Genomic DNA, 144,179 nt, shown 5'->3' on the forward strand with positions numbered 1-144,179 from the left:
GCACGTGTCATCAACGAGGGTCTTCGGATGAGCCACGAATCGGACACGCAGCAGGCATGCGAAGCTTGTACGTGGCCGAATCCGAGCCATGCATGCGAAATTCCTCGGATTTCGTGTTTTTCTCGATTTTTGAGCCAAAAACTTCTAAAATCCATAACTTTCGCATACGGGCTCCGGTTTTGACGTTCTTTATATGCACGCATAGGTAAAATTACGCTCTACAACTTTTGTTTAGATTTCGTCGGCTAATTTTGAATTTATTTTTAATATTATTATTTTTAACAGACCGGGACAGGAAAATCCGTTAAAAATTCATAACTTCTTCATCCGACGTTCGTTTTCGTCAGTCTTTTTACCGTTGTACTACTATTGACGAGACCTTCGATTCTCATTTTGGTTGTGTCGGCTAAAAATCATTCGATCTAAAATTCGAGTTTTTAGCTGTCTACTGCTAAGCTGAAACTTAGAAAAATCATAACTTCCTCATACGAAGTCAGATTTTGGCGTTCTTTTTATCATAATTCTCAGTTTAACAAATACTACGACTTTCATTTAGATTTATAAGGCTAAAAAGTAGTTTATCAAAAACTCACATTTTACGTCATTCGGCGCCGTGCCGGTTTGTCGCGGATCTTCGATTGATCATAACTTCTTCGTTATAACTCGGATTTTGATGAGGTTTTCGCCTAAATGTTTCTAACGAGATTCTTTACAACTTTCAATAATAAAATTTTACTTATTTCAAATTTTATATTTTTGTTAAATCTCAATATTTGCCTAATGTTCGGAATCTCATAAGACTTCCAAAACATTCTGGGTGATTCTAAACATAGTTTTACTTCATTTCTAGTAAAAACTATCCGTTAGAACTCAATACTTATAATTATATAATATTTCATAATATTATTCACTTTGAAAATTACATAACACGATAACTGAACGTGTATGTTACAAATACCTCCTCCTTTTGAGGATTTCGTCCCCGAAATCATAACGATAAAAATGACTGGGAATATTTCGCTCTTATCTCATTTTTATTTTCCTAATTATAATTTGGGCCTCGATGGTGTTTCCACTTAACGTGCACCAACTCGAAGACATATCCACAAAGCATATCTTCTACCGTTTGAATTGTTCTCTCCGTCTGAACATCTCATTCTTCAATTCTCTGACTAAATTTCGTCACTACACGAGACATGGTTCTCTGTACCAATCACCTCACTTCGCAGATCTATTTTAGTTGGACTCGATTCTTTACGACCATTAAGGTCTGAACGAAATGCATCTTCTTAGTCATCACCGAAACGAAGGTAATGACATACTCGAACAAAAACGGAATCGATTACTAGTTTCTTGGTAACATTGTGACTTTCCCTAATCCAAGTGTGAGTCTTGTGCTTCCAGTAGTATAGGCCTCTACTACTATTCACACCTACTCATGCTCGTCCCGAGTATTGTCTCGCAGTTCCCAAGTCACCATTCATAAGTTTTCATAAAGAAACTTTTCACACCTTAGTGTGTTCAAACAAGTACTTATGACAATTTCTCCTAGACTCAATTAGGGATTTCACATTTCTATCAAACATATCTTAGATTTCCTATACTCGCCTTCTAAGATTCTTCTCATGTGTATGCTCGATTTAGTATATCCTAATACTTTTTCATAGGTCGATAGAAATTTTACTTCCAATTCTTCATATAAATTCTTTCTCGGGTAGTGTCTACTTTGCAAGACACATTATACAAGAATTTACTCTAGTATCGTGGAGACAAATGGTCTTTAACTATCTGTATCATCTTCTAATTCATGCAAGTCACCATGCACATTTGATCATTTCTGTATATGAGTAAGTCTTCTTTTAAGTCTACTTCATAGGAATCCATCCTAGGAAATCCGCATTATAGCTGCATCTCAACATGTTCTACTAGCTTCAAATTGATTCTCTGTCATTCCTAACTACAAAATCTCTTCTCATATAATACTATGAGTGTATATCTTCTTCAACTAAGTACTCTACCTTACTGTAACAAGTAAGCCACTCAGCCTTTTCACAACCAAATAATCTATTTAACCATCCTAATCATGTATGTTAAACTCGGCTTAACACACAATGGAATTTCCATAACGATGTGATAGAAGTCGCTCAGTATTATTAAATACTAAGTCTGAACATCCTGTATATGATTACTACTCGAACTGCATACTACATCAGTTTCAATACTGTCGAAGTATTTATCACCATCTTCGGTTCTTTCTACTCTATAAGCAATTATTGCTTCAATCTGGACAGCGGTGGAACAACTTCATCGGTTATGCCAAAACATTCATCTCGTCAGAATGTACTTCGAATTCACAACATTCTTCCAACGGTGTTATTATTTCATTAAACATAGTTTCAATGTACAACACCACTCTATAGGTATTAATACACTATTTACGATATCAATTGATAAATATTATTTTACGATATCCCTCAATCGTTTATCTATAAAATTATCGATGTCAATTATCATCAGTCTTTTTTATCACTTCCAGACCAAGGTCGGCAACAGACCTTAAACTTTCTCAAGTAATAGCAATATAAGTAAGCAACCTAAGGCATGCTATATCCATTTATCATTTAGCACATATTAGAATATAAGACATTTCTCCTCTAATATTCTAGTGCTTGTCCATTTAGGTATTCAACCTAAAGTATACTAGATACACATCGTATCATCGTCCCTTAACAATCTATGTTAAGTCTAGAAATTCTCAAAATTCCTAGTTCACTTAAACTAATTCTCTGAAAATTTTTAAAGTAACTTAATATTTTAGAATACTAGGGTTTATCACTACCCAATACCCCACTTAAGTCTTTCCTATGGTTTGTATCCATATACTTACAAATGACTCTGTTCATATACTGAACGTTAGACAGTTTAAGTCTAAATACCAATCTGTGATATTTAGTTCGCTTAAACTAGTGCTCTGATACCATGATTGAAAGAACCCCTTTCTAAACTTTCATATTTCTGAAAGACCCAAACTTTCATACTTGACAATTGTCACTTCAAAACATGCTCCATGCATATTCATAAAAACAATATTTTTACATTGATAATTTGATTACAAAAGACTGGATACAAACCAACTAAGTTTTAGTATATTACATAATTACCCAGGATATTTAAGCTTTTATACATACGTAAACCCAAGTACAAAAGTAATAGTATAAACTATTCTAAATCTTCCAACAGTATATGACTATACTGGATTCTTATTACGTGCAATTGTTAAACACTAAGAGGGGTAAGCGGTGACGCTTAGTGAGTTCAATAATAGATACAATTTAACGTTATGCCATATATATACTTCAATATGGTAGAAACAAAGAGGAACAAGGAACAACAAAGGCATATGTGAATCATGAGACAAACTTTCCATATCAATCAATGATTTGATTCAAAGATATACGATCAATGAGACATGACAAATTTTGTACTTGATATACACCAATAAAGTTTCGGCCCAAATGGCACAGAAGATACACAATTTCTGATTTAAACATTTCGGTAGATTTCAGGCTTATAGCCCTGTCTAACCATCTGCCAATGACATAGAATAGAAGTCATTCTCTTACGGAGACATGATCTACATGGCCAGAGGCTACGTACCAGTACCACCGTGAATCTAAGTCCTTTCATTGATCACATGGTCAAAGGTATAGCTTTGCTATCATAAATAGCGGAAATAAAAATAACACGGGAAAATAACCCGGAATGATATCACTGAAAAGCACATAGCACATATAACACATAACGTACAATTGTTCCTATATATTGAACTCACCGTGAAATAACCGGGGGTTAAAATATTAAATTGGGCAGCACTTCGTTACTATAATTGACTTTCTTTAATGAAAACCGGGAGTTTTCATGAAAACCGGGCCCTGTGAGGGTTGGGATTTAAAACCGAAAAGATAAATTTTTCGGGGTCTTCGGGAACTTCGGGGTGTGTTTCGGCCGTTGGAAATGATCCCGAGGCTTCGGGGGAAGTTGAAATAGGTTAAAAATGGGTTTAGGGTGTAAAAATGTGAGAATTTCCAACATTAGTCGGGAGGGCTCGCACCCCCCATTTATATAAGGCGCGAGACGCTCGAATCCGAGGAAGGAGAATCCATGCGTCAGCAGTGAAGCGAGACCGGTGGGGTTGCGAGGAAATGACTCGCGGCTCGGACACGTGTCAGAGGCTGATAGGGCCGCGCTTCGGACAGAGGGCGAGACGCTTCACTCGTCGGACTTGCGAGGCACGTGTCATCAGCGAGGGTCTTCGGACGCGCCACGAATCAAACACGCGGCAGGCATGCGAAGCTTGTACGTGGCCGAGTCCGAGCCATGCATGCGAAATTCCTCGACTTTTTTGTTTTTCTCGATTTTTGAGCCAAAAACTTCTCAAATCCATAACGTTCGCATACGGGCTCCGTTTTTGATGTTCTTTATATGCACGCGTAGGTACAATTACGCTCTACAACTTTCGTTTAGACTTAGTCGGCTCATTTTGACTTTATATTTAATCTTATTATGTTTAAAAGACCGGGACAGGAAAATCCGTTAAAAATTCATAACTTCTTCATCCGACGTCCGTTTTCGTCAGTCTTTTTACCATTGTACTACTATTGACGAGACCTTCAATTCTCATTTAGGTTGTGTCGGCCAAAAATCACTCGATCTAAAATTCGAGTTTTTAGCTGTCTACTGCTAAGCTGAAACTTAGAAAAATCATAACTTCCTCATACGAAGTCAGATTTTGGCGTTCTTTTTATCATAATTCTCAGTTTAACAAATACTACGACTTTCATTTAGATTTATAAGGCTAAAAAGTAGTTTATCAAAAACTCACATTTTACGTCATTCGGCGTCGTGCTAGTTTGTCGCGGATCTTCGATTGATCATAACTTCTTCGTTATAACTCGGATTTCGATGAGGTTTTCGCCTAAATGTTTCTAACGAGATTCTTTACAACTTTCAATAATAAATTTTACTTATTTCAGATTTTATATTTTCGTTAAATTTCAATATTTGCCAAATGTTCAAAATCTCATAAGACTTCCAAAACATTCTGGATGATTCTAAACATAAAATTACTTCATTTCTAGTAAAAACTATCCGTTAGAAATCAATACTCATAATTATATAATATTTCATAATATTATTCACTTTTAAAATTACATAACATGATAACTGAACGTGTATGTTACAGTCGGGCTGGGTCTTTACCCTTAATGGAGGAGCAGTGACTTGGAAAAGTTCCAAGCAGGAGACCGTAGCTGATTCAACGTGCGAATCAGAGTACGTTGCAGCGAGCGAAACGTCAAAGGAGGCAATATGGTTGAAGAACATCATGAGAGACCTTGGAGTTGTGACGGCCATACAAAAGCCTATGGGAATTTTCTGTGATAATAAAGGAGCGGTTGCCTTGACCAAGAAACCGAGGGATCATGGCATATCTCGACATATCGATAGAAAATATCACTTTATTCAACATCGAGTGGAAGAAGGACTCCTCGTAGTCAAGAGGTTATCATCAGAGGATAACCAGCAGATCCGCTTACGAAGGGACTGAGCAGGGTTAAGCATTTGCAACACGTTAGGAGCATTGGGCTGAAGGACGATATTAGTTTAGATTAGATTATTTAGAAACGTGTAATAGATAAATTGTAATTAACATTCGATGATTAAATAAAAGAGTATTATTTATTAGTAATGTTATTGTCTTATGTTAATTGTTTGCCTATTGTTTCATTTTGCATGTTTTGACTTCCTGAATAACAAGATTATTCGAACGGTCCACAGTCGTTCATATGTTGGAAGTAGGTATGAATGAAGACTGTCATGAATTGATGTGTAGATTGTCTGAAGAGTATTAGACATAGAAAAAGTTTGCTACAATGTTCATGAGTGCTTATGAGTTTGATTTGAGCATTGGATTAGACCCACGCTTGCTGGAATCACTTCATAGAATTTATCACGAGTGATCGCAAGACGATAATATCATATTGTCTTTGTTGAGCATCAGCGCTACCCGTTGATCTAAAACCAATTGGTGTTAGAAAGGGCGCAACCTTACCTATATAGCGCATTCAGCCCTCCAGGACCAGGCATTCTATTGCGGCATTCCAGGCCATCGTGCGAGGACTTGGTCGATGCCATTTCTGACCCCCAACAATCCCCCCCCCCCCCCTCAGAAATTGCTCCCTGAGAGAATAGAACCCTCGTCACTGGCTCTGATACCACTTGTTGAGCATCAGCGCTACCAGTTGATCTAAAACCAATTAGTGTTAGAATAGGCGCAACCTTACCCATATAGCGCATTCAGCCCTCCAGGACCAGGCATTCTATTGCGGCACTCCAGGCCATCATGCGAGGACTAGGTCGATGCCATTTCTGACCCCCAACAGTCTTAAAACCTAGATATATGGTTTATTGTTTGCTAATTGGTTGTGCATTGATAATGCGTAAACGCATCAGTAATTTGATGTTATAAAACGCATTGTTGTGTATGATTTGATTAGTGGATAGTAAATGCATATAAGTCGAAGTTTATCTGTTCCTTTTATCCTAAGAGGGTAAAAGCGATATCAGGGCCCCTCGATGATTTGATTTGACTTATGTGTTGGGCCTGGTCAGTACTGAATTGATGTATTCAATTAAGTTCTATGTCAAATGAATCAGAGATCGAGAAACAACTGCTGGACAATAAGTATGACTATGTTCCATGTATTTGTCCACACGATATCTAGAACAGAGGATTATGCGATCCCTTATCTGAAGGACATGTTATTGATAAGATCAAGAGTTTTGAGAACTGCGATTGCTAATCGGATTCAAAAGGTGCATTTGCATTTATAGTTATTAGACTTATCCAAGTGGGAGACTGTTGGATTAGTGTCTAAGTCCACAACTATATATGGTATGTACTTGACCCGGTTGTGCATGGTCCTTTTGGGTTGCCTTCACCAAAGAACCTTGACTGGAGGAATAATACAGAAAGAGGTGATTATGGTTTATTAATATATTTTGAGACTAATATATTAAAAGAGAAATCATATTTGTTTAATTCACATTGGTAAATAATTAATTAAGAATAAATTTTGTGATGAAAAGAAGTTAATTGAACTTAAGGGGCTGAACTTTAATTTTGTGATAGTTACAAAGGTGGGCAAGGAAATCCTAATAGATAGGGTGGACGAATTCTTGGGATAAAGCCTTAAGAATTCGTCCATGATAGGGATTCTAGAATTATCTTATGGGCTGCTTGGTGGCTAAGTAACCAGAAAAGGATAATCACTGAAACCCTAATTCCTACACCTATATAAAGGACCCCTTGGCATGGGAATTTCGGCCACTTGAACCCTAGAAGTCCTAGAGCCGAAGTTCTCCTCTCCCCTCTCTCTCTTGTTTCCTCCAATTGCTATTGGTGTTTGTGATTTATTAGAGGCACAACACTTGAGGTGCTAAAGTTCTCAAGGCTTCAAGATCTTCAATCAAGAACAAGGTAAACATCTAGATATGATTTATGATGTTAATTTCGATTATATACACTAGATCTAGGGTTAGAAAGTCTTGGATGAATTGCATGTACAATAGAGAAACCTAGATCCAAGCATTAGGGTTTGCATGAGCACATAGGATGTTCTTTTGGCTCAAACCCATCGGTGGTATCAGAGCTATGTTTGGTTTCTATTGTATTGATGCCTTGTATGTTCATTCATGATTTAAAATCGATTTTTAGGCTATCTGTCTGATGAACTCGACGAGTTCCATTGGGAACTCGACGAGTTGGATGAACTCGACGAGTTCCAATGTGAACTCGACGAGTTCCAATGTGAACTCGACGAGTTTAGGTGTCAGACAGAGAGATTTTCGGGATTTCTTGCTGTTTTGCTTAAGGATAATTACCTAAATCGTTTTGACTAATAAAATCCGAATTTTATTACTGTTTTATGATTATCCTTACCAAATCAAAAGATAATTACCAATTTTTTGAATAATAAATTCCTTATTTGATAATATTTGATTATTTAAATTAATTTTTGAATTATCTTGTAAATAAAAATGATTAGGTCAAATTTAGATAATCATTAAATTAATTGTTTAATTTAAATTATTTTCTATTTGATCCTTTGTGTTTTGAAAAGTTCAAAACTTGCCCTCAAGTTTTGAAATTTATATTTTTGATTAAAAGTTTAATTTGAACTATTTAAATTTCAAACCCTAGAATTTTACAAGTTTAAAATTCAACATTATAATTTATCATATTATAAGATTAATATATATATATATATATATATATATATATATATATATATATATATATATATATATATATATATATATATATATATATATATATATATATATAACATAAATGCTAGTCTTACCGTTAGTAGGCCTCATTCTCGAAGCCGATCTATAAGGGAGATATAAGGTTATGGCCTATAAAATGGTCGTTTAATGGGTGTCCACTCTCACCCATCGCTTCCTTGATTGGTGCAGGGTCGTCAGCCGAACGAGTAGGATAGGGCAACCCTTTCCTCATTAATAAGTATAATGAATTATAAAAGTAACTAAATGTTTTTTCAAAAAATTCTCAATCTTAGTTACTTTAGGCAAAAGTGAATTGATGCAATTCCATGAAATTACACTTTGTACCCTTGCTAAGACTTTAGTGGAGCGTGTGTGGTTAACCGACACACTAATTGGGTTCTAAGCAAAAGTGGCAAAGGGTGACTCATTTTTTGTCATAGTTCGATGGAGCGTGTGTGGTTAACCGGCACATCGAATAGGTGACTGTAACAATGAGGGCACCATGTATATTTGCATGGTTATTCACACCCGCTTTGTGATCCTCGGCATCCCAGTCACAAACTAGAGGGGCATATCGAGATTTAAACATGCCATTGAAAGTTCAATGAATCTCAAAAGATCTAGGAGTTTTCAATACATTTAAAACTTAATCTCTTCTTCGTTTTTCATGGTGGAGAATTAGTGAATCGTCATTCACTTACCTTGAAATTATTTACTTGTTAGACTATGGCATCCCTTTTCTAATTTGTAAATAATGTTGTTGGTTCCTAGCCCTAATTTCTCATTTAGGTGTTTATTTGGGGATTCATTTCTAATCAAACTTTGTTCTTTTTCCTTTTCAGATGTCGAACGTCAACAACAATGCTTCTAGCTCAACTTCCTCTGGCTCGTTTTCACTCATGAACTTGTGTGGGGGAGTGATCTTTGACGGGTCCAATTTCAATGATTGGATATGTAACATTCGAATGGTCACTCGTTACGAGGACAAAGAGTATGTCCTCGATGAGAAGCTAAAGGAGATTGACATCAACACTGCCTCTGCTGAAAAAATCGCGGCCTTTGAGGCCCATGAGCGTGATGCCACGAAAGTCCATTGCATCATGCTAGCGACTATGACTACAGAACTCCAGAAGTCCTATGAGGACATGTACCCCTATGAAATGTATCAGGATCTGCTGGACCGGTACCACCAAAGCGCTAGGTAAGAAAGGTACGAGATCATCACTTCGATGATCACTACCAAAATGGGTAATGGAGAGTCCCTTACTGCTCATCTGCAAAAGATGCAGAGATATGTCGATCGCCTGCTAAAGTTAAATGTGAACTTTGATGAAGAGCTGGCAATTGACATCATCGTTCATTCCTTGCCTCCCTTCTATAGCTAGTTCCGCATGACCTACCACATGAACAAGGAGGAGGTCTCTTTAAGCAAGCTTCAGGGCTTGTTGAGAACTGCTAAGAGCAACCTCAAAGATAAATCTGTTGTACCAACTCCAACTCCTACTGCTTCCCCAGTCTTCGCAATTGGGCAAGGGAAATGTAAGAAGAGGAAGGCTCCCTCAAAGAGCCACCACAAGGGAAAGTCCCAAGATAGTATCTCTTCTAGTGGAACCAAAGTTGGTTCTGCTAAACCCAACTCTAACCCTAAGGAGGCAGAGTGCCATCACTGCCACAAGATAGGGCATTGGAAAAGAAGCTGCCCAGAATATCTGCAAGCTATCAAGGATGGGAAGATCAATCCGTCCTTCGCTGGTATTTACACTATTAAATCTAATGATTCATCGCATGCAATTTCTTGGGTTCTTGATAAAGGATGTGATTTTCACATATGTTCTGATTTGCAGGGACTAAGAAGAAATAGGGATGTGGAGCGTGGAAGGATAAACCTAATCATGGGAAACAAAAGATCGTCGCCTGTCACCAAGATTGGAGTATATTCCTTAGTGCTATTCGCCAGATATGGCAAGAAAAATCATTTCATTTCATGGTTTATATAAACAAGGATTTAGATATTCCTTTGATAATGAAAAGGGTTCCATTTATGTTTATCTTAATAGTGTTTTATATTTTGAAGCATTGCCTTGTAATGGAATATATGAAACTGTGATGGTTGTAGACAAACTAGGAAATGATGTGTTGTGTATTGATTCTTCCAATGATTTGGATAAAACATGCTTGTGGCATTGTCGTCTTGGACATGTCAACAAGAAGCGCATATCCTAACTCCAAAAGGATGGAGTGTTGGAGTCATTCGACCTTAGGGACGATGACGTGTGCGAATCTTGTTTACTTAGAAAGATGACCAAGTCACCCTTCACTGGCACTTGTGCGAGGAGTGAGGGTTTATTGGACCTCATACATACAGATGTATGTGGACCATTTAGATCCACCACAAAGGATGCCTGCCGGTTTTACGTGACTTTTACCGATGATTATAGCAGATATGGTTATATCTACATAATCAGGCATAAATCAGAAACCTTTGAAAAGTTCAAAGAGTTCAAGCAAGAAGTGGACAATCAGTTGGGCAGGAAAATCAAGACACTTCGATCTGATCGAGGTGGAGAATACCTAAGTCTTGAATTCCACGACTACCTCAAGGAATGCAGAATTGTTTCGCAATTGATGCCACCTAGGACACCATAGTTAAATGGTGTGGCTGAGAGGCGTAATCGAACCTTTCTTGACATGGTTGGTTCCATGATGAGTCGTGCTTCGCTACGTATCTCATTCTGGGGGTATGCCTTAGAGACTGCCGCCCATATCTTTAACTTAGTCACTACGAAGAAGGTTGCCAAAACACCTCACGAGATGTAGACAGGGAAAGCTCCCTCGTTGGCACACATCAAGGTTTGGGGTTTCAAGGCTTTCGTAAGACGAGTGACTCACGACAAGCTCAAACCTCGTAGTGAGCGATGTATTTTCATCGGCTACCCGCAAAAAATCCTTTGGATATCTCTTCTATAGACCGAGTGACAACGTTGTTTTTGTTGCGAGGAGAGGGCTTTTCCAAGAACATGAACTCATAAGCCAAGGGGACATTGGTAGGCAAATCGATCTTGAAGAGCTTCAAGAGTCGATCGATGAAGGAACCTATAACACTGGCGCTCAACCCGAGGAGGAAGCTCTGGTTGAACCGATTGACGAGTCCTTACCTCTTAGACGTTCCGAAAGGCTTAGTGTTCCACCCTAATTTTATGGTTTTCATATTACTACAGAAGGGGATACGTTCATTAGTGATAGTACGCTTCCACCATACGCTTCCCCAGTTGGCTCAATCATTAATGCTATGACTTGTACTCGCCCTGATGTGGCCTTCGCTTTGAGCATGGTCAGCAGATATCAAGGGCACCCTGGCAAAGCACATTGGACCGCAGTCAAGAATATTCTTAAGTACCTTCGGAGGACCAAGGAATGGTTTCTAGTCCTCGGTGGGAGTGATGACTTAAAGGTGAGAGGGTACAGTGACACCATCTTTTAGACCTACAGGGACAACTGTCGTTCGCATTCGGGCTGAGTCTTTACCCTTAATGGAGGAGCAGTGACTTGGTAAAGTTCCAAGCAGGAGACCGTAGCTGATTCAACGTGCGAATCATAGTACATTGCAACGAGCGAAGCGTCAAAGGAGGAAATATGATTGAGGAACTTCATCGGAGACCTTGGAGTTGTTCCGGCCATACAAGAGCCTATGGAAATTTTCTATGATAATGAAGGAGTGGTTGCCTTGACCAAGGAACTGAGGGATCATGGCAGATCTCGACATATCGGCAGAAAATATCACTTTATTCGACATCGAGTGGAAGAAGGACTCCTCGTAATGAAGAGGGTATCATCAGAGGATAACCCAGCAGATCCGCTTACGAAGGGACTGAGTAGGGTTAAGCACTTGAGCACGCTAGGAGCATTAGGCTGAAGGACGATATTAGTTTAGATTAGATTATTTAGAAACGTGTAATAGATAAATTATAATTAACATTCGATGATTAAGTAAAAGAGTATTATTTATTAGTAATGTTTTTGTCTTATGTTAATTGTTTGCCTATTGTTTCATTTTGCATGTTTTGACTTCCTAAATAACAAGATTATTCGAACGGTCCACAGTCGTTCATATGTTGGAAGTAGGTATGAATGAAGGCTGTCATGAATTGATGTGTAGATTGTCTGAAGAGTATTAGACATAGAAAAAGTTTGCTACAATGTTCATGAGTGCTTATGAGTTTGATTTGAGCATTGGATTAGACCCACACTTGCTGGAATCACTTCATAGAATTTATCGCGAGTGATCGCAAAACGATCATATCATATGGTCTTAAAACCTAGATATATGGTTTATTGTTTGCTAATTGGTTGTGCATTGATAATGCGTAAACGCATCAGTAATTTGATGTTATAAAATGCATTGTTGTGTATGATTTGATTAATGGATAGTAAATGCATATAAGTCGAAGTTTATCTGTTCCTTTTATCCTAAGAGGGAAAAAGCGATATCAGGGCACCTCTTTGATTTGATTTGAGTTATGTGTCGGGCCCGGTCAGGACTGAATTGATGTGTTTAATTAAGTTCTATGTCAAATGAATCAAAGATCGAGAAACAACTACTGGACAATAAGTATGACTATGTTCCATGTATTTGTCCACACGATATCTAGAACAGAGGATTATGCGATCCCTTATCTGAAGGACAGGTTATTGATAAGATCAAGAGTTTTGAGAATTGCGATTGCTAATCGGATTCAGAAGGTGCATTTGCATTTATAGTTATTAGACTTATCCAAGTGGGAGACTGTTGGATTAGTGTCTAAGTCCATAACTATATTTGGTATGTACTTGACCCGGTTGTGCATGGTCCTTTTGGGTTGCCTTCACCAAAGCAACTTAACTAGAGGAATAATATAGAAAGAGGTGATTATGGTTTATTAATATATTATGAGACTAATATATTAAAAGAGAAATCATATTTGTTTAATTCACATTGGTAAATAATTAATTAAGAATAAATTTTGTGATGAAAAGAAGTTAATTGAACTTAAGGGGCTGAACTTTAATTATGTGATAGTTACAAAGATGGGCAAGGAAATCCTAATAAATAGGGTGGACGAATTCTAGGGATAAAGCCTTAAGAATTCGTCCATGATAGGGATTCTAGAATTATCTTATGGGCTGCTTGGTGGCTAAGTAACCAGAAAAGGATAATCACTGAAACCCTAATTCCTACACCTATATAAAGGACCCCTTGGCATGGGAATTTCGGCCACTTGAACCCTAGAAGTCCTAGAGCCGAAGTTCTCCTCTCCCCTCTCTCTCTTGTTTCCTCCAATTGCTATTGGTGTTTGTGATTTATTAGAGGCACAACACTTGAGGTGCTAAAGTTCTCAAGGCTTCAAGATCTTCAATCAAGAACAAGGTAAACATCTAGATATGATTTATGATGTTAATTTCGATTATATACACTAGATCTAGGGTTAGAAAGTCTTGGATGAATTGCATGTACAATAGAGAAACCTAGATCCAAGCATTACGGTTTGCATGAGCACATAGGATATTCTTTTGGCTCAAACCCATCGGTGGTATCAGAGCTATGTTTGGTTTCTATTGTATTGATGCCTTGTATGTTCATTCATGATTTAAAATCGATTTTTAGGCTATCTGTCTGATGAACTCGACGAGTTCCATTGGGAACTCGACGAGTTGGATGAACTCGACGAGTTCCAATGTGAACTCGACGAGTTCCAATGTGAACTCGACGAGTTTAGGTGTCAGACAGAGAGATTTTCGGGATTTCTTGCTGTTTTGCTTAAGGATAATTACCTAAATCGTTTTGACTAATAAAATCCGAATTTTATTACTGTTTTATGATTATCCTTACCAAATCAAAAGATAATTACCAATTTTTTGAATAATAAATTCCTTATTTGATAATATTTGATTATTTAAATTAATTTTTGAATTATCTTGTAAATAAAAATGATTAGGTCAAATTTAGATAATCATTAAATTAATTGTTTAATTTAAATTATTTTCTATTTGATCCTTTGTGTTTTGAAAAGTTCAAAACTTGCCCTCAAGTTTTGAAATTTATATTTTTGATTAAAAGTTTAATTTGAACTATTTAAATTTCAAACCCTAGAATTTTACAAGTTTAAAATTCAACATTATAATTTATCATATTATAAGATTAATATATATATATATATATATATATATATATATATATATATATATATATATATATATATATATATATATATATATATATATAACATAAATGCTAGTCTTACCGTTAGTAGGCCTCATTCTCGAAGCCGATCTATAAGGGAGATATAAGGTTATGGCCTATAAAATGGTCGTTTAATGGGTGTCCACTCTCACCCATCGCTTCCTTGATTGGTGAAGGGTCGTTAGCCGAACGAGTAGGATAGGGCAACCCTTTTCTCATTAATAAGTATAATGAATTATAAAAGTAACTAAATGTTTTTTCAAAAAATTCTCAATCTTAGTTACTTTAGGCAAAAGTGAATTGATGCAATTCCATGAAATTCCACTGTGTACCCTTGCTAAGACTTTAGTGGAGCGTGTGTGGTTAACCGACACACTAATTAGGTTCTAAGCAAAAGTGGCAAAGGGTGACTCATTTTTTGTCATAGTTCGATGGAGCGTGTGTGGTTAACCGGCACATCGAATAGGTGACTGTAACAATGAGGGCACCATGTATATTTGCATGGTTATTCACACCCGCTTTGTGATCCTCGGCATCCCAGTCACAAACTAGAGGGGCATATCGAGATTTAAACATGCCATTGAAAGTTCAATGAATCTCAAAAGATCTGGGAGTTTTCAATACATTTAAAACTTAATCTCTTCTTCGTTTTTCATGGTGGAGAATTAGTGAATCGTCATTCACTTACCTTGAAATTATTTACTTGTTAGACTATGGCATCCCTTTTCTAATTTGTAAATAATGTTGTTGGATCCTAGCCCTAATTTCTCATTTAGGTGTTTATTTGGGGATTCATTTCTAATCAAACTTTGTTCTTTTTCCTTTTCAGATGTCGAACGTCAACAACAATGCTTCTAGCTCAACTTCCTCTGGCTCGTTTTCACTCATGAACTTGTGTGGGGGAGTGATCTTTGACGGGTCCAATTTCAATGATTGGATATGTAACATTCGAATGGTCACTCGTTACGAGGACAAAGAGTATGTCCTCGATGAGAAGCTAAAGGAGATTGACATCAACACTGCCTCTGCTGAAAAAATCGCGGCCTTTGAGGCCCATGAGCGTGATGCCACGAAAGTCCATTGCATCATGCTAGCGACTATGACTACAGAACTCCAGAAGTCCTATGAGGACATGTACCCCTATGAAATGTATCAGGATCTGCTGGACCGGTACCACCAAAGCGCTAGGTAAGAAAGGTACGAGATCATCACTTCGATGATCACTACCAAAATGGGTAATGGAGAGTCCCTTACTGCTCATCTGCAAAAGATGCAGAGATATGTCGATCGCCTGCTAAAGTTAAATGTGAACTTTGATGAAGAGCTGGCAATTGACATCATCGTTCATTCCTTGCCTCCCTTCTATAGCTAGTTCCGCATGACCTACCACATGAACAAGGAGGAGGTCTCTTTAAGCAAGCTTCAGGGCTTGTTGAGAACTGCTAAGAGCAACCTCAAAGATAAATCTGTTGTACCAACTCCAACTCCTACTGCTTCCCCAGTCTTCGCAATTGGGCAAGGGAAATGTAAGAAGAGGAAGGCTCCCTCAAAGAGCCACCACAAGGGAAAGTCCCAAGATAGTATCTCTTCTAGTGGAACCAAAGTTGGTTCTGCTAAACCCAACTCTAACCCTAAGGAGGCAGAGTGCCATCACTGCCACAAGATAGGGCATTGGAAAAGAAGCTGCCCAGAATATCTGCAAGCTATCAAGGATGGGAAGATCAATCCGTCCTTCGCTGGTATTTACACTATTAAATCTAATGATTCATCGCATGCAATTTCTTGGGTTCTTGATAAAGGATGTGATTTTCACATATGTTCTGATTTGCAGGGACTAAGAAGAAATAGGGATGTGGAGCGTGGAAGGATAAACCTAATCATGGGAAACAAAAGATCGTCGCCTGTCACCAAGATTGGAGTATATTCCTTAGTGCTATTCGCCAGATATGGCAAGAAAAATCATTTCATTTCATGGTTTATATAAACAAGGATTTAGATATTCCTTTGATAATGAAAAGGGTTCCATTTATGTTTATCTTAATAGTGTTTTATATTTTGAAGCATTGCCTTGTAATGGAATATATGAAACTGTGATGGTTGTAGACAAACTAGGAAATGATGTGTTGTGTATTGATTCTTCCAATGATTTGGATAAAACATGCTTGTGGCATTGTCGTCTTGGACATGTCAACAAGAAGCGCATATCCTAACTCCAAAAGGATGGAGTGTTGGAGTCATTCGACCTTAGGGACGATGACGTGTGCGAATCTTGTTTACTTAGAAAGATGACCAAGTCACCCTTCACTGGCACTTGTGCGAGGAGTGAGGGTTTATTGGACCTCATACATACAGATGTATGTGGACCATTTAGATCCACCACAAAGGATGCCTGCCGGTTTTACGTGACTTTTACCGATGATTATAGCAGATATGGTTATATCTACATAATCAGGCATAAATCAGAAACCTTTGAAAAGTTCAAAGAGTTCAAGCAAGAAGTGGACAATCAGTTGGGCAGGAAAATCAAGACACTTCGATCTGATCGAGGTGGAGAATACCTAAGTCTTGAATTCCACGACTACCTCAAGGAATGGAGAATTGTTTCGCAATTGATGCCACCTAGGACACCATAGTTAAATGGTGTGGCTGAGAGGCGTAATCGAACCTTTCTTGACATGGTTGGTTCCATGATGAGTCGTGCTTCGCTACGTATCTCATTCTGGGGGTATGCCTTAGAGACTGCCGCCCATATCTTTAACTTAGTCACTACGAAGAAGGTTGCCAAAACACCTCACGAGATGTAGACAGGGAAAGCTCCCTCGTTGGCACACATCAAGGTTTGGGGTTTCAAGGCTTTCGTAAGACGAGTGACTCACGACAAGCTCAAACCTCGTAGTGAGCGATGTATTTTCATCGGCTACCCGCAAAAAATCCTTTGGATATCTCTTCTATAGACCGAGTGACAACGTTGTTTTCGTTGCGAGGAGAGGGCTTTTCCAAGAACATGAACTCATAAGCCAAGGGGACATTGGTAGGCAAATCGATCTTGAAGAGCTTCAAGAGTCGATCGATGAAGGAACCTATAACACTGGCGCTCAACCCGAGGAGGAAGCTCTGGTTGAACCGATTGACGAGTCCTTACCTCTTAGACGTTCCGAAAGGCTTAGTGTTCCACCCTAATTTTATGGTTTTCATATTACTACAGAAGGGGATACGTTCATTAGTGATAGTACGCTTCCACCATACGCTTCCCCAGTTGGCTCAATCATTAATGCTATGACTTGTACTCGCCCTGATGTGGCCTTCGCTTTGAGCATGGTCAGCAGATATCAAGGGCACCCTGGCAAAGCACATTGGACCGCAGTCAAGAATATTCTTAAGTACCTTCGGAGGACCAAGGAATGGTTTCTAGTCCTCGGTGGGAGTGATGACTTAAAGGTGAGAGGGTACAGTGACACCATCTTTTAGACCTACAGGGACAACTGTCGTTCGCATTCGGGCTGAGTCTTTACCCTTAATGGAGGAGCAGTGACTTGGTAAAGTTCCAAGCAGGAGACCGTAGCTGATTCAACGTGCGAATCATAGTACATTGCAACGAGCGAAGCGTCAAAGGAGGAAATATGATTGAGGAACTTCATCGGAGACCTTGGAGTTGTTCCGGCCATACAAGAGCCTATGGAAATTTTCTATGATAATGAAGGAGTGGTTGCCTTGACCAAGGAACTGAGGGATCATGGCAGATCTCGACATATCGGCAGAAAATATCACTTTATTCGACATCGAGTGGAAGAAGGACTCCTCGTAATGAAGAGGGTATCATCAGAGGATAACCCAGCAGATCCGCTTACGAAGGGACTGAGTAGGGTTAAGCACTTGAGCACGCTAGGAGCATTAGGCTGAAGGACGATATTAGTTTAGATTAGATTATTTAGAAACGTGTAATAGATAAATTATAATTAACATTCGATGATTAAGTAAAAGAGTATTATTTATTAGTAATGTTTTTGTCTTATGTTAATTGTTTGCCTATTGTTTCATTTTGCATGTTTTGACTTCCTAAATAACAAGATTATTCGAACGGTCCACAGTCGTTCATATGTTGGAAGTAGGTATGAATGAAGACTGTCATGAATTGATGTGTAGATTGTCTGAAGAGTATTAGACATATAAAAAGTTTGCTACAATGTTCATGAGTGCTTATGAGTTTGATTTGAGCATTGGATTAGACCCACACTTGCTGGAATCACTTCATAGAATTTATCGCGACTGATCGCAAAACGATCATATCATATGGTCTTAAAACCTAGATATATGGTTTATTGTTTGCTAATTGGTTGTGCATTGATAATGCGTAAACGCATCAGTAATTTGATGTTATAAAATGCATTGTTGTGTATGATTTGATTAATGGATAGTAAATGCATATAAGTCGAAGTTTATCTGTTCCTTTTATCCTAAGAGGGAAAAAGCGATATCAAGGCCCCTCTTTGATTTGATTTGAGTTATGTGTCGGGCCCGGTCAGGACTGAATTGATGTGTTTAATTAAGTTCTATGTCAAATGAATCAAAGATCGAGAAACAACTACTGGACAATAAGTATGACTATGTTCCATGTATTTGTCCACACGATATCTAGAACAGAGGATTATGCGATCCCTTATCTGAAGGACATGTTATTGATAAGATCAAGAGTTTTGAGAATTGCGATTGCTAATCGGATTCAGAAGGTGCATTTGCATTTATAGTTATTAGACTTATCCAAGTGGGAGACTGTTGGATTAGTGTCTAAGTCCATAACTATATTTGGTATGTACTTGACCCGGTTGTGCATGGTCCTTTTGGGTTGCCTTCACCAAAGCAACTTAACTAGAGGAATAATATAGAAAGAGGTGATTATGGTTTATTAATATATTATGAGACTAATATATTAAAAGAGAAATCATATTTGTTTAATTCACATTGGTAAATAATTAATTAAGAATAAATTTTGTGTTGAAAAGAAGTTAATTGAACTTAAGGGGCTGAACTTTAATTATGTGATAGTTACAAAGATGGGCAAGGAAATCCTAATAAATAGGGTGGACGAATTCTAGGGATAAAGCCTTAAGAATTCGTCCATGATAGGGATTCTAGAATTATCTTATGGGCTGCTTGGTGGCTAAGTAACCAGAAAAGGATAATCACTGAAACCCTAATTCCTACACCTATATAAAGGACCCCTTGGCATGGGAATTTTGGCCACTTGAACCCTAGAAGTCCTAGAGCCGAAATTCTCCTCTCCCCTCTCTCTCTTGTTTCCTCCAATTGCTATTGGTGTTTGTGATTCATTAGAGGCACAACACTTGAGGTGCTAAAGTTCTCAAGGCTTCAAGATCTTCAACCAAGAACAAGGTAAACATCTAGATATGATTCATGATGTTAATTTCGATTATATACACTAGATCTAGGGTTAGAAAGTCTTGGATGAATTGCATGTACAATAGAGAAACCTAGATCCAAGCATTAGGGTTTGCATGAGCACATATGATGTTCTTTTGGCTCAAATCCATCAGTGGCATCAGAGCTATGTTTGGTTTCTATTGTATTGATGCCTTGTATGTTCATTCATGCTTTAAAATCGATTTTTAGGCTATCTGTCTGATGAACTCGACGAGTTCCATTGGGAACTCGACGAGGTGGATGAACTCGCCGAGTTCCAATGTGAACTTGACGAGTTTAGCTATCAGACAAAGAGATTTTCGGGATTTCTTGATGTTTTGCTTAAGGATAATTACCTAAATCGTTTTTGACTAATAAAATCCGAATTTTATTACTGTTTTATGATTATCCTTACCAAATCAAAAGATAATTACCAATTGTTTGAATAATAAATTCCTTATTTGATAATATTTGATTATTTAAATTAGTTGTTGAATTATCTTGTAAATAAAATTGATTAGGTCAAATTTAGATAATCATTAAATTAATTGTTTAATTTAAATTATTTGCTATTTGATCCTTTGTTTAATCTTCTAAAAAAGTGTCCATGTGAGTTATCTCACTATACCATGCAGTATATCCATGTATGTTAGGATAGAGGCCTAATAGAGTAGAAAGTATATGTGTAATTGTTGTGATATTAGACCTAGGTAGGGGTTGATGGTGGAATGGTTAAATAGGTTGGGAAACTAGAGACATACGCAACTTTAGTTAGGGGATGATGGTGGAATGGTTAAAAAGGTCGGTAGCGTATTCCAAGATATATATTGGCATATTGTGAGCCATTGTTTGTATGGATGTATATGTGTTGTGGTATATGGTATTTTAGGGAAAATCTTTAAGCCTAGTGCTTACCCAGTTGTTATAAATATTTTTTAGGTACTTCGTGAGAAGGGCAAGGTTCGAATGTACACACACACACACACACATTCACAACATGTTTCCGCATAATGTAATTATAACTGTGATATATTTTAATAAACAAAAATGAAAATATTGGGTTGAAAATCAGGACGTTAAGAGTTGGTATCAAAGCCCAGGTTTGACTGAACTGAATGAATACTTGTGTGATTCTAGAATCAAACTAAGGATTTGAGTAATTAATAAATATTTTCATAAAAAGAATAATACAAAAAGGAAAGAACGGGATGTGTACAGTCAGCCAAAGCTCAAGAAGGAAAGTGATTTCCAAAATATCCATATTTGTTATGATTATTGATTTGTGTGAAGGGAAAATGAATCAAATGTCCTACGAAGTTTCTAGGGTTGGTCCATTTAGTCCCTAAAATATTTTTGTTGCTTTATGCGGGCATAAGATAGGAAGCAACCTGCTTTTTTTAGTCACCATAACTTATTTTAGTCGGTTTTAATGTCAAGTCAACTATTTTTGCCACATCACCCATTGGAAAGTCAATTATTTTTGCCACATCACCCTAAAGTACCCAAACCATTTATTGGTGTTCTGGATATTCACATTCACCAAGCACCACTCAGACCATCAATGGAGGTGGACAAAATCTAGTCTTTAACGAAACACTTCGGACTAAGGTTCCCACAATTGAATCTTCTCTGAAGTGTGAGATGTACATGCTATGTAGGGATAGAAATTATCTCGCACATTAATTTCTTGGTTTTTCTTTGATCCCTTAATCTGAAATCCTCATCAGAAACGGAAAATTGGAAAATGATTTCACTCTATCTTCTACCGATCTCCTCCACTCGCCTTCTGATTTCATTCACTTATCGTTATCATACACCAGAGCTTCACCGGACATGATATCCATCCCGCTGCCACTTCCTGTGAAGGGAGCCGCCGCTGATTCAGAATTAGCCAAGTTCGAAAAAATCGAGTTCCCAGATCCTAAAATCGCAAATGAAAACCACATGATGGTGTTTGAGTACTTCGGTCTTAGTTTAGAGAGTTTGGTCTCATCTGATACTAATGATCAATTTGATGCATCGATTGAAACTCATCAAACCTAATTCACCCACTTCTAGCATTTCTACCAACGGTTCCCACTGTGCTTCTACTCACGTTCGAAGCACCCAATCATCTAATGAATCTTCTAGAGAGTTGAAATGTGCAAAAGAGGAATACGATTCACCTCTAAAGGAAATACGATTCACCTCGTGGATTTTTGTAAGATCTAATTTCTGGGTATTTGAAGAACGAAGGGAAAATGATTTATAATTTATTACATACCTAGGTCAAGGAAAGTGGGTCCATAAGAAAGGCTTATGTCGCAAGGGGTAACCGGTTTACCCCTTCAATTCTTGCTTAAGGACCTAATATACCCGACAAAAACGAGTTTATGCCCCCATAAAGAAACGAAAATACTTTAGGAACTATATGGACCAACCCTAGAAACTTCGTAGCGAATTTTTGTTATTTTCCCTATGTGTGAAATGTTAGAAATGCATGCTATTATGTAGGCTAGGGATCTTTTTAAGAATAGACGGTTAGAATTGCCTTATAATTATGATGTCTTATAGTTATAGCCTAGTGATTTTCTTGTTATTTTGCTGCTTAGGACCTTTATCGATATTAATTAGTTATTTGACAAATACGTTATGTTGCATGATCCCATAATTAAATAGTTTTAGATTGCTCGATTTGGCAATATGGCGTAGCTCTTGTCTAAGTCCAACCATTGTAGTGTCGGTTCTTTCAGTCGACAGACTGTTTGATTTTAGCGACATACAATTGTATTCGTTCGATAATTAGTTAATACTGATAAAAGTTCTTCCTCATCTAATAGTAGGATACAGTGGAAAGGAATCTTAAAAGGAGAGTCTAGGAAGTTCAATACATGCTTGATAGGGCATATATTCGTAAGGTAGGGCATCGATAAAGATGCAAAGTCCTAGTAGAGTGTAACATCCCAAAATAAGACCCAAAATTTTCATTTTTGATTTAATAAAACATTAATCCAAACATTATCATACAACCCCAAAAGATCAATGTATGTCACTACTAATGGGTTATGAGCATAACATCATTCTTATGGTGTACATGGAACCCTAGTTCCTTTGATCTAGGCTTTTCTACTATGAACACAACAACCTCGAATACCAAAGCAATGATCCTAAGAACTAGCATACAATAATTAAATTGACATATAAACTAGGGTTTAGATCTTACCTTTCTTGTTATGTAGTAATAACAAGTTCTCCTTGAATATCCTTGACCTTTGAAAGCGTAGTGCCTCAAATGTTGCACCTCTAATAGAGTCACAAACACCACTAGTAACAAGATGACTTAGCAGAGGGAGGAGGAGGTACAAAATTCGTCCAAGGTTCTCTTGGAAGCATAGGGCCGAATTTTGGGAGCCTTAGGGTTCCTTTTATAGGTGAGCTGCTAGGGTTTTTGTCAAAAATCTAATTGGATTGCTTAGCCACCAAGCAGCCCTTTAGATCCTTCCAGAATCAAGGCCTGGACGATTTCTAGGTGGGCTTCCACCTTGAATTCGTCCACCTTATTCCTAAGGGATCTACAGCCCAAAATCCAGTTATCTTATAATTGCAATTCGAGCCCCTAAGTTTAATTAATCTCTTTTGACAAAAAATTAATTCTAAATTAATTCTTGATCAATATTAATTAAACAATATGATTTCTCTTTTAATATATTATTCACATAATATATTAATAAATCATAATTAATCTTTTTTCTCCTTAATTTATCCTATCAGTTGCTATGGTGAAGGAAACCTAAAAGGACCATGCTCATAATCGGGTCAAGTACATACCAAAATAGTTATGGGCTTAGACACCTAATCCAACAACTACATCAAAACATATCAGAGTAAATCTCAAAATACGAAAAAGGTGATGTGTGCTCTGCAATCATCCTGGGCTCTTCCCTTTCGATCCTGAAGTATAAGTATCATAAACTGAAAACCGTAAGCTCAAAGTTTAGTTAAATCCCCAAGATACCACATACCATACATAAGGAAACACATAATGGGCCCCGCCTAATGAGTTTATCGGGGCCCACCCACACTCGCATAATGGGCCCCGCCCACACTCGCATAACGGGCCCCACCCAAACTCGCTTAACAGGCCCCGCCACATACAAATCTTATAAGCATAACAGATAATATCATACATAGTAACCATCGGGCCCCCACCAGTAGGCATACAACCACATACACACACAAGAGTCACACACACATCTAGTATTCTAGCATAACAAATCATGGGCTGGCATTGGTGCCTTAGACCTGCTAGACATGGTGAGGAAACTCACCTCGCACTGTTGAATCTCACAAAAAAGTCTTTGGCTGCTGAACTGCTAAAATCTTCGCGCTATCAATCACAAAATAACATCCAATTGATAATTGGATCCCGACACACACTAAGAGTCCAAACTAGCGTAATAGCCCTAATTTCCAAAATAATCACCTAAAGCCCAAATATGGACCAATTTTCCAAATTGGGCCCAAACGTCTTCATGGGCCTTCAACCAAAAGTCCAATAACCCAAATCAAAATCCCAAGGACCAACATGGTCCAAAATCTACGATCCAAACTCCAACAACGGGTTCTCACGTCATGACCAAACCATGGTCACGTCGTGAGGACCAACTCGACTCAGTCCCGACTCAGCAAGTCAACTCAACGTATCCAAAAAGGTTCCAGTCACCATCATGTCGCGGCCCAACCTTGAGTCACGTCATACCTAATTTGGACAAAATATACGGGATGTCGAACTTCCTCACGATGCGACAGTTCTAAACCTCACATCGTGAGATCAGAACATACCATCTTAAAACATTAAGCTCTTAATCCTTACAACCATGACTTGGGACTTTCCAGGGGGTCTCCCTTTACCCAAAAGATGATAAAAATCGAGGCTTTTCATTCATGCATGTCCAATGCATGACTCAGACTCTTACTAGACGAAAGGTGTGGAAAATGAGATCTAGACTCAAACTTGGAGTCCCAAACTACACCAAAACTCAGATCCAACGGCTATGTTGAAGAGAATAAGTCAATGATCCATAAAGTTTCCAACTTTATAGACCCCATGTAAGCAATCCCACTCAAACATGCAAAAAGTAGCTTATAACTTAGATCTAGAATGAAATAGGTAAAAAGGTCCAAGCTTGATGACTTACAATCGTCCACAAGCTCCAAGAGATTGCAAGGTGGAAGCCAAAACGCCAAAAGGTTGCTCAACCAAGGTCTTCTTCCACTACAAGTAGCTAAAAACCACCAAGGAACGCTTAAAAGATCTCAAAAATGCTTAAAAGCTTTAAGAGGGTCGAGATTAGGGTTTTCCAGAGGCTTAGAGGGTGAGAGAGGCTAAGGATGGATAGTCCTAGCCTCTCATTCACTGAAAAAGCCAAAAATTATGGTTTTGGGTCATTAAGTCGCGCTCACAATGTGAGACCTTATGCCTCACGTCGTGAGTTTCCAGAAACGTAGTTCAACAAGTCAATGGTACATCATGACGTGATCCCCAAGATCTCACGTCGTGAGGACCCTCATAGTGTAAATATAATAATGAATTTAGTACCTTAGGGTTCCGGATGCTACATAAAGTCTATGAAAACCTATTGTATATGCTCATGGGACACATACATACATATGTTTAGTAGTCAACGTATGTAGTATTGCAAGTGGCTTGGAAACTGGAAGACAATTTTTGGAAAAGTATGAGTACGTGTGAAAGGTAGTAAAGGCCTATACTACCTGAAGTACAAGACTCACACATGGATCCAAAAGAGTCACAAAGTTGCTAAGGTACTGGTTGTTAGATAGATTGTATGGCTAACACTATGAAATTGTTTTATGTTATTCTCGTAATAACCTATTATACGGTGATGATTAGGAGAGTGACTCTAAGTTCGGGACCAAGTGGCCATATAAGATCGAATCTGATTTACATAAGTAAGTTAGGTTATGAGAACCTTTACCGACATAGTGTCGACTTTAATGATGAGATTTAAGAAGCACAACTGGAACGCGATAAGGTGATCATCCCAGAAAAACAAGAATGATGGAGTGAATTCAACAATCGTCTTTTTTCCTAGTAGTTTGAATATGTTAGTAATACCCCATTGTACCATTTAGTTATTGTTGGATTAGGTGTCTAAGCCAATAACTACAATTGGTATGCACTTGACCCGATAGTAGCATGGTCCTTTTGGGTTACCTTCACCAGAGCAATTTGATAGGATGGATATTTGAGAAAGAGGTTATTTGTGATTTATTAATATATTATAAGAATAATATATTAATTGAGAAATCATATTATTTAATTGGTATTGATCAGTAATTAATTGGTATTAAATTAATGGGGACTGATTAGGTAAATCAGTAATACATATAGTTTGGGCTAATGATCCATGTTCATTAGGGATGGACTAAATCTATGTGAGAGTCCATGAAGGCTTAGTCCAAAGGGCCTATAATATAGGTTATTGGATTGCTTAAACGCCTAAGTAAATGAATTAGGGTTTACAAGTTAAAACCCTAGGAATTCCACACTATAAATTTAACCCCTAGCACTCTCAAAATCGGCCAAGACTTCCAAGAAGAAACCCTGGCCGATTTTTGGTGCCTCGTGGCCTCTCTCTCATAATCCTCCATTGTTCTTGGTGTTTGTGACTTATTTGATGTATCATATTTGAGGTACTAAGCTCTTGAAAGGCCAAGTTCTACAAGCTACAACAAAGAGGTATTCATCTAACTTTTTTTATGTTGTAAATCTCAAAATTGTATGCTAGTTTGGCTACATGCTTTGGATAAAAGAAAATTGCATGTATAACTTGAGAAAACTTAGATCCAAAGCATTAGGGTTGTATGTGCACCATATGATTGTTATAGTGCTTCCAACCCATCAGTGGTATCAGAGCCTAGGGTGTTTTCTGTTATATTGATGCATTGGATAATTGTTCAAAGCTGAAGCAAATCGAAATCTGCTCTCTGCATGATGAACTCAATGAGACCATAATGGGACTCGACGAGTTGAGCCAACTCGACGAGTCCATTCCCTGACTCGACGAGTTGGATCATATGTTGGCAGATTTTTGGGTTTTTTTGGCCAGAATTGGATTAGGATCATTACCATAAATTGTTTTGACTAATAAAATTCATTTTTTACGATAAGGTAATGATTATCCTCGTTGAATTGGAGGATAATTGTCAAATTTTAAGATAATTACTTGATTATGTGATAAATTGATTATTTGTAGAAATTGATTTGAATTATCTTTCTATATGAAATTAGATTCGATCAAATTTTGTGATATAGATAAATTATATGATAAATTTAATTGTTTTCAAATTTGATCTAAGAGGTTTTGAAAAGTTTCAAAACTTGCCCTTATGTTTTGGAATTTAAAATTTGATTAAAAAGTTTTTATTCTGAAATATTTGAATTCTAAACCCTAGAGTTTTAAAAGTTTAAAATTCAACCCTTATACTATTATAATATTAATAACTTAATACTTATATATATGTATAAGACATTCAGTCTTACCGTTAGTAGGCCTCATTCAAGAAACTGGTCTATAAGAGTATAAGGAAATTGCCTATAAAATGGCGATTGAATGTGTGTCCACTCTCACCCACCGCTTCCTTGACTAGAGGAGGGTCGTTAGCCGAACGGGTAGGATAGGACATTAATTATCATAAAGTATAATGATAATTATAAATTCTTTTCTAAATTCCCAATCTCAGTTACTTTAGGAAAAATGTGAATTTGGTGCTAATCATTGAAATTGCACATTACACCTTATTGGTCGTTAGTGGAGTGTGTGTGGTTAACTTGCACACTAATTTGGGACTAATAAAGGATGGAAATAGCTAGCTCGTTAGTTATCATAGATCGATGGAGCGTGTGTGATTAACTGACATATTGATTAGGTGATAAATGTTATCGAGAGTACTAAGGTGATTTGCATGGTTATTCACACTTTGTTTGTGATCCTCGGTATCCCAGTCACAAACTTGAAGGGTATAGTCGAGATTAAACATGCCATTGAAAGGTTCAATGAATCTCAAAAGATCTAGGAGTTTCATTTAAAACCTAATTCTTTTAAAATTTCATTTTTGTGGTGGAATTGGTAAATCGTCATTTACCCACTGACAAATAGTTTACAATTCGATTACGGCATCCTTCTTCCGAATTGTGAATTATTGTGTCAGGTCCTAGCCTTAAAATTTCATTTGGGTGTTATATTAAGGTTTAAATCAACTAACTTGAATTTCTCCCTTGTAGATGTCTAGTTCTGACAATTGTGGTCTTCCCGAATCTTTTGGAAAAAGGTTTCCTCATGAAGATGATGTTCCACGTTTCCATCGAGGAACTAGATATCATACTTCACTTCCTCCACCTCCTCCAATAGTTCTCCCTGACCCAACTGTTCGTCGACTTGAAAATTTCAAGATCACTCAAGCCCTATTGGCAAGTAAACACGAAGATGGAAAGTCTATATGTGCTCATGTCTTGGAGATGAAGTTACATATTGACAGGATGGGAATGTTGGGTGTCGTTTTCCCAAGGAAGATGGTTGTTGACTTGGTTCTTCAGTCACTTCCCAAGTCATATAGTCAGTTTGTTAAAGACTACTATGTGACAGATCACGATGTGACTCTCATTGATCTAACATATTTACTAATTTCTGCTGAATCAGAAATGATTTGGCGCACTGGTAAATAAAATTTGATTGGAAGATCTACCTCCCAAATTTCCATGGATATAGGCAATGGCAATGCTGATCCAGAAATGAATTCTTCTCCTAAGGGAGAGAAATTGGCCATGGTCGAAAAGTTTAACCATAAGAGAAAGGCCAAGTCCGAGATTGTTCCATGTGTCATTTTTAAGGAGTCCATATGTTTCTATTGCGAAGAGAAGGGGCATTGGATGCGAAGCTGCTGTATCTACCTTAAAGATCGCAGGGATAGTAAAGTCAAATTGTATGACTCTGCTTCAGGCATATCTACTATCTAACTCTATTATGTTCCAATTTTCAGATTCTTAATACATGATGTGATAATATTTCATTTTGATGTTTTGTAGGATCAAAGAAAAGGAAGGAAGCTTAAAAGAAGAGAAGGCTGAGTCTGATCTTGAAGAAATTGATTTCGATCGCATGGTTCGATGATCAGATTTTTGGAGTTGTTGCTTTAGAGTTATGATAGATTGATTAGGAATATTTAGTAACATAGTAACATGTATATGTGAGTCAAGTGAAATACTGAAGAATCTAGTACACATTGATGTGGACTGCTCAAGATCCACCACAAAGGATGATAAAGTCTCTTCGTCATGATTTACTGCTGATTCAGTAAATATGGTTATACTTACAAGATTTAGTATAATTCTAATGGCTTGAAAGGTTTCAAAGTATAGAATAAGTACAATCAATTAGGTAGAAAGATAAATGTTTCTCCAATCTGAAAGGAAAGGAGAATACTTTGGTATCGTGTTTTATGATCATCCTAATGATTGTGGTACCATGTCACGATTGATCCTCTAAGGACACCTTCGTGCATTTACATGACTAAGAAGAGGAATCTAGAATCGTTGAAATGGATAAATCAAAAGGATGAGTCGTACTTCGTTCCAAAATCGAGTTTTAGAGTCATACTCTAAGTTACTCCAAGTTGTACCTTGAGTGACATGTTCCAAGAAGGTTTGTAACGCCTCAGGAAATGTGGAGTAGAAACGTTTCTTACACTTGCGCATTTGGAATTGGTTGTTGTGATGTTCTGGATAAAACAAAGATCAACTAAGACCAATTACATGAATTGTTGTCTTGATAAGGTCTCACACTAACTCTTGAATATATGGTTGTCAAGAAATGTTCCTTGACAGAGAATCTTATATGACAAGAGGTCAGTGGGAGTCTTAATGGTCTTGAAAAGTTTCAAGAACTAATCAAGAATAAACCTATTGTTCATCACTAGCACACGACTTGAGGTTTGTAACCTATCGTGTTGACACATTCTTGTTTCTGTGCCCATTCATGTTGACTATGCATGTGAGTTCTATGAGTTCTCATTTGATTGCACAAGGAAAAGCAGCTTAATCAATGAAAGTACATTGACCAGTATAGGCGACCTGCTCAACAACCTGGAAGCAATGGTAGGTCTTGTACTGCCAAGTGGCAAGAAATTAAGATTGAACAAGCTCAGTCCATATGAGTTTGGACTTGTCACAACCCTTGTCTTGTGATTATGGTTATGACAAATTAAGATGGATAGGAATACATACATGATAACTTCATTTTATTACTTCTTTTCGTAGTTTATTTTTAGTTAAATCATCTCATTTTAGTTAATCTTCATGCATATTTTCTCTTTTTGTTATTTTTCTCCTTTACCGGGTGCTTTCTAGTCTTTTGAGCTTATTTGCAGGATTTATCGAAGACTTTTTGTTATTGGTGGCTTAGAAGGGTGCGGGACTTGTGGAGGCTTGCGGTTTGCTTGTGGATTTGGAGTGGTGCGATTGAGCTTGGTGCTTGCATAAAGAAGAAATCAATTTGGACTTAATTTATGAACAATGATGATGATGAGGCGACGCGGAATCGAGCTACAAGAAAATTGAAGGAGTATTGGGTCAATCATTAGAAGGCTTTGGAATGGCACAAATGGGCCTTAAAGAGTTATGATTGTGGGCTGAAGTTGAAGAATTGAAGATTGGGCTAGAATGCATGATTAATGGCCCAAGTCTCACATTCAGCGTGACCCACGCGGTCCGCGTGGACTCTTACGCTGTCCGCGTGAATTGTTCTGAGCTGATTCCGGGTTTGACTTGTTGACTCTATTTGTGGAAGTTTGGTGGGTGGCTTTTGGCACCTTTTTGAATCCGGAAATCAGCTCCCTTTTGTTGGAGGTTGGAGCCATTATTGGGAGATAACACTTGATAGAACATAGACCATATTCTCTCAAAAAGATGAGCCTTTGAAAGACTTGAAGAATTTTTTTGGAAGAATAGTGTAATTTCTTTTCATCTTGCATCTAAGACAATGTTTGATACCACTAAACTATATTGCTTTTCTTTTACGTTGGCCGTGCTCGGCTAAACTTTCATTTGGTTGATTAGGGTTTAACCCATGGATGATTATTTGCTTTGAAGACTTATCATTACATTGTGTTTGAAGTTTATGGAAATGTTTTCTAGTTAAACATCTTGTTGTGTTTATTTATCTTTGATCATGAGCTTGGATGAATGAATGCTTGTTTTTGTTGACTAATTTCTTGGTTAAGTAATGGATCTTCAAATTAGTAAGCAACAAATGGTTTATATGTTTGTTTTCATTTCATTTAGACCATGGAAATGTTTCCTCCATAATGATAATGTAAGCATTTGATTATCTTTTGGACTTGGTAACTCTTATAACTTAAAGCTAATTGATTTTCACAAGATTTTATGCTTCATTGATTTTGTGACTTCAATTAAGGAAATGTGTTAAGAGCTCCTCTAACCATTTTTATTTCTAAGAAGAGTTGAGGCAATTTGTGCTTATGAATTGCTATAGCCAAGTTAAACCAATTCACAAGTGTTATTCCATTAAGTCTAATGAAAAGTCAATCATATAATCCATGAGGTGTACCCCAAAATCAACCAATTCTACTTCATTGAATGTAAGTCAATCTTTTACTTGTTTACTTGTCATAATTTCATTCTAGCTAGTTTTAATTTCGTCAAACAATCGAAAAGAATTAAAAACCCCCCATTTTTATTTTATTGTCATTTTACAAGTACTTTTGCAAAGAGATTTTCCATAGAGTTATAAATTGAACCAATCTCCGTGGATCGACCCCTTTACCACTATACACTATTTTGGTGTAAAATATTTAGGGTTATTTATTTTTGTTGGCCTCGACAACCACCAAATTTTGGCGCCGTTGCCGGAGAATGGTTTATTTTTAATCAATTTGTTTCTCTATGCCCAGATCTCAACGTACAGATGACTTGATTTACAACCCAGAAATTGAAAAAGAAGCAAGGCGTTTGGCGAAGGAAAAGCGAATTGAACGTGGTCAAACTTCTAATCCTCACGGGGATCCGGAGGTTGAACCCGCTTCATCAAGTGATACGAAACCCGATTCTAGTCCCGACCCTCGCCAAGAAATTCCCGAAACACCACCTCTACAACAAAACCCCCCCTTATTGAACCAATTGCAATGGCGGACGGAGGAGAAGTTCCCGAAAGAACTTTGAGGCAAATGATGGAAACCGATGTTACACAAACTCCAACCGGTATCAATTATCCCGTTTTGGAAGGAGGGTCAGAATTGAAGTCAAGTTTAGTCCATCACCTCCCAACTTTTCATGGATTGGAGAATGAAGACCCTCATAAGCACTTGAAGATGTTCCACATTATTTGCACTAGTATGAAGCCACAAGGGTCAACCGATGACCAAATCAAGCTAAGGGCATTCCCTTTTTCATTGGCCGATAGAGCAAAGGATTGGTTATTTTATCTTCCACCGGGGTCAATCAACTCATGGACCGATATGGCAAGAGCTTTTCTTGACAAGTTCTATCCCACTTCAAGAGTCTCAAGTCTTAGAAATGAGATTTGTGGAATCCGCCAAGGTCAAAATGAGACTTTTCATGATTATTGGGAGAGGTTCAACAACTTGTGCTATAGTTGCCCACAACACCAAATTCCGGAACAACTCCTCATTCAACACTTCTATGAGGGATTGTTGCCAATGGAGAGAAGACTAGTTGATGCCTCAAGTGGTGGTGATGTCTTTAGTAAAACTCCACAACAAACAAGACAACTTTTCAACACCATAGCCGCGAAGTCCCAACACTTTGGCCCGCGCCAAGACATGAAAAGAGATACACAACACACAGTCAATGAAGTGGGAACATCAAATCTTGAGTCTCAAATCAAAGATCTAACATCCGTCGTCCAAAAGCTAGCCATGGGACAAACTCCACAAGTGATGGTTTGTGGAATATGTGCAACAATGGGACATCCTACGGATATGTGTCCCATTCTTCAAGAACATGCGGAACATGTGAATGCCACGGGAGAGTTTCAAAATTACAACAACAAGCCATCCGGTTACCAAAACGCTTACAATTCAAGTTGGAAGCCAAATCCCAACATGAGCTACAACCCAAGACCATTGCCTCAAAATGCATTGGTTAGACCTTCCTATCCACCACCACAACCTCACTACCAACATCCACAACCACACTATCAATCCAAACCACACCCTCCACATCACTAACAACCTCCTCAATCTCAACCAAGTAGCTCCGGAATGTCTCTTGAAGACATTGTCAAATCCTTAGCCACTAGTACCCAACAATTCCAAAAAGAGACAAGAACTAGTATCTCCAACCTAGAAGCACAAATGGGAGATATAGTTACATCCATAAGCAAGTTGGAGTCCCGTGGGAAATTGCCTTCTCAAACCGAAAAGAACCCAAATGTCAATATGGTGACCTTGAGAAGTGGCAAACAAGTCGGAGGGAGTAGTTCAAAGAAGAAGCCAAGAGATGAAGAGGAAGAAATAGAAGTTATTCCCGTTGAAGAACCTATAGTCAAGAACGATGCACAAGCCGGAGTCCCAAAGAAGACAACCCCTCTAGTGACTCCAATAGCCACTCTACCGCCATTCCCCTCCCGACTTGCAACTTCAAAGAAGAAAATGGAGGAGAAAGAGATTTTGGACACCTTCCAAAAGGTGGAAGTAAACATCCCTCTACTTGATGCAATCAAGCAAATCCCGAGATATGCAAAGTTTTTGAAAGAGCTTTGCACCAACAAGAGGAAGTTGAAAGGAAATGAGAAAATCTCGATGAACGAAAATGCATCTGCGGTTTTAAAAAGGAAGCTTCCACCCAAGTGTAAAGATCCCGGAATGTTCACGGTCCCTTGCAAGATTGGAGATGTCACTTTTAGTAGTGCTATGCTTGATCTTGGTGCCTCTATCAATGTCATGCCCTATTCGGTGTATGAATCGTTGAATGTTGGACCTCTAAGTGAAACCGGTGTCATAATTTCTCTTGCGGACAAATCGAGTGTCTTTCCTAGAGTTGTTTTGGAAGATGTTTTGGTGCAAGTGAACCAATTGGTCTTCCCGACTGATTTTTATGTGATTGATCTAGATGGGCAAGTGTCCTCCAAATCGGCTCTAATCTTGCTTGGGAGACCGTTTTCGAAGACGGCTAGGACGAAGATCGATGTGTATGCGGGAAGTTTGACAATGGAGTTTGATGGTGAAACAATAAGTTTTAATATTTATGATGTCATGAGATATCCTAGTGATGTTTCATCCTTGTACTTTGTTGATGTTGTTGAGCCAATAACTCAAGAATTGTTCGAGTTGTCTAATGATGACATGTTGGAGATGGTTTTGAGCAAGGGGTTTGATTGTGCGAAATTAGCCAAGAAGTTGAAGCTCTACTCGCTAGACCCCGAAATTGAAAGATTAGTCAACAATTTGGAGATCAAGATGACCACCCAATTTAGTGTGAAGCAAATTGAATTACGTCAAGCTCACACGAGATTGCCACCCTCCCTTGTCCAACCGCCAGAATTAGAATTGAAGGTTCTTCCTCAACATTTGAAGTATGCGTACTTGGGAGACAACGAGACTCTTCCAGTCATCATTTCAACCCACCTAACCAAGTGTGAAGAAGAACAGGTCCTCAAGGTGTTGAGGGAACATAAAGAGGCAATGGGTTGGACGATTGCGGATATCAAAGGTTTGAGTCCCTCCACTTGTATGCACAAAATCTTAATGGAGGATGATTGTAAGCCGAGTAGAGACGCGCAAAGAAGGTTGAATCCGCCAATGATGGAAGTGGTCAAGAAAGAGATTTTGAAGCTCCTAGATGCTGGAATGATCTATCCAATCTCGGATAGCAAATGGGTGAGCCCGGTTCAAGTCGTGCCGAAGAAGACGGGAATCAAGGTGGTCGAGAACAACAAAGGTATGATGGTCCCCACCCGTGTGCAAAACGGGTGGAGAGTATGTATTGACTACCGCAAACTCAATGCAAGCACACGAAAAGATCATTTTCCATTACCTTTCATTGACCAAATGTTAGAAAGGTTGGCCGGGAAATCTCACTATTGTTGTCTCGACGGGTATTCCGATTTTCACCAAATCCCGGTGGCACCGGAAGACCAAGAAAAGACAACTTTTACATGTCCATTTGGCACTTTCGCATACCGTAGAATGCCATTCGGATTGTGTAACGCCCCGGCCACTTTCCAACGTTGTATGGTTAGTATCTTTTCAGAATATGTTGAAAATATAATTGAAGTTTTCATGGATGACTTTACGGTATATGGGAACTCGTTTCAAGAATGTTTGACCAATCTCACCAAACTTTTGAAAAGATGCATTGAAACAAATTTGGTTTTAAACTTTGAGAAATGTCATTTCATGGTGAGTCAAGGTCTCATTTTGGGTCACATTGTGTCTGAAAAAGGAATTGAGGTAGATAAGGCCAAGATCGATGTTATTCAAAGCTTACCTTACCCGACTTGTGTTCGGGAAGTTCGTTCTTTTTTGGGCCATGCAGGTTTCTACCGACGATTCATCAAGGACTTTTCAAAGATAACAAGACCAATGTGCCAAGTCTTGCAAAAGGATGTTGATTTCGAGTTCAACGAGGCGTGTAAAGAAGCTTTCGACAAGCTCAAAGAGTTGCTTACATCCGCCCCCATCATGCAAGCACCAAATTGGGATCTCCCCTTTGAGATCATGTGTGATGCAAGCAACTATGCAATAGGCGCCGTTTTGGGTCAAAAGAGTGGGAGGGCCTCCCACGTGATCTACTATGCATCAAGGACACTAGAAAATGCTCAAAGCAACTACTCTACTACAGAGAAGGAGCTATTGGCCATAGTGTTCGCCTTGGAGAAATTTAGACAGTACCTACTTGGTACCAAGGTCATAGTGTATTCGGATCACGCAACACTTAAGTACTTGATGACGAAGAAAGATGCAGAGCCTAGACTCATCCGGTGGATTTTATTGTTACAAGAATTTGATTTGGAAATCCGGGACAAGAGCTGATGCGAGAACCTTGTTGCCGATCATCTAAGCCGGATCACTTCAAATGAAACTCCTCTCCCGTTGCGGGACGAGTTTCCGGATGAGCATCTCTTTTCCCTCACTCAATATACTCCTTGGTATGCCGATATCGTTAACTTTTTGGTCACGAAGAGGTATCCCGACACATTCACACGTGCTCAAAAAGACAAGTTGAAAAGTGATGCAAAATACTATGTGTGGGATGAACCTTATTTGTGGAAACATTGTCCCGATCAAATCATTAGGCGATGTGTACCCCAACAAGAGCACCAATCCATTTTGCAATTCTGTCATGAATTTGCTTGTGGGGGACACTTCGGACCTAGCCGGACCTTGAGAAAGGTCCTTGAGTGTGGATTATTTTGGCCAACCATGTCACACGATTGTTACTTGTTTTGCAAAAGTTGTGAACGGTGCCAAAGGACGGGAAACATTTTGCAAAAGAACCAAATGCCCCAAAATCCAATCCTTGTTTGTGAAATTTTTGACGTATGGGGGATTGATTTCATGGGCCCATTTCCCGTCTCATTTGGCAACATTTATATTTTGCTCGCGGTTGACTACGTTTCTAAATAGGTTGAGGCCAAAGCCACAAGATCGGACGATGCCAAAACGGTTACCGAGTTTTTAAAGCCTAATGTTTTTGTGAGATTTGGTGTGCCCAGGGCTTTGATTAGTGATTGAGGGACGCATTTTTGTAACAAGATGATGGAGGCTTTATTGAAGAAGTACAACGTGATCCACCGTGTTTCAACAACCTATCACCCTCAGACGAACGGTCAAGCGGAGGTTTCGAATCGTGAGGTGAAGAGTATTTTAGAGAAAACAGTGAATCCGACAAGGAAAGATTGGAGTTTAAGGCTTGATGATGCCTTATGGGCCTATCGGACCGCTTACAAGACCCCGATAGGAATGTCACCCTTTAGGTTGGTTTTCGGAAAGTCATGTCATCTACCCGTCGAATTAGAGCACCGTGCATTTTGGGCGGACAAGCAATGTAATTACAATATCGATGAGGCGGGGAGACATAGGAAGCTTCAACTCCAAGAGCTGGATGAATTGAGAAACGACTCCTATGAAAACACAAGGATTTATAAGGAGAAGGCGAAGCTCTTCCACGACAAGTCCATCACCCGGAAGCATTTTGAACCGGGGCATAGGGTCTTACTATACCATTCATGATTGAAGTTATTTCCAGGCAAGCTTGGATCAAGATGGATTGGCCCTTTTGTTGTGATAAAGACTTTTGACCATGGGGCGGTGGAAATCCAAAGTGAAGAAACGGGACAAATCTTCAAAGTCAACGGGCACCGATTGAAGCCATTCTATGAAGGTTTTAATGCAAATGCTCTTGAAATCATCCATTTGGATGTCGCGGTGTGCTGAATCAAGCTAGAAGGACGTCTCGCCAAAGACGTTAAAGAGGGGCATTTTTGGAAAACTAAAAGTTTTCGTCTTTCCTAGTTCCGAATAAATGTCGTAGATGATCCATTTTTGCATTTAACATCTATTCTTTTTCCTTCTTGCTGTAAAAGAATGTTGGATTTGAGGGCCCGGTGTTCGTATTGGTCAAAAAGCAAAAAAATTTTGGGAAAACGGAAAGCCAATACACGCGGTCCGCGTGTACTCAAGGTCTCGTCCGCGTGTATATTCAAACGGACCGCGTATAGTCCCTCAAAGCGTCCGCGTCCATCACCCGAAAACAGAAGAGTTCCAGTCAAATTCACGCGGACCGCGTGTTATCGGAAGCTTGTCCGCGTGAATATTCAAACGGACCGTTTGTAGGCCAGGAGTCGACCGCGTGTCGTGAAAGGGAATTCAGAATACATATGGGCTTATTCACGCGGACCGCGTGTACTCGCAGTCGCTTCGGCGTGAGATGTTGACCAACGTTGACTCGTTTTGACCAGTGTTGACCGCGATTTTTAGCCAATAAACTTAACAGCCGGCCCTTTTCCTCCCTTCTTCTTCTCCATTCTTCTCCCTTAACCTCCATTAGAGAACCTCCATCTCCACCACTAAAATCCAATTTCCCGTCAAACCGCCGGTCGGAATTTCGTGAGACCACCGCCATTCTTCTCCAATTTCCAAGCTCTACAAACCCCGCAAAAAAAAACCGGTCCGATCTGTTGCTGTAGCTCGGGCGCCACCACCACTCCACCGCCACTTTCCGGCCATTTTCCGGCCAACTCCGGACACCTCTCGTGATTCTGACACCACCATTGTACTCCTCTTGGACTAGGCTACAAACCCCACCAAAAATATCTCCCGAAGCTCGCCGGAAAATTTCGCCGGAATTTCAAGCCATTGTCGGATTCGTCGGGTTTTCGCGGTAAATTGCTTCTTCCCGGATATTGAACAAAGCTTAAAGCTTGGGGTGGAGAGTTGCAAGATTTTCAAATCCCGAATTTTCGCGCGCAAATTTTGAACTTTCAACAAAAACGTGTACTTTCTTTCCTTTATTTTAATTGATCAAGATGCATGTCCGTTCATATGCTATTGCATCAAATGAGTTTAGGAATTATTTCTTGCTTTGATTGTTGAATTGCTTTAGAAGTCCATAGGGAGTTAATTGGTTATTTGGATTGACATATCGTTTGTTGAAATTGTGGTTCGTGTAGTGGTTATTTTTCGTGCAGGAAGTCCATGTCCACCTCTAGGAAGCGCCCGACTGCTGCCCGAGGCAAGGCCCTGGCTAGAAATCAAAGCGATGCTCCCGATATTCCAAGATTTCGGGACGCCAAGGCAGCCGACAACTACACGAAGAGCTTGCCTAGAAAGGTTGCATCCACCAAGTTCGTGTGCAGGCCCACGCTCATATCGTTAGGGGTTCTTGAAGGGGTCACCCAATTGTTCCGAAACATCGGGTGGGAAAACCTTCTCAACCTCGTGCGCACACTTACGAGCTCCCCACTAGAGAGTTTCTCGCCGATTGCGGGTACGATAGCGAAAAAAAGAAAGCCGCATTCCAACTTCTAGGGGACCGAAGGTACATCGATTTTGCAACGATAAACGACATCTTGGGCTTGCCTTCTTCAAACACATCCACAACTTTCGACGCCTACCTGCTGAGTTCAACCACGAGACGTTTTGGACGGAGATCACCGGGGGTATCTTTTCGTGTTCCGGTCGGGATAAAGCAACCTCTATCATCCACCCATGCCTCCGCATTGCCGATCGCATCTTGGTGTGTACAGTTTTTGCCCGCAAAGAAGCAGGCCAGGTCACCAAAAATGAGCTCTTCTTCCTTTGGTGTATGACGAGGCGTGACAGGCCCCCAATCCCGGACTTTGCTTCATTTTTTTCCATAAATGCGCACACATGAGATCCAAAACGTCCGGTGATATTTGCATTGGGGGATTTGTCACACTTTTGGCTCGCGGTCTTGACATCGAGCTCCCAGACGAATACCAGCCTGTTGACAGCAAAAATCTTTTGGATGAGCGCGCTCTCATAAACATGCACCACATCCGTCGCAGGAACAGGAGCAGCTTCACATGTTATTGTCCTCAAGGGGTCGGGTATCTTGTTCTTCCCGACCCTCGAGTCACCAACTTCACCATCCACGATCGCACTCAGTGGAGACTAGCGAGGACCATCACTCAGTTAGTCAATGAGGATGTGCTCCAGGATCAAGATGATGACGAGATGCATATGGATGACGAGCCCGGAGATGAGCCCACCCATGGTCCACAGCACGCCCAGCCACAAGCCCCTCCCGGGTACTACCCGCTCCCCCCCAATTTCGCCGAGCTGTTCGAGACTCTTTGTGTCTCAAACCAAATCATGTCCCAACAAATGCACCATATGTGGGGATGGCACCAATCCCAAAACCATTTTGAGAACATCCCACTTCCGCCTCCCTATCCATACCCTCCACCCACCCATCCTTATCCCCCTCCACCTTACCCTTATCCCTACCCCCAATACCCGTATCATCCTCCCGATCCCCCGGTTTAGGTACTTTCGCCTCGCCCCAAGCATTGAGGACAATGCTTATTTCTAAGCTTGGGGTGGGGTATTCCTTTTTCTTTTTAATTTATCATGCATTTTAATTAGGTTGCATAGCATTTTAGTATAAATTGCATTCATTTTTTTATAAAACCCCAAAAAGATTTTATTTTCTTATTTTTCATCTTTTATGTTTGCATGACATTTAGCTTAGGGCATTAGCATTCATGCATTTTTGTTTTCTGTTTATTCTCACCCCCTCTCTTGAATGCCATGGAACAGGTTCATAGTTATTGTATCATTATTGGTCCAGGATCTTGTTGTAATCTCACCCATCGAACCGGGACCACTAGCTGCAGTTTGGGATTTCATACTTGGGATCAGATGCTGGAAGCTTAAAAGGGTAAGTGATCATGGCCATGTAGTTTCACGAAGAATTATGCATGCAATACTAACAAATGTAGGATATACTAAAGCAACGAATGTTCTTAGCCCCGCGGTCCATGCCGCCGAGAGGATCACACTTGATCATGTTTGAACCGTTAGGATGAAGCACTGGTGCTTGTCCCCGAGTAGAATCCATATCCGGTCTCTTTACATCACCATATCTTTTTGCGATTTTCTTAGGATTCTAGAGAGTCTTTCAGTCCACATTTGGACATTTTCATCATTTTTTAAAAATCACAAGTTTGAAAAGGAGCTTACGTTACATCTTTATGCTCCACACATGGTCATTTTCACACTTGGACCATTCGGATTATATTACTACCCTTTCGGTTCCGCTTACACATTTTTGGGAACCAAATTTTGAGTCAAAGGGTTTTCTTGTTAAAAATTTCGATTGTTAATACATTACCTTCAAGAAGTTTAAAAAAAAAAAGAATAGCATGCGAATTTCCAGCTGCAACTATCTTAAATAGGTGACCGGTTCAATTATTGAAAATTTTTTCCAACATTTTGGTCATCCGGCGTTTGATATTCATTTGTATAGGCTTGTTTTATTGTATATAGATCGAGTTGTTTTTTCGCAAATTGGTGATGTTAGGGAGACTGTCGAGTCGGATACTACGGGAGGTTTGGGCCAACACTAAGTGAGCCGATTCCCACAATGGTGCCCGAGCGATTAAACCTAGTTACACATGAGAGAAACCGGCGGACGTGTGATCAGAGTGTGCACTTAAAGAAGAGCTCCACCCGAGCCCATCTAGTTGCTTTCTCCCTACTACAGATGTTCTTCATTGTATGCATGTTCCATTGAGGCTGCGACTGACCATCCCTCCTTACTCACCTAGAGGAGTTGTCCTGGCTGTGGTTTATGGTCCCATTGTCATCGGATGAAAATGTCGTGAGATAGCAGCGAGATCAAATCTGACCATGTTGACTAATGTCGAACAGGTTCCATGGTTCTGTCCATTCTTTTTATTTTTAGAGTAGTTCGTCCCAAGTTCATTTTAGTCTTGTCTTACTTCAGGACAAGTAAGGTTCAAGCTTGCGGTGATTTGATAGCTTCATTTTATTACTTCTTTTCGTAGTTTATTTTTAGTTAAATCATCTCATTTTAGTTAATCTTCATGCATATTTTCTCTTTTTGTTATTTTTCTCCTTTACCGGGTGCTTTCCAGTCTTTTGAGCTTATTTGCAGGATTTATCGAAGACTTTTCTTTATTGGTGGCTTAGAAGGGTGCGGGACTTGTGGAGGCTTGCGGTTTGCTTGTGGATTTGGAGTGGTGCGATTGAGCTTGGTGCTTGCATAAAGAAGAAATCAATTTGGACTTAATTTATGAACAATGATGATGATGAGGCGACGCAGAATCGAGCTACAAGAAAATTGAAGGAGTATTGGGTCAATCATTAGAAGGCTTTGGAATGGCACAAATAGGCCTTAAAGAGTTATGATTGTGGGCTGAAGTTGAAGAATTGAAGATTGGGATAGAACGCATGATTAATGGCCCAAGTCTCATATTCAGCGTGACCCACGCGGTCCGCGTGGACTCTTACGCGGTCCTCGTGAATTGTTCTGAGCTGATTCCGGGTTTGACTTGTTGACTCTATTTGTGGAAGTTTGGTGGGTGGCTTTTGGCACCTTTTTGAATCCGGAAATCAGCTCCCTTTTGCTGGAGATTGGAGCCATTATTGGGAGATAACACTTGATAGAACATATACCATATTCTCTCAAAAAGATGTGCCTTTTAAAGACTTGAAGAACTTTTTTGGAAGAATAGTGTAATTTCTTTTCATCTTGCATCTAAGACAATGTTTGATACCACTAAACTATATTGCTTTTCTTTTACTTTGGCCATGCTTGGCTAAACTTTCATTTGGTTGATTAGGGTTTAACCCATGGATGATTATTTGCTTTGAAGACTTATCATTACATTGTGTTTGAAGTTTATGGAAATGTTTTCTAGTTAAACATCTTGTTGTGTTTATTTATCTTTGATCATGAGCTTGGATGAATGAATGCTTGTTTTTGTTGACTAATTTCTTGGTTAAGTAATGGATCTTCAAATTAGTAAGCAACAAATGGTTTATATGTTTGTTTTCATTTCATTTAGACCATGGAAATGTTTCCTCCATAATGATAATGTAAGCATTTGATTATCTTTTGGACTTGGTAACTCTTATAACTTAAAGCTAATTGATTTTCACAAGATTTTATGCTTCATTGATTTTGTGACTTCAATTAAGGAAATGTGTTAAGAGCTCCTCTAACCATTTTTATTTCTAAGAAGAGTTGAGGCAATTTGTGCTTATGAATTGCTATAGCCAAGTTAAACCAATTCACAAGTGTTATTCCATTAAGTCTAATGATAAGTCAATCATATCATCCATGAGGTGTACCCCGAAATCAACCAATTCTACTTCATTGAATTTAAGTCAATCTTTTACTTGTTTACTTGTCATAATTTCATTCTAGCTAGTTTTAATTTCGTCAAACAATCGAAAAGAATTAAAAACCCCCCATTTTTATTTTATTGTCATTTTACAAGTACTTTTGCAAAGAGATTTTCCATAGAGTTATAAATTGAACCAATCTCCGTGGATCGACCCCTTTACCACTATACACTATTTTGGTGTAAAAGATTTAGGGTTATTTATTTTTGTTGGCCTCAACAACCACCATAAAGTCTAAGTGGCGAAGGTTTCTCTCTGCTTCATAAAAGGATTGTGAGGAAACGCTTTCACTAAGTAGCTTTAAAAAGATAGTAGTTGTGTTAATTGCATTCTCAAATTAGATTATGATTACATCATCCCTCTTCATAGTTCGAATTGTGAGAAATGGAAAATAATCTGAACACTCGGGACTTACTGCTGTAAGTTCTGAAATAGTTTAGACACATATATGAGATATCTAAGGAAAGGTGTATGAGTTTGAGAAGCCTACATAAAGTCTTATCAAAGCACCACGTATCATAAATCTGAACTTTGGTAAGAAAGTCAATAAGTATTGATTTCTAGAAGTCCAGTTGATTTCTGGGTACATGTCAAAGCTAGTGGGAGCATAAGTTTTATGCTAGTAAGAATGTAATTATTATGCTAGTGGGGGCACAATTATTACGTTAAGTGTTGCGAGTTAGCAATGCTATTTATAGGAAACAAAGTTTTAATTTGCAAAGTTGTAAAGTTTGAAAAGTTGTTTCGCTATAGTAAGATTTAAGGGAGAGGATACTTATACTTCATTTCAAATCTAAAAGCTTAGATTGAAATTTTAATGGAACTTAGTCATGGATCTATATGAATGTAATGTTTAAATATTTCAACATTAGAAATTCTATATATGGAAATATTATAGCAAGACACCGATAAAGTATCATATGTAAGACATTATGAATCGTATCCCATATGCTTCAGGTAGAGGATCGATTGCATATGCTATAATGTTAAAGTATTCTGATTTTTCCAAATGCCTGGGGTATTAAGAAAGAAAGGGGACCAGAACTAGATATGACTAAAGTAGTTAAACAGCCGTCATGGACGATCTAAGGTTTGCCAAGGATTGGTTGCTGAAGGACAATTGGAAGTATAGTAATGGATGGACCATATTGACATTATTATGAATAGATAGGATTCTATTAAGAATGAATTGTCATATGGAAAATATGGACACGTTTCCATAATAGGAGTTGGATATTGAGAATCTATGTGTAGGTTTGGAACTTTCATGCAAGAAGGATGTTCAAAGGAATGTACTTTGAATTTGAGACTTCGCTTCCATGGAATTGTTTTATTATCAATCTCTAGTGGAATAATTTGTAATATCATTGGCAAAGTCTTTGTGACTGTGGGGTCTTGACATTACAAAAGGGTCATTGCATGATAGTTTAGAATCTAACACATTCTAATTGTGGGAAGAATTCTGTATTCTTACACTTATAAGGATTAGGGAATTGTGAAATGAGCATCATTGGAAATGTGTTCAATTGATTTATTTCACAAAGGAAGGACCATAGATAAACATAGTGTGCATGCTTGGAGCATGGGATGACTATTGTTTTAAGTTCAAGTGTTAAGTTGATTAGTCAAAACATTATACAATGAATAAGGTCTAGTTAATATGGTGATTAAATAATAAGTGTTTTATTTATATTCAAAAGTTTTGAGACCATATTGGATTATATTATTCTTGTGTTTCACTTCACATCTTTTACTTCCCGAATGACTAGGTTATTCAAACATCCACAGTCGGTCATACTTTGGAAGTAAGTAATGTGGTAAGATTGTCATGAATCTAACTGTAGATTGTCTAAATGCTTAGACATGGTACAAGTTTGCTGCAGTGTTCATGATTACTCCTGAAATTGGATTTGAGTATTGGATTAAACCCACGCTCATATAAATCACTTCATGGATTTTATCACGAGTGATTGTGAGATGATATTTTCTTATATTCTTGAAACGGAGACGTATAGTTGTTGTTTACCAGTCGGTTGCACATTGATAATACGTAAACGCATCAGTAACTTGATGTTTTAAAATGTATTGTTATGTGTGATTTGATGAGTAAATAATACAAGCATATGAGTCGAAGTTTATCCGTTCCTTTTATCCTAAGAGGGATAAAAGTGATATATGTGGGCCCCTCGATGATTTAGTGATGACACCCTAAGCGCTTGGTCGGGCCTGGACTAAGTTGTTGTGTTTAATTGTAGTCTGAAGTCCGTAGTCATAAATCAGAAATCGGGATACAACACATGGATAGAGAGAATGATTTTAAATCCATGTCTCATGTCCATACGATATCTTGTAGAATGGAGGAATATTTGATCCCTTATCTAAAGGACGAGTCATTGACTAGATCAGAGTTGGAAAGCAGTTTTTGAGCTACGAATTTTGATCGGATTTTGAAATTGCATTGGTAGTTATAGTTATTAGACTTATCCAAGTGGGAGACTATTGGATTAGGTGTCTAAGCCCATAACTATAACTGGTATGCACTTGACCCGATATTAGCATGGTCCTTTTGGGTTGCCTTTACCAGAGCAATTTGATTGGATGGATATTTGAGAAAGAGGTTATTTGTGATTTATTAATATATTATAAGAATAATATATTAATTGAGAAATCATATTATTTAATTGGTATTGATCAGGAATTAATTTGGAATTAATTTGGTGATCAAAAGAGACTAATTAAATTAACGGGAACTGATTAGGTAAATCAGTAATACATATAGTTTGGGCTAATGATCCATATTGATTAGGGATGGTCTAAATCTATGTGAGAGTCCATGAAGGTTTAGTCCAAAGGGCCTATCATATGGGTTATTGGATTTCTTAAAGGCCTAAGTGAATGAATTAGGGTTTACAAGTTAAAACCCTAGGAATTCCACACTATAAATTTAACCCCTAACACTCTCAAAATCGGACAAGACTTCCAAGAAGAAACCCTGACCGATTTTTGGTGCCTCCTAGCCACTCTCTTATAATCCTCCATTGTTCTTGGTGTTTGTGACTTATTTGAGGTATCACATTTGAGGTACTAAGCTCCTGAAAAGCCAAGTTCTACAAGCTACAACAAAGATGTATTCATCTAACTTGTTTTTATGTTGTAAATCTCAAAATTGTATGCTAGTTAGGGTTTATGCTTTGGATAAAAGAAAATTGCATGTATAACTTGAGAAAACTTAGATCAAAAGCATTAAGGTTGTATGTGCACCATAGGATTGTCATAGTTCTTCAAAGCCATCACTTATGTGTCTGCATCAGTGCGTTTTTTAGGTAACATTGTGCTTATCACGAACTTATCAGGTTTTGGTCATGCCATGTAAGAAAACCGCTTATGGTAGGCACAGTTAGTAGTACTTCTAAGAGAATGTCAAAGTATATCTGATATGAAAAACATTAGTTTCTTCAAAGTCAAAAGGAGCTACAAATCATGTAATCAAGGCCAAATTCGGCTTCCGCTAGACACGAGAAGCAGTAGACGATGGGTCGAACCCAAGTGGTGGAAACCGACCATTAAGGATAAAGTGCGAAGAACAATTCCACTTTCGATTCCAACATCAAGGTCCAAGAGCATTGAAACATGAATAGGCAGAGCTTGTTAACTTCAAGTTCGTTGTGCGAGTAACAAAAGTAAGAAGACTTTTGTTAGATTACCCATAGGCTATGGGTTTCTTTCTTCTCGAGGAAAGGTTGGTATTTCCTTCCAAGTGTCTGATAGGATTTTGCATTTGGCCAAACTCCTAGGTACGCCTCTGATAGCCAAGAGAACCATCAAGGTTTGTACTTCCACGAATAAGGAATTCATCCTCGCAGTAAAGGATCAAGGATTCAATATGTGTTATAGTTTTCTATATATAGCATCAAGTACTCAAAGGATACACCAGCCTTAGATATTTGATTTCAGCCAATGTAATAATTTAATTAACCCATCCCAAAGGATTTTAGCAGTAGGATCGACATCAAAGGATAGAGTGTTTTCATGAGTACGATTAGATACACATTATAGGAGACCGTTCTAAAAAGACTATGCCCGTTAAGTATAAGGTAATACTCCAGTGTTACTTTAGATGTCAGAATAAACTACGTGTTTAGTTAGTTATTCCTTAAAACAATAAGTGTATCAATTAATAGGAAACTAGGATCAAAGGTTAACATTCCTGGGACGACACAGAACGACATTTATACTTTAGCATTTATGCGACAAAGATTAAGGAACTTGGATCGGCTGTATTGTCAAAAGTTTAAATAACAAAGATCTGTTATGATAAGTAGCTATCAAGGAAGGATTAAGATTGAGTTCCTTTATGAATAAATTGTGCGAACAATAGTTGTACCCTGATATTGGAAGACTAGTTAGAACCTTGAGAGAAGGTTATTGGTGACCTAGTGTTCGGTAAAACCTAGTAGGTTGAAAGATAAGAAAGCTTTATTATGAGTCTGCCGCCAATATTAGAGTATTGGTTTTAGTGTTCTTAAGCCAATAAACCCACTATAGTAGTTTTGGTTAAAATTCTGGATGTTGGAACTCCTGAACTAGGTAAAGAAACCGTTTGTAATCTAGGTTCTTGTGTGTTTTAAAAATATAACATAAAGCCTTTAGAGGGATTTTCCTAAAAATATAGCCGTTTGCAGTTTTGGAAGACTTGACGAGGAGCCTGGGAGTACGTCTAAAGTAGAATACGAAGTTCTACAGATAAATAAGTATAAATGAACGAATTCGATGCGGAAAACATTGGCCAGATAATAGGTCAATCTCTTAATATCCCAATAGGATCATGTGTAGGCATTATCTTAAACTGGGTTAGGAAAAGAATTACGGGGAAGAAATATCTATAAGTGGGGGAGAGTTGTAACAACCTATTTTTGCCTTATAGTATAATCAATCAGTCATATAAATAAACATAGTTCATAGAATTCTATTTAGGATAAATAGTCTTGATGACCGTTGTAGTAATCACAAAACCGAAATGGTGCATATAAAGAACGTCCAAATCTGACTTCATAAGATGAAGTTGTGATTTTTAAAAGTTACAGTGTAGCAGTATGGATACACAAACTTAAATTAAGATCGGCGGATTTTTAGGAAAAATGATCAAAATGAAAGTTTAACATCTCGTCAATACCTATCCGTCAATTTAAAGATGGTCAAAAAAACGGATATCATAAGAGAGAGTTATGATTTTTATACGGACTTTAATAGTCTAAGCCTATAAAATTATAAATTTATAAATAAGTGAGAGCTAGCCGATAGAGTCTAAATGAAACATGTATATCTCGTCGATAGCTATTCGTGGATGTAAAGAACGTCGAAAATCGAGCTTGTATGAAGAAGATATGGAATTTATAAAATCCACATTTTGCACAGTGCGCACAAAGAGCACGGCGTGCAACTTATAGAAGGCCCAATGTGGATCATAGGGGTTTTAAAAATGTGGCCGACAGCGAATAGATCGATGTTACTCTACTGTGCGACGTGCACCTATAATTTGCGGCATGCATCGTTACTATAAATAGATATCTCTGGTTCGCACTCTTTCCTCACATTTTCTTCACTCTAAACTCTCTGGAGACCACCCACCCCTCGACTCTGACCTTTATGGATTTTGGAATACTTTAGCGATGCTCTATATCGAGGTCCTGCCCACGACTTTTCGGGTTTTTGCCAGAAACTCTTTGTAAGATAGGCTACACTTGCTACGCTTTAAGTTTAACTTATATGTAATACCCTATTTTTACCGTTCCATAGGATTCAATATAAACCATTTTTTATAAAATTTGAAGTAGAAATATATTACACTTTAGCCCAAGTAATCATCATAAACATGTAGGACATGTCGAAACGATTTTCGTAGACATATAGAATGCTTAAATGCGACTTCATATGAAGAATTTATACTTTTTTGAAGTTTTGCAATTAATCCGACGCGACTCTGCGTATCGTAGAAATGAATTTTTGATAAATCACATTTATCCTAAGAGATCTAAATGAAAGTCATAGTATTTGTTAAACCGAGAGTGTGCATATAAAGAACGTCCATATCTGACTTCGTAAGAGGAAGTTATGATTTTTTGAAGTTCGAGCACGGCAATGCGGGCACAGAAATCAAATCTTATATTGATAGATTATTAGGCAAATAATATAAACCGGAATTGAAGATCCCGTCGATATGATTATGTCAAAATAAAAATAATTGGAAACGGAGTTTGTATGTAGGTGTTATGCTTTCTACAGCGATCTCTAACAACCTAAGCCTATAAAAAAATATAATTTTTTTATTGATTGAGAAGTAGCTGTTGGGATCTAAATGAAATTTGTAGATCGTTTTGAGTGCTTTCTGGGGACATAAAGAACGTTAAAAGCGGAGCTCGTTTGTAGAAGTTACACCATTTTGAAAATCTGTAGAATCACGCGCGAGAAGTTTTTGGCGTGTGCAATGACGTGTCACCACGAGAGTGCCACGTGGCATTGTCAGGACAGCCCCTTCGTTCCAAGACATTGATACATAAGATTGTGACATGTGGTGCTAAAATATTTGGACACATGGAGAGGTTCTAAAAGGGAGGATGTGGCTGAATTAGATCGCGACACGTGGCAAAAGGGGGAAAGGAGTTAGCGTACCCCATGTATCTGGTGTGCCCTGTGATTGTGCGCGGCACGCACGCCCATGGCCTATATATGTTGCGTTTTTCACTTTGTTTATCACCCAAATCTTACCCAAAACACTCTCCAACCTTCATATTACTTTATATCAAACTTTGCGGTGTCCCTAGGGTATTTAGCAAGGTTTTGAGGGGTTTAGGAGTCCGGAAAATAGAAGCTTTTCGCTTTCGAATTTCTGTCCCTACGTTTTCCCGGTTTTCACTAAAACCTATATAAGTTAAGCTACACTTTTTTGCTTTCAGTGTAACTTATATTTATAGTCATAAGTCTTTATTATGAACCTATAAATAAGATTTATCATTAATTCTAATCCATAATAGTGATTGATCTACTTACGGGGGAGGTGTCTAGAATAGTCACATTGGCTTGGTTGTTGTATTTCAAAAAGGCTATATGCTGAAATGGTCCTGTCTCCCACCTGTTCTGCCAGGCTAATCCTTACTTTATAAAGATATCGATATTCATTGGGATTAGTGATTTGTCTAGCTTACGTTACCAAATTTCTATTAAATCTAATAAGGTATAATATTATAGGTTAATACTCGCTAGGTCCGTTGCTCGTCAGTGGGATCGTCCGGATAAATGTTAATCTTTGTAGAAACTATCCAAGTGAGTTCATCTCACTATATTATGTACTCAAATATATATCTTTGTGTTTTTGGATATAGGAACCAGTAGTATAGAGCCTATAGTATAGTTTCTATGTGCATGTATTAGTAGAGCCAAATATGCAATATCTATGTGTGTGATTATTGATATGCTTAAAAGTTATTGAAAATTAATTAGGGAATGATGGCGGAACGACAAAGAGGTCAGGAGCCTATAGGCCCACATGTTAACGAAATGGCGTGTAGGTCGTAAGTACAAAAAGACCTGTGTTACGAAATGACATTAAGGTCGTAAGTATACATAGACTTGTGTTGAAGACGAAATGGCGTGTAGGTCGTAAGTATAAAATAAAGCCATTATTTGTATGCATGTATGTGTATTGTGACAGTATATGGTATATTTTGGGAACTCACTAAGTCTAGCGCTTACCCAATTGTTATAAATGTTTTTCAGGTACTTTATGAGAAGAACAACGTTCGACTGTACACACGCGCATTCACTACATGTTTCCGCATAATGAAATCACACTCTAATATATTTTAGTAAATTAAAATGAAAAAAATGGGTTTAAAATACAGAATGTAACAAGTTCATATCAAAGCCGTTGTTTGAGTGAACTGGATGAACACTCGTGTGATTCCAGACTCAAACTAAGGATCTGAGTAATTAACAAATCTTTTCATAAAAAGGAATAACACAAAAAGGAAAGAATGTGATGCGTACAGTCAACCAAATCTCAGAAAGTAAAGTGATTCCCAAAATATGCATATTCATTATATTTGTTGATATATGAACTGTTAGAAATGCATGTTAGTATAAAGGCTAAGGATCTTTTTAGAATTCACCTGATACTTATGATCACTTATATCCTAGGGGTTTGCTTGTTAATTTTTGTTTAGGACATATACTGATATTAATTAGTTATGAGACAAGTAGGTTACATTGCATGCTCCCAAAATTAAATAGTTTTAAATTACTTGGTTTGGCGCTATTGCGCAACTCTCGTTTAAGTCTAACCGCCGTAGTGTCAAATCTTTTAATCGACAGACTGTTTATTTTTTAGGCATGTAATCGTATTCGTCCGATAATTAGTTAATATTAGTAGAAGCTCTTCCCTGACTGATAGTACAGTGAAGCGGAAGGAATCCTAGAAGGAGAGTCTAGGAAGTATAATATGACATATAATAGTACATTGGTAGAAACATAAGAACCTACAAATGTCTAGGAAAGAGAGTAGTTAGACCCTTGAGCATTGTGTGTGTAAAAAGGCATGTCTATAGGAGAGCGTAGTAACTTAGAAATGTTGGAATAGTTCTTGAAATTAGTATAAACAGGTATGGAATGTTGTATAAGGGTCTGTGCTACCGGTAATACTGGGTTCATACGTGGATCTAGAAGAATCACAAAGTCACTAAGAAGCTAGAGAGGACCGATCGTTACCCCAAAATAGTTTATAAATTCGTATTAATCTAGCCCCATCTGTATTTCAAGAATGGTAATGATCACAAGAGGAAGCGGTTCGGATTCTGGATTGGAAGGATCAGGACCAAGCAAGACTGACATTCGCCACTGGATATAAGCAGCAGTATCAGTCGCCGTACGAGAAATGATTCCATAGATGTTCGGATCTATTAAAACCGAACTAATCTCCATGTTCGAAGAACGGTATGTCGCCCTAGCTAGAACCGCCACCTCAGAAGCCACTGTTGTCGTTGCTTCCGCAACCTCGCCTAGGGAGAAGGAGAAGCCCTATAGAGAGTTCAACAACACTAAACCCTCGGAAATTAAAGGTACTAGGGATCCAATCGTTTCGATGAGGATGAGGTGGATCTCCAACGTAGAAGGATGCTTATACACTTGTTCTTGACTAACCAACCTCAAGTTCACGTATACATAGAATCTTCTCCGCCATGGGGTGAAAGACTACTGGAATTTTTTCATGATGGACTATTCACCTGCTAAGAAGAGTGCAATGACATGGGAACAGTTTGTGGAAAAGTTTAGGGAAGAATATGTTCCACTTACAAAGAGGGAGAGACTAGCTCAGGAATGCTTATCGCTCAAGCAAACCACAGATTCGGTGACAGAATTCACCAAAATGTTCACGGAAAGGACCCTATTATGCCTAGAATATTCTTCCTCAGAATAGGTGCAAATATCTTGGTACCTAAGCATACTCAAGACCGATATCAGAGTGTTTGTACCGAGAAATCGATATAAGAGCTTGGCATAGATGCAAGACCATGCCAACAGGAGGGAGATTGAATTGGAAACTCAAGCGAAGCAAATGTGGCAGACTCCAACTCCGTCCCATCCACCAACCAAAAGATCCAAGCACATAGATTCAAGGTCTGGAGGAAAAAAAGGTCCAACGTGTGATAAGTGTGGAAAATCACACGAATGGATTTGTCGTGCTGTAATATGATACAATTACGGCTAGGACGGACATTATAGTTAGGACTGTAAGCAAAGAGCACAGGGAGTTCGCATCTATTTCCACTGCAACCAAATGGGACTCGTCAAGGCCAAATGTCCTCTTCTAAACCCAATAGGCACAATACAAGCTCTAGTACCTAAACCATTAAGGATCATTGATGGAATACGAGGCGGAGTTGAAGACCCAAGGGTTAAAGGGCATGCCTTTCAACTCGTGATAGAGGAAGCAATGGAAGCGCCAGAGAATGTAATTGGTTATTCTTCTGATCGAGGGAGAGCTCCATCATGAGTGAGATCACGTCGTAGAAGTAAATAGTATTCTTAGGCTTCAAATAATGTAATAAATGTGTGACGAGAATATTATAATAAATATCGGGTGTTTACTTTACACATGGTTGTTATTATTAAAGATAGTCCAACATTAGTGTCAGTGTATTTCCAAACAACTTATACTTATCCTATTTTGAGAAAGACATTGTCACACCCCAAAACAGAGAACAACGGAATACGTTCTGGGGTGGAGGACGTCATGTACAGTATCATAACAATGCATAATAGTAAAGACAATCAACAACATCCATTGCATGAAGATAATAATTGTAATACAAGCGTGTTCTGTACAGTTTGTTAGACACCAAAAGTATAATAAAAAATAAAGATGAGTCTTGTATGTGCTCCATCTTCTCAAAAGCTGCATTTGTACCTGTCTACCGATGACCTGAGAATACAAGTTATTTTGAAAGAGTTTATCAGCATAAAGCTGGTGAGTTCATAAGTATTTAGTGTCTTTGCTTGCATAAAAATGTTTACAACCATGTAGTATAATAGTTGATATCAAAGTTTGAAAATAGTATGCTCCCTAGAAAATCCTATATTTTCCAGTAAAAGTAGTCTTCTACCAAGACCCGGTTATTTGCATGTTTGATCCTTTGAAAATGTAAAGGTTTTCCCAGTAAAACTATCAGTATGAAAATATAGTTGTAGACTTCATTCATATAAAGAAATTGGGAAAATAATGTTTGACCCCAGCAGTGTCACTGCCGGCTTTATGAAATGAAAATGCAGACTCCAGGTAGTATTAAATCTACAATACACCTCGGGGAGTCTGTTTTGCCTTTAATTCTTAATGTCTTAATTTAAAGGTCGGAATGTGAACTCGTATGTAACCATGTTGATTGACGATCGAATAACTGATGACCCTCCAGATCACACGTAGTATGGTGACATTTTGTCACCCCTGGGCCTAGTCGGCTCGAACTGTAGCTAGCAGTCGAGATGTGGGACTGTCTGTCTCGTATAGATCTATACACATAATGCCCGCTCTCCCTCCAGGAGACTCTAGTTACACGGTGATAGCACAATGAAGTGTCGTATCGAGATGTAGTATGTCACATTCTATTTTAATATATTCTCTCGTATATCGTATAATGTACTTTCTGGTATAATGTATAGAGTGTTCTCTTGTGTAGTATATAGTATTCTCTTTGTATAGTATTTAGTATTCTCTTTGTATAGTTTTTAGCATCTATTGACTCATAACTGTGCTGACTCTGGTAGTTGTCATAGCCATAGTAGTAATGAGTAGTAATCCTTAACTATACCTATTATAGTTAAATAGTAATGTTGGTTGCATAACTTTGATACACAAAGGCACTGAACTGAAATGAAGACTTTTATATCTAACACAAATATAAATGATATATAACTAAGAATTCAACGACAGTCGGACAAATAACAAAATACCCTAAGCCCACAATCAAACAAGAACAGGAAGTAAGGTGAGCTATTAGTCCTAAGTCCTTCAAGTCTTACTTTTATATATATATATATATATACATATATATATATATATATATATATATATATATATATATATATATATTGGTGTAGATATGGTTTGGGAATAAAAGAAGTTTAAAAGAGTTTGGAAATAGTTTTATAACAATTTAATACGAAAATGAGTTTGATAAACATTTGAAGCAGTTTTGTTGGCAAAGCAGTTGAAAATATAGAAAATCCTTTTGGTTGCAAGTTATAAATCACATGTGATTGATACTATAACTTGTTTGATTCAACTTGTATCCCCCCCCCATAAAAGCATTTAAAAACATTTAAAAGGTTAATTAAGGGGTATGAACTCACCTGCAGTGAGTAGTTTGGATGGAAGTGTCGGGTAGGATGCTAGGTGTCAAGTGAGGACTTGAACACACACACGGATCCTATGTAACATGTAGTGATACATAAGTGTATCTAATTAGTTAATTAATCACTAATTAAGTAAGTAAAGACACTCTAATGCATGAAAACACTTTGTTTCAAGTGCTAGGAGTGCTAAGGGTTGCTTCTAAGGAGTGTATGACCTCACCATGGAGTTTACACTTCAAATGATCACCCTATATGTGTTTACGGTTGATGGACCATTCCCTCCATGAGTTTACGGCCGTAAACTCATGGGAATGGTGCATTTGGGTGTTTCAAGGTCTCATGTTTCACAAAGAAGTGTCCTAGGGTTGAATCAAAGGCTTAGGAAGTGGTTAGGGCTCGAAATGGCACTCCCTTGGAGTTTACGGTCCTTGGACCACTCCTTGGGAGTTTACGGTCGTAAACCCTAGGGTTTACGGCCGTAAACCCTTGGCCACTTCATTCTTTTCGTGTTTTGTGGTTCTTAGTTCATGCATGCAAGTTTCTAGCCTCTTGTCCAAGCATTAGAAGGTGTTAGGGGCATCAAAATACCCTTTGGGGGTGTTTACGGTTTTGGGAAATCCCCAAACCATAAACACATGTTCTTGGGGGTTTTTGGTGTTCATTCCATGGATTAGCAAGCACACTAAGCAAATAACTAGTTAGGAAGAGGATACTTACTTATAGGAAGCTTGTAAGAAAGTTTAGGACCCAAGAACACTAGTGTGTGTTCTTGGTGTTTTGAAGAATACTTGAAGATCTATGTAAAAACCAAGAATCCATGGATGAAATGATGTATAAACACTAGATTAAGTTTTGTATGAACGAATTTAGGAAGGAAAACTTACACTTTTGGCGGATTTGGAAGAATGGACTTATGATACTTGAGAGAAAAAGCCTTGTGTTCTTGAGGTGGGAAGTTGAGAATGAGGAAAAGATGTGTAAACTCATGCTATATGCATGAGTCTTGGGAAAATGGTGTTTACGGCCCAAACACCACTTGTTTGGCCGTAAACTCCTAGTAAATGAGTTGATTGTTTTGTTCGTTACACCTCACTCATAACGACACTTCCTTTTTATTAAATCGTTTGACGAAATTAAAATAAAACACCCAAACGGGCTTAAATCCGGCCAAAAATGTACTGAAATGTTTTTGACTAATTTTTGAAGTGTTTGACTGTGGAAATTATACAAATGAAAATTTCGGGTTGTCACATCATCCCCCCGTTAGAGGGAATTTCGTCCCGAAATTAGAGTTCAAGCAGCTAAGTTATTACAACATAACTAAGCAAAAAGATGAGGATATTTAAGTTTCATTTGATCCTCGCGCTCCCAAGTGAACTCCGGTCCTCGTTTGGCGTTCCAGCGAACCTTCACAATCGGGATGCGGCTTTGTCTCGTTCGTTTGACCTCTCGGTCCATAATCTCCACAGGTTCTTCCACGAAGTTGAGGCTCTCGTTGATCTCGATCTCGTCGAGTGGGATTGCAAGAGTCTCGTCGGATAGGCACTTTTTCAAGTTCGAGACGTGGAAGGTAGGATGTACGTTACTAAGCTCGCGGGGTAGTTTGAATTTGTAAGCTACGGGGCCGATTCTAGCGAGAATCTCGAAAGGCCCTATGTATCTTGGATTCAGCTTTCCACCCTTTCCGAAGCGTATCAAGCCTTTCCAGGGTGAGACTTTCAAAAGGACTCGGTCTCCCACCTGGAACTCCAAAGGTTTCCTTCGTTTATCTGCGTAGCTTTTCTGTCGGTCTCTAGAGGCTTTCAATCGTTCACGAATCTGAACGATCTTCTCTGTCGTTTCATGAATGATTTCCGGACCCGTGAGAGTGCTGTCAGGAACTCGTCCTTTAGCTAACTGGGTGTCACCCACCTCAGCCCAGCATAGAGGGGATCTGCACTTTCGGCCATAGAGGGCTTCAAATGGAGCAGCTTTGATGCTCGTGTGATAACTGTTGTTGTAAGAGAATTCGACGAGAGGTAAGTGGGTATCCCACGCCTTCCCAAAGTCGATCACACAGGCTTGCAGCATGTCCTCCAAGGTTTGGATGGTTCTCTCACTTTGTCCGTCGGTCTGTGGATGGTAGGCTGTACTCATATCCAGCCTCGTTCCTAAGGAGCTTTGTAATGACTGCCAAAATCTCGAAGTGAATCTACTATCTCTATCTGATATAATAGATATAGGAACACCATGCAGCCGTACGATCTCCCTAATGTATGTTCTTGTGAGCTTCTCCATCTTATCGGTTTCTTTGATGGGTAGGAAGTGTGCGGACTTGGTCAATCTGTCGACGATGACCCATATGGTATCAAGTCCACCCGCTGTCTTGGGTAACTTGGTTATGAAGTCCATAGTGATCCGCTCCCACTTCCACTCAGGTATCTCCGGTTGTTGGAGTAGACCTGACGGTTTCTGGTATTCGACCTTGACCTTCGCGCAAGTAAGGCATTTACTTACGAAGGTAGCAATCTCTGCTTTCATGTTGGGCCACCAGTACGATTTCTTGAGATCCAGGCACATCTTATCTGAACCTGGGTGGACGGAATATCGAGTATTGTGCGCTTCCTTCATAACCAAGTCTCTGAAGCCACCGTGCTCCGGTGTCCAGATCCGGTCCATGAGATATAAGGCTCCGTCACCCTTGGCTTCCAGGTTCTTATCCATTCCTCGCAGGGATTCTCCCGCTACATTTTCAGGTTTCAAAGCTTCGAGCTGAGCCTCCTTAATTTGTGCGGATAGGTGCGAATGGATAGTCATTGTTAGTGACTTGACTCTTCGACCAGAATATTCTTTCCGACTTAGGGCATCTGCTACTACGTTGGCTTTACCCGGATGATAACGAATTTCGCATTCGTAGTCATTGAGTAGCTCGACCCATCGTCGCTGTCTCATGTTGAGCTCTTTCTGGTTGAAGATGTGTTGGAGGCTTTTGTGGTCGGTATAGATGGTGCTCTTCGTACCGTACAGATAGTGTCTCCAGAACTTTAGGGCGAACACAACCGCTCCTAGCTCGAGGTCGTATCATCACAAAACATGTCCCAAGATCTCATATAAATAAATCCTCTCTCGTGTGTACGAGTCATGCCGACGCCTTCCCGCGATCCTCACTAGTACCTGAAACACATCACACAACAACTGTAAGCATAAAAGCTTAGTGAGTTCCCCAATATACCACATACAACACATACGCCACTCGAGGCTACAATACGACCCTCCGGTCCGATGTGTCTCAGCGGGACCCTCCAGTCCCGTAGCTCGTTGGACCCTCTGGTCCGGTTATAGCTCGTTGGACCCTTCGGTCCGGTCTGTATCGTTGGACCCTTCGGTCCGGTCTATATCGTTGGACCCTTCGGTCCGGTCTGTATCGTTAGACCCTTCGGTCGGTCTATATACCGTTGGACCCTTCGGTCCGGTCTATATCGTTGGACCCTTCGGTCCGGTCTATACAATGCACATAATCTCATACATACACATAGCATACAAGACCCTCTGGTCTACACATAAATACCACTCTAGGTAATGTATAGTGAGAAGACTCACCTCGGATGTCTCGGATAATATCCCGCCTGTGTATATACTGATCTAGCCTCTGCCTATACACATAACATAATCATCTCCATCAATCACGGCTCTCTAGGCTAGACTAAACTCTCACATGTCCTCTAAGAAGGCTAAAAGGCTATTTTACCCTTCAAACAGTCCACAAGTTCCATTGTTGACCAAACCCTAAAAGTCAACAAAAGTCAACGGTCAACTCTTGACCAGACTCGTCGAGTGCACAAATGTGACTCGGCGAGTTCAGTCGTGAACTCGAGTCCTCTATTCCCCCTCTGACTCACTGAGTCATTCCCCGAACTCGGCAAGTCACTCACTGAGTGATTCACGGGAAACCCTAACCCTACTCGCCGAGTCTGCCCTTGGACTCGGCGAGTTCATGTCATGCACAAACTCAAATGACCTCCTGAGGTCAGATCTGTTCCTTAGAACCATAGATCTGACCTTCCCAAGCCTGATAATCACGTAAAGCTTGGATCTTGACTCTCATGTGACGTCTAGGAGGCTTTACTTGGTGATTTAGCCCTAAATACAACAACCTAAGCTCATTGCCTCCATAGTTCAACATAAAGCAAGCTGGAATAAGCTCTTTAGACCACTATGGGTCCAGATCCGAAGTCTTAAAATGAATAGGGGCAATATTCTCACAACTCCTTCCAATAAAAGACATAAAAACTCTACATCTATAGGTTCCTTCAACAAAACAGATTAAGGGGCGACATAATACCTCAAAGATGAAGTATTTTGCTCGAAATCCCCAGATGCACAACCTCCTTGGTCTCCTCCAAGCTGAAATTGTTGGATTAGTGTCTAAGTCCATAACTATTTTGGTATGTACTTGACCCGATGGTGCATGGTCCTTTTGGGTTGCCTTCACCAAAGCAACTTGATAGGATGAATTATGGAGAGAAAGGATTAAATATGATTTATTAATATATTATGAGAATAATATATTAAAGGCGAAATCATATTGTTTAATTAATATTAGTCAAGAATTAATTAGTAATTAGTTTTGTGACTAAAAGAGATTAATTAAACTTAAGGGACTAGAATTGTAATTATAAGATAATTGCAATTTGGGCTATGGATTGCCTTATATTAAGGAGTGGACGAATTCTATGGGGAAACCCATTAGAAATCGTCCAAGGCCCTTAAGGAAAGGAGTCCATGGGTTGCTTAGGGCTTAAGCATCCAAATTAGGGTTTCCTTGTTAGATAACTGTAATAGCATCACTATATATAGAGCCCTTATGCCTCAAAAACGTGGACAAGCTTCCTTCTAGGGTTTCCATACGTTTTTGAGAGCCTCCTTCTCTTCTCCTCTTCATCCTCTTGCTCTTGGTGTTTGTGAACCATTAGAGGAGTGGCATTTGTGACTCTAAGCTTTCTAAAGTCAATACAAGAAGGATTTGAGATTGTTATTGCTACATAACAATTAAGGTATGATTTAAACCCTAATTTATATGTTATATTGATTATCATATACTAGATCTAGGGTTTATAGTCTTGGATGACTTGCATGTACAATAGAGAAACCTAGATCCAAGCATTAGGGTTTGTATGAGCACATAGGATGTTCTTATGATCAAAACCCATCAGAAATCACCTCCTTCTTGCAAGAATCAATCACAAAGATCAAGAAATGGCTCCTTTCCTCTCACAAACGCTCTAGCTCTTTTAGGGTTTCTCTCTGGGGTTTGGTAGCCGCAAGTGACGGCCCTAAGGGCCTTTAAATAGGTCCCAAAACCAAGAAATTAGGGTTTCATTAAACAGCGTGGACTCGCCGAGTCCACGTATGGACTCGCCGAGTCCAGTCATTAATCCAGTCTAACAATGCACGGCTCTACTCGGCGAGTCTAAGCGCCTACTCGCCGAGTCCCTCTCCAAAACTCAAAAATAATTAGATAAATACAGTACCTGGAAATCCGGATGTTACAATTCTCCCCTACTAGAATCAAACTTTGCCCTCGAAGTCTCTCTCAGCAAATAACTCTGGGTACTCTTCACGCATCTCTAACTCCGGCTCCCAGGTCAGCTCGGACCCCTTCCGATGTTGCCACTGGACCTGAACCAATGACACCTCCTTGTTTCTCAAAACCTTGATCCTCCTATCCCGAATCGCGATTGGCCTCTCAATATAGTTCAGGCTCGCATCCACCTGAATGTCCTCAAGGGGAACCACTGCCGACTCATCGGCGATACACTTCCTCAACTGAGATACGTGGAAGGTATCATGAATCTGACTCAACTTCGCAGGTAGTTCCAAACGATACGCTACTCTGCCCACCCTGGCGATCACCCTGAAAGGACCAATATACCGAGTCCCCAACTTGCCTCTCTTCCTGAATCTGTTCGCTCCTTTCCAAGGAGATACCTTCAGGAGGACGAAGTCACCAACCTGAAATTCGAGCTCGGACCGGCGCCTGTCCGCATAACTCTTCTGGCGACTCTGAGCGGTCAACAACATCTGTCTGACCTGTTGTATCTGCTCTGTCGTCTGAAGCACTATCTCTGTACTACCCATCACACGTTGCCCGACCTCACCCCAACAAATGGGAGTCCGACACCTCCTCCCATACAACAGCTCAAAAGGTGGCATACCAATGCTCGAATGATGGCTGTTGTTGTAGGAAAACTCAGCCAAGGGCAAGTACGTGTCCCAACTTCCTCCGAAGTCGAGTACGTATGGCCGGAGCATGTCCTCAAGCGTCTGAATCGTTCGTTCGCTCTGCCCGTCTGTCTGGGGGTGGTATGCGGTACTAAAATGCAGCCTCGTACCCAACTCCTCATGAAACTTCTTCCAGAATCTGGAAGTGAAACGCACTTCTCGATCTGAGACGATCGAGATCGGTACTCCATGCCGTGATACCACCTCCCTCACGTACAGCCCTGCCAACCTCTCAGCGGAAGAGCTCTCACTGATAGCAATGAAGTGATCGCTCTTCATCAACCTGTCCACAATCACCCAAATTGCATCGACGCCCCTAGTAGTCCTCGGCAATTTGGTGATAAAATCCATGGTAATCTGTTCCCATTTCCATTCGGGAACCTCCAACGGCTGTAATTTACCATGCGGTCTCTGGTGCTCGGCCTTAACTCTGCGACAGGTCAAGCACCTCTCTACGAACCATGCAACATCCCTCTTCATACAGGGCCACCAACACTCTCTCTTCAGGTCCAAATACATCTTAGTGGCCCCGGGATGGATCGACAACCTCGATCTATGCGCCTCCTCCATCAAGATGGTACGCGTTCCACCCACGAACGGCACCCAAATCCGACCCTGAAAGGTCATAAGTCCTCGACCATCGGTAACGAACTCCGATACCTGTCCGATAACCCGCTCTCTCTTCCGGTTCTCCGACCTAATGGCCTCAGCCTGCGCCCCTCGAATGGTGTCCAACACCGGAGTCATCACTGTCAATCTCATACAAACATCTCGTATCGGGGCACTCTCTGCCCTGCGACTCAGGGCATCAGCTACAACATTAGCTTTGCCCGGGTGGTACAGGATCTCGCAATCATAGTCCTTCACCACATTTAACCATCTCCTCTGACGCATGTTCAGATTGGGCTGATCCATCAAATACTTCAAGCTCTTATGGTCCGTATATATGGTACACCGAACCCCGTACAGGTAGTGACGCCAGATCTTGAGGGCGAACACTACTGCCCCCAGCTCCAGATCGTGGGTGGGATACCTCGTCTCGTGAGGCTTCAGCTGCCTTGATGCGTATACTATCACATGCCCTCTCTGCATCAGCACCGCTCCCAGCCCCGATATCGATGCGTCACAATACACCACAAAGTCCTCCATTCCCTCCGGAAGGGCTAACGCCGGGGCTTCGCATAGTCTCTGGCGAAGTGTCTCGAAGGAGGCCTGCTGCTCTGGTTCCATGAAAAAGCAACACCCTTCCGGGTCAATCTGGTGAGTGGTACGGCGATCTTGGAGAAATCCCTGATAAATCTCCTATAATAGCCGGCCAACCCGAGGAAACTCCTGATCTCGGTGGGGGATCTCGGCACCTCCCAACTCATCACTGCCTCAATCTTGGCCGGATCAACCAAAATCCCATTCTGGTTAACGAGGTGCCCTAGGAACTTGACCTCTCGTAACCAGAAATCACACTTGGAGAATTTGGCATAAAGCATCTCCGATCTCAAAACTCCAAGTAACTCTCTCAAATGCTCCTCATGCTGCTCTCTGGATCTCGAATACACCAATATGTCATCGATGAACACGATCACCGAACGATCCAACATCGGTCTGCATACTCTGTTCATGAGATCCATGAATGCCGCCGGTGCATTGGTGAGCCCGAAAGGCATCACCACGAACTCGTAATGCCCGTAACGAGTCCTGAATGCTGTCTTCTGGATATCCTCATCTTGTACTCTCATCTGATGATATCCAGATCTCAAGTCAATCTTGGAAAACCAAGACGCTCCCTGCAACTAATCGAATAAATCGTCGATCCTCGGGGAAAACATCCGGGAACTCACGTACTATCCGGACCTCATCGACCGACCTCGGTCTCTCTGCATCTACTCTCGTATCCACCACATAAGCCACAAACCCACTACAGCCCTGCTGTAGACTCTGCCTAGCTCTAGCGGCCGAACAAAATGCTGAGCCAGAACGGGTACCCTCGTCGTACACCGTAAGTACTCCCCCACTGGGATCTCGTATCGTCACCAACTGTCGCTCGCAGTCTATCACAGCCCCACATCGGCTCAACCAATCCATGCCTACTATGACACATACGTCCCCCATAGCAATCGGGACCAGATCTATCGGGAACTCGACACCGAAGATCTCGAGTACACATCCTCAAATCACATCAGTAGCATACACTCTTCGCTCGTCGGCTATAGAAACTCGTAGAGGTCGACTCAACGCCTCTCGCTGAACACTGATGTGTCAACTAAACGCTATCGACACAAATGACTGACTCGCACCCGAGTCAAAAAACACCAAAGCAGGTACAGAACACACAAGAAATGTACCTATGCATACCCCAGAATAAGCATAATATCACAAACTCAATATAAACAGAGGAAAGAATACATACCAGCTACCACATCGGGTGCTGCGCGGACCTCCTCCGCTGTCAACTGGAAGGCTCTCCCGCGAGCCTTCGGCGCCTCGGCCTTCGTCGGCCGACTCTCTGTAGCTCGAACAACAGGCGCAGATCCCTGCGCTGATCTCTGCAGTAGCTGTGGGCACTCGGCCTTCCGATGGCCGGTCTAGTTGCAATGAAAGCAAACCGTGAATCCCTTGGGGCAGTCCCTCGCATAATGCCCCTCCTTCCCACACTTATAACACACCCCAGCTCTGCATGTCCCCTCGTGGCTCTTGCCGCACTTTCCACAAATGCGGCCCTTCGGACCCCCAGATCTCGAATCAGCGGGCTTTGCCCGCTTGGCTGCCGGCTGAGACTGTGCCGATCGCCGATCCACCCTCTGAGACTCGGCCTCCTCCCTGGCCTGCGTTTCCAGCTCAATCTCCCTCTTTCGGGCATTTGCCTGGAGCTCAGCAAATGTCCGATAAGTCGAGTTCGACACGAACTCCCGTATATCCCTCCTCAAAACACCCAAGTACCGGCTCATACGTGCCTGCTCAGTAGACACCTGCTCAGGGCAGAACATCGCCCTCTCATGAAACTTCCGGGTAACCACAGTAACCGAATCAGTACCCTGTTTGAGGGTCAAGAACTCCTGAGCCAATCGCTCCCTTTCCACCGAAGGAACATACTCATCTCGAAACATTGTGGTGAACCTCTCCCAGGTCACTGCAGTCAGCTCTGCAGTAGTGAAGTCTGCCGTCACAAACTTCCACCAGTCCTTCGCTCCCAAGCGAAGCTGGTTCAGCGCAAACTGAACCCTCAGATGCTCTGGACACGAGCAGGTATAGAAACAACCCTCAACATCAGTAATCCATCTCATAGCAGCAATCGGACCCTGCGTCCCATCAAACTCTGGTGGCTTCGTGTTGCTGAACTCTCTGTGCAGCAACGAGTCACCCCCCTGCGGCCTGGCAGCAGCAACGGCTGCGGTGGCTGCAGCAACAGCTGCATAAGTAAGAGCGGCGTACCGCTCATCAAAAGCCTCCATCATCGTGGTCTTGATAGACCCAAACATCTCTGGAATCTCAGCGCGGATGGCAGCAGCCACCTCATCATGAATCATCTGGCGGAGCTCCTCATCGCTCACAACCCCCTCGCTAGTCCCTGGCCGGTGGCGCGTCCCAACCATGATGTCTCTCTGAAATACAACACAAGATATCAGAGACTCGCTCGAGTATACTCGCACTCGATAACTCAACCCTACTTGCTCCTTAGTACCCAATGGATTCTTACTTAGGGTGCGCGCTGCTCCGGTGTCTTCAGTAGTACGGGCCCTATACTACCATCCACACCGCATCAGCATTCACTCTAAGTCCTCCTCCTTGGATCCCCGATCACAAGTATACAATATCTCACTGGCATAGGCTACCCTTCGGTAGGCCTCTCAACAGCTCCTCACTGCTACCTATTCGCTCTCAAGCATCACATAGCAGCAAAATCATTTCTAGGCTAAGGCATCACAAATCAGGCCATTCTAGTCCTAATATGATTACCTAGCCTACTCTAGCATGCATAATATCTCATAATATCTCATAACACATAAGGTAAGGGTATTTGGGAAATCACCGTTCGGGCGCTGGCTGATCGTACACACTGCTCTGCTCTGCTCTTTCAAAACATTCTACTCTTTAATAAAATTTTGTGGATTTTATTTTGAAATTCTCTCAAATCCTCAGTTTGAGTTCAGATACGCCCGAAGGTGCACCCGAATCCCTCAAACCAAGGCTCTGATACCAACTTGAAACACCCAATTTTTCAAAACATTTTTTCATTTCAAGACATACTTTCCACCACATAAAAATCACAAAATCATAATAAATCTCTGTATCATCACAAAACATGTCCCAAGATCTCATATAAATAAATCCTCTCTCGTGTGTACGAGTCATGCCGGCGCCTTCCCGCGATCCTCACTAGTACCTGAAACACATCACACAACAACTGTAAGCATAAAAGCTTAGTGAGTTCCCCAATATACCACATACAACACATACGCCACTCGAGGCTACAATACGACCCTCTGGTCCGATGTGTCTTAGCGGGACCCTCCAGTCCCGTAGCTCGTTGGACCCTCTGGTCCGGTCATAGCTCGTTGGATCCTTCGGTCCGGTCTGTATCGTTGGACCCTTCGGTCCGGTCTGTAACATTGGACCCTTCGGTCCGGTCTATATCATTGGACCCTTCGGTCCGGTCTGTATCGTTGGACCCTTCGGTCCGGTCTATATCGTTGGACCCTTCGGTCCGGTCTATACAATGCACATAATCTCATACATACACATAGCATACAAGACCCTCTGGTCTACACATAAATACCACTCTAGGTAATGTATAGTGAGAAGACTCACCTCGGATGTCTCAGATAATATCTCGCCTGTGTATATACTGATCTAGCCTCTACCTATACACATAACATAATCATCTCCATCAATCACGGCTCTCTAGGCTAGACTAGACTCTCACATGTCATCTAAGAAGGCTAAAAGGCTATTTTACCCTTCAAACAGTCCACAAGTTCCATTGTTGACCAAACCCTAAAAGTCAACAAAAGTCAACGGTCAACTCTTAACCAGACTCGCCGAGTGCACAAATGTGACTCGGCGAGTTCAGTCGTGAACTCGAGTCCTCTATTCCCCCTCTGACTCACTGAGTCATTCCCCCAACTCGGCAAGTCACTCACTGAGTGATTCACGGGAAACCCTAACCCTACTCGCCGAGTCTACCCTTGGACTCGGCGAGTTCATCTCATGCACAAACTCAAATGACCTCCTAAGGTCAGATCTGTTCCTTAGAACCATAGATCTGACCTTCCCAAGCCTGATAATCACGTAAAGCTTGGATCTTGACTATCATGTGACGTCTAGGAGGCTTTACTTGGTGATTTAGCCCTAAATACAACAACCTAAGCTCATTGCCTCCATAGTTCAACATAAAGCAAGCTGGAATAAGCTCTTTAGACCACTATGGGTCCAGATCCGAAGTCTCAAAATGAATAGGGGCCATATTCTCACAACTCCTTCCAATAAAAGACATAAAAACTCTACATCTATGGGTTCCTTCAACAAAACAGATTAAGGGGCGACATAATACCTCAAAGATGAAGTCTTTTGCTCGAAATCCCCAGATGCACAACCTCCTTGGTCTCCTCCAAGCTGAAATCACCTCCTTCTTGCAAGAATCAATCACAAAGATCAAGAAATGGCTCCTTTCCTCTCACAAACGCTCTAACTCTTTTAGGGTTTCTCTCTGGGGTTTGGTAGCCGCAAGTGACGGCCCTAAGGGCCTTTAAATAGGTCCCAAACCCAAGAAATTAGGGTTTCATTAAACAGCGTGGACTCGCCGAGTCCACGTATGGACTCGTCGAGTCCAATCATTAATCCAGTCTAACAATGCGCGGCTCTACTCGGCGAGTCTAAGCGCCTACTCGCCGAGTCCCTCTCCAAAACTCAAAAATAATTAGATAAATACAGTACCTGGAAATCCGGATGTTACAGGATGTCGGCACGATAAAGACTCAGCCAGTCCATGCCTACGATGACGTCGAAACACTGGATAGCTACTGGTATGAGTTCGATTGGAAACGAATGATTATCTAGTGTGAGGGAACAACCTATGTAAATCTCATTAAAACTCTCTGTCTTTCCGTTATCCATTTCTACGACGAAGGTTTCATTTAGTGGTTGCGGTTATTGTTTAAGTAAGTGTTTGAATTTTTGGTTAACGAAGCTTCTTTCTGCCCCACTATCGAATAGGATACAAGCAAAAGATTTATCGAGAAGGAACGTACCCGTGACTACAGTGGGATCTGCCACGGCCTCATTGTGGCCAATAGCAAGCAGTCTTCCTGCTCCTCCCGCGTTTCCAGTTTTCGGACAGTTTCTTTTGAAATGTCCTGTCTCGCCGCACCCGTAGCAGGCCTGGCTTACTCCTGCACTAGGGACCTGGGAGATAGGTTTGGGTTGAGCTTTGCAAAACTGGGCGGTATGGCCCTTCCGGTCGTAGTTAGTGCAGTGCATCTCACAACAGGGGCCGTTATGATGGAAAGAGCACTTTGTGCACTTGGGTAAGTTCCCTGCATATGTTTTGGCCGGTACAGGGGCAGCTGGAGTAGTGGCAGCATGGACAGCCACCGTCTGTTACTTCTTGGAAGAGGATTGATTTGATTTGCCCCTCCTTCGGTCTCCACGCTTCCTTTTGTTGTCGGTCGCGTAGGTTGGTGTTGCGGTAGTGGTTGTAGTTGTTGATGGAGTAGAAGGAACTTCATGATCAATCAGCCTTTGGGCCAATTCCTTGGCACTATCAAAGGTTGCAGGGTTTGAAGCTAGAACGTTCCCACGATACGGGGGCACCAAACCCCAGATGTATCTCACGATCTTTTTGTTTTCGGTGGGGACCATGTTTGGACATAGAGCCACCAGGTCGCAGAACCTGGCTGTATAAGACACTATGTCGGAACCCTGCATTTTGAGGTTCCATAGTTCCTCCTCGAGCTTCTGAATTTCGCCCCTCGGGCAGTACTCCCTTGTCATAAGGTCCTTCAGTGTGTCCCAGCCCATGGCGTTAGCAGTTACCAGGGAGAGTGATTTGACATGGCCATTCCACCATGTCAGGGCTCTTTGGGTGAAGGTGCAAGTAGCAAATTTTATCTTGCTTCCTTCAGGACATGAGCACATCTCGAAGATGGCTTCTGTCCTTTCGATCCATTGAGATAGTGCAAGGATCCCTCCAGTCCCATTGAAGAATGTTGGTTTGCAGCTGATGAAATCTTTATAGGTGCACTCCCGTGCACGCGGATGGATTTCACCTTGGCTGGAGTTTGTGCCAGTCCCCGTTCCACTAACACCACCAGAGTTTACTTGAGCCATGGCGGCGGTCACAGCTGCGGTTACAGCTGCTTGAAACATCACTGGATCGAACTGCGGTGGGGGTGGTGGTGGAGTTTGATTGGCGAGCGTGTTTCTGGTTGGACGCTTGCGAGGCGGCATCTTTTACTGAAAATTCATAAAGATGACGATAATGGTAAGAATCGCTTGTAAGTATGATGAGAGTGTCCCATGGACTAAATCGCCATAGTCCAAATACCAGATAAGATCATAACAATAGAGTAGGGAAATATAAAAGTTCAGGTTTTCCCATAGATTAGACAACTGCCAATATTACTGGTATTAATGATGTAACATGAGTTCAGGAAAAGTGACCTAACAGTAGGTCTTACATCAAACCATAAAGGAAAAATGTTGACAGTTTAGAAGCCTAGTTAGAGTATTTTCAAAGTTAGGAATGTTTACAGACAAGTGCTCTACCGAGCATAGAAACGAAAAGGCTATTCCTTAATCAAAACAGAAGGATGAGTTGACATCTCCTACTGGCGACGGGTATCCCTTGGGCGAACCCTAAGATCAGCCAGTTGGCGTACAACTTCCTGAAGATGTCGCTCATGCGCCCTCTGACGCACTTGGAGGTCCATGACTTCAGCTCGGGATGCAGCTAGTTGTTGTTGCAGAGCCTCATTGGTCCTCCTAGTCCTATCCATAGCTTCTTCGAGTTGGCGGATACGGACAGCGTTAAGGTTAGAGTTGGCGTCAATTTCCACAACTCTGCCGATGGATGCATGACTTTTTTCGACGTTCCTAGCAATCCTACGGACCATGATGGGCAAGACTCGGTCAGCTGAACCTCCCTCGCTTATGTTGTAAAAGCTTCGGTCTCCGTTGAAAGGTAAAGGCTGACTCTGTTCATCACTCCATCGATTCAAGGTTGTTGCCCACATGGGAGTGGGACCTTGAAATGCCGGACGGGGGTTGGGGTTTGGAGCTACTGGGGGTAGGTTGTTGACTTCTGGTTCGGAGTCGGAGCTATCCGAAAAGCCTTCTGCACGGTGATCATCCAAGGGGATCGGGTGATCATCTTCTGGCTCCTCATCAAGCCATCCTCCAATGCCTTGGTTTGGATAGTACGGATCGCCAAGGAGATGAAAGCCATCCATGCTATCTACGGGAGAAATGGGGAAAGAATAGTTAATAGGCGTACTAATCTAAGATACTTATAAGATGATCGTTATTAGTTGATCCAATACTTGCATAGTGCATACCAATTACATGCAACTGAAACAGGATAGACCTTCGAATAAGTGACCCTAACTCTAAATCCACAACCAAACAAGGAACAGGAAGTAAAGCAAAGATCGCAGATTCTAAGTCTATAGCGCCTTAGTCACATGTAACCGCAGAGTATCCACTTAGCAACTATTGTTCTACTAGTAACGGCCTTTTTAGTTCTCACATATGTAATTCATAGTAATGCAGAATACTCCTATAGTATTCTTGTTCTAATGTTCTTGTAGTAGTGTGGGTAAGTTTTTAGACTTGTTGCAACACCACAACCATTCTTAGGCACATGCTAGTCACTCCTCGGGAAATGTAGTTGATCAGGCTACATCCACCCAGATTTGACTATATGTCTCTAGGCCTAATTGTGCTGTTCTACAATCTTAATACTTTTGTTCTGTTCTAGTATGATACTGACCCTTTGTATGGATGAATGTATATATATACTTAGTTAAACATTTTATTATTTAAAAGTATATATTCTTGGTCAGAGTGTTTTAATCCCGATGTGTTTATAGTTCGTATATCTTTTATGGGTTGATATACTTGATTCACTATAAACAATGCTCTGATACCAATCTGTCACACCCCAAAACCGAGAACGGCGGAATACGTTCTGGGGTAGAGGACGTCATGTACAGTATCATAACAATGAATAATAGTAAAGACAAGCAACAACATCCCTTGCATTAAGATAATAATTGTAATACAAGCGTGTTCTGTACAGTTTGTTAGACACCAAAAGTATAATAAAATATAAAGATGAGTCTTGTATGTGCTCCATCTTCTCAAAAGTTGCATCTGTACCTGTCTACTGATGACCTGAGAATACAAGTTATTTTGAAAGAGTTTATCAGCATAAAGCTGGTGAGTTCATATGTATTTAGTGTCTTTGCTTGTATAAAAATGTTTACAACCATGTAGTATAATAGTTGATATCAAAGTTTGAAAATAGTATGCTCCCTAGAAAATCCTATATTTTCAAGTAAAAGTAGTCTTCTGCCAAGAACCGGTTATTTGCATGTTTGATCCTTTGAAAATGTAAAGGTTTTCCCAGTAAAACTATCAGTATGAAAATATAGTTTTAGACTTCATTCATATAAAGAAATTGGGAAAATAATGTTTTACCCCAGCAGTGTCACTGTCGGCTTTATGAAATGAAAATGCAGACTCCAGGTAGTATTAAATGTACAATACACCTCGGGAAGTCTGTTTTGCCTTTAATTCTTAATGTGTTAATTTAAAGGTCGGAATGTGAACTCGTATGTAACCATGCTGATTGACGATCGAATAACTAATGACCCTCCAGATCACACGTAGTATGGTGACATTTTGTCACCCCTGGGCCTAGTCGGCTCGGACTGTAGCTAGCAGTCGGCATGTGGGAGTGTCTGTCCCGTATAGATCTATACACATAATGCCCGCTCTCCCTCCAGGAGACTCTGGTTACACAGTGATAGCACAATGAAGTGTCGTATCGAGATGTAGTATGTCACATTCTATTTTAGTATATTCTCTCGTATATCGTATAATGTAGTGTCGTATCGAGATGTAGTATGTCACATTCTATTTTAGTATATTCTCTCGTATATCGTATAATGTACTTTCTGGTATAATGTATAAAGTGTTCTCTTGTGTAGTATATAGTATTCTCTTTGTATAGTATTTAGTATTCTCTTTGTATAGTTTTTAGCATGTATTGACTCATAACTGTGCTGACTCTGGTAGTTGTCATGGCCATAGTAGTAATGAGTAGTAATCCTTAACTATACTTATTATAGTTAAATAGTAATGTTGGTTGCATAACTTTGATACACAAAGGCACTGAACTGAAATGAAGACTTTTATATCTAACACAAATATAGATGATATATAACTAAGAATTCAACGACAGTCGGACAAATAACAAAATACCCTAAGCCCACAATCAAACAAGAACAGGAAGTAAGGTGAGTTATTAGTCCTAAGTCCTTCAAGTCTTACTTATCTATATATATATATATATATATATATATATATATATATATATATATATATATATATATATATATATATATATATATATATATGTATATATATATATATATATATATATATATATATTGGTGTAGATATGGTTTGGGAATAAAAGAAGTTTAAAAGAGTTTGGAAATAGTTTTATAACAATTTAATACGAAAATGAGTTTGATAAACATTTGAAGCAGTTTTGTTGGCAAAGCAGTTGAAAATATAGAAAATCCTTTTGGTTGCAAGTTATAAATCACATGTGATTGATACTATAACTTGTTTGATTCAACTTGTATCCCCCCATAAAAGCATTTAAAAACATTTAAAAGGTTAATTAAGGGGTATGAACTCACCTGCTGTGAGTAGTTTGGATGGAAGTGTCGGGTAGGATGCTAGGTGTCAAGTGAGGACTTGAGCACACACACGGATCCAATGTAACATGTAGTGATACATAAGTGTATCTAATTAGTTAATTAATCACTAATTAAGTAAGTAAAGACACCCTAATGCATGAAAACACTTTGTTTCAAGTGCTAGGAGTGCTAAGGGTTGCTTCTAAGGAGTGTATGACCTCACCATGGAGTTTACACTTCAAATGATCACCCTATATGTGTTTACGGTTGATGGACCATTCCCCCCATGAGTTTACGGCTGTAAATTCATGGGAATGGTGCATTTGGGTGTTTCAAGGTCTCATGTTTCACAAAGAAGTGTCCAATGGTTGAATCAAAGGCTTAGGAAGTGGTTAGGGCTCGAAATGGCACTCCCTTGGAGTTTACGGTCCTTGGACCACTCCTTGGGAGTTTACGGTCGTAAACCCTAGGGTTTATGGCCGTAAACCCTTGGCCACTTCATTCTTTTCGTGTTTTGTGGTTCTTAGTTCATGCATGCAAGTTTCTAGCCTCTTGTCCAAGCATTAGAAGGTGTTAGGGGCATCAAAACACCCTTTGGGGGTGTTTACGGTTTTGGGAGATCCCCAAACTGTAAACACATGTTCTTGGGGGTTTTTGGTGTTCATTCCATGGATTAGCAAGCACACTAAGCAAATAACTAGTTAGGAAGAGGATACTTACTTATAGGAAGCTTGTAAGAGTGTTTAGGACCCAAGAACACTAGTGTGTGTTCTTGGTGTTCTTGGTGTTTTGAAGAATACTTAAAGATCTATGTAAAAACCAAGAATCCATGGATGAAATGATGTATAAACACTAGATTAAGTGTTGTAGGAACGAATTTAGGAAGGAAAACTTACACTTTTGGCGGATTTGGAAGAATGGACTTATGATACTTGAGAGAAAAAGCCTTGTGTTCTTGAGGTGGGAAGTGGAGAATGAGGAAAAGATGTGTAAACTCATGCTATATGCATGAGTCTTGGGAAAATGGTGTTTACGGCCCAAACACCACTTGTTTGGCCGTAAACTCCTAGTAAATGAGTTGATTGTTTTGTTCGTTACACCTCACTCATAACGACACTTCCTTTTTATTAAATCGTTTGACGAAATTAAAATAAAACACCCAAACGGGCTTAAATCCGGCCAAAAATGTACTGAAATGTTTTTGACTAATTTTTGAAGTGTTTGACTGTGGAAATTATACAAATGAAAATTTCGGGTTGTCACAGACATTTGTGAAAAATACAAGTAGAAGTAGTACGATAGGAATATCAAAGGTCATTGGATATGACAAACATGAGTTACTTCAAAGTCAAAAGGAAAATACCAATTAAATAAGCAAAGACAGCTTAAGCTTTTATTAGTGACAAGTAGTAGAAGATAATGGGTCAAACCCAAGTGGGGGAGTACCGACCCTTAAGGAAAAAGTACAAAGAGCAGCTCGACTCTCAGCTTTTACAGCAAGGTATTGGAGTGGTAGCACAATTTGGTGGAGATTGTTAGTTTTGTCATAAGAAATACGACCCAAGTAGATAGAAATTTTCATTTAGGTTTAGGGTAAAGAAAGAAGAAAATCTCCTTCTAAGATTATCCATAGCTTATGAGCTTCTTGCTTCTTAAGGAAAGGTTTAGTCTTTCCTCCCAAGCATCAAATAGGATTTAGGAAATTACTGAATTCCCGGATTCGGCTCAGCCAGTCAAGAGGACCCGATAAGCTCGTTCTTTCAAGAATGTAGGATTTATCCTCATAGCAAAGGACTAGTAGATAAGAATTTCAGTAGGTCGTGTAGATCGCTATAAAAAGTGTCAAGTACTCAATACATATACAATACTTAGAGATCTAATTAAAACCATAGTTAGGATTTAGTAAACCAATTGTATTAGTTTTTGTTAAATTTCAGGTTGCTAGGACACCTGAACTAGGCAACTAAGGTACCTATAATTTAGGATTGTAAGTGTTTTAAGGGTACGTCATACAAAAATGTCATAGGACACAAAGTTAAAACAATATATTGTAAGACGTTTATAAAGGTACGCTCTTGAAAATGATTTCCACTAGGACTTCATAGATAAATTTCCATATTTAGTCGCGTTAAAACAACTCAACAATGTTCCTAGTCAACAGAACAGTTCAATATTTCTCGTCTGAAGGTGACCATTCATCGTCCAATATAAATTCATAGAGTCCCAACCGACGAGTTCCCGATTTTGGAAGACTTCGCGAGGAGCTCAGGAGTACGTCTAAGGTAGAAAATGAAGTTTTATGAGACATGTAGATGCAATAACGTCAACTAGATTTCGATAACTACGATAAGATAGTATCTAGGTGCGCTAGGAGTAGGATTTCGGGGATGAAATCTTTCTAAGTGGGGGAGAGTTGTAAAACCCCATTTTTACCATTTCGTAGGATTCACTATAAACCATTGTTTATAAAATTTGAAGTAGAAATATATTACTCTTTAGCCTAATTAATTGTCATAAAAATGTAGAAAACTTCGATACGATTTCCATAGATATATAGAACGCTTAAATCCGACTTCGTAGGAAGAAGTTATGCTTCTTCGATGTTTCGCGATTAAACCAACGTGGCTCTGCATATCGTCAAAAGTGAATTAATGGTAAATCACTTTTCAACCTAAGACATTTAAATGAAATTGAATGTAGTTGTTAAACCGAGAGCATGCATATAACGAACGTCCAAATCTGACTTCGTGAGAGGAAGTTATGAGTTTTCGAAGTTTTAGTGTGGTAGTGCGGGCACAGAAATCGAATCTTATATCAAAAGATTATTAGGAAAATAATCTAAACGATAATTGAAGATCTCGTCGGTATGATTTTTTCAATATAAAGACAGTAGGAAACAGAGTTCGTATATAGGAGTGATGCTTTCTGCAGTGATCTCTAACAACCTAAGACTATAAAAAAAATATAAATTTTTGATAGATTGAGAATTAGCTATTAGGATCTAAAGGTAAGTTGTATATCTCATCGAGAGATTTCCAGGGATATAAGGAACATCAAAAATGGAGCTCGTATGAAGAAGTTACACCATTTTGAAAATCTGGAAAAACGCACGCGCGAAGTGCATGACACCACGAGAGAGCGCCACATGGCATTTTCGGGACAGCCCCTTCCTTCTAAGACACGGTGACGTGGCTCCATAAGATTGTGACATATGGCGCCACAAGATTTAGACACTTCGCGAGGTTCTAGAAGGGAGGATGTGACTAATTATATTGCGACATGTACCAAAAGGGCAGAGGAGCCAACGCACCCCATGTACGTCACGCGGCCCCTGATTTTGTGCGGTGCGCATGCCCCTGGTCTATATATATATATATATATATATATATATATATATATATATATATATATATATATATATATATATATATATATATATATATATATATATATATATATATATATATATATATATATATATATATATATATATATATATATATATATATATATATATGTTGCGTTTTTCACTTCATTTCTCACCCAAAACACTCTCCAAACTTCATACTACTTTAGATCGAATTTTGGGGTTTCCCTAGGGTATTTACCAAGGTTTTGAGGGGTGTACGAGTCCAACAAATAGAAGCTTTTGGTTTCGAAGTTCTGTCCCCGTGTTTTCCTGGATTTTGCTAAAGCCTGTGTAAGTTAAGTTACACTCGTTTGCTTTCAGTCTAACTTATATTTATAGTCATAAGTCCTTACTATGAACCTATAAATAAGATTTATTTGTAATTCCAAGAAATAATATTGATTGATCTACTTACGGGAGAGGTGTCTAGAATGGTCATGTTGGCTTGGTTGTTGGATTTCAGAAAGGCTATATGTTGAAATGTTCCTGCGTCCCAGTTGTCCTACCTGGCTAATCCTTACTTGATAGAGTTATCGGTATTCATTAGGATTAGTGATAGGTCTATCCTATGTTAAAAAATTTCCATTAGATCTAATAAGTTATAATATTATAGGTTAATACTCGTTAGGTTCATTTTTTGTCATAGGGATCACCCGGATATCTGTTAATATTCGGAGCAACTGTCCAAGTTAGTTCATGTCACTATATAATGTACTTGTAGAATCGAAATATCTTGTAATATGTCGAAGTCTGTGTAATAGATAGTTTCGTATGTTTCCTTATGTATTTGCTAATGCATCTTTTTGACGAAGCTTAATGTCTAGCTTTAGTATTTGTTATACTTTCAGCCTCCTATAAATAGGAGCTGAACATAGAGTTGATAGTAGAGTTTTCCCATCATTTACTATCAGTTTTGTACTCTTGTTCTCTGAAAGTAATATGAGCTAAACCAGACCTTATTTACTTCTTTTGTTCATATTTTACTCTGATTTGATTCTCATACTCGATTAAACACAACTACAATTGGTATCAGAGCAGGAATCAATACTGTGAAGATCTGATTTTCAATTGAATCTCTAGTTTTTGAGTCGCGAGTTTGTCTCAAAAGTTTTTGCACTGTTTGATTCCGAAAATCATCTCTGATCTACAGTTTTGATTTGATTCTACGTTTGAATTGTGTAATCGAGTAATCGATTTTGAGCATCTGATCAATTCATTCTTTCAATTTCAAATTTCTTTAAGTTCTTCTGAAAAATCTCATCCGTACGTTAATGGAGAATTTCAACATGAACACGATGACTTCATTTTCTTATCTGTTAGGATCTTCTTCAAAGATTCCTATGTTGATTCCAGAGTACTATGATCAGTGGGCTGATCGAATGGAGGATTACTTGAACGGATTCGACGAGGAACTCTGGAGCTGCATTACAGGAATCGCTCAACCTCCATCAAATCTTCAAAATATCGGATCATCTGGAACACTGATGAATCCACCAGGCTGAAGAACAACGAAACGCGTTGTTTGAGAGAATTGTGAGGTGGCTTGCCACCTGTTGTTTACAATTACATCCATGGTTGTAAAACTGAAAAGGAAATTTGGAACACACTTAAGGAAAGGTATCAGGGAAGCGAGAAAACGAAGATAAATTTTGTTAAGCAATGTCTTGTGGAGCTGAAAGAGTTCAGACAAAAAGAGAATGAAACGATTCAAGTTTACTATGATCGTCTTAATGAACTGATCTATAGGTGCAATCGTTATGGAATTACAAGGTCATCAATGGAGTTTTATCTCACTTTTGTGATGGGACTTCGTAAGGAATAGAAAAGTGTCAGCATGATGGTGACGAATCAACAAAGCTTCAATACTTCATCTCCGAATGATTTGTATAATTAGTTAAAAACTCACGAAAGTGAAGTGAATGAGATTGTTGAAGAGTCGAAACTTAGTTTGGGAGGTCCTTTAGCTCTTTTTTCGAAAGTGTCTGAGAAAGAAGTGGTTGAGAAAGATGATTCTGATGAAGAAGGTTTTCTAATGAATTCTGATGATGAAGCGATTGCTTTTTACTCGAACAACCGAGTTAAAAAGTTTTTCAAGAAACCTTTCAATCCCAAGGTGAAGCAGAGTGATGTGAAAGGAAGTTTCACTAATAAGTCTGTGGGTGAGGAGAAGAAGAAATTCGAGAAGAATGATGTGAAGGCAATTGAAGCCAAAATTAAGAAGAAACTTAAGGGAGATTCAGGCATTCACTGTCAGTGCTGCAACGGAGAAAATCATTTAGAAAATGATTGTATGCTTCATAAGAAAGAAGAGAAAAAGAATAGGGTCAAGGACGAAGCCTATTATGTTGAAAGATTGGAAGAAGTTCGTGGAAAGGCGAAGGGGATGTCTTTGGGTGCACGAGGTGAAGGTGGAAAAGATGGCACGTATCAGATCTGGTCTTCAGGATCTGATGACGAAGAGATGCGTAATCCGACGCATGGGGCTATGTTCGCACAATTTGAAGAGGATAAGGACGAAATGGCGATTGGTCATTATTTCATTACCAAATCAGGAGACAAATCACCAATGACAACGAAGGTACGTTCTATTCTTCAATCTTTTAACATTCCTTTACAAGCTTATGATTCTGAAATAATTGCATTTGATGATATTGTTTCTTACTTTGATACAATTGTGGTGTCTGCTAGTAATGAAGCTAAGAAACTAAACATCTAGTTGCTAGAGACTCAAAAATTGCTAGATTCGAAACGAAGCAGGGTAGAGTATCTGGAATTGCAATTGAATAATGTGAATAATGATAGGGAATGTCTAGATAATGAAGTTCGAATGTTACTTGCTCAGCGAAACATTTACTGTAATTCAGCAAAAAGGCTTTATACTAAATTGACTTCATTGCATCATTCATCTGATATAAGCAAAGAACAACATAGGAAATTGTTGCCTTTTCTTGTTTTCGAAAGAGAGAAAGTTGATAGTTTATCCTATGATTGTGAGAAAACCATAGCAGAATTCGATAAAGTGCATGATAATCGATTTGTTTATAGTATTGTTAAGATAGATGAATATTTGAATGCTGATGAACTTGTTGAGATAGTGAATGATACATTGACCAAAAGTGAACAAATCAAAGTTTTGAAAAGAACGGAGAATTCGAAAGTTGATTCTCAATCTAATTTTGCTGATATCGATGATAATTTTGATAGTTTTAGCGAAATCAGTGAAATTGAGGAGGAAGAAAGTATCGATTGTTCTCAGTTATCTGTCATTAATGTCACATATAAGTCAAAAGGTAAAGAAATTTGTGATGATTTGATGGTTAGGGATGACATTGATAGACCCTCTACTTCGAATGTTTGTGACTTTAATCATGTGAGTGTAAGAGACAGTCAAACGAATAGTAGTGATGATGAGCATGAAGAAACAGATTCAAACAATTCTGAGCCAGAAAAGAATGTTTCGAAGGAAACATCCATTCCACGAGTTGTTGTTGATCAAGTGTTTGGAGACACTGAAAATTTCGACCAAGTCTTATCTGAAAAAGGTGCTCGTTATTTGGAAACAAATATTGTTGTGTATCCAAATTTTAAGTGTTCAGATGATGTTGTATTTCCGAATCAAGTGTTTGTCACTACTAGAAATGTTGAAAACATCAGACGAAGGATTCTTTTCAAACCAAAGCACTGTCGAACATAATATAACAAAGAATTCGTTTGTTTTTCAAAGACAAAAACCACAACGAAAATGGGATGAAAAACAAGAAAATACAAAAGAGATTTTGAAACAAGAATCTAATGAAACAAATGAGAATGTCAAACTTAATTCACAAGAATTTAAGGATCTTGTTGAAAAATTTTCGAATGAAAAAGGAATTTCGAAAAGACAGGCACGAAAGAAATGTTTTTGGCAAATAGTGTCAAATGAAAAGCACTCAAAAATACCAACCAAAAAAATTTCTGAAAATGGGGTGTCTAAATCAGTACAAACAAAGTTTTCAACTCGTTCGGATAAAAAGGAAAATCCCGCTCAACCAACTTCGTCAGATTATCAAAATAATTCATCGAAGTTTTCAAAATCAACATTTTCAAAGACTTTTCAAACAAATTTGCAACAAAAGAATTTTCATTCAAAAAGCCAACAAAAGTTTTCAACTTCAAATTCATCTTTTCCAAAACCAACAAACGATCAACACAGATTTTCTTCAAATAGAACAAATCGATATTTTGCTAATGTTCGTCAATTTGAAAATGTTCGAAAATTTGAGAATATTCGAAAATTTGACAATGTTCGAAAATTTGAGAATGTTCGAAAATTTGAGTATGTTCGAAAATTTGAGAATGTTCAAAAATTTGAAAACGTTCGAAAGTTTGCAGACAATCAAACATTTGTGAATGATAAATCCAAAACATCTGCAAAGTTTATTCCACAAAAACCAGATTTTCCGAATCCATCTGCACACAAAGCCACTAAAGTTTTGTATACAAAAGGTTCTTCTGGGGTGGAAACAATCAATCATTGGCTTGAGGAAAAAGGGAAAAAGTACAATCGGGAAAGTTTTCTCAACATCAAATCAAGAAGGCCTATGAACAGTATTTGAATGATACTTCATTTGGAAGTTCATCTTTGAAAGAATCAAATACTCCAGTTCAAAAATGGTAACCAATCTCAAAGGACAAACACACTGAGAAGCACGAGAAGAAAGTTAGTGAAAGTCCAAAACTATAGAAAAATTATGTTTCGATATCTTTAACTGATGATGTCGACTTAATTGATACTTTCGAAACCAAAGTTAGAAATTGGGCTTTAGGTTCTAAATTTCATTCACTTTTTCAAACTAATGACCAAGGACCCAAACAGCCTTGGGTAGCTAAATTCTTTTAATGATTGCTGGTACTGTGTGACGAGCAATATGATGAGAAATGGTACATTGATAGTGGTTGCTCACGTCACATGACTGGAAGGAAGGAGAATTTGTGTAATTTTAGAAGTTTGGAAAATGCAGGAGTAGTGAAGTTTGGAAATAATCACAAGTGTCAAGTTAAAGGTTATGTCAAAGTAACAAATGGAAAATTTACAGTGAATCGTGTTGCTTATGTTGAAGGTCTTAAACATAATTTTATAAGTGTTTCACAACTTGTTGTGGGCATTGGAAACCAAGTTGTGTTTAACGAAGAAGGAAGTATCATTTCTAATGTTGAGACGCACGAAGTTTTGCTGAAATCAAAAAGATATGGCGATATGTTCACTCTTGACATCAAACCTATTGTTGGGAAACCCTCAGTTTGTTTACTTTCGAAAGCTTCATCTCATGTTAGCTGGTTGTGGCATCGACGTTTATCACATTTAAACTTTCGAAATCTAAATAAGTTGGTAGTAGATGATCTTGTTCGAGGTTTACCTGTTCTAAAGTTTGACAGTGATACTTTATGTGCAGCTTGCGAATAAGGAAAACAACATCGTAAAGGACATCCAATTGTCATAGATTCGAAAATTGTTGAACCGCTGGAACTTCTTCATATTGACCTTTATGGACCATCAACTGTTGAAACTATCAACAAGAAACGGTACATTTTAGTTATTGTTGATGATTTTTCACGATTTACTTGGGTGTATTTTTCTCAGGTTAAAATCTGAAGTCGCTCAAACAATGATTAAATTTATCAAGAAAATTGAGACAAGTCTGAAAAAGAATGTTCATAAAATCAAAAGTGATAATGGTTCCGAGTTTAAAAACAACGTGCTTGATTCGTTATTAACTGAGAAAGAAATTTCGAATTATTTCTCATCGCCATATACACCACAACAAAATGGTGTGGTTGAAAGGAGGAATAGGTCTCTTTGTGAAGCAGCAAGAACAATGTTGACATGTGCGAATCTTCCTCAATATCTATGGGCAGAAGTAGTTTCGACAACATGTTTTACTCATAATCATTCTTTCATTCATCTTCGTTTTAATATAACTCCGTATGAAATCATAAATAACCGAAAACCTAATGTCAAATTCTTGCATGTTTTTGGTTGCAAGTGTTTTATCATGAATCTCAAAGATAATCTTTCGAAATTTCAAGCTAAGGCTGATGAAGGAATATTTTTGGGATATTCAAATAACTCGGTTGCATACAGAGTCTTAAATAAACGAACACGAAAAGTTGAAGAGACATTTAATCTCACATTTGACGATTACTATGTGAAACAAGTTGAAAAACGTTTCGAACAAAAACCAATTCTTAATGAATCAAATGATGAGTCTGAAAGTTATAATTCATCTGATTTTGATTATGATTTACTTTTTGGTGTTCCAGACAGGGCTACTGATGCCGAAGTAAATGCTGCTGATAATCAAACTCCTGAATCTTTGAAACATACTGATGATTCGACAATCACATCAGATACAACTGCTAATGGCGAAAGTATGCTAGATGCTCAAGTGGAGGGGGAGTACTTGAATATACCTTCAACTATTGAGGGGGAGCATCCTTTCTAGGGGGAGAAGAGTAGTATGAATGATGTTTTCGAGGGGGAGCATCAGAATGACAATTATGTTGATGGGGAGCATGATGATACTGAAACCATAAATCTTGATCAAAACGATAAATTTCATGAACTAAATGATAATAATTCTGTTGCAGGATCTGAAAATGAAGAAATGTACGAATATGCACCATTGGACTTTGATCCAGCATATCCACCATTAGAAAAATAGACAAGAAATATTCCAAAAGAACAAGTCATTGGGAATCCACAAGATGGAGTTTTGACTAGAGCTCAAATCCATGCAAAGAATGAGGTACTGAATGCTCATCAAGAATTTTGCATGTTTAATGTTTTCATTTTGAAAATAGAACCAAAGACAGTTAAGGTTGCAATGGAACACTCAGATTGGGTTGTAGCAATGCAATCTGAACTAGCTGAGTTTTAAAGAAACAAGGTTTGGAGCTTGATTCCTAAACCTAAAAATGTTTCGATTGTCGGATTAAAATGGATTTTCAAAAACAAAACCGACAAGGATGGAAATATTGTTCAAAATAAAGCACGATTAGTTGTTAAAGGATATTCGCAACAAGAAGGTATAGATTATGAAGAAACCTTTACTCCTGTCGCAAGACTCGAGGCTGTTTGAATATTTTTGGCTTATGCAGCTCACAAAGATTTTGATGTTTATCAAATGGATGTGAAGTGTGCTTTTCTCAATGGTGAACTCGAAGAAACAGTTTATGTTGAACAACCTCCAGGTTTCATAGATGAAAATTATCCTGATCATGTTTATATTTTAGATAAAGCAGTATATGGGTTAAAACAAGCACCAAGAGCCTGGTATGCAACTCTTACCAATTTCATAAAACAATCAAAATTTAAACAAGGATCAGTTGACCCCACATTATTTCGAAAGAAAGTTGGGAATCATCTGATGCTTGTTCAAATTTATGTCGATGATATTATTTTTGGCTCTACTGACCCTGCTTTGTCTAGTGAATTCGAATGTTTGATGAAAAGCCAGTTCGAAATGAGCATGATGGGTAAAATCAATAATTTTCTTGGTTTAAACATTCATCAAAGCAGAGATGGAATTTTCATCAATCAAGAAAAAAAACCAGGAATTTGCTCGAAAATTTTGGAATGACAAATAGCACGAAGTTAAGAGTACCAATGGTGGTTGGAACAAGGCTAACACCTTCGTTAGAGACACCTGTTGTTGATCTTAATTTATGATGGGTTTCGAGCAATACATCATTCCTATGGTGTACATGCAAACCCTAATAGCTTTTGGATCTAGTTTGTCTAATGAACATGCAATTGAATATCCAAAGCTATAAACCCTAGATCTAATAAACTAGAACTGAAATTAGGGTTTAGATATTACCTTTGATTGTTATACAACAATAACAATCAATCATTGGCTTCAGAAAGCTTAGGGTTTAGATATTACCTTTGATTTAAATCATTCTCTCTGTCTATGTATTGTTTCCCGACATCTGATTTATGACGACTGACAACAGACTACAATTGAACACATCAACTTAGTCCCGGCTTGTCCAAGCGCTTAGGATGTCATCACTAAACATCGAGGGGCCCACAGATATCTCGATTATCCCACTTTGGGTAAATGGAATGGATAACTTTGACTCAAATGCTTGCTTGCACCTACTAATCGAATCACACACAACAATAAGTTTTATAACACCAAGTTACTGGTGCGTTTACTTATCATCAATGTGCAACCGACCAGCAAATAACAACTCACACGCCTCGGAATATACAATGTTATCGTCTCACTAATCACCCGTGATAAATCCATGAAGTGATTCAAGTGAGCGTGGGTTTAATCCAATACTTTAATCTTATCAAAGCACTCATGAACTCTGTAGCAAACTTGTGCTATGTCTAAACACTTTAGAGAATCTACAGACAAATTCATGACAATCTTCCTTTATACTTACTTCCAACGTATGACCGACTGTGGAGGTTCGAATAACCCAGTTATTCTGGAAGTCAAAACATGCAAAGTGAAACTCAATAATAATATTAATCCTATATGGCCCCAAAACTTTTGAGCGTAAATAAAAACACTTTTATTTAAACACCATATTGATTACTCATTATTCATTGCTTACTGTTTCAGAAAATCAACTAACTACTCGAATTATAACCACAATTGTCCCATGCTCCAAGCATACACACTTTGGTTTCCTATGGTCCATACTTTGTGAAATAGATCAACTGAAAAACTTTTCCAATGAAACTCATTTCACAATCCCCAATCCAAATTCTTGCCACTTTTAGAATATGTCAGATTCTAACATTTTATGCAATGATTCTTTCGTAATGTCATAGCACAAAAGTTACCAAGACCCGGCTAATGAAATTACAAGGTATTCTATTGGAAATTGTTACAAGACAATTCCATAGACGTGAAGTCTCACATTCAAAGTACATTCCTTTGAACATCCTTCTCGCATAAAAGTTTCTAATCCAGACATATTTCTTAATATCCAACTCCCATTAATGGAAACATTTCCATATTTGCCATATGAAAACTCATTATTAATAGAATCTTATTTATTCATAATAATGTCAATATAGTCCATCCAGTACTATACTTCCAACTACTCACCAACGACAAATCCTCAGTGAACCTCAGATCGTCCTTTGATAGTTGTTTAATTATTTTAGTTAAAAGCGATTCTAGTCCCTTTTTCCCTCTTAATGCCCTAGGCATTTGGAAAATATTAGAACGGTCAAATATTATAGCATATGCAATCAATCCTATACTCGAAGCGTATTGGACACGATGCATACTGTCTCACATAAAGACGTGATACTTTATCATCCTTCTGCCATAATATTTTATGTGCCATGTTCCCATAATTCGAACTATGAAAAGGGATGCCGTAATCATAATCGAATTTTGAGAATGCACTATGTATCCTTGACTAAATTTATTAACATTTCTCGATCTAGGCTTTAGAATTTTGAAACGAAGTATAATATTCTCTCCCTTAATTATAGCAAAGCAACTTTTCAACCTTTGCAACTTTGCAAAGTGAATCTTTGTTTTTCTATAATTAATATTGTTAACTTGCAATACTTACCATAATAATCATGCTCCCACTAACATGATGATTATTTTCTTACCAGCATAACACTTATGCTCCCACTAGCTTTGACATGTATTCAGAAAACAATTGAACTTCCAGAAAACAATGCTTATTGGATTCCTTAAGTTCATATTTCTAATACCTAATGCTTTGATAAGCCTTTATCTAAGCTTTTTAAGCTCATACACCTTTGCCTTAGATAGCTCACATGTGTGTCTAAACAATTCAGAATTTATGTTACTAAGTCCCAAATGTTCAGACCAATTTGCCAAATCTCACAATTCGAGCTATGAAAAGGGATGCCGTAATCATAATCGAATTTGAGAATACAATTATCACAATTACTATCTTCTTAAAATCTCTCTTAGTGAAAGAATTTCCTCACAATTATTTTCATGAAGGAGGGAAACCTCATGACACTAAGATTTTAAAATGTATGTGTTCCTATCAATGTGAATTTGCCAAAACCAAAGTTTGCGACAAATCCAAACTCATATGGACCGAACGTGCTCAATCTCGATTTCTTGCCTCATGACAACACGAGTGCCCACCATGTCTTCCAAGTGGTTTAGCAACTCATCCTTACTTATCAATGTACTTTCCATTGATCAAGGTGCTTTGTCTTTATGCATTCACATGAGAACTCATAGAACTCACATGCATAATTAACTCAATTGGAATGGCACAGAAAAAGAGTATGTCATCCACGATAGGCTTTAAGCCTCAAGTCGTGTGCTAGTGATGATCAACTAGGTTTAACTCTTGATTTGTTATTGAAACCTTTCAAGACCATTAAGACTCCCACTGACTCCTTGACATATAAGATTCTCTTGTCAAGAAACATTCCTTGACAAAAAAAATATTCAAGAGTTAGTGTAGTTTTTATCAAGACTATCACTTCACATAATTGGTTCTAGTTGGTCTTTGTCTTATCCAAGACATCACAACTTACCAATCATAAATGTGCAGGAATAAGAAGACTTTTTCCAATTCCACATTTGTTGAGTGTTATAAACCTACTAAAGACGTGTCACTCAAGTCACAATCTTGGAGTATGATTCTGAAGACTTGATATTGGAACGAAGTATGATTGACTTATTGATTTAACTATTTCCATAATTCTTGATTCCTCTTCTTAGACATGCAAATGCACTAAGACTCACTTAGAGGACCAATTGAAAAATAGTTCTTAATCATTAAGACCTATCATAAAACACAATAAAAGGTACTCTCCCTTCTTCTTAGAATAGAGAAACGTTCATCTTTCTGCCTACTTGATTCTTCTTATTCGTTCTGCTATTGATTGAAACTCTTTCGATCAACTCAGAATTATACTTAATCTTATAAGTATAACCATATTTACTAAACTTTTAGTAAATCATGATGAATATCTTTATCACTCTTGTGATTGACTTGATCAATGCACAACCTAGTGTACTTGATCTCCTAGTCCTTCTCTTGACACTTTGTCAAAAATAGTCTAATTTCCAAATATGAAGTTTCACATTCATCACGCAACCTAGTTGTATGATTCCAAGTTTTTGTCCAATTGAAACTTGGGCGATGGGAATCTTCCCTTATTTGGCAAATTCTCGAGATTTCCACAAATAACATAATTAAGAATCAAATCCATTATTGCTAATAATAGAAACAATTAAACATCAATTTTTCATACACACCATTGCAAGGATAAATAAATAAGACAAAATCAAAATTTATTTTATTGTGGAAAAATTTGTCCTTACAATGCAGTTCAACTGAAAAACTATGCTATTTCATATTTCTTATCATTCTATCCGAACTCTAGAGTAGCAGCTCAAAAAATCTGATCTTCGAATCCATGCGATCGAAATCCATTTCTTCATGATCAGATTCAGCACGCTTCTTCCTTAAGCTTCCTCTCTTTTCTTTGATCTTGCAAAACATCAAAATGTAATCTTATCACATCATGTATTAAGAATCAAAAATAGGAACTTACAGAGTTAGATAATGGATTTTACCTGAAGTAGAGCCATATTCCTTGACTCTCCCATCTCTTAGATCTCTCAGGTAGTTTGGGCAGCTTCGTCTCCAATGCCCTTTATCTAGGCAATAAAAGCAAATGGACTCCTTTGGCACAGCACATGGGACAATCTCATGCTTAGTCCTTTCTGGACTTCCAATGTTTCCAGTGTCCATTGAAGTTTGGGAGTTTGATTCACCAGACAAATTTGCTTCACCAGCACGCCAAATCATTGCTGATTCAGCAGCTATAAGCAAATAGGTGAGATCAATGAGGGTCACGTCGTGGTCCATCATATAGTACTCTCTAACGAACTCACTATATGATTCAGGAAGCGACTGAAGAACCCAGTCAACAGCCAACATCTCTGAGATATCGACACCCATCATCCTTATCCTATCAATGTGTGACTTTATCTCCAAGACGTGTGCACACACAGGTTTCCCATCTTTGTGTTTACTTGCCAATAGGGCTTGAGTGAGCTTGAACTTTTCAAGCCTTTGAACGTGTGGGTTAGGGAGAATAATTAGAGGAGGTGGAGGAAGTGAAGCATGACTCTCATTTCCTTGATCGTATCGTGGAACGTCATCTTCATTTGGAAAGCTTGTTCCAAGGGACTTGGGAAGACCATTGTAAGATTTAGACATCTACAAAACGGGAGAAAATTCAAGTTAGTTGATAAGAATCCTTGATGTAACACCCAAAAGAAACATCAAGGCTGGGATCCAACACAATACTCTACAACCTAGAAGAGGGATGTCGTAATCTAGTTGCAGAATATTTGAAGGTAGGTAAATGACGATTTACCAATTCCCACCATGAAAAAAAAATGAAGTTTAAGTTTTAAATGAATTGAAACTCCTAGATCTTTTAAGATTCATTGAACTTTTCAATGGCATGTTTAATCTCGATTATGCCCTTCTATTTGTGACTGGGATGCCGAGGATTACAAATAAGGTGTGAATAACCATATGAATCTACGTGATGCACTCAATGATACTATCACCTAATCAATGTGTCGGTTAACCACACACGCTCCATTGATCTATGATAAACATCGAGCCACCCTTCACTACCAATGTCAACCCCAAATTAGTGTGCCGGTTAACCACACACGCTCCACTAACGTTTGACAAGGGTACGAAGTGTAATTCCATGGATTAGCATACAATTTCACATTTTGCCTAAAGTAACTAGAATTTGGGAATTTGTAAAGCATGTAGTTACTTTGTACTTCATTATACTTATAATGGAAGGTTTCGTCCTATCCTACCCGTTCGGCTAACGACCCTCCACTAGTCAAGAGTGCGGTGGGTAAGAGTGGATACCCATTCAATCGCCATTTTATAGGCAATTTCCTTAAACACCCCTTATAGACCAGCTTCGTGAATGAGGCCTACTAACGGTAAGACAGACTGTTTACTCATACATAGATATAGTATTAGACTTTTAATGTTATATATAGTATAGGGTGTATTTTACACTTTTAAAATACTAGGTGGTTTAGTTTAATAAATTATACTTTTAATTTAATTAAATGTAAACCAAAACTTTATGGATTTATTAACTCTCTTTTAATTATACACTTTAATTAATTAACAAAACCATAAGGGTGTAATTTGAACTTTTCAAAATGCGAGGGTTTTAGAATTTAACATTTCAAAATCAAACTTTTAATCAACTTTTAAATTCCAAAACTTGAGGGCAAGTTTTGAAACTTTTCAAAACATTTGGGATTAGAATTTAAATATTTCAAAATTAACTTTTAATCAAAAATTTAAATTCCAAAACTTGAGGGCAAGTTTTGAAACTTTTCAAAACAGTAGGGTTTAACTATTCAAATTTCAAAAACAAAACTTTTAGGTTCAAATTTAAACTATAAAACCTAAAGGGGAAAATTGAAACTTTTTCACAAGATAATTCAAATCTAAATTACAAATAATCAATCTTTATCTAATAAAACAAAAGATTATCTAAATTTAGACAATTATCTTCTATTTTGGCAAGGATAATCTCCAAATATTGATAAAAATCGGATTTTATTAATAAAAAAACGTTTTAGGCAATTATCCACTGCCAAAACAGGTCAAAATCCTGAAATCTGCTCCATCTGCGACTCTGACTCGTCGAGTCTAGCTTGGACTCGTCGAGTTCACTATGGACTCGGCGAGTTCAGCCATGGACTCGGCGAGTCCAGTCCCCAGAAACCTAAAAATTTCGATTTTAAGCATGAATAATCAACTATAGCATCAAATACATCAAACAAACAGCCCTAGGCTCTGATACCACTAATGGGTTTCGAGCAATACATCATTCCTATGGTGTACATGCAAACCCTAATAGCTTTTGGATCTAGTTTGTCTAATGAACATGCAATTGAATATCCAAAGCTATAAACCCTAGATCTAATAAACTATAACTAAAATTAGGGTTTAGATCTTACCTTTGATTGTTATACAGCAATAACAATAAATCCATGGCTTCAGAAAGCTTAGTGCCTCAAGTGTTGCACCTCTAATGGAGTCACAAACACCACTAAGCAATTGGATGAAGGAGAGAAGAGAGAGGAGGCACCAAAAACGGCTGGAAACCCTAATCCAAGTGTTAGCCACGTTTTTGGTGCCCAAGGGTTCCTTATATACTTAGGCTATTAGGGTTATCCAACAAGGAAACCCTAATTTGACTGCTTAAGCCCTAAGCAGCCCATGGACCCCTTCTGGAACATGCCTTGGACGATTTCTAATGGGCTTCCCCATAGAATTCGTCCAACCTATTATTCCAAGGTGATCCATAGCCCAATTGCAATTCTCCTATAATTACAATTCCAGTCCCCTAAGTTTAATTAATCTCTTTTAGCCACATAATTAATTCTTTATTAATTCTTGACTAATATTAATTAAACAATATGATTTCTCCTTTAATATATTATTCTCATAATATATTAATAAATCATAATTAAACATTTCTCTCCTTAATTCATCCTACATATTGTTATGGTGAAGGAAACCCAAAAGGACCATGCTCATAATCGGGTCAAGTACATACCAAAATAGTTGTGGACTTAGACACTAATCTAACACTTTATATAAGAGTATGATAGGTTCATTGTTTTATCTTGCAGCAAGTCGACCCGATATCATGTAATATGTATGTAATTGTGTTAGGTATCAAGCAAATCCAAGAGAACCACACTTGACTGCAGTGAAAAATATTTTTCGTTATCTCAAGGGAAAACTTCGTTAGGATTGTGGTATCCTTCGAAATCAGGATTTTTCATTCAAGCATTTTCGGATCCAGATCTGGGAGGATGTACACTTGATCGAAAAAGTACAAGTGGAGGATGTCAATTGTTAGATGGGAAGCTTGTAAGTTGGCAATCGAAAAAGCAAACTTGTGTTGCAATTTCCACTGCTGAAGCTGAGTATGTTGTAGTTGCCGCTTGTACTTCGCAAATCATATGGATCCAGAGTCAATTGCGTGACTATGCAATTAATATGAAAAAAGATTCCATTGTATTGTGAGTCACAAAGTGCTATACGCATTTGTCATAATCTAGTACAACATTCGAAAACCAAACATATTGCACTTCATTATCATTTCATTAAAGATCATGTGGAAGATGGCAATATTGAAGTTCATTTTGTAAAAACAACTGATCAGCTTGCTGATTCTTTTACAAAAGCATTGGACGAAAAATCATTTGTTAGAATTTTGACAGGATTGGGAATGATTGAAGCAAGTTCGGTTCCAGGACTACTTTCGAAAGAATAACAAACAAAGAAGATGTAAAAGTGTCGATTCAGAGGCATTATTGAATGGTTCAGAGGCGTATAATATTAACCATTCAGAGGTTACTGTTCATATTAAACGCTTCGATACGCTTCGTTTTCAACATTTGGGAAAGAAACGTTTCGTTAGTTTGGTACATTCTTAAGTTTTCGTTTATTTTTTAATTTCGAAAAATTGGAAAAACCAAAAATATTTTCGTTAATTTGTATTCTTTTCGAAAAATCAAAAATACCAAAAAGATTTTATTTTGTTATTTTTTTTATTTTTCGAAAAACTTAAAAACACAAAAATATTTTCTTTCTTTTCAAAAACATAAAAGACCAAAAAGATTTTTGTTATTTTGTATTTTGTCTTTTCTTTCTTAGTGCATATTCCAAGGAAGATTTACAAGGGTCATGCTTGCGTTTCTAGGGTAAGGTAAATTTTCAAAACTTTGTACTAGTTAGAATGTCCCTAGAAACATGCTGCAGCATGTCGACCCAAGCCTCCATTGACTCAATGTGTTATTTCGAAAGTCTTAATGAAATCTTTCATCAGGAAAATTTCTTCCCAATCAGGCTTGCATTCACATTAGTCTACTGAGCTACCTAACTCTTCTCAAATGAGTTAAGAGTTTTCTGCGTGGTCCAAAAATAGCAGAGGTACAACTTGGTTCGTGAATCAATCTTTTTCATCTCAAATTTCTTACACTTTCACACACAATGACATATATCCAAGAGATCTCTGGTCAAACCAATCAGGATTTAGACATATCAAACCTCTATGTTAATGATCTAATATCATGAAACCGTGATGAAAGTGAAACCCACATTATCGAACTCATTTAAGGAATTGACGGGGAACTATGTTCCAGATTTAACGAAACATTTGTTTCAGTACCAACTTTCGAAACTCCAAATCATATTCAATTCTTTTGCATGATCTTGATCAAATAGTCGAAACCCATGATATTTGTTACCCAACAGGATCCAGCTCAAAATTTTTTTTCTTGAATATGATTTCCGGGTGAGTTTCATTTGAAATTCGAAGTTACTTCAAATATTTCAATCAAAGTATACTTGTCACTGTCTACACTGGTCAAACAAGTAATTGTTGTTACAATTACTCACCTTATGTTTAGGTTGATATGTAACGAAAATTTTAAGCTACCCACGAAGCCATATAAAAGAAGCCCTTCGATACTTCTCTATAAGTATTCGATTGAAATTCATGGGAACATACACAAGCTGATGATTATCTCTCTTGATAATTAGCGAAGCAACCTTTGCCCGAGGTTTAATTGCTTTTGTGTCGAAATTTATTTTTCGACATCACAGATCCCAAATTTTTGTTAATTTGCTTCTTATCTTTGTCTATTGGCACACTGCACTCATGAAATCCTTGAGGTTCTGAGTACTACCAACTCAAGTTGATGATTTCACAAGTCTGGCATATGACTTCGTTTCTAAACCCAATAACGAAAGAGCCTAACCTCCATGCCGAAGGTTTTCGGTCTTATCCACTTGGTACTCACGAACAGTTTGATGTGACAGTTTGGCAACTTGCTCCGATTTTCAAGGTACTTTTTCTGACGTGGTGCTCATAACGGCTAGTGTTGCGATTTTCAAGGACAGACGTGGGTTACTCTGCATGAAACCATTTGGAATTCCATTGGGGTTACGTATAAAAGGAAATTCTTATCTCCTTTTATAATTACGCGTTCAAATTCTCAGACGATCAAAAAGCCCTAAATATTCTTTGTTCTTCAAGAATTTCTCAAAACCCTAATCAATGGTTGCTGATCCCACCAACATCACTGACGATGCATCATCTCAACAACCAATCATGAAGATTCAAAGCTCTAACTATCAAGTTGAGGCTGATGTTTTGTTGTACCCAGAAGAACTCAAGATAGTGATTGTTTCTCTTCAACATTCAAGTCTTGCCACTACTATGTTCAACGCCTTTGCTGTTCCGATGTCCTGGTTGTCAATGGTTGGTTCAACTGCTTCATACAGCAAAACACTAGATGTGATTACATTCAACTTGGTGAATGATAAGAAGGTTCGTCTTTCCAAGAAACTATTTTGTCAAAATCTTGGAATCGCCAATTCTCCACCGTACCATACTCTCACCAATACCCAAGTCGTTCACATGTTCAACGAGATGGGTCATCAACTCCCACTCACCAAGATTAGTGATTTTAAGAAGTCGAGCCTTCCAAGAATTTCGAACTTTCTGTTTGGTATTTTTCTTCGCTGTATGACTGGTAGAAGTTTTGGGTTAGACAAAGGAAGAATGGAAGTATATGTCATGGTTGCTGGCATTTACTATGATCTTGCTGTTGATTTCTCAACTCAAATGTGGAAAGATTTTCTGAATAGTGTGGAGAATACAAATGTGGTACAAGGGATTTCGTGTGCTCGATACTGGAGTTTAATACTTCAGTATGCTTATGAGAAGGAGGGTATTCAAGTTTCTGTTGATGAAGATAAAGCAGAATTTATGAAGTATCACTTTCCAAAGTCAGTGGAAGATGATTCAGAGGTTTTCCCCAATGTTGTTGGCATTCCTGATAGTATGCTTAAGAAGATTGATCCATCAACTTCTGTCTTGGTGGCTTATTTGAAGAATGCGAATCCTTCCATTACAACTGGTGTTTTGTTAGAAAGCACTAATCAAGGTACATCCAAGAAGTCGAAGAAGTAAAAGAAGGTTCCTGAAGAGGTTGTTGTTCAAGAAACTCCCAAGAAAGTCAAGTCTAAATCTCCTAAGAAGATTATGGTTGAACAGGAGAAAGTTTCGAAGAAAATTGAGAAGCCTAAGAAGAAGGTAGTTGCTGAATCTTCGAAGGACATCATTCCTTCCAAATCAGGGTTTTTTAAGCGCCTACGGAAGATGTATCATACGTTTCGAACCTCGTCTGATGATCTCTCACCAACTGTTCGAAAGACACAAATAAACAGTAGAGGAGTAATCATTCATGCTATACCAGCCTCGGTGTCTCCATCTTCGAAGAAAAGACGAGCTGAGGATGTGGCAAAACATATTGTTGGAAAGCGAAAGAAGAGGAAGTTGGTTATTCATGAAGGCTCATCTGATAGTGAAGTTGTCCCAGAAACGCCATTGGGCTCCAATTCTCCACCATTGTCCTTACCACAAACCACTACCAGTATTTCCTCAACAACAACTACACCTCCACTCGAAATTGTTATTACCAAATCAGTTACTGAGGAGGTTCCAATTTCTAATATTGGTGCAAAGGTATCTAATACGGGTGCACATGTTAAGAAGAGTGTTGAAGGATTACAATCAATGATAACTCAAGGTATTCCTATTCCATCTTTGTTCGCACCTATTTCAACAGTTGATGTTTTACTTCCACCTTTTGTCACTCAAGTTCAAACAATTACCAAATCACCTACCTTCGAACATATTCTCGAACAGCCAATTACCACTCTTTTTCAATCTCAATCCACCAATACACCAAAACCCAATTACGATGATGAAACAGATGGAGGAGGTTTCGGAGGAACGTTTGATGATCTTCAATTTGATTCCGAAGAAGAAGATATACCAGATCACATGTTGATGCCTGGTAAGCAATTTAAAATTCTGAACAGGAAGCTTAACTCTATTCTCCAATCACAAGCTGATTCTGGTGCAAAGAATTCGGTATCGGGAATAGAGGTTGATGTTCTGTTGAAGGCAATGGAGCTTCGAATGCAGAAGCAATTGGATGTGATGGATAAAAGCAATGAGTTGAGGGTCAAGGCTCAGGCTGATTCGTTTAATAATGAAATTAAAGATCTTCGTATGACAGCAAAAGAACGACATGTTCTTTTTGTTAAAGATGTCAAGACAGTACGTGAAGATGTTAATCGAAAACTTGAGGAGCTGAAGGTTGAAGTCTCAAAAGAGATAAATGAGCTGAATTCTAATTATTCGATAATCAAGTCGAATGTTGACACCATTGCGGCTGCGGTCACAAAGATTGATGAATGGTATCAATCATTATCTCCTCAGTTTGATACAAAGGCTAAAGAAGATCCTCAAATTTTCGACAAGATGGGAACTTTAATTGATGAATTGAAAGAATTGGTTTCCAAACCTGCTCCAACTTCGTTTTTAACTCCTGAGTTTTTAACTCAGAAGTTACACAGTTTGGATCAAGCTATTCAGAAGGCTGTTGCTCCAATTTTGAAGTTTGCAAACATGTTACCTACTGGAGCCCCACCTGTTGTCACAGGGTGCAAGGGGGAGAAAAAGAGAAGAAAACTCAAGGAGGTAAAACTTTGAAGGTTTTGAATGAAGGTGTCACACCCCCAAACCAAGGATGGTGGAAACGTCCGGGGGTGGAGGACTTCATGTATAGTATCATAACAACAATTGTAATAGTAATTGAAGCAAACACAACCAACATATATATAATTGAAAAAGTGACATCATTGTATGAATTACATGTTTACGAATCAATTACAATATGTTGACAAAATATGAAATAGTAGACGCCTTAGCGCCCCATCCTCAAAAGCACTTGGTTACCTGTTTAATGATTTCCTGAGAATACAAGTTGTTTGAAAAAGTGTCAACACAAAGGTTGGTGAGTTCATAAGCTTTTGTTTGGTATTATTAAAAGCCTTTCGTTTGTAAAAGTAGTATTTGTGTTAGAAAATCCAATATTTTCCTTAATGTGTAAATGTAGTCTTAAAACCCAAAGACCGAAATGTACAAGTAATTTGTCATATTTATAGTAAAACAATGCAAGTTTAAATCGACATAAACTCGTTAAATTTTAATGAAGTTCCCGTAAATTCCAATGTTTATTAATACTTTATGTGAGTTTATTATAACCATACTATGACCAAGGTTGCCTAAAACGACGTTCTTCAGGCGTCGGAAATGTTATGACATTTGTCACCCCAGACCTATCGGTCTAACTGTTGCATGCAGTTTAGGTGTGGGTTTGTCAAACCCAATATAGATCTATACACAACTATCACGCTCTCCCTCAAGGAGACTCTGGTTACAATACAGGACTTAATGGTAATTTGAAGTAAATGTCTCACAAAGTCATTAACGGAATTACGTGTTATGAAAACTTGGTACCGTATGGCCGTACCTTGCTTAATGAAAATATCCTTTGTATAAATGTACCCTTTTTAAATGTATGTGTTATGTAATGTATCATAAACTATACCTATTATAGTTTATCAACCAAGGGTAGTACGTAGTAATGTATGCAAACTATATTCAAAATAGTTTATTAAATGTTTGAATGTATCGGTTGTACTTTGATTATAATCACTTGTTATTCTTTATATTTTATATGTCCAAATCCATTTGTAAACTGATGTGTGTCTAAATATTAAGATAAAATGTCATATATTGCAATAACATATAATCACATAAAGATATACACCTTGCTCAACATGTTACAAGGTGAAATGAAATTGACAGCAACTTTTCGTTGAATACAGTTTATGTTACTGTTCTTAGAAAATTTATAGAAAAATCATCAAAGCTCTAAATCCAAATCCGCAAATTCTGAGAGTTTGGAATATGAGTCTAGTTTGTTTGTAAATTTTATCATGATTTTTAGTGATCTCTAACAGAGGTGAAAATGTTCATAATCACAGACTGGTCCGGGTTTGCCTCTGAAATGATAGGCAGTTTTGTAAAAATCACCATAAATTGTAGAAAAATCATATGGAGATGTGCAAGTAGCCATTTTAAAGCTAAGAGTTTGAACTACTTGCACCTGGAACAGTTTTGAAAACTAAAATATTTAAGTTGACCAAAACAGTCCGTGATCGAAGTTCATCTTTTCTGATGTAATCTGATAGAAAAAGTTTAATTGTGTTCTTGATGATTTTACTTGTATTCCCCCCTTAAAACTTAAGAAAAACATGTAAATGTAGGGGTATGAACTCACCTTATGTGGTTTCAGTAGATGAAAGTGAGAGAGAGGAAGTATTCAACCCAAGAACACTAAGAAGATGTCTTGATGATTCGAGAATCTAACACCGAATAAGATGGAATTTGTGTAAGATATCATTGATTTGAGTAGAATGGAGTGTAATAATTATATGAATGATGAAGATACTTACTAATTGAAGAAAGAAATCCCTGAAGAAAGCCTTGAAGTTCTTGAAGTTGAGAGAAAAGATGAGAGAATTTTGGAGAGTGTCCTTTGGTTGCTAAGTGTAGAATGAAAGAAATTAATGGAGAATGAGGAGAGAGGATCAATCCTACAGCTCTTAGAACGTCAGAAGAGCTGGAGATTGGGTGTAAAGGTCCACTAAGGAGACAAGGGGTAGTGGGAAAGAGTGGCTGATCATAGAGTGAGGTGGTGGTGGTTTGCTTTTGCCATAAATTAAGGAAAAGCAAATATTCCCTCAATAATTAGTTCAACCACTAATTCTTTTAATATATTTTTATAAAAACCCTGGAGATTTATATATTTTGGGGCCTTAGTTTATAAAATAAAGTTTTGGGTGAAAATCCCACGTTAAAATAATGAAAAACGAAGTTAAAACGAAGTCGTAGTCGAAAAACCGGTAAAAAGGGGCCGTCTGCGAGACCCCTCGCATGGAGGCCGGATTCGGACCCTCGCATGCGAGGCTGCTGTCTGATGGCTTCGGATTCGGTCTCATGAGAGGCTTCAGCTTCGGTCCTGATGAGAGGCTTCAGATCCGAGGCCTCGGATGAGAGGCTTCGGTCCTGAAGCTTCAGTTCCAGGTCCTTAAGGCTATTTTACCCGATTTTACCCCGTTTCAAGCGATTTTTGACCCGGTTAAGGGTCGATATGACCCAAATGATTACAAAAAGTTAAAGTAACTTTTGAGAGAGATTTGGGAGAGATTTCAAATAGAAAGAGATAGAGAGAAAACGATTTAGAGAGGTTTTGTTTGTGATTAATTTGAGTGTCCGGCTTCACAACGCAAGGTTCGTAAACCCCGTTAAACCGTGTTTTAGTGTCGTACACAATCCCGATGATTGTGCAATAGTGTTTTATCGCTTTGGTTCGTTGTTTAGCACTGTTAAGGCTAAGGAAAATCAAACACATGAACTTTCCAAATGATGATTTCTCATTAAAATAGCGAATTGTATAGTGATTACATAACGTAAACCCTAACATACAAGGGTTATTGGAGTTGACCGGTTTGACTTGTTGACTTTGTTTGACTTTGACTTGACCGAAATTTGACGGTTGTCACATCATCCCCCCGTTAGAAGGAATTTCGTCCCGAAATTTTCATTTTGACTGGGATTTCAAGAGTTTGGGAAGAGATGTGGATACTTTTGTTTCATCTGATCCTCGCGTTCCCAGGTGAATTCGGGTCCTCGTTTAGCGTTCCAACGGACCTTCACGATGGGAATACGACTTTGTTTCGTTCGTTTGATTTCCCGATCCATGATTTCGACTGGTTCCTCCACGAAGTGGATATTTTCATTAACTTCGATTTCGTCGAGTGGTATTACGAGTGTCTCATCAGACAAACACTTCTTTAGGTTCGACACGTGAAATGTGGGATGTACTTTGTCGAGTTCCTGAGGTAATCGAAGTTTGTATGCTACTGGCCCAATCCTAGCAAGGATTTCGAATGGCCCGATGTACCTTGGATTTAGTTTCCCGCGTTTGCCGAATCGTATCATTCCTTTCCAAGGGGAAACTTTTAGTAGTACACGATCACCGACCTGGAATTCCAAGGGTTTGCGTCGTTTGTCTGCGTAACTCTTTTGCCGATCGCGAGACGCTTTCAGTCTTTCTCGAATTTGAACGATCTTTTCTGTGGTTTCCCTTATGATTTCAGGGCCAGTGAGGGTGCTATTAGAGACTTGCCCTCTAGCTAGCTGTGTATCCCCCACCTCAGCCCAACACAGGGGTGATCTGCATTTGCGACCGTAAAGAGCTTCGAATGGAGCGACTTTGATGCTAGTATGATAGTTGTTATTGTAGGAGAATTCGATAAGCGGTAGATGGGTATCCCATGCTTTACCTAAGTCTATCACACAAGCTCTTAACATGTCTTCCAACGTTTGAATGGTTCGTTCGCTCTGTCCGTCGGTTTGTGGGTGGTAGGCCGTACTCATGTCAAGCCTAGTTCCCAATGATTTTTGTAGAGACTGCCAAAACCGTGAGGTAAATCTACTATCTCTATCGGAGATAATGGATATCGGCACACCATGGAGTCGTACAATCTCTCTGATGTACGTTCTAGTCAGCTTCTCCATCTTGTCGGTTTCTTTTATCGGTAGGAAGTGTGCTGATTTGGTCAATCTGTCTACGATTACCCATATGGTGTCAAGCCCGCCCGATGTCTTAGGCAGCTTGGTTATGAAGTCCATGGTTATTCGTTCCCACTTCCACTCAGGTATATCCGGCTGTTGTAATAGCCCGGATGGTTTCTGGTATTCGATTTTGACCTTGGCGCAAGTCAGACACTTGCTCACATAGGTAGCAATCTCAGCTTTCATGTTCGGCCACCAGTATAATTTCTTGAGGTCCAGATATATCTTATCTGACCCGGGATGGATGGAATATCGATTCTTGTGTGCTTCATTCATGATGACGTCTCGGAGTCCACCGAACTTCGGTGTCCAGATTCGATTCATGAGATAACGTACTCCATCATCCTTGACTTCTAAGTTTTTATCCATTCCCCTTAATGTCTCTCCTGCCACCTTTTCTGGTTTCAAAGCTTCTAGTTGAGCTTCCTTGATTTGTATGGTCGTGTGGGAATGGATCGTCATTGTTAAGGATTTTACTCGGCGGCCCGAGTACTCCTTCCTGCTTAGAGCATCAGCCACTACATTGGCCTTACCCGGATGATAACGAATTTCGCACTCGTAGTCATTCAGCAACTCTACCCATCTCCTCTGTCGCATGTTGAGCTCTTTCTGATTGAGGATATGCTGAAGACTTTTGTGATCAGTGAAGATAGTGCATTTCGTGCCGTAGAGGTAGTGTCTCCAGATCTTCAAAGCGAATACCACTGCTCCTAATTCCAGGTCGTGCGTAGTATAATTAACCTCGTGCGTCTTAAGCTGTCTTGATGCATACGCGATAACCTTCCCTCTCTGCATGAGCACACATCCGAGGCCTTGATTCGAAGCATCACAGTACACTACGAAGTCCTCGGTTCCCTCTGGGAGAGACAAGATCGGTGCGCTGCATAGGGCTTGTTTTAACGTTTGGAAAGCAGTTTCTTGTTTATTTTCCCATTTGAATATCACACCTTTCTGCGTCAAGGTGGTGAGTGGTTTCGCAATCTTGAAGAAGTTTTGTATAAATCTTCGGTAGTAGCCAGCAAGCCCAAGGAATTGTCGAATTTCGGTTGGCGTCTTGGGTGCTGACCAATTATCGATTGCCTTGATCTTGGAGGGATCCACATGTATGCCTTTCTCACTTACCACATGGCCAAGGAAATCCACTTCTCTAATCCAGAATTCACACTTAGAGAACTTAGCATAAAGCTTCTCCGCTCTTAGTGTCTCTAGCACTTGGCGTAGATGTAGGCAATGCTCTTCTTCGCTTCGCGAGTAGATCAAGATATCGTCGATGAATACGATTACAAACTTGTCTAGGTAGGGTCGACACACTCTATTCATTAGGTCCATGAATACCGCAGGTGCGTTTGTTAAACCGAAGGACATCACCGCAAACTCGTAGTGCCCATAGCGAGTTCTGAATGCAGTTTTGGGAATATCTTCTTCTTGAACTCGTAGCTGATGGTAACCTGACCTTAGGTCGATCTTTGAGAAGAAATTTTCTCCCTGGAGTTGGTCGAAAAGGTCGTCGATTCGGGGTAGAGGATATCGGTTCTTGATGGTGAGTTTGTTTAGTTCCCGATAGTCGATGCACATGCGAAAGGATCTGTCCTTCTTTACAAAAAGGACTGGTGCTCCCCAAGGTGAGAAGCTTGGTCTGATGAACCCTTTGCTCAAAAGCTCGTTCAACTGACTGGACAACTCTTGCATTTCTGTTGGTGCGAGGCGGTATGGAGCTCTGGCTACGGGGGTAGCTCCGGGTATTAAGTCAATTCTGAAATCGACTTGTCGTGCGAGTGGTACACCAGGAAGATCTTCTGGGAACACATCCGGGAAGTTACACACTTCGGGGATGTCTTTGATGTCTTTCACGTCTTGTTTCTTGTCTACTACGTGGGCCAAGAAGGCGTGGTACTCCTTCCGGAGATACTTTTGGGCTTTAATGCATGAGATGATTTGTAAATTCGCACTAGGTTTGTCACCATAGATGAGAAGGGTTTCGTTATTTGGTAGATTGAGGCGAACGGCCCTTTCGTAACATAGAATGTCGGCACGGTGAGGAACTAACCAATCCATCCCGATGATTACGTCGAAGCTTTTTATGGTGACCGGCATCAGGTCAATTTTAAATGTATGGTTGTCTAGAGTGAGAGTACACTCTGAGTATATATCGCTAGTGCGTTCTACTTTCCCATTTGCCATTTCTACTACATAAGTATCCTTTAGTGATTAGGGATTTTGTTCAAGTAATTGTTTATATTGGTGGCTCACGAAACTCCTCTCCGCTCCACTATCGAATAGTACGCATGCATAAGAGTTATTGAGGAGAAACGTACCGGTAACCACCGCGGGATCCTCAACTGCTTCCCCATGTCCTATTGCCAGGATTCTTCCTACTCCACCAGCATTAGGGGCTTGTGCTTTGGGGCAGTTTCTTTTGAAGTGACCTGCGTCTCCACAGTTGTAGCAGGTTCGGGTTGCCCCCGTACTGGCGACTTGGTTGATTGGTCGAGCCGGCGCTTTACAGAAACGAGCAGTGTGCCCCTTCCTGTCGCAGTTGTTACAGTGCATCTCCCTACAAGCACCATTGTGGTGAAAGTTGCACTTGTTGCACTTGGGTAGGGTTCCAGCATATGGCTTCGGTGGTGCAGTAGTGGCAGCATTAGTGGCAGCATGGACAGCAACAGTTTGTTGCTTCTTAGCGGGGTCCTGTGCTGGTTGGCTCTTCTTTTGGTTCCAGAACTTCCTTTTGTTGTTTCCCCCTTTTGATTGATCAGTGGTGGTGGTTATAGTATTATGACCGGCTCGGTGGTCAACAAGTTGTTGTGCCAGCTCCCTGGCACTGTCAAAAGTAGTTGACCTTGAAGCCAGGACACTACTTTGCACTTGGGGAGACAGTCCCCAAAGGTATCGCTCCACCTTTTTCTCCTCCGGAGTAACCATTGTTGGGCAGAGGAGAGCCAATTCATTGAATCGGGTGGTGTAGGTTTCAAGGTCGGAGCCCGTCATCCTGAGGTTCCAAAGTTCTTGTTCCAGCTTTTGAATTTCACCTCTCGGGCAGTACTCCTTCATCATCAAGGTTTTTAGTTCTGCCCAGGATATGGAGCTAGCCACTTCGAGAGTAAGTGAATTAATCCGACAGTTCCACCAAGTAAGGGCCCGGCCGGTGAAAGTGAAGGCTGCGAACTTAACTTTGCTCGCTTCGGGGCAAGAGCACACTTGAAAGACTACTTCAGTCTTTTCAAACCATTGCATTAAAGTGATGACTCCCCCGCTCCCATTGAAGTTGTCGGGTTTGCCATTGGTGAAGTCTTTGTAGGAACACTCTCTTGTACGCCACGTACTGTCTCCGTGGTTAGAGTTTGTAGCACCCGATACAGAACCACCAGCTCCGTTTGTCCCTATCTGCTATATTGCGGCCGCTACGGCTGCTGTTACTGCAGCCTGGAACATCGCAGGATCAAACTGTGGAGGCAGCGGCGGAGGAGGTGTTGCTGTGTTGCCGGAAGGTCTTGGTCTTCTCCTTGGCGGCATGGTTCTGTCATAAGTCGTAAACCAATGTACTTTTAGTAAAAGTATATTTATAGGAAGAGAAATCTTTTATACATAAAGTATATTATTACGTTGTTTTCCGGTATGTTTACGATACATACGATTTTATACTTTTAATTGACCCAATACATTGGGTTATGAGGTAAAATGAAAGTATAAAATATTTTATTTGAGTTTCCTTGTTTCCAAGTATATGACTGTTTGTAAAATTTTCACATATACTAATTTAGTCGGGACATAATTAATATATTATATTTTAAAATGATCTTTATCGGTTACTTAATTAGTTGCAAAGTGCATACCAGTCATATGTGATTAAGATATAATAGTCCTTCGAATAGATGACCCTAACTCCAAGACCACAACCAAACAAGGACAGGAAGTGAAACAAAGATACATAAATTCTAAGTCTATAGCATCTTAGTTACATATGACCTTAGCGCATCCACTTAGCAGCTATTGATCTATAAATAAAGACCTATTTAACTCTCAGATAATTTATTATAGTAACACAAAATACTCCTATAGTATTTGTAAATGTTTAGTTTTGAGTTCTTAAAGTATCCTTTGTAGTGTGTTATTAGGTTTGTTAGATTTGTTGCCCATCCTGACCATCCCCCGGTATATGCAAGTCAATTCCCGGACAGATATAGTTGATCAGGCTATATCCTTCCCAGATTTAATCCACATATACTAAGGCATACTCAAAATGTTCAACTCTTCTTCTTTTGCTTTATGTTTTCGCTAGTTATGATACCATGCGAGCATGTAATGTATGTATGTATACTTTAATCAAGAAAATCATTTATTTTCTAAGAGTATATTTATTTGAAAAATGCACAAATCAGAGACTATTAGTCCCAATTGTGTTTATAGTTTGTATATCTTATGTGGTTTGATATACTTAATTCACTATAAACTGTGCTCTGATACCAATCTGTCACACCCCCAAACCAAGGATGGCGGAAACGTCCGGGGGTGGAGGACTTCATGTATAGTATCATAACAACAATTATAATAGTAATTGAAGCAAACACAACCAACATATATATAATTGAAAAAGTGACATCATTGTATGAATTACATGTTTACGAATCAATTACAATATGTTGACAAAATATGAAATAGTAGACGCCTTAGCGCCCCATCCTCAAAAGCACTTGGTTACCTGTTTAATGATTTCCTGAGAATACAAGTTGTTTGAAAAAGTGTCAACACAAAGGTTGGTGAGTTCATAAGCTTTTGTTTGGTATTATTAAAAGCCTTTCGTTTGTAAAAGTAGTATTTGTGTTAGAAAATCCAATATTTTCCTTAATGTGTAAATGTAGTCTTAAAACCCAAAGACCGAAATGTACAAGTAATTTGTCATATTTATAGTAAAACAATGCAAGTTTAAATCGACATAAACTCGTTAAATTTTAATGAAGTTCCCGTAAATTCCAATGTTTATTAATACTTTATGTGAGTTTATTATAACCATACTATGACCAAGGTTGCCTAAAACGACGTTCTTCAGGCGTCGGAAATGTTATGACATTTGTCACCCCAGACCTATCGGTCTAACTGTTGCATGCAGTTTAGGTGTGGGTTTGTCAAACCCAATATAGATCTATACACAACTATCACGCTCTCCCTCAAGGAGACTCTGGTTACAATACAGGACTTAATGGTAATTTGAAGTAAATGTCTCACAAAGTCATTAACGGAATTACGTGTTATGAAAACTTGGTACCGTATGGCCGTACCTTGCTTAATGAAAATATCCTTTGTATAAATGTACCCTTTTTAAATGTATGTGTTATGTAATGTATCATAAACTATACCTATTATAGTTTATCAACCAAGGGTAGTACGTAGTAATGTATGCAAACTATATTCAAAATAGTTTATTAAATGTTTGAATGTATCGGTTGTACTTTGATTATAATCACTTGTTATTCTTTATATTTTATATGTCCAAATCCATTTGTAAACTGATGTGTGTCTAAATATTAAGATAAAATGTCATATATTGCAATAACATATAATCACATAAAGATATACACCTTGCTCAACATGTTACAAGGTGAAATGAAATTGACAGCAACTTTTCGTTGAATACAGTTTCTGTTACTGTTCTTAGAAAATTTATACAAAAATCATCAAAGCTCTAAATCCAAATCCGCAAATTCTGAGAGTTTGGAATATGAGTCTAGTTTGTTCGTAAATTTTATCATGATTTTTAGTGATCTCTAACAGAGGTGAAAATGTTCATAATCACAGACTGGTCCGGGTTTGCCTCTGAAATGATAGGCAGTTTTGTAAAAATCACCATAAATTGTAGAAAAATCATATGGAGATGTGCAAGTAGCCATTTTAAAGCTAAGAGTTTGAACTACTTGCACCTGGAACAGTTGTGAAAACTAAAATATTTAAGTTGACCAAAACAGTCCGTGATCGAAGTTCATCTTTTCTGATGTAATCTGATAGAAAAAGTTTAATTGTGTTCTTGATGATTTTACTTGTATTCCGCCCTTAAAACTTAAGAAAAACATGTAAATGTAGGGGTATGAACTCACCTTATGTGGTTTCAGTAGATGAAAGTGAGAGAGAGGAAGTATTCAACCCAAGAACACTAAGAAGATGTCTTGATGATTCGAGAATCTAACACCGAATAAGATGGAATTTGTGTAAGATATCAATGATTTGAGTAGAATGGAGTGTAATAATTATATGAATAATGAAGATACTTACTAATTGAAGAAAGAAATCCCTGAAGAAAGCCTTGAAGTTCTTGAAGTTGAGAGAAAAGATGAGAGAATTTTGGAGAGTGTCCTTTGGTTGCTAAGTGTAGAATGAAAGAAATTTATGGAGAATGAGGAGAGAGGATCAATCCTCCAGCTCTTAGAACGTGGGAAGAGCTGGAGATTGGGTGTAAAGGTCCACTAAGGAGACAAGGGGTAGTGGGAAAGAGTGGCTGATCATAGAGTGAGGTGGTGGTGGTTTGCTTTTGCCATAAATTAAGGAAAAGCAAATATTCCCTCAATAATTAGTTCAACCACTAATTCTTTTAATATATTTTTATAAAAACCCTGGAGATTTATATATTTTGGGGCCTTAGTTTATAAAATAAAGTTTTGGGTGAAAATCCCACGTTAAAATAATGAAAAACGAAGTTAAAACGAAGTCGTAGTCGAAAAACCGGTAAAAAGGGGCCGTCTGCGAGACCCCTCGCATGGAGGCCGGATTCGGACCCTCGCATGCGAGGCTGCTGTCTGATGGCTTCGGATTCGGTCTCCTGAGAGGCTTCAGCTTCGGTCCTGATGAGAGGCTTCGGATCCGAGGCCTCGGATGAGAGGCTTCGGTCCTGAAGCTTCAGTTCCAGGTCCTTAAGGCTATTTTACCCGTTTTTACCCCGTTTCAAGCGATTTTTGACCCGGTTAAGGGTCGATATGACCCAAATGATTACAAAAAGTTAAAGTAACTTTTGAGAGAGATTGGGAGAGATTTCAAATAGAAAGAGATAGAGTGAAAACGATTTAGAGAGGTTTCGTTTGTGATTAATTTGAGTGTCCGGCTTCACAACGCAAGGTTCGTAAACCCCGTTAAACCGTGTTTTAGTGTCGTACACAATCCCGATGATTGTGCAATAGTGTTTTATCGCTTTGGTTCGTTGTTTAGCACTGTTAAGGCTAAGGAAAATCAAACACATGAACTTTCCAAATGATGATTTCTCATTAAAATAGCGAATTGTATAGTGATTACATAACGTAAACCCTAACATACAAGGGTTATTGGAGTTGACCGGTTTGACTTGTTGACTTTGACTTGACCGAAATTTGACGGTTGTCACAGAAGGCAAAGACAAGTCCACAACTGTCGAAAAAGTGATACCTACTCAAGTTTCAACGAAGATAGTATCAACTAAAATCATCACTCCAATTGTTTTGAAAGTCAATACAACACAAGCCATCAAAACCACAACAAAGCCAATAGTGAAAGGGATTGTGTTCGGTTCAAAAACTGAAGGAGGGAGTTCAAGTTCTTCAAGGCCAAAAGTTTCTGAAGCTGATAGAGATAAAGGGAAAGTGATTGTGATTGAAAAATCAAAAGAAGAAAGGAAGGCTAAGATAGAAGCTGAAATGGAGAAAGAGAGACATATTCAAAGCATAATGAGGCTTCGTGTGAATGATCCACCTCACATGAATAAGGGAGATCCTAATAAGTTGCATAGTTACGAAAACATCGAAGCCAGAGTGTCATACAATCAAATGTATGCATTCGAGAAGAAACCGCGAAGGAGTTATTCTATCGAAAATTCTGATATGAATCAACTCGACTTTCCTATTAACGAAATGATGTTCATAACTGCTCAATATAAGGTGATAGAGAAGTTCAAGAACGAAGATGACTTTCTTCATATGAAAGTTAGGTTTCATGCTGTTGTGGGAAAGGAACAAGAAGAAGTGTGGTCACTCATCAAGATCACAAGGGTGTTGAGTATCACAAAAGACGTAATGTTTGAGAACATGATACAGATTTTTCGTTATCATGTTTTTAGAGAAAACAAGGTTGCATGTGATTTCTCGGTTGCGGATTTCCCTCTCATGAACTTGAATGATCTTATTCAATTTGCTTTAATTCTGAAAGAGATGGATGCTTCTCAACTTCAAGGAACTGATTAGGAAATTTTGAGACTAGGTCTTGGTCATATCAAAATTTTCATAGACAATTATTATGATTGTCTAGCCTTGACTGATGTTGAATTGTCAACGGCAGTTGGGAAGGAAGTAAAAGTGGCTATAGAAGTGTCGAAGTCACAAGTTGAACTGAAGAAATATGCTGATGGGGAGATTTGTTTGAAGCCGTTTAGATTGGTATTTGCTGGAAAAGACAAGAATGGGAAAGTTAAAAGATTTTTGTTTCAAGCAAGTGAAGTGGAAAGATATACGGCAACTCAATATACGAATTTCATTGTTCGTATGAATAACTGCAAAAAGAACAATGATGGTGATAAAGCTGAGCTAAAGAAGGTGATGAGCTGGTATTCGGAGATTCGCAGAATGATGCATTTTGCTGCACAGATTCTCACGAATTGAGAAGTTCGACATGATTACAAAGGGGGAGCTTGTAGAGTCGAAATATCTTGTAATATGTCGAAGTCTGTGTAATAGATAGTTTCGTATGTTTCCTTATGTATTTGCTAAGGCATCTTTTTGACGAAGCTTAATGTCTAGCCTTAGTATTTTTTGTACTTTCAGCCTCCTATAAATAGGAGCTGAACATTGTCACAACTAGCATTCTAGCTAGGAAATTCTGTACTCTTGTAAACATTATCTATTGTAAACTGGTAAACCCGAATTCATTTTATGCTTGAAATTCAACCTATGGAAGCATATTCAAACCTAGATTCATCAAGTAAAGTTGAAAACCCTAGAAATCCCGGTTTAAGTCCATTATGGATTAGGATTTCCTTATTGGGCCTAATGGGCCAATAAACTTCCAATGTGACTATTTTGGGCTTAGAACTCGTAATTGGGCTCTAATTCAAGCCACTTTCATAAAATTTAACATTTTGGGCCATAATGGGCCCAAAATGAAATAAATTACCTTAATGAGCCTTGTTGGGCCATAACAAATCCAATAAGCCCTAATGGGCCATAAAACTCATTCTTTTATGCAATTTGGGCCGTAAACTACCCTAAGGGTCCAATGGGCCGGAAACCATCAATTTGGGCTTCATATTATGGACTCTAGCACAAAAGGCCCAAGCCTTTCTTTTCCTTCTCTCTCTCTCGGCCCAACTACAAAAAAAGGAGAAGAGTTTACTTTTAAGGTTGCCACCTCACTATTACACTTCATACTCCTATGCAAGACCCAACATGTATCCAAGCTAGTTATTCACCACTCGCTCTCCCCTCTCTTCTTCTACTCTCGGTCGAGGATCACCAAAACACACACACACATCACAACAAACTCTCTCAAATTCTCTCAAGACTCATCCATATTCTTCATCCAAAATTCTCAAAACTTTTGCTTGTATTTCAAGAGGTTTTCAGAAGATAATCATCATTCTTGGTAAGTCTTTACACCTCCAAGTTTTATCATTCCATTCTCTTTATAGATCACTCTTTTAAGCAAAGTTTTGGTGATTTTGCTTCCTAGAGCTTCTTAAGTTCGAAATCAACTCTAGAAGGCTTGCTAGGACCAAAAATATCCTTCACACCTTCTTCAAAACCGAAGCAACTAAGCAAAGGTGAGTTCATACCCCTCTATTTTCGGTTTTCATATGATTTATGGGGGAGAATACAAGTAAAATGTGAAGATCTATGTGTATTTGTATGTTATGTGTGATTTCTTGTGTTTTTGTGGTAAATATGTGCTAAAAATGAAAGATATTTCGATATTTATAGTTCAAGAAGGAAAAATATGTGATCTAGGTCATATTTCACTTAACATGTCAAGATAAACTACTATACAAGCTTTAAAATAACACACTACAACGTAAAACTCATTATTAGACTATTTTTGTCAAATAAACAAAAGTTTGGGAAAAAGTTGTCATTTACGGTTTTTACAAGGCTCAAAATGTCAAAACAGTTAAAATGGAAGTTTCTATGAACATTATGTTTTTCAAAGGACTAAAAATGAAATTTGTAGCTTATTGGGCTAAAATTTTGGGCTTTTCGACCCATAGGCCCAAAGTTGCGAAAAATATGGTTTAAGGGGGGCTGAAATGGTAAATTTCTCAAAACAGTGGGTAGAAAAGTAAATAAATCTATTTCTGGGGTTAAAATGACCTTATTTGCTAAAAAGGATTGAAAATGCAAATATTTTGGATTTTGGGTAAAAAGTGTAAAAATTGCGAAAAGTGTGGATTAAAATGCAAGTCTTTTAAGTAAAGGGTTGAAACTTTCTAAAAATTTACTTTTGGACTTAAAACATTATTTAAATAAGTGTTTGGGTCAAAAATGTCAAGAAAAATAGTTCAAGGACCTAATACGTCATTTTTTTATAAAAGGGACTAAAAATGCCAAGTTTACCAAAATAAGGGGCTGAATAGGTCAAACTAATATTTTTGGTCAATTATGTTAATAATAAAATAATTGGGTCAAAATATACAAAACTTTATAACTTATGTGTTTTAAATAGAAAAATAACTATTTTTATAAATCTATGAATCATTATAAAACAAATTCGTGATTTTTACGACATATCGATTAAACAACTCGGAACATTAATACTATACAAAACAAGTAAACATTCTAATGGTTGGGCTTGAGAGATTCTAATCATGCTTATTGGGCCTTCGTGACTCATTAACATGACTTTTGGGCCCAACATAAATAATACATGTTATTGAGCCTCCTGTGACCCAATTACATGCTTAAGGGACCCTCAATGGTTTTTACATGCTATTGGGCCTCAGTGGCCCATTAGCATTACTAGTAAGGTCCAAATAAATCATATGTGAAATGGGCCAACACGCTTTTCGTATACTCGATAGCCTCAAATAACATACGAAATTAGTAGGGCCTAGTAGTCCTCTTCTCCTCGTCTGTTAGGCTTACCTTCTCTTCAAGTAAACTAAAATCAGGTCAATAATCAAGGTTAATCAAATTCTGTAACACCGTAATTTTTCAAACAGAGTTTTCATTTTAAAATCGCATACTTTTCATAACAAATTGTATGGAAATCTCGTTTATTCAAATTACAAAACACAACTCCATTAAAAATCCAGGATCCTCAAAACATAACTCTTTCTCTGGTGTGTACAATCAAGCCGGTGCCTTACCGCGATCCTCTGAGATACCTGAAACACATAACATATAACACGGTAAGCACAAAGCTTAGTGAGTTCCCCAAAATACCACATATAACACATATTAGCCACTCGAGGCTATAACTCTGTGGGCCCACTGGCCCTAACTCTGTGGACCCTCTGGTCGTAACTCTGTGGACCCTCTGGTCCTAACTCTGTGGACCTTCCGGTCCTAACTCTGTAAACTCTGGAATACACACAGCATAAATCACATATAAATAATGTAGTGCAGCACATCACATACATAGCATACAAGATACTTTGTCACATAACTCTAATTACCACTCATGGTAAAGTATAGTGAGAAGACTCACCTGACCAGTAGCAAGTAAAGACCCCGCTCCCGGATTTCGAACTAGCCTCCACCTAACACAAGGGATGAATATCTCTAAGTGATACTCTAATCACAACTCTAATGACCAAAGGCTATTCTTCCTCTCTTTAACTCTTTGAAGTGGATAAAAGACCATTTTACCCCTCCATGGTCTCTACTACTTATGTTGATCAAAGCCCCAAAGTCAACAGAAGTCAAACTCGAGTCAACAGTCCATGTTTGACCCGACTCGCCGAGTGCACCCTTGCGACTCGTTGAGTCCACTTACTTTCCTTAGAATTCTCGTGACAGTCCAGCTTAGCTCGTCGAGTTGACCCCCAACTCGTCGAGCTATCGCCTGATTCGGTTCCTCGGGACAAACCCTAACCAACTCGTCGAGTCGACTCATCGACTCGGCGATTTCATTAAGACAAAATGTTCATTCAGACGATTTAAGGCAGATCCATCACCCAAACACTTGATCTACCATCCTGAGGGTCGATTGTCACGTAAAGCTGCAAGCTTTGCATTTAAACATGGCATATAAGGCTCATAATGCCAATATAACTCTAACAAGGATGATTAACCACAATAACTCTTCTATGGTTAACTAAAGCTATAATCTTTGGACTCGCTGGACCTCACAAGGTCCAGATCTGAAGTCTAGGCCTCATGAGAGACCTTATGCATACAAAGTCGCAACAATGGTGGAAGAAACCCTAATCTTCCATATCTACAAGATCTAAGCCAAATAACAAGAAAGGTGCAAGCTTTTACCTCTTACTCAAGCCCTTGCACGAAGTTACACCAGATCCACTGATTCTCTAGCTCCCTTGATGGGTGATCTCCTCTTCTCCTCAAGAGATGCACTAGTTTACTCCAAGTTTTAGCTTCTAAGACTCTCATGGCTCTCCATACACGTTTAGGGTTTGCTCTCAAGGAAGGGTAGCCGCAAATGAGGCTATAAGTTCCTTTAAATAGGTCTCAAACCCGGGAAATTAGGGTTTCTCTGCCCAGCACCTACTCGGCGAGTCCTTCATTAAATTCACGCGATCAACTCGACTCGACTCGGCGAGTTGGTCCCTCAACTCGTCGAGTCCCTCCTCAAATGTCAAGATTAACATACACAATCATGTCCCTGGAAATCCGGATGTTACAATTCTCCCCCACTTGAATTAGATTTCTCCCTCGAAATCACTCCTTAACCACTCACATAATGAAATCATCAACCCAAAAAGGCACCACCGAAAGGATCTCATACTACACCGATATCTTTCTCTATGGACACCCGAAACCACACAAAACTCCCAAGACCATAACTGAATCAACTCTTCCGTCGCTAATATACTCCTTCCCATTATCCGAAAGCTCTAGTGGCCTGACCCGCCGCCAGACCGCCTACTCAAGCGATCACCATGATATTCGCTCCTCGAATATCAAACCCTGATAACTCACTGATCCTCTGATTCTCACAAGACCAAATCCAACAATCGGCTACCGCTCACTCATATCACCATGCTAATGATCCAAATCACGCTCCAAGAAACGGAAGGGTCCACACCCCACCAGGGATCATACACTAGACTGCTATCAGAACCCATCCGAACAAAGAATCCTCAACATTCTGCCGTTCAGACACAAGAGAATAACCAGGCTCGCTCAGAAGTGTCCTCAGACATCACAATCACAAGTCCCAGCTTCGTTCTTCATACCCCTTTTTAATACTGAGCACTAGGTCAACTTCTGACTCCACAGTTGAACCTCCAAAGGTTACCCATTGCACACCTCAACATGTCTCACTGACTTCATTCCCACACTAGCTATCTCGGCCCAGTGTGACACACAAGTCACGAAGTTCGCTTTTAATCAAGCGAATACGGAATTTGTTTCAATCTCGACCTCTGTCGTCTACTACTCATTAGTTCCATGCATTTCGCGGTTTTCTCACACCAACGAATTGACCCACTCAGGTCTAAGGCACCAGATAGGAGCAATACCCCTTTCTAAATGAAATTCAGCTCTGAATCCGGAATCTCATTCTGCCTACTCAACGCACTACCAGAGCCAAAGTCAAACTCGTGAGTTCGATCTGACCTAGAGCTGGAACCACTCGCCCCAACGAACCACTCAGCTCATGACTCATGACCCGCAACCCATGCGAACCTCACTGATCCACTTCTCTTTGGCCACGAAAACCACTACTCAATTCAGAATATAACGACTTCCGACAAACATGGAGACCCCAGTCTCGCCCCTGGTTCGACCCCAGGCTTCCACACACTCAAATATTAGGGCTACCCAAGCCTAAAACTCTTCTGCGTCAAGCTCTGATCTGAGAGCACTTCATCACAACATTCTCTCGCTGACTAAGCTGACTAGTGGGTACTACGGCTCCCCGCAGTATCACAACGACCTATCACTGAATAGTGAGTACTACGGCTCCCCGTAGCATCACCACAACCTCTCACTGAATAGTGAGTACTACGGCTCCCCGTAGCATCACCACCACCTCTTACTGAATAGTGAGTACTACGGCTCCCCGTAGCATCACCACACCTCTCACTGAATAGTGAGTACTACGACTCCCCGTAGCATCACCACAACCTCTCACCGAATAGTGAGTACTACGGCTCCCCATAGCATCACCACAACCTCTCATTGGATAGTGAGTACTACGGCTCCTCGTAGCATCACCACAACCTTTCACTGAATAGTGAGTACTACGGCTCCCCGTAGCATCAGCACACCTCTCTGCACTGACTCATTGGCTCCACGCAGTCTTACCGCACTTACTCTTACCACTTCACAATCTCATCCTCAGGTTGACACCATACTGCGATCATTAACTCATGCTCTGCGGCCTAGCATAGATAGGTACACACACACCCATCCGGGCTAAGCATCACTACTTCGGACGACCATTGTCGTGACAAAACCTCTCTTTCTCGCTGCAATTCACATTCTTAAATAAATCCATTTGATGTCAATTAGCTGAAAGGCCCCCCACCGAAACCATAGACACTTGATACACCACTCGTCACCTTAAACTCAAACTCAAAATAATCCGAGATTTAGGACATTGAACTCGGATACCCCGGAATACCATCACAACGCCTCGCAGTATCTTGACTCTACCACTGATCCCATACTCAGATATCGCATTGCTTCCTCGGAATCTCGCAACCGGTCTTTCTCTCGTGTCTCTTGTAACCCCGGAATACTCTATCTCCCAAATTAAAACACGGAGAATTTACCAACGACTCAGAACACGTAGATAACAATCTGAAACTTCCTCCTCTATTGCTCAAAACTCATGCAAGAATACTCATAACGACCCTGAAGTTGGTTTCGCAATCAACTTCTTCCCTTCCCATACTGCATATAATAGCCCATACTCTGAACCAGAAATTCTCAACCGCCGAACTAACCTCACAAGCCAACCACCTCGAATTTAACATTTTAACCTTGAAGGATTCCTAACCACCACAAGGTCTCCGACCAACGGCCACTTGCCGTGGAGACTCTCATCCTTTCTCAAACACGTGCCACATGCACTATTTCACTCTTCACCTCTCCTTGACCACCAAAAACCCTGGTCTTTAGGAATCCGCACCACAGGCCTCTCTATCCAGTTCTCTAACCGTTATTGAACAAATCTCGGATCTCCTCAAAAGTACCCGGTTCTCCCCCACTCAGGGTTCGAACCATCAGCAATTGGTTCGCCAACAATCTAACCCACATACTGTTTTTACCACTAACATCGCACCTACTCTTGGAAGGTGATACGCAATGCTCGATGATCTCCCCGATGGGGATCGAGCAATTCCAAATACCCCGAATCTCCGATGAAGTCCTCAGAAACCTCTCATCATGACTACCTCTAGTCATTCCGAACCTCGTACTATCCCACTACCGGACATCTCAACTGTCCAGTCGTAGCCCTGACTCTCAGTCTGAAAATAATGAACTATCATATTCCTCATCCTCGACTCTTCAACCAACGTTCCATCACGTGGGTTGTAATAAGAGTGGAGTCCTCATTACCACACTCGATACTCATCATAGACAATAAGAGCCACCGCCCCAATATCCTCTTCTTGATCGTCTGCCGCTGCAGCTAATACATGCCCTACTATGCTCAAATAGGGTGTATCCTGATCCTTAACCATCTCAGTCCCCGCTGACAACCTGCTCTTGCTCTAACATTACCTCTCGGCAGACATACTGCCCAAATACTCTGATGGAAGGTCGCCATCAATGCTAACCCGCAGGGTTCTACCCCCAAGCTCGGAAACCGAATTCTCAACACCTCTTATGTTTCCCACAGGAAACGGAAATAATACCATCCATGTCACAGAAGGTGACATCTCCACTATCGGTTGATTGCTCAACTCATGCCGTAATCCTCCATAACCGCCATCTTTACTCATTCTTGAGTCTTGCGACTCCAATTGGCATCTCACCAACAATCCCTCAGAGCTAACTCGATTTCCCTCTCAAGGGATGCTCCAGTAAACTCGTTCATCATGGCCCTCTGGCCCCATACTCTTTCACATATGATCTCAGTCTAACCAATTTCAACGGAATAATTGGTAGAACCAGTAACACTAACCGCCACGGGTCATGATACTCGAACCATGTGACCACCTCTCGATCTGCTATGAATCATGGTACCCGAACCATGTCATCTCTTCTCAACCCGCTACGAGTCATGGTACTCGACCCATGACATCACCTCTCGATCTGCTACAAATCATGGTACTCGAACCATGAAATCACCTCTCGATCTGCTACAAATCATGGTACTCAAACCATGAAATCACCTCTCGATCTGCTACAAATCATGGTACTCAAACCATTAAATTGTTGGGTTTTGAGCATTCTAACACTCTTATGGTGTACATGCAACCCTATAAACCTTGGATCTATGTTTTCTCTTTTATACATGCAAATATTAACTATTCCATGGTTTCATCCTAACTAGCATATTATGAAGCACCTATACTACAAAGTTCTAGTTAGATGACATACCTTTTGATGTAGCTTGATGTCTTCAAGCTTTAAGAGCTTAGCCCCAATAGTGTGGAAGCCTCAAATGGAATCACAAATCACCAAAACACCTTGGAAGAACTTGAGAGAATATGTATGCACACTAAAATCGGCCCACTCTTATTTTCACACACTTGTGCCAATTTTGTGAGCCAAGGACCCCTTTATATATCATGGAGGATTAGGGTTACATCCATGTAAACCCTAATACCCATGACCTTTCATTTACATAGGATCCATGGGTTAAAAGCTCCATGGACGATCCATGAAAGCTTAGCCCAACCTAAATGAACTTGGCCCATTCCATATATATAAGAGTCCATATTTAATTAGTTCTTTTTGATCACTTAATTAATTCTAAATTAATTCTTGATCAATACTAATTAAATAATATGATTCCATATTAATATATTAGAACTTATAATATATTAATATAAATCATAAATATACTATTCTCAAAAGACTATCCATATAATTTGTGCCGGTGAAGTGCAACCCAAATGGACCATGCCGGGTCGGGTCAAGTACATACCAAATATAGTTATGGACTTAGACATTAATCCAACAGTCTCCCACTTGGATAAGTCTAAAACTATTATTGAGTATGACTTCAAAACCTAACTGGCAATCGTAGCTCTTAAAGCCGTTGTCGAACTCTGACCTTTGTCAATTACTTGTCCATTAGATAAGGGATCATATATTCCTCCATTCTAGATATCATATGGACTGAGACATGGATTATAATCATTCTCTCTGTCCATTTGTTGTTTCCCGATTTTCGATTTATGATGACTGACTGATTGAACAAATCAAATCAGTCCTGGATTGGCCAAGCACTCACATGTGTCATCGCTAAATCATCAAGGGGCCCACATATATCGCTTTTATCCCGAAGGTAAAAGGAATGGATAAACTTCGACTCATATGGCTTGTTCTACTACTTGTTGAATCATACACAAAGGCACGTTTTATAACATCGAGTTACCAATGCGTTTTCGTGCAATCAATGTATAACCAACTCATAGTAACAACTCATATCTCTAGGTAAGAATATAAGATATTATCGTCTCATGATCACTCGTGATAAAATCCATGAAGTGATTCAAATGAGTGTGGGTTGAATCCAATACTCAGAACTTATGAGCACTCATGAGTGTTGTAGCACCACTTTGTCCACCAACTTGGACCTCTACAAACCAACCCATGACAGTCTTGATTCATATCTACTTCCAACATATGACCGACTGTGGATGGTTTGAATAACTTAATCATTTAGGAAGAGCGACTTAGTTATTCTGGAAGTCAAAACATGCAAAGTGAAACACAAGAATAAATGAATCAAATATGGTATCAAACCCTATAAATATAAATAAACACTTTTATTTATCACCATACTGATTACTCATTATTCATTGTTTCGGTTTTATCAACTTTATACTTGAATTAAAAACACTAGTTGTCCCATGCTCCAAGCATGTACACTATGTTTTTCTTAAACAATAGCTTTTCCATACACCAAGTATGCACTCTATGTTTGTCTATGATCCTTACTTTGTGAAATAAACCAATTGAACATAATTTCAATGATTCAAATTTCACACTCCCAAATCCTTATCGAAAAATGTGAGAATTTCAAATTCCTATCATTTATCGAAATCTGTTTAGATTTTAAACTTATATGCACTGACCCTCCTGTAATGAATATGTACAAAGTCACAAAGACTTGTCAACAGTCATTATAAGGTATTACAATGGAGATCAACTCCATGGAAACTAAGTCTCATATTCAAAGTACATTGCTTTGGACATGCTTCTTGCATTAAGTTTTCTAATCTTACACAGATAACTTCCACCTATGGAGACAACTCCATATTCTCATTTTGACTATCACTTCTGAATAAGAGATGCCTCTTTTCAGAATATGTCAATATGGTCCTTCCAAAATTAGCACTATACTTCCAACTGTCCATGAGCAACCAATCTTTGGTAAACCTCAGATTGTCCTCGACAATTGCTTAATCATTTTAGTCATATCCAATTCTAGACCTTTTCCCTTCTTAATGCCTCTGGGCATTTGGAAAAATTAAGAAATGACAAATATTATAGCACATGCAATCGATCCTGTACCCAAAGCAAATTGTACACGATTCATGATGTCTCACATAAAGACATGATTCTAGACCAGTCTTTTGCTACAATATTTTTATTTGCCATGTTTTCAAAATTTGACTATGAAGAGGGATGTTGTAATCATAATCGAATTTTGAGAACGCAATATATAGAATTTCCTTAAGTTGAACCAATCCAGCATGAAATTCATATATATATTATTGACTAAAGATGATTAAGGTCTCAATCTAAGCCTTTAGAACTGAAATGAAGTATATCCTCTCCCTTAATTATAGCAAAACAACTTTTTCAATCCCTGCAGCCTCACGAATTGAAACTTTTGTTTTCTATAATTAACATTGCTAACTTGCAACACTAAGAATAATTATCATGTTCCCACTAACATGATGATTATTAGCATAACACTTATGCTCCCACTAGCTTTGACATGTACTCAGAAATCAGTTGGACTTCTAGAAATCAATACTTTATTGACTTTCTTACCAAAGTTCAGATTTCTGATACGAGATGCTTTGATAAAACTTTATCAAAATCATACACCTTTCCTTAGATAGCATGCATGTGTGTCTAAACAATTTCAGAACTATGAAAAGGGATGTCGTAATCATAGTCTCAATTGTTTAGACCTTTTGCCATCTGCTTCAAATCTACTTGGTGGAAGTGTTTCCTCACCATCATTTTCATGAATCGGAGAGAAAACTTATGACCCTTAGATTTTATGGTGTATGTGTTCTTATCCATGTGAATTTGTCATAACCTTAATCACAAGAATATGTCAACACAATAGGTTACAAACCTCAAGTTGTATGCTAGTATTAAACTACAGGTTTTTTATTCTTGATTAGATCTTGAAATACTTTTTAGGATCTTTAAGACTCCCACTGTCCTCTTGACATATAAGACTATCTTGTCAAATATTCAAGAGATAGTGCAGATTCTTTATCAAGACAAACGCTTCACACAATTGGCCTAAGTTGGTCTTTGTTTTATCCAAAACATCACAACTTGCCAATTTCAAATGTACAAGAGTAGGACACTTTTACTCTTACATTTGACAAGTGTTTTAAACCTTTCTTTAGGATATGTCACTCAACTTATAGTCTTAGAGTATGACTCTAAGACTTGTTTTGGAACGAAGTATGACTCGTCTTCTTGATTTGACCACTTCAACAATTCATAGCTCCTCTTCTTAGCTATCAGAATGCACTTAGAGGATGAACTGTGATAAGGTCTCTTAATCATTAAGATGATCATATAATATGATACTAAAGTACTCTCCCATCTTTTCAGATTTGAGAAACTTTTATCTTTCTGCCTAATTTGATTCTTCTCATTCGTTCTCCTATACATCAAAATTTTTCCAATGTATCAGAATTACACTTAAGCCTGTAAGTATAACCATATTTACTAAACTTTAGTAAATCATGACGAATAGTCTTAACGATTATTTGTGGTGGGCTTGATCAGTGCACAAGAATGTGTACTCGATCCCTTAGTCCTTTACTTGACTCACACATCCATGTGAACAAGTAATTAGTCTTAATTTTCCAATGCTTGAAAGTTCTCATTCATCATACTATACAACTTGCATGATTCCAAGTTTCGGTCCAATTGAAACTTGGGTGATTAGAAACTTTCCTTATTTGGTAAATTTAGACACTACCACAAATGAAAGAATCAAATCCATTTTCCAATATTGCTATCAATGGAAACATGTAAACAACAATTTTTCACAAATGCCATTGTAAGGATACTTAAAATAAATAAATCAAAACGTTTTTTTTTATTTTAAAACTTCCAGAAAAACTTATCCTTACAATGCAAATGCATATGAAAAACTTGTTGTTATCTATTCCTAAGAAATATATCATAACTGCTAAGCAACATCTCAAAATTTTGATCACCGAACCATGCGATCGAAAACCATCTTCGCGATCAGAATCAGCATATACTTCCTTTAAGTTTCTTCACTTTTCTTTGATTCTTAAAACATCCACATGTGACCAAGTCACATCATGTAATAAGAATCTCAGAATAGAAAATTAACAGAGTTAGATAGTGAACATTACCTGAAGCAGAGTCAAACTTCTTGACTTGATCAACCTTATGATCTTTCAGGCAAATAGGCAGCTTCGCAATTAATGCCCCTTCCTTTGGCAAGAGAAACATATGGACTCACTGGGAATGGTACATGGGACTATCGCAAACTTAGTCTTTCTCTTTACCATTTGGTCAACCTAGTTGACTATGGTCAAACCCTTTCTTTGGGATGAGAAGGCTTTTCTAGATATCCAATGTTACCATTGTCACTGTCCATTGGGAAGTTGATCTCCTAATCAATTTGCTTTACTAGTCCTCAAATCATTGCTGACCAAGCAAATAGATAAGATCATTAAGGGTCATGGCATAGTCTGTTTCATAGTAGTCCCAAAAGGAACTCACTAAGTGACTTAGAAAGTGATTGCACATCCAACCTTCTTAAGACTTTGACATCCAGCTCTCCCGGCTTGTCAATATGTGACTTCATCTCCAAGATGCGATCACACGTAGTGTCACACCCCCAAACCAAGGATGGCGGAAACGTCCGGGGGTGGAGGACTTCATGTATAGTATCATAACAGCAATTGTAATAGTAATTCAAGCAAACACAACCAACATATATATAAAAAAATTTACATCATTGTATGAATTACATGTTTACGAATCAATCACAATATGTTGATAAAATATGAAATAGTAGACGCCTTAGCGTCCCATCCTCAAAAGCACTTGATTACCTGTTTAATGATTTCCTGAGAATACAAGTTTTTGAAAAAGTGTCAACACAAAGGTTGGTGAGTTCATAAGCTTTTCGTTTGTAAAAGTAGTATTTGTGTTAGAAAAATCCAATATTTTCCTTAATGTGTAAATGTAGTCTTAAAACCCAAAGACCGAAATGTACAAGTAATTTGTCATATTTATAGTAAAACAATGAAAGTTTAAATCGACATAAACTCGTTAAATTTTAATGAAGTCCCCGTAAATTCCAATGTTTGTTAATACTTTATGTGAGTTTATTATAACCATACTATGACCACGGTTGCCTAAAACGACGTTCTTCAGGCGTCGGAAATGTTATGACATTTGTCACCCCAGACCTATCGGTCTAACTGTTGCATGCAGTTTAGGTGTGGGTTTGTCAAACCCAATATAGATCTATACACAAGTATCACGCTCTCCCTCAAGGAGACTCTGGTTACAATACAGGACTTAATGGTAATTTGAAGTAAATGTCTCACAAAGTCATTAACGGAATTACGTGTTATGAAAACTTGGTACCGTATGGCCGTACCTTGCTTAATGAAAATATCCTTTGTATAAATGTACCCTTTTTAAATGTATGTGTTATGTAATATATCATAAACTATACCTATTATGGTTTATCAACCAAGGGTAGTACGTGGTAATGTATGCAAACTATATTCAAAATAGTTTATTTAATGTTTGAATGTATCGATTGTACTTTGATTATAATCACTTGTTATTCTTTATATTTTATATGACCAAATCCATTTGTAAACTGATGTGTGTCTAAATATTAAGATAAAATGTCATATATTGCAGTAACATATAGTCACATAAAGATATACACCTTGCTCAACATGTTACAAGGTGAAATGAAATTAACAGCAACTTTTCGTTAAAAACAGTTTATGTTACCGTTCTTAGAAAATTTATAGAAAAATCATCACAGCTCTAAATCCAAATCCGCAAATTTTGAGAGTTTGGAATATGAGTCTAGTTTGTTCGTGAATTTTATCATGATTTTTAGTGATCTCTAACAGAGGTGAAAATGTTCATAATCACAGACTGGTCCGGGTTTGCCTCTGAAATGACAGGCAGTTTTGTAAAAATCACCATTAATTGTAGAAAAATCATTTGGAGATGTGCAAGTATTCATTTTAAAGCTAAGAGTTTGAACTACTTGCACCTGAAACAGTTTTGAAAACTAAAATTTTTAAGTTGACCAAAACAGTCCGTGATTAACGTCCATCTTTTCTGATGCAATCTGTTAGAAAAAGTTTAATTGTGTTCTTGATGATTTTACTTGTATTCCCCCCTTAAAACTTAAGAAAAACATGTAAATGTATGGGTATAAACTCACCTTATGTGGTTTCAGTAGATGAAAGTGAGAGAGAGGAAGTGTTCAACTCAAGAACACTAAGAAGATGTCTTGATGATTCGAAAATCTAACACCGAATAAGATGGAACCTGTGTAAGATATCAATAATTTGAGTAGAATGGAGTTTAATAATTATGTGAATGATGAAGATACTTACTAATTGAAGAAAGAAATCCCTGGAGAAAGCCTTGAAGTTCTTGAAGTTAAGAGAAAAGATGAGAGAATTTTGGAGAGTGTTCTTGGTTGCTAAGTGTAGAATGAAAGAGTTTTTATGGAGAATGAGGAGAGAGGATCAATCCTCCAGCTCTTAGAACGTGGGAAGAGCTGGAGATTGGCTGTAAAGGTCCACTAAGGAGACAAGGAGTAGTGGGAAAGAGTGGATGATCATAGAGTGAGGTGGTGGTGGCTTGCTTTTGTCATAAAATAAGGAAAAACAAATATTCCCTCAATAATTAGTCCAACCACCAATTCTTTTAATACATTTTTATAAAAACCCTGGAGATTTATATATTTTGGGGCCTTAGTTTATAAAATAAAGTTTTGGGTGAAAATCCCACGTTAAAATAATGAAAAACGGAGTTAAAACGAAGTCGTAGTCGAAAAAACCGGAAAAATTATGACAGGGGCTTCCTTGATACTCATTGCGTGTCCTCAACACGCGAGTCGTAAGTTTACGACAGACAAATGTGTGTCGTCTTCCTTTATGACAGGGACTTCGGTCCTGAAGCTTCAGTTTTGGGTCCTTAAGCCTATTTTACCCGTTTTTACCCCGTTTCAAGTGGTTTTTGACCCAGTTAAGGGTCGGGATGGCCCGAATGATTACAAAAAATTAAAGGAACTTTTGAGAGAGATTTGGGAGAGATTTCAATTAGAAAGAGATAGAGTGAAAACGATTTAGAGAGGTTTCGTTTGTGATTAATTTGAGTGTCCGGCTTCACAACGCAAGGTTCGTAAACCCCATTAAACCGTGTTTTAGTGTCGTACACAATCCCGATGATTGTGCAATAGTGTTTTATCGCTTTGGTTCGTTGTTTAGCACTGTTAAGGCTAAGGAAAATCAAACACATGAACTTTCCAAATGAGGATTTCTCATTAAAATAGCGAATTGTATAGTGATTACATAACGTAAACCCTAGCATACAAGGGTTATTGGAGTTGACCGGTTTGACTTATTGACTTTGAATTGACCGAAATTTGACGGTTGTCACATCATCCCCCCGTTAGAAGGAATTTCGTCCCGAAATTTTCTTTTTGACTGGGATTTCAAGAGTTTGGGAAGAGATGTGGATACTTTTGTTTCATCTGATCCTCGCGTTCCCAGGTGAATTCGGGTCCTCGTTTAGCGTTCCAACGTACCTTCACGATGGGAATACGACTTTGTTTCGTTCGTTTGATTTCCCGATCCATGATTTCGACTGGTTCCTCCACGAAGTGGAGATTTTCGTTAACTTTGATTTCGTCGAGTGGTATTACGAGTGTCTCATCAGACAAACACTTCTTTAGGTTCGACACGTGAAACGTGGGATGTACTTTGTCGAGTTCCTGAGGTAATCGAAGTTTGTATGCTACTGGCCCAATCCTAGCAAGGATTTCGAATGGCCCGATGTACCTTGGATTTAGTTTCCCGCGTTTGCCGAATCGTATCATTCCTTTCCAAGGGGAAACTTTTAGTAGTACTCGATCACCCACCTGGAATTCCAAGGGTTTGCGTCGTTTGTCTGCGTAACTCTTTTGCCGATCGCGAGACGCTTTCAGTCTCTCTCGAATTTGAACGATCTTTTCTGTGGTTTCCCTTATGATTTCAGGGCCAGTGAGGGTGCTATGAGAGACTTGCCCTCTAGCTAGCTGTGTATCCCCCACCTCAGCCCAACACAGGGGTGATCTGCATTTGCGACCGTAAAGAGCTTCGAATGGAGCGACTTTGATGCTAGTATGATAGCTGTTATTGTAGGAGAATTCGATAAGCGGTAGATGGGTATCCCATGCTTTACCGAAGTCTATCACACAAGCTCTTAACATGTCTTCCAACGTTTGAATGGTTCGCTCGCTCTGTCCGTCGGTTTGTGGGTGGTAGGCCGTACTCATGTCAAGCCTAGTTCCCAATGATTTTTGTAGAGACTGCCAAAACCGTGAGGTAAATCTACTATCTCTATCGGAGATAATGGATATCGGCACACCATGGAGTCGTACAATCTCTCTGATGTACGTTCTAGTCAGCTTCTCCATCTTGTCGGTTTCTTTTATTGGTAGGAAGTGTGCTGATTTGGTCAATCTGTCTACAATTACCCATATTGTGTCAAGCCCGCCTGATGCCTTAGGCAGCTTGGTTATAAAGTCCATGGTTATTCGTTCCCACTTCCACTCAAGTATATCCGGCTGTTGTAATAGCCCGGATGGTTTCTGGTATTCTGTTTTGACCTTAGCGCAAGTCAGGCACTTGCTCACATAGGTAGCAATCTCAGCTTTCATGTTCGGCCACCAGTATAATTTCTTGAGGTCCAGATACATCTTATCCGACCCGGGATGGATGGAGTATCGAGTCTTGTGTGCTTCATTCATGACGACATCTCGGAGTCCACCGAACTTCGGTGTCCAAATCCGGTTCATGATATAACGTGCTCCATCCTCCTTGACTTCTAAGTTTTTATCCATTCCCCTTAATGTCTCTCCTGCCACCTTTTCTGGTTTCAAAGCTTCCAGTTGAGCTTCCTTGATTTGTATGGTCAGGTGGGAATGGATTGTCATTGTTAAGGATTTTACTCGGCGGCCCGAGTACTCCTTCCTGCTTAGAGCATCGGCCACTACATTGGCCTTGCCCGGATGATAACGAATTTCGCACTCGTAGTCATTCAGCAACTCCACCCATCTCCTATGTCGCATGTTGAGCTATTTCTGATTGAGGATATGCTGAAGACTTTTATGATCAGTGAAGATAGTGCATTTCGTGCCGTAGAGGTAGTGTCTCCAGACCTTCAAAGCGAATACCACTGCTCCTAATTCCAGGTCGTGCGTAGCATAATTAACCTCGTGCGTCTTAAGCTGTCTTGATGCATACGCGATAACCTTCCCTCTCTGCATGAGCACACATCCGAGGCCTTGATTCGAAGCATCACAGTACACTACGAAGTCCTCGGTTCCCTCTGGGAGAGACAAGATCGGTGCGCTGCATAGGGCTTGTTTTAACGTTTGGAAAGCAGTTTCTTGATTATTTTCCCACTTGAATATCACACCTTTCTGCGTCAAGGTGGTGAGTGGTTTCGCAATCTTGGAGAAGTTTTGTATAAATCTTCGATAGTAGCCAGCAAGCCCAAGGAATTGTCGAATTTCGGTTGGCGTCTTGGGTGCTGACCAATTCTCAATTGCCTTGATCTTGGAGGGGTCCACATGTATGCCTTTCTCACTTACCACATGTCCAAGGAAATCCACTTCTCTAATCCAGAATTCACACTTAGAGAACTTAGCATAAAGCTTCTCCGCTCTTAGCGTCTCTAGCACTTGGCGTAGATGTAGGCGATGCTCTTCTTCGCTTCGCGAGTAGATCAAGATATCGTCGATGAATACGATTACAAACTTGTCTAGGTAGGGTCGACACACTCTATTCATTAGGTCCATGAATACCGCAGGTGCGTTTGTTAAACCGAAGGACATCACCACAAACTCGTAGTGCCCATAGCGAGTTCTGAATGCAGTTTTGGGAATATCTTCTTCTTGAACTCGTAGTTGATGGTAGCCTGACCTTAGGTCGATCTTTGAGAAGAAATTTGCTCCTTGGAGTTGGTCGAAATTGTCGTCGATTCGGGGCAGATGATATCGGTTTTTGATGGTGAGCTTGTTTAGTTCCCGATAGTCGATGCACATGCGAAAGGATCCGTCCTTCTTCTTTACAAAAAGGACTGGTGCTCCCCAAGGTGAGAAGCTTGGTCTGATGAACCCTTTGTTCAAAAGCTCGGTCAACTGACTGGAGAACTCCTGCATTTCTGATGGTGCGAGGCGGTATGGAGCTCTGGCTACGGGGGTAGCTCCGGGTATTAAGTCAATTCTGAAATCGACTTGTCGTGCGAGTGGTACACCAGGAAGATCCTCTGGGAACACATCCGGGAAGTTACACACTTCGGGGATGTCCTTGATGTCTTTCACGTCTTGTTTCTTGTCTACTACATGGGCTAAGAAGGCGTGGTACTCCTTCTGGAGATACTTTTGGGCTTTGATGCATGAGATGACTTGTAAATTCGCACTAGGTTTGTCACCATAGATGAGAAGGGTTTCGTCATTTGGTAGATTGAGGCGAACGGCCCTTTCGTAACATAGAATGTCGGCACGGTGAGGAACTAACCAATCCATCCCGATGATTACATCGAAGCTTTTTATGGTGACTGGCATCAGGTCAATTTTAAATGTATGGTTGTCTAGAGTGAGAGTACATTCTGAGTATATGTCGCTAGTGCATTCTACTTTCCCATTTGCCATTTCTACTACATAAGTATCCTTTAGTGATTGGGGATTTTGTTCAAGTAAATGTTTATATTGGTGGCTCACGAAACTCCTCTCCGCTCCACTATCGAATAGTACGCATGCATAAGAGTTATTGAGGAGAAACGTACCGGTAACCACCGTGGGATCCTCGACTGCTTCCCCATGTCCTATTGCCAGGACTCTTCCTACTCCACCAGCATTAGGGGCTTGTGCTTTGGGGCAGTCTCTTTTGAAGTGACCTGCGTCTCCACAGTTGTAGCAGGTCCGGGTTGCCCCCGTACTGGCGACTTGGTTGATTGGTTGAGCCGGCGCTTTACAGAAACGAGCAGTGTGCCCCTTCCTGTCGCAGTTGTTACAGTGCATCTCCCTACAAGCACCATTGTGGTGAAAGTTGCACTTGTTGCACTTAGGTAGTTTTCCCACATATGGCTTCGGTGGTGCTGGAGTGGTAGCAGTAGTGGCAGCATTAGTGGCAGCATGGACAGCAACAATTTGTTGCTTCTTAGCGGGGTCCTGTGCTGGTTGGCTCTTCTTTTTGGTCCAGAACTTCCTTTTGTTGTTTCCCCCTTTTGATTTATCAGTGGTGGTGGTTGTAGTATTATGACCGGCTCGGTGGTCAACAAGTTGTTGTGCCAGCTCCCTGGCACTGTCAAAAGTAGTTGGCCTTGAAGCCAGGACACTACTTTGCACGTGGAGAGACAGTCCCCAAAGGTATCGCTCCACCTTTTTCTCCTCCGGAGTAACCATTGTTGGGCAGAGGAGAGCCAATTCATTGAATCGGGTGGTGTAGGTTTCAAGGTCAGAGCCCGTCATCCTGAGGTTCCAGAGTTCTTGTTCCAGTTTTTGAATTTCACCTCTCGGGCAGTACTCCTTCATCATCAACGTTTTTAGTTCTGCCCAGGTTATGGAGCTAGCCACTTCGAGAGTAAGTGACTTAACCCGGCAGTTCCACCAAGTAAGGGCCCGGCCGGTGAAGGTTAAGGTTGCGAACTTAACTTTGCTCGCTTCGGGGCAGGAGCACACCTGAAAGACTACTTCGGTCTTTTCAAACCATTGCATCAACGTGATGACTCCCCCGCTTCCATTGAAGTTGTCGGGTTTGCCATTTGTGAAGTCCTTGTATGAACACTCTTTTGCACGCCACGTACTATCTCCGTGGTTAGAGTGTGTAGCTCCCGATCCCGAACCACCAGCTCCGTTGGTCCCTATCTGCGACATTACGGCCGCTACGGCTGCTGTTACTGCAGCCTGGAACATCGCGGGATCAAACTGTGGAGGCGGCGGCGGAGGAGGTGTTGCTGTGTTGCTGGAAGGTCTTGGTCTTCTTCTTGGCGGCATGGTTCTGTCATAAGTCGTAAACCAATGTACTTTTAGTAAAAGTGTATTTATAGGGAGAGAAATCTTTTATACATAAAGTATATTATTACGTTGTTTTCCGGTATGTTTACGATACATACGATTTTATACTTTTTATTGACCCAATACATTGGGTTATGAGGTAAAATGAAAGTATAAAATATTTTTATTATAGTAACACAAAATACTCCTATAGTATTTGTAAATGTTTAGTTTTGAGTTCTTAAAGCATTTAGTTACTTTATAATATTCATCATACTTTTAATGAGAATTTATAAATCCTTGTCTTACCCGTTCGGCTAACGACCCTCCACCGATCAAGGAAGCGGTGGGTGAGAGTGGACACCCATTAAGTTGCCATTTTATAGGCAACAACCTTATACCCCCCTTATAGACCGGCTTCGTGAATGAGGCGTACTAGCGGTAAGACGAGTTTGTTAGATTTGTTGTCCATCCTGACCATCCCCCGGTATATGCAAGTCAATTCCCGGACAGATATAGTTGATCAGGCTATATTCTTCCCAGACTTGATTTACATATACCAAGGCATACCCATAATGTACAACTCCTCTTCTTTTATTTTATGTTGTTGTAGTTATGACACTATGTGAGCATGTATGCATGTATTTATACTTTTTAATAAAAAGAATCATTTATTTTCTAAAAGTATATTTATTTGAAAAATGCACAAATCAGAGACTATTAGTCCCAATTGTGTTTATAGTTTGTATATCTTATGTGGTTTGATATACTTAATTCACTATAAACTGCGCTCTGATACCAATCTGTCACACCCCCAAACCAAGGATGGCGGAAACGTCCGGGGGTGGAGGACTTCATGTATAGTATCATAACAGCAATTGTAATAGTAATTCAAGCAAACACAACCAACATATATATAAAAAAATTTACATCATTGTATGAATTACATGTTTACGAATCAATCACAATATGTTGATAAAATATGAAATAGTAGACGCCTTAGCGTCCCATCCTCAAAAGCACTTGATTACCTGTTTAATGATTTCCTGAGAATACAAGTTTTTGAAAAAGTGTCAACACAAAGGTTGGTGAGTTCATAAGCTTTTCGTTTGTAAAAGTAGTATTTGTGTTAGAAAAATCCAATATTTTCCTTAATGTGTAAATGTAGTCTTAAAACCCAAAGACCGAAATGTACAAGTAATTTGTCATATTTATAGTAAAACAATGCAAGTTTAAATCGACATAAACTCGTTAAACTTTAATGAAGTCCCCGTAAATTCCAATGTTTGTTAATACTTTATGTGAGTTTATTATAACCATACTATGACCACGGTTGCCTAAAACGACGTTCTTCAGGCGTCGGAAATGTTATGACATTTGTCACCCCAGACCTATCGGTCTAACTGTTGCATGCAGTTTAGGTGTGGGTTTGTCAAACCCAATATAGATCTATACACAAGTATCACGCTCTCCCTCAAGGAGACTCTGGTTACAATACAAGACTTAATGGTAATTTGAAGTAAATGTCTCACAAAGTCATTAACAGAATTACGTGTTATGAAAACTTGGTACCGTATGGCCGTACCTTGCTTAATGAAAATATCCTTTGTATAAATGTACCCTTTTTAAATGTATGTGTTATGTAATATATCATAAACTATACCTATTATGGTTTATCAACCAAGGGTAGTATGTGGTAATGTATGCAAACTATATTCAAAATAGTTTATTTAATGTTTGAATGTATCGATTGTACTTTGATTATAATCACTTGTTATTCTTTATATTTTATATGACCAAATCCATTTGTAAACTGATGTGTGTCTAAATATTAAGATAAAATGTCATATATTGCAGTAACATATAGTCACATAAAGATATACACCTTGCTCAACATGTTACAAGGTGAAATGAAATTAACATCAACTTTTCGTTAAAAACAGTTTCTGTTACCGTTCTTAGAAAATTTATAGAAAAATCATCACAGCTCTAAATCCAAATCCGCAAATTTTGAGAGTTTGGAATATGAGTCTAGTTTGTTCGTGAATTTTATCATGATTTTTAGTGATCTCTAACAGAGGTGAAAATGTTCATAATCACAGACTGGTCCGGGTTTGCCTCTGAAATGACAGGAAGTTTTGTAAAAATCACCATTAATTGTAGAAAAATCATTTGGAGATGTGCAAGTAGTCATTTTAAAGATAAGAGTTTGAACTACTTGCACCTGAAACAGTTTTGAAAACTAAAATTTTTAAGTTGACCAAAACAGTCTGTGATTAACGTCCATCTTTTCTGATGCAATCTGTTAGAAAAAGTTTAATTGTGTTCTTGATGATTTTACTTGTATTCCCCCCTTAAAACTTAAGAAAAACATGTAAATGTATGGGTATGAACTCACCTTATGTGGTTTCAGTAGATGAAAGTGAGAGAGAGGAAGTGTTCAACTCAAGAACACTAAGAAGATGTCTTGATGATTCGAAAATCTAACACCGAATAAGATGGAACTTGTGTAAGATATCAATAATTTGAGTAGAATGGAGTTTAATAATTATGTGAATGATGAAGATACTTACTAATTGAAGAAAGAAATCCCTGGAGAAAGCCTTGAAGTTCTTGAAGTTAAGAGAAAAGATGAGAGAATTTTGGAGAGTGTTCTTGGTTGCTAAGTGTAGAATGAAAGAGTTTTTATGGAGAATGAGGAGAGAGGATCAATCCTCCAGCTCTTAGAACGTGGGAAGAGCTGGAGATTGGCTGTAAAGGTCCACTAAGGAGACAAGGAGTAGTGGGAAAGAGTGGATGATCATAGAGTGAGGTGGTGGTGGCTTGCTTTTGTCATAAAATAAGGAAAAGCAAATATTCCCTCAATAATTAGTCCAACCACCAATTCTTTTAATACATTTTTATAAAAACCCTGGAGATTTATATATTTTGGGGCCTTAGTTTATAAAATAAAGTTTTGGGTGAAAATCCCACGTTAAAATAATGAAAAACGGAGTTAAAACGAAGTCGTAGTCGAAAAAACCGGAAAAATTATGACACGCAAACATGCATGTCGTCTTCTTTTATGACAGGGGCTTCCTTGATACTCATTGCGTGTCCTCAACACGCGAGTCGTAAGTTTACGACAGACAAATGTGTGTCGTATTCCTTTATGACAGGGACTTCGGTCCTGAAGCTTCAGTTTTGGGTCCTTAAGCCTATTTTACCCGTTTTTACCCCGTTTCAAGTGGTTTTTGACCCAGTTAAGGGTCGGGATGGCCCGAATGATTACAAAAAATTAAAGGAACTTTTGAGAGAGATTTGGGAGAGATTTCAATTAGAAAGAGATAGAGTGAAAACGATTTAGAGAGGTTTCGTTTGTGATTAATTTGAGTGTCCGGCTTCACAACGCAAGGTTCGTAAACCCCATTAAACCGTGTTTTAGTGTCGTACACAATCCCGATGATTGTGCAATAGTGTTTTATCGCTTTGGTTCGTTGTTTAGCACTGTTAAGGCTAAGGAAAATCAAACACATGAACTTTCCAAATGAGGATTTCTCATTAAAATAGCGAATTGTATAGTGATTACATAACGTAAACCCTAGCATACAAGGGTTATTGGAGTTGACCGGTTTGACTTATTGACTTTGAATTGACCGAAATTTGACGGTTGTCACACGTAGACCTTGCTTGCCAATAGGGATTGAGTGACCTTTGAACTTGTGGGTTAGGGAGAATAATTGGAGGAGGTGGAGGAAGTAAAGTTCCAATAGATTTGGGAAGATCATAGATGTCTGAGCTAGACATCTTTTGGGAGATATTCAAGATAGTTGATTTAAAGTCCTTAATATAACACCCAACATGAAATATTAAGGCTAGGATCCAACAACCTATTTATAACTGGAAGAGGGATGTCGTAATCCGAGTTATAAAATAGTTGAAGGTAGGTAAATGACGATTTACCAATTTCCACCATGAAAAATGAAATATAATTAAGTTTTAATTGGATTTGAAACTCCTAGATCTTTTGAGATTCATTGAAGTTTTCAATGGCATGTTTCAATCTCGAGTGTGCCCTTCAGGTTTTGTGACTGGGATGTCGAGGATCACAAAACAAGGTGTGAAGTAACCATGCAAATATACTTGGTACCCTTAATATTTACCCCTCAATCGATGTGCCGGTTAACCACACGAGCTCCACCGATACTATGATAAATATTAAGTTACCCTTTTCCTACTTTGTTAAATCCAGGTTAGGGTGCCGGTTAACCACACACGCTCCACTAACGGTTTAAACAAAGTGCAAAGTGTAATTTCATGGGTTAGCACCAAATTCACATTTTCCTAAGTAACTAAGATTGGGTATTATTAAGAGTTTAGTTACTTAGTATTTATCATTAATACTTTTAATGAAGGGAGAATTATAGTCCTTGTCCTACCCGTTCGGCTAACGACCCTCCACCGGTCAAGAAAGCGGTAGGTGAGAGTGGACACCCATTAAACTGTCATTTTATAGGCAGTAACCTTATACCCCCCTTATAGACCGACTTTGTGAATGAGGCCTACTAATGGTAAGACGACTTTACTCTTATACATATATATACATATTATTAACTTATAATATTATAAAGTATAAGGGTTGAATTTTAACTTTTAAAATTCTAAGGGCTTCACTTGGAATTAAAGTATTCATAAGTGAAAACTTTACAAATTCCAAAACTTGAGGGCAAGTTTTTGAAACTATTCAAAACTTTTCATTTCATAACTTATGAGTTTAATGGTTCATTAAAATGAAGACTCTTCATTTTTTATGTAACCTCTTATTCTTTCATAACACTTTTAAAGAAGTGACTCTTAAACATCCATAACTTGAGGACAAGTTATGGAGTCATAATACTATTTAATGAAAAAGTCTCTTCATTTTTTTTTATGTAATCTATGGCACTTTTATGAGTTTTAAGATTCATAAATGTGACCTTTTATGTAACTTGAGGACAAGTTACAAAAACACATTTTATGAACTACCTCTAGATTAATTAGGATTGAAAACAACTAAAACACAATTTTTTTTCCATTAATCTAAACTAACTCATAAATCAAGGAAACATAAAACTTTTGGTAATCCATAACTTATGGAGTTAAATGCTTGTGTTATGATGAAACTTTTCATGTTCCATAACTTAAGAATAAGTTAAATGCTTGTGTTATGATTAACACCAAATTTTGTAACTCCATAAAAACTTTGAATCAATTTTTTTTAAACCTTTTCATATCCATAACTTATGGAGGTTTCAAAACACTTAAGATCACAACTTTAAAAAAAACTTTTGAGCTCCAAAATTTTATGACAAAATTTGTAACTCCTTAAAACATTTAGATCAAACTTTTAAAACTAATAAAATAATCATATCATTTTATCTTTTACTAAATTTGACCTAATTCAACTCATATAGCAAATGATTCAAATTTTACAAATAATTAGTTTTTCACAAAACAAGTAATTATCTTAAAATTTGACAAACTTCATGTTTTTTTTTTCTTTTTTTTTTCAACTTTGAAAATCAAACATTTGCATGAATATAAAAGAAAACAACCCATGGCTCTGATACCACTGTTGGGTTTTGAGCATTCTAACACTCTTATGGTGTACATGCAACCCTATAAACCTTGGATCTATGTTTTCTCTTTTATACATGCAAATATTAACTATTCCAAGGTTTCATCCTAACTAGCATATTATAAAGCACCTATACTACAAAGTTCTAGTTAGATGACATACCTTTTGATGTAGCTTGATGTCTTCAAGCTTTAAGAGCTTAGCCCCAATAGTGTGGAAGCCTCAAATGGAATCACAAATCACCAAAACACCTTGGAAGAACTTGAGAGAATATGTATGCACACTAAAATCGACCCACTCTTATTTTCACACACTTGTGCCAATTTTGTGAGCCAAGGACCCCTTTATATATCATGGAGGATTAGGGTTACATCCATGTAAACCCTAATACCCATGACCTTTCATTTACATAGGATCCATGGGTTAAAAGCTCGATGGACCATCCATGAAAGCTTAGCCCAACCTAAATGAACTTGGTCCATTCCATATATATAAGAGTCCATATTTAGTTAGTTCTTTTTGATCACTTAATTAATTCTAAATTAATTCTTGATCAATACTAATTAAATAATATGATTCCATATTAATATATTAGAACTTATAATATATTAATATAAATCATAAATATACTATTCTCAAAAGACTATCCATATAAATTGTGCCGGTGAAGTGCAACCCAAATGGACCATGTTGGGTCGGGTCAAGTACATACCAAATATAGTTATGGACTTAGACATTAATCCAACAGAAATCACCTCTCGATCTGCTACAAATCATGGTACTCAAACCATGAAATCACCTCTCGATCTGCTACTTAAAACCTCCGGAATGTTCCATGTATCGAGTATAGGTCCTCTGCTTTCAGTAGTACGAGCCCATACTACCTGCCACATCTACCCATACTTTCCACACGGACCATCCCCGAGTTCCTAAGTAGCTGCTCGGCCTTCTCAATCACCAGCCTCGTCATGCGTGTTCGCTCCTCTTGCGAAATATCCAACTCTGTCAGCGTACTCATCTGGCTAGGGTCACCCTTGCCTAGGCTCTTCCTAGATTCTCATACTTCTCCGCCATCAGCTGCTGAAGAACTCCTTATGATGCCAGCCATCTACCTCCTGAATATCGTTATATTCTCTTAGTAGCTGACTCTCATCATCAAGAGTTCCACAAAGCACGAAGCAAGCAGCATTCGGGCATCGAATAATCTCTACCAACATGCAAAACCACTCTAGGTTATTACCCACTTGCTCTCCTCATACTCAAAGGATACCACCGAACTCAAGCAACTTTACCCCACGCGGGCGTCTGACTACTCTCTCATTAGACTCCTCAAATGATCATCTAGGTATCTCTCCTAGATTACTCCTCTACTCAAATCCCTCTCTAGAGGATTCCTGCTGGATACTCTTACTCAACACATGCTCGAAAGCACATCACAAATAACAATAACTCCTAGGCTAAGGCATCACAAATCAGGCCACTCTAGTCCTAACATATGAAATACCTAGCCTATAGCTAGCATGCATAATATCTCATAGCATATCTCATAAATATCTCATAATACAAACGTAAGGGTATTTTGGGAAATCACCGTTCGGGCTCTGGCTGATTGTACACACTGCTCCAACTCGTACTCTTTTAGAAACTCTTGCTCGTTTTAGAAAAATCATTTCCTTGAAAATTTTTCTCAAATCCTCAGTTTGAGTCCAGATCTAACCGAAGGTGCATCCGAATCCCTCAAACCAAGGCTCTGATACCAACTTGTAACACCGTAAATTTTCATTTTAAAATCGCATACTTTTCATAACAAATTGTATGGGAATCTCGTTTATTCAAATTACAAAACACAACTCCATTAAAAATCCAGGATCCTCAAAACATAACTCTTTCTCTGGTGTGTACAATCAAGTCGGTGCCTTCCCGCGATCCTCTGAGATACCTGAAACACATAACATATAACACGGTAAGCACGAAGCTTAGTGAGTTCCCCAAAATACCACATATAACACATATTAGCCACTCGAGGCTATAACTCTGTGGGCCCACTGGCCCTAACTCTGTGGACCCTCTGGTCTTAACTCTGTGTACCTTCCGGTCCTAACTCTGTAAACTCTGGAATACACACAGCATAATTCACATAGAAATAATGCAGTGCAGCACATCACATACATAGCATACAAGATACTCTGTCACATAACTCTAATTACCACTCATGGTAAAGTATAGTGAGAAGACTCACCTGACCAGCAGCAAGTAAAGACCCTGCTCCCAGATTTCGACCTGGCCTCCACCTAACACAAGGGATGAATATCTCTAAGTGATACTCTAATCACAACTCTAATGACCAAAGGCTATTATTCCTCTCTTTAACTCTTTGAATTGGATAAAAGACCATTTTACCCCTCCATGGTCTCTACTACTTATCTTGATCAAAGCCCCAAAGTCAACAGAAGTCACACTCGAGTCAACAGTCCATGTTTGACCCGACTCACCGAGTGCACCCTTGCGACTCGTCGAGTCGACTTACTTTCCTCAGAATTCTCGTGACAGTCCAGCTCAGCTCGTCGAGTTGACCCCCAACTCGTCGAGCTATCGCCTGATTCGGTTCCTCGGGACAAACCCTAACCAACTCGTCGAGTCGGCTCATCGACTCGGCGAGTTCATTCAGAAAAAATGTTCATTCAGACGATTTAAGGCTGATCCATCACCCCAAACACTAGATCTACCATCCTGAGGGTCGATTGTCACATAAAGCTACAAGCTTTACGTTTAAACATGGCATATAAGGCTCATAATGCCAATATAACTCTAACAAGGATGATTAACCACAATAACTCTTCTATTGTTAACTAAAGCTATAATCTTTGGACTCTCTGGACCTCACAAGGTCCAGATCTGTAGTCTAGGCCTCATGAGAGACCTTATGCATACAAAGTCCCAACAATCGTGGAAGAAACCCTAATCTTCCATATCTACAAGATCTAAGCCAAATAACAAGAAATGTGCAAGCTTTTACCTCTTACTCAAGCCCTTGCACGAAGTTACACCAGATCCACTGATTCTCTAACTCCCTTGATGGGTGATCTCCTTTTCTCCTCAAGAGATTCACTAGTTTACTCCAAGTTTTAGCTTCTAAGACTCTCATGGCTCTCCATACACGTTTAGGGTTTGCTCTCAAGGAAGGGTAGCCGCAAATGAGGCTATAAGTTCCTTTAAATAGGTCTCAAACCTGGGAAATTAGGGTTTCTCTGCCCAGCACCTACTCGGCGAGTCCCTCCTTGGACTCGTCGAGTCCTTCATTAAATTCACGCGATCAACTCGACTCGACTCGGTGAGTTGGTCCCTCAACTCGTCGAGTCCCTCCTCAAATGTCAAGATTAACATACACGATAATGTCCCTGGAAATCTGGATGTTACAAATTCATGTGGATTAAGTGATTAATAACGGGTGACACCAATAAGTGTCGGTCGTAGTCTGTAGTTGTAATCAAAGTCTCCTGGAGGGAGAACGAGAGTTTGTGTATAGATCTATACGGGGGTGACTCCCCTACACCTAAGTTGTTCGCTATAGTTAGATTCGGCCAGTCTAGGGTGACAAAATCTTAAGATCAAATTTCGATGTTCATTAGAATGCCATGACAGACGAACTAGTTATTATCATGCATGGTTATAACGACTCACATAGAAATCCGATATCATTTAAGTAATCAAGGGAAATCATATTCATTCGATGTGACGATACAATAATGTAATACCATCATAACTTTTTATCGGAACACATCGGGTTTTCCGGGGAAACCAATCTTGCTCATTTGTACTTTCAAAAACTATAATGAAAAACTTCTCATTTATTCATGTTTTGAAATCATTCACGCATATACTTACAGGATCATCACAACATTTTCAAGAAAAGTCTTAATACATAAAATATCGGATTTTCTGGGTTTTACGAATGACATAAACTATTTTACATCAAACACACTTATGAACTCACCAACATTATATATGTTGACCGTTTTCAAAATAACTTGTATTCTCAGGTAATCGTTAGACAAGGAAGCATCCAGTGTATTGAAAGTTTTTTTGTAGTTGCTAATCACCAAACACTTTATATTTTGGAATCGTGTAATGTAAAGCTTGTACTTGATGTAAACAATGCCAGTTGTACTATGTAATGTTTGGTGATGAATGTATTATGTTTCATGTATATTCATTGTGATGATATTTCAATTTAAGTCAGGCGAGCCCTCGGACGTTTACGCCGTCTGGTTCGAAGGTGTGACAAACATAGAGTTGATAGTAGAGTTTTCCCATCATTTACTATCAGTTTTGTACTCTTGTTCTCTGAAAGTAATATGAGCTAAACCAGACCTTATTTACTTCTTGTGTTCATCTTTTACTCTGATTTGATTCTCATACTCGATTAAACACAACTATAGTACTCCAGTATATATTAATGTATGTTAGGATATAGGAACCAGTAGTATAGAGCCCATAGTATAGTTTCTATGTGCATGTATTAGTAGAGCCAAGTTTACAGTATCTATATGTGTGATTTTTGATATGCTTAAAGTTATTGCAAATTAATTAGGGGATAATGGCAGAACGACAAAGAGGCCAGGAGCCTATAGTCCCAGATGTTAACGGAATGGCGTGTAGGTTGTAAGTACATATTGACCCGTGTTACAAAATGGCATGAAGGTCATAAGTATACATAAATTCATATTGGAGACGAAATGATATGTAGGCCGTAAGTCTAAAGCACAACCATTATTTATATGCATGTATGTGTATTGTGCTATATGACATATTAGGTTGAAAATACGGAACGTAACATTATACTTATATTCATAGTTGTTGTTATGGATATATAAATAAGATTTATAAGTAACTCCAGTTATAATGTTGATTGGTCTACTTACGGGAGAGGTGTCTAGAATGGTCATGTTGGCTTGGTTGTTGGATTTTAGAATGGCTAACTGCCGAAGTGGTCCTGCCTCCCAACTGTCTTGCTTGGCTGATCCTTATTTAATAGAACTCTCAGTATTCATTGGGATTTGTGAAAGATCTAGTTTCATTACTAGATCATCATAGAAATTAATAGGTTAAAGTGTTATAGGTTAATACCCGTTAGGCGCGTTGACCAACAGTGGGATCGCCCTGAAAGCTATTAATCTTCTGAGAAACTTTCCAGGTGAGTTATCTCACTATATCATGTAGTACAATATTTATCCATGCATGTTAGGATAGAGACCTAGTATAGTAGAAAGTAAAAGTGGGTATGTATTATAATATTCTAAAATGTAATCGCTATATGCGTAATTGTTGTGATATTACACCTAGGTAGGGGTTGATGTTGGAATGGTTAAAGCGGTCGGGAACCTATAGACCCACGTAGCTCTAGTTAGGGGATGATGGTAGAACGGTTAAAGAGGCCGGGAACCTATTCCAAGATATATATTGGCAGATTGTGAGCCATTTTTTGTATGCATGTATATGTGTTGTCGTATATGGTATTTTGGGGAAACTCACTAAGCCTAGCTCTTACCAAGTTGTTATAAATATTTTTCAGGTACTTCGTGAGAAGGGCAAGGTTCGGCTGTACACATGCACATTCCCAACATGTTTCCATATAATGTAATTATAACTCTTATATTGTTGGATGATGGAAATGCTCTACAAATTATGAGTGATAAGTTAGGTTATTTTATTCCCTTTTATTGTATGGTAAGTTACCTCTCTCTATAAATAGAGAGGGTGTGGTCATGTATTATGTGTTCCTCTAGTTAGAGAGAGTGTGTTGGGATCTCTCTCACCAAGTGTTCTTCATTTTCATATTGTAACTCTTTCTTTCTCGTAAAATTATTGGATTACTCATCTCATTGTGTTCTTCATTTTTTGTTATCGTTAAATCTCAAGATCATTCTTATACCACACAAGCTGATCATCAAAATAGGCTCCTACAATTGGTATCAGAGCCGTACATTGAAGATCTAAGCGGTTATTTGAATGGAACGACTCCGATCAGTTATCTTATCTTGACGATTTTTCGATTTTCTACCAAGAATTTCTGGATTCGCAGCCAGATATTCTTATAATGAGTCTTCGATTTTTTTGAGTATTGATTCAAGCTATCTCGAAATAAAAATGTTGTTTCTATTCGTTTATATTTTTTTCTGCTGAAAATTCGGGTTTAAGAAGAGTTTATCTTGCTGTTGAAGAAAAAGAAGAAGGGAAAAGATATTTGTTGTCTAAAATATTTGAAGAATTTGTTCCACGCATTTTTTTATGTTCTGAAAATAGACACAATATCTTGGGCTTTTTATGGAAAATATGGTTCTTAAGGAAGATTTCAAATAATTTTCGAGTTCTTGTAGCTTGGAGATTTTTATCATGCAAAAGATTAGAGAAGATTTTTTTTTTGAAGATGTTATCAGCATATTTTTTAGTTCATCACAAAAGGTTATTCTTTGAAGAATTTTTGGTGTATTATGATTCGAGAACAAGAGATGTTTCAGACTTCTTGAAGCCGAAGTGTTTTTCTGATTGGATCCTCAACTTGATCATTGTTCTTGTAATGAGTTTGAAGATCTGGATCTTATTTTTCTGCCTCATAAGTGGTGACCTTGAAGCCGAAGACCTTTACCAATTAGAGATTCATGGCCAGCATCATAGATCACAAACACTTCAGAGTTTCAGAGACATTTCAGTATTTTGTTCTTATTATGTATCATTTTTATTACCACACTTGCTAGTTGGTAACTGTGTATTTTAGCCTTTTATCACTGTATTTGTATCCCTCATCATTTACGAGCATTTAGGGAGAGATTGTTGGAGCATGGAAATGCTCTACAAATTATGAGTGATATGTTAGGTTATTTTATTCCCTTTTATTGTATTGTAAGTTACCTCTCTCTATAAATAGAGAGGGTATGGTCATGTACTATGTGTTCCTCTAGTTAGAGAGAGTGTGGTGGGATCTCTCTCACCAAGTGTTCTTCATTTTCATATTATAACTCTTTCTTTCTAATAAAATTATTTGGTTACTCGTCTCATTGTGTTCTTCATATTTTTATATTATCGTTAAATCTCAAGATCATTCTTATTCCGCACAATCCGATCGTGAAAATAGGCTCCTATAGATATATTTTAATAAATATAAATGAAAAATTTAGGTTGAAAATTGGGACGTTACAATATTGATACCTAACAAATGAAAATTTTGAATCTCCAAAATGCTAAAAATCATTAAGGTTGGATTTGAAAACTAACTTGACCAAAAAATAAAGTTGTAGGATTGGACTTAGGCGGTGTATATTATGGTAGGCATAGATCAAGCACCCGTATTTTTATTTGAATTTTGTAAAGACCATTAGATTATTAACTACTACAATATGTTGACTTGTCCTCAAGAAAACGGTGTGGCCCTAAGTAGGAATAGAACATTAAACGTGCAAAGTATGCTTGAAAACACTAAATTTCCCTAATGTCTGTGGACCAAGGCATTAAAACGGAAATCCATATCTTGAATTGCTTTCCTTCGAAATTTGTTCCTAAGAACACATTGAGATTTAGACATGAAGGAAACCAATCTTAAGGTGTGGGGTTGTACAGCCAAAACAAAACTATACAATTCTCGATCGCAAAAAACTTAACATGAAAACCATAATTTTCTTCTTGATGGGGTATCTTGAACAGTCTAAAGGTTACCAATTTTATGATTCTGTCACATAGTACCTGAATTCTAGAAATGAAGCATGCCAAATTCCTTGAGAATGTAAAAATCATTGGCAGTGGTTTATTAAGGGATTTCAACCTCCAAGAATCTTCAACTATAATTCAAGTGCCCATTACGACTAACACTTCATTAGGAGATTCAAGTTTTGACTGATGAAAAGGACTCTTCAAACGAAAAAAGACAAATAAAAAAACCCATAAAATGAAGCCACTCAGTTGATTTTCACTCAAACCCATGAAACTCAATAAACTATAAGACATTTTATGTGATGTAGGCAACCAATAAAATGGCCGATTACTATTTAAATTATGTCAATCTTAACATCGGGAAGGAAATGAACTCATCATGAATGGTGATGCCATAACTTTTGATCACTCCACTAAATGCAATGAAGCCAGGATTAGCGAGCTTAATTTTATGGTGAAGAATGATATTTCGGAACTTTCTGAATTACCAAAGGGTTATACTCGTATGATGCAAGTAGGTCTTTAAGACCAAAATGGAACCCAATGATTAACATCAAATGATATAAAGTTCATTGGTTACTATATGATATTCACAAAAGGAGGGTATACCAAGAAAAGCTCTCACCCATTTCTTGAAATGACTTCCTTAAGAGCGTAATGGCCCTCGTAGCTCATTTTGATTTAGAGCTACATAAAAAACACATCAAACGGTTATTCTCAATAATGATTTACACGAAGATGTACACATTTCCTAAGGTCAACAACATATAGTGTACAACTCAAGGATTCATTATATAGGCTAAGCCAAGCTTCAAGCTTCATGTCAATGGTATCTAAAGTTAGATGAAGTCATATAGTGTACAACTCAAGGATTCATTATATAGGCTAAACCCAGCTTCATGTCAAAGTACATACCTCAAGATAAGTAGGATGAAATTTATCATGCCCGTTGTATATATAGATGACATATTATTAGCGAGTAATAACATTGATATAGTAGTTGTGTTAATTGCGTTCTCAAATTCGATTATGACTACGACATCACTCTTCATAGTTCGAATTGTGAGAAATGGAAAATAATCTGAACACTCGGGACTTACTGTTGTAAGTTCTGAAACAGTTTAGACACACATATGAGCTATCTAAGGAAAGGTGTATGAGTTTGAGAAGCCTAGATAAAGTCTTATCAAAGCACCACGTATCATAAATCTGAACTTTGGTAAGAAAGTCAATAAGTATTGATTTGTAGAAGTCCAGTTGATTTATGGGTACATGTCAAAGCTAGTGGGAGCATAAGTGTTATGTTAGTAATAATATAATTCTTATGCTAGTGGGGGCACAATTATTACGTTAAGTGTTACGAGTTAGCAATGTTATTTATAGGAAAAAAAGTTTTAATTTGCAAAGTTGTAAAGTTTGAAAAGTTGTTTCGCTATAGTAAGATTTAAGGGAGAGGATACTTATACTTCATTTCTAATCTAAATTCTTAGATTGGAATTTTAATGGAACTTAGTCATGGATCTATATAAATGTAATGTTGAAATATTTCATCATTAGAATTCTATATATGGAAATATTATAGCAAGACACCGATAAAGTATCATATGTAAGACATTATGAATCGTATCCCTTATTCTTCAGGTAGAGGATCGATTGCATATGCTATAATGTTCATGTATTCTGATTTTTCCAAATGCTTGGGGTATTAAGAAAGAAAGGGGACCAGAACCAGATATGACTAAAGTAGTTAAACAGTTGTCAAGGACGATCTAAGGTTTGCCAAGGATTGGTTGCTGAAGGACAGTTGGAAGTATAGTAATGGATGGACCATATTGACATTAGTATGAATAGATATGATTCTATTAAGAATGAATTGTCATATGGCAAATATGGAAACGTTTCCATAATAGGAGTTGGATATTGAGAATCTATGTGTAGGTTAGGAACTTTTATGCAAGATGGATGTTCAAAAGAATGTACTTTGAATTTGAGACTTCGCTTTCATGGAATTGTTTTATTATCAATCTCTAGTGGAATAATTTTTAATATCATTAGCAAAGTCTTTGTGACTGTGGGGTTTTGACATTACAAAAGGGTCATTGCATGATAGTTTAGAATTTTGTATTATTAAACTTATAAGGATTATGGAATTGTGAAATGAGCATCATTGGAAATGTGTTCAATTGATTTATTTCACAAAGGAAGGACCATAGATAAACATAGTGTGCATGCTTGGAGCATAGGATAACTATTGTTTTAAATTCAAGTGTTAAGTTGATTAGTCGAAACATTATACAATAAATAAGGTCGAGTTAATATGGTGATTAAATAATAAGTGTTTTATTTATATTCAAAATTTTTGAGACCATATTGGATTATACTATTCTTGTGTTTCATTTCGCATGTTTTACTTCCCGAATGACTAGGTTATTCAAACATCCACAGTCGGTCATACTTTGGAAGTAAGTAATGAGGTAAGACTGTCATGAATCTGACTGTAGATTGTCTAAATGCTTAGACATGGCACAAGTTTGCTGCAGTGTTCATGATTACTCCTGAAATTGGATTTGAGTGTAGGATTAAACCCACACTCATATGAATTACTACATGGATTTTATCACGACTGATTGTGAGATGATATTATCTTATATTCTTCAAACGGAGACATATAGTTGTTGTTTACAAGTCGGTTGCACATTGATAATGCGTAAACGCATCAGTAACTTGATGTTATAAAACGTATTGTTATGTGTGATTTGATGAGTAAATAGTACAAACATATGAGTCGAAGTTTAACCGTTCCTTTTTATCCTAAGAGGGATAAAAGCGATATTTGTGGGCCCCTCGATGATTTAGTGATGACACCCTAAGCGCTTGGTCGGGCCTGGACTAAGTTGATGTGTTCAATTGTAGTCTGAAGTCAGTCGTCATAAATCATAAATAGGGAAACAACACATGGATAGAGAGAATGATTTTAAATCCATGTCTCATTTCCATATGATATCTTGTAG

The 144,179-nt window shown here is 38.7% G+C and overlaps 1 protein-coding gene across 1 annotated transcript; it reads left to right on the forward strand.

Moving 5' to 3' along the window:
* Nucleotides 1-33,376: 33,376 nt before the first annotated feature.
* Nucleotides 33,377-81,894, forward strand: LOC145130350 (uncharacterized). Its single transcript, XM_079065164.1, has 6 exons — nucleotides 33,377-34,244; nucleotides 34,341-34,961; nucleotides 35,079-35,473; nucleotides 35,627-35,929; nucleotides 79,777-79,999; nucleotides 81,713-81,894. Exons 1-6 carry the CDS (start codon nucleotides 33,377-33,379, stop codon nucleotides 81,892-81,894), a joined length of 2,592 nt encoding a protein of 863 aa, XP_078921290.1.
* Nucleotides 81,895-144,179: the final 62,285 nt, after the last annotated feature.

This window comes from Lactuca virosa, chromosome 8 (assembly GCF_052849685.1).
Source record: "Lactuca virosa cultivar CGN04683 chromosome 8, Lactuca_virosa_CGN04683_v6, whole genome shotgun sequence".
NCBI lineage: Eukaryota > Viridiplantae > Streptophyta > Magnoliopsida > Asterales > Asteraceae > Lactuca > Lactuca virosa.

Bases quoted from the DNA above. Each gene is read 5' to 3' on its own strand.
- LOC145130350 (XM_079065164.1), top strand. From the start codon at position 33,377: ATGGGAGATATAGTTACATCCATAAGCAAGTTGGAGTCCCGTGGGAAA. The intron at 35,474-35,626 runs GTAGATAAGGCC...GTCTTGCAAAAG, and splicing joins TGTCTGAAAAAGGAATTGAG to GATGTTGATTTCGAGTTCAA. The intron at 35,930-79,776 runs GTCATAGTGTAT...AACGTTCGAAAG, and splicing joins AGTACCTACTTGGTACCAAG to TTTGCAGACAATCAAACATT.